The following is a 144,179-nucleotide window of genomic DNA, read 5'->3' as shown; positions in this document are numbered from 1 at the left end:
AATCCGCTGACTAGCAGACACTGCTACTAGGCACAAAGTATTTCCTGGGCTAGATGCAGTTAAAAATTTGTAATTAGATACTCTCGTTGGATGCTGAGAAAGCATTCCATAGAGTCTCCTGGCACGCCATATATGATTCTCTTAAAAAGCTTGGGGTAGGGGTCTAGGGGACCCTTTTATAGCCAAAATCACGGCCCTGTATCGCAATACGTCACCTAGGCTGAAGATAAATGGAACTGTAGCACCCTGAGGGCTCGGTTGCTACAGAGGTATTGCACCTCACCCAGAGGTGTGATATCTCACTCTCAGGTAAGAATGTAGTGTGGATCAGGACCCGACACCTGCATGCATTACACCACATTGCCGTGGGGCAGGGCGACCAATATGCCCCTGAGATGGGCACGACAGTCCCTGTCCCTGGCTGGAGTGGGGGGAGGGAACACTGAGGAAGGGGAACCCTGTAGTGCAGGAGCAGGGAGGAAGCAGTTCCTGGGTGCATTGAGAAGGGAGTATAAAAGGTGGGCACCATCTTAGTTCAGTGCAGAGAAGTCTGAGCAGAAGTGGCAGGGAGCAGGGGCTCTGCATGAGCTCTGCTCCGGAGGCGGGCCTAGTAACAGAGGCCCAGGCCTGGAAGAGGGAGAAGGAAGGAAGAGGAGCGGAGAAGGCTCCAGGAACGAAGAACGAAGGGATCCCAGGGGTGCGGACGGGCGAGTCGCCACCGCACGCCCGAATCCACCTGCGTGGAGGGGTCAGGCCAAAGGGGGAGACCGGTCCCCGAAACTAGTGGAGGCAGGAAACGACCCTCAGCTAGAAACAGGAGGCTGTGACATTTTATGTGGGCCAGCCCCTCGCTACACCCGCTAGGAAGGCACCACATAGGGTCAGGGAAACTGGCGCCAAGTTTACCAAGAGGAGGCCCGAGGCAGCCGGACAGAAGGGTTGGTAAGAAAGGCCAGACAAAGGACACACAAAGGGGGTCCTGTGAAGCGCTCCAAAGTTATCTGGGAGTTGTCTGAGCCCCTCACCTGGTGAGCACAGTACGACGTGGGCAGCCGTTACCTGCAGACGTGGTCTGGATAATAAGAACTGTGAGTAAAGGCCCTGGACTGCATCACTGACTCCGTGTCGTTACTGCTGCTGCCCTGCACCATCACCCCCATCCTCCGCATACACTGCCCTGAGGCTATACTCCTCCCGTGGGGAGTTATGCTACGCTCTGCTGCACCCACAACACCAGCCTCAGCGGTCTGCCCTGGAGCGGCGGTTCACTCTGACCGCAATCCACGGGTGGCGTAGTCGGACATTTAAACATCAAAACCACATAAATAGTTCCGCCACTGGTTTGACCGCCCTGAGCCACGGAACCGGGTCGCCGCCACGAAGACTACAACCACCAGCATCCACCAAAAAGGGTCCGGCTCCGGGTGTCCCAAGGCCCAGGGGGTGCGTCAGAACATTTTCATCACCTTTCACAATCATCAATGGGACAAGGCAGGGATGTTCTCTGTCCCCTCTCTTATACATCCTAGTGACGGAGCACCTGCTCTCATCAATTCGCCATAACCCCAATATTAGGTGGATTGAGGTGGGAGGCACCAAGTACAAGTGCTCTCTATTTGCTGATGATGTCCTAGTATATATCACTCAATCACATATATCCATCCATGCTGTTATGGCTGAAATAGATCACTTTGTTACATGGTCAAATTTTAAAATCAATGCAGCGAAGTCTGAGGCCCTCGATGTCTCCCTCCCCAAATCCATATAGGATTCCATCCAGTCCAACTTTCCCTTTGCCTGGCCCTCACAGGGTATCAAATACTTAGGAATTCCTATTCATAGAGACCTCTCCCATCTATGTTATCTTAATTTTGGGCCCTTTATTGAACAACTCCATACAGACCACGGTTGGCAAGTTAGAACTGTAAGATTCACTACGTGAACCACTGGTGTTTTGTGGAAAAGCACATGTACACTGTGTTCCAAATTATTATGCAAAAAGTGTTTAGGAGTGATAAGGGAAGAATTTGTTTGTTTGTCAGTTAAACTCATTGATGGTGATGTGTGTCAGGGCTCTTTATATCACTGTAAGCAATTGCAGACACCTGTGCTAATTAGTTTGGCAGGTGTGTCCAATGAAAGGCAAGACTACTTAAGAAGGCTCTCTCACATTATTAAGCAGCCTACATTTTCTGCCAAAATGGGAAAGAAAAAGGATGTGTCGGCTGCTGAGAAGCAACAAATTGTGGAGTGTTTAGGTCAAGGCATGACTACAATCAACATTGTGCGATGATCAGGATGAAGTGTCTTGGCAATCAAGAAGTATGTAGCTGATTCACAGTACACACGTGTGCGTGCTGATAAGGGCAAATTGAGGACTCTTTCCTACAGGCAATTACGTCAGGTTGAAAGAGCAGTGGCAAAAAAGCCTTGTCATAGCAGCAGACAAGTTTTTGAAGCTGCTGGTGCCTCCAACGTCCCCCGATCAACAAGATACAGGGTCCTTCAGAGGTTTGCAGCTGTGCATACGCCATCCTGTCGACCTCCTCTATCCACTTCACACAAGCAGAAACGGCTCCAGTGGGCCAAACATTACATGAAGACTGATTTCAAAACTGTTTTGTTCACGGATGAGTGCCGTGCAGCGCTCGATGGTCCAGATGAATGGAGTGGAGGATGGCTGGTTGATGGACACCCCACGCAAACACGGCTACAGCGCCAACAAGGAGGAGGTGGAGTAATGTTTTGGGCTGGAATCATGGGGAGAGAGATTGTCGGCCCCTTTAGGATCCCTGAAGGCGCTAAAGATGAACTCCATAATGTATGTGGATTTTCTCAAACAGCACTTCCTGCCATGGTTCAAGGAGAAGAACCGTGTATTTCACAGCAAGATCATTTTTTTGCATGATAATGCACCATCTCATGCTGCATATAAAACATCTGCATCTCTGGCTAATATGGGCATAAAAGGGGACAAACTTATGGTGTGACCCCCATGCTCCCCTGACCTCTACCCCATTCAGAACCTTTGGAGCATCATTAAAAGGAGTGTCTATGATGGCGGGAGGCAGTTCACATCTAAGCAACAGCTCTGGGAGGGTATTCTGTCCTCATGCAAAACAATTGAAGCAGAAACCATCCAAAACCTGACAAATTCAATGGACGAGAGAGTTCAGAAGCTCCTTTCGAACAAGGGGTCCTATGTGAAAATGTAACATCACCTAGAATAAAGTTTTGAGTTGAAAACTGTTTGATTTCAGTTTCTAACAACCTGCTAATGCTTATAATTTCAAAAATGACCATTTTTTTGGTCTTTATTAAAATGAAAAGGTTGATCGAAAAGTTTGGGGGATCTAAGAGTGTGGCAACCCAGTAGTCATGATTACTTCGAATTCTGACAATATGAGGGTCATGCTGCAGGTAGTGCAGCAAGAAGGCACTTATGTGTCTTGCGCATCTCGGAGCCCCAAAATTATTTTCCGGGCTAGATGCAGCTAAAAATTATTATTAATTTTAAATCTGGTGAAGCTTTAGTATAGATGGCCTAATAGGATCAGTGCTGCACACTGCTACAAAGCCCAAATTATTTTCCAGTCAAGATACAGATAAACATGATTAGTAATTTGAAAGCTTAAAACGGTTGGTAGGGTGATTTTAACCAATCATCAAGCTTTTACTCTCCCCAGGATGACACAGGGGTAGAAAAGTCGTTTCGGATCCATGATTTGTTCATCTTTATGAACGTGAGTCTGTCTACATTATCAGTGGAGAGCCGCGTGCGCTTATCTGTCAGCACACCACCAGCAGCGCTGAACACACGTTCAGACAGAACGCTGGCTGCGGGGCATGACAAGATCTCCAAGGCGTAAGTGGCTAGCTCCGGCCATTTATCCAGATTGGAAGCCCAAAAAGAGCAAGGGTCCAGTGACACAGTCGTGGCTTCAATGTTTACTTGGAGATACTCCTGTACCATCGTCTCTAGGCGTTGACTATGTGTCAGACTTCTTGTCTCCTGTGGACTTGCAAAGGATGGGCTAAAAAAATGGTGAAATGATTCCGCAAAATTGATGTTACCAGCAGATACTGTGGTTCTGTTACGGTTTGAGTGCTGAACACTTGACGGTCCCACGGTTGGCAAGTTGGAACTGTGAGATTCACTACGTGCACCACTGGTATTTTGTGGAAAAGCACATGTAAGATTCTGCAACAGTCTCTGCTGATACTCCTGCATGCGTGCATCCCTTTCTATGGCAGGAATAATTTCTGCAAATTTACTTTTGTACCGGGGATCTAACAGTGTGGCAACCCAGTAGTCAGGATTATTTCTAATTCTCACAATTCGAGGGTCATGTTGCAGGTAGTGCAGCAAGAAGGCACTCATGTGTGTTGCGCATCCAGGAGCACCAAGTCCCTGTTGTGTTGGTGGCGAGGTAACAATCATGCTTCCTTCCTCTGTCCTCTCCCCCCAACCTCGCACAACAGAAATGTGATCAAGGTCTCCCTCATCTGATGAGTCTTCCATCAGTTCGTCCTCCACTTCTTCCTGGGCTCCTGCACCTTCCTCACTAGTTTGTCTGCTACCATGCGCCCTGGTAAAACCATCTCCCCCACCCTCACATGCCTGCCGCCTTGGTGCTGCCGACCGTCTGGACCTTGCAGATGTTAGCCCTTCCGCATACAACTCCTCCTCCTCTACTTCCTCCACCTCCTCTTGTGCCACCACCTGACTCCGAATTCTGTTTAACATGTGCTCCAGCATGTAAATCACCGGAATAGTCATGCTGATAATGGCATCGTCAGCACTAAACATCTTCGTCGCCATTTCAAAACTGTGCAGAAGGGTGCATAGGTCCCTGATCTGAGACCACTCCTCCAGTGTGATTTGCCCCACCTCTGGATCTCGTTGGCCCAGGCTATACGTCAGAACGTATTGCACCAGGGCTTGTCGGTGCTGCCACAGTCGCTGCAACATGTGCAGAGTTGAATTCCACCGGGTAGGCACATCGCATTTTAGCCGGTGAAGTGGCAGGCCCAACGACTTCTGTAGAGATGTAAGTCGCTGAGCTGCGGGATGCGAACGGCGGAAGTGAGCACACAGCGACCGTGCCCTCTGCAGAAGGCCATCTAGTCTGGGATAGTGGGCTAAAAATTGCTGGACAACCAGGTTCAACACGTGAGCCATACAAGGCACGTGTGTGACATTGCCCCGGCGAAGGGCCGCACCCAGGTTTGCAGCATTGTCGCACACGGCCTTCCCTGGTTTCAGGTCCAGTGGAGACAACCATTCATGAAATTGGTTCTCCAGAGCTGACCACAACTCCTCAGCTGTGTGACTCACATTTCCCAGACATTTCAATGTAAAAACCGCCTGATGATGTTGAGCCCTACTGCCAGCATAGTAAGGAGGTGTGCAGGATATGGCAGATGGTGGTTGGCCCGGCCGGCTAGGCCGCATTGTAGCACACTGAGCTTCCCACTGCAACTTATGCTTCATGTCCATGTGCCGGTTCATGCATGAAGTACTCAAACTATGTATTTTTTGGCCTCTACTTAGCTTTTGCTGACAAATGTTACAGATAACACGAGTTGGGTCATCTTTATCGATCTGAAAAAATGCCCAGGCTATGCAAGGCTTAGCACCCATGCGACCTGAAGAGCCACCACGACTTGTGGTGAGAGGCAGAGTTGTGTTTGAGGATGCAGTTGTTGACGTGCTTCCAGTACTACGTCTCTGTCCAGGAAGGCGCAACCTGACCTCGTCGTCGCTAGCATCTTCCTCCACCTCCTCTGCTGACCTCATCTCTTGGCTGACTGTGGGTTGACAGTAAGTGGGATCTCCAACCTCATCATCATCACCCTGTGTATTATCACACCCGTCGTCCTCAGAGCCAACCTGTTCCTGCCCTGACAAAAAACTAAAGTTGTCGCTCCAATCAGGTATTTGAGTCTTATCATCGTCTTCCTCATTGTCTCCACCAACAGGAGTTACAGTTTGGGAATGAGGGTCTACATTATGGTCAGAACCTTCTGCGTCTGGTCCTGGATCCGACTCATAAAGATTCTGGGCATCAGTGCAGATCATTTCCTCGTCTGGATTCACAGAAGCGCTGGAGTCGACCTCTGATTCCCAGGCTATAGTATGAGTAAACAGCTCTGCAGACTCAACCATCTGTTCTACCTCATACTCAGATGGGCAGCTGGAGATTTGGGAGCTGTGAGGAAGCAAGTGCGATTGGGGTGACACCTTTGAGGACTGGAGTATTTGTGATGTTGAAGTTGATGTGGAGGAGAGCCCACTTAAAGGAGCACTTGATATCCGTTGAAGCACCTGCTGTTTTTGTGCCTCATCTGGAATTTGTAGCGATTGGCGTGGCCGTAAGAAAGGGATCTTATCACATTGTCCGCTAAAAGAAGTAGACATTTTAGTTTGGCTGGAAGATGGTCTTTCTTCTGCAGATGTTACTGTTGCTTTAACACCTACCCCACGGACACAACCTTTTTTCCCCTTCCCAACACGCCTATTCCCCTTTCCACCAGCAGCAGGCCTTTTTCCACTCATTTTGGTGGTTAACTAATTCACAACTCTGGAGTTGTTTGCACAAAAAAACAATGGATGGGAACCGAGCAGAGCTGAGTGGCCAAACTGTGGTATTAGGCCAAAACTATTGGCTGGGTTAGATGCAGAAAAAAATTATATTCAATTTGCAACCTGATGGAGGTCAGTATAGATGGACTAATAGAACAAGTCCCACACACAGCTAGAAGCCCAAATATTTTTTCAGAGGTAGATGCAGAAAAATTTTTTATTCAGTTTGCAACCTGATGGAGGTCTGTATAGATGGATTAATAGAACAAGTCCCACACACAGCTACAAGCCCAATATTTTTTCAGAGGTAGATGCAGAAAAAAAATATATTCAGTTTGCAACCTGATGGAGGTCAGTATAGATGGACTAATAGAGAAAGTCCCACACACTGCTAGAAGGCCAAATATTTTTTCAGAGCTAGATGCAGACAAAAAATTATTTTGAATTTGCAACCTGATGGAGGTCAGTATAGGTGGACTAATAGAACAAGTCCCACACACTGCTAGAAGGCCAAATATTTTTTCAGAGCTAGATGCAGAAAAAAAATATATTCAGTTTGCAACCTGATGGAGGTCTGTATAGATGGATTAATAGAACAAGTCCCACACACAGCTAGAAGCCCAAATATTTTTTCAGAGGTAGATGCAGATAAAAATTATTTTTAATTTGCAACCTGATGGAGGTCAGTATAGATGGACTAATAGAGAAAGTCCCACACACTGCTAGAAGGCCAAATATTTTTTCAGAGCTAGATGCAGATAAAAATTATTTTTAATTTGCAACCTGATGGAGGTCAGTATAGATGGACTAATAGAGAAAGTCCCACACACTGCTAGAAGGCCAAATATTTTTTCAGAGCTAGATGCAGATAAAAATTATATTCAATTTGCAACCTGATGGAGGTCAGTATAGATGGACTAATAGAACAAGTCCCACACACAGCTAGAAGCCCAAATATTTTTTCAGAGGTACTGTAGATGCAGATAAAAATTATTTTTAATTTGCAACCTGATGGAGGTCAGTATAGATGGACTAATACAACAAGTCCCACACACAGCTAGAAGCCCAATATTTTTTCAGAGGTAGATGCAGAAAAAAATATATTCAGTTTGCAACCTGATGGAGGTCAGTATAGATGGAGTAATAGAACAAGTCCCACACACAGCTAGAAGCCCAAATATTTTTTCAGAGGTAGATGCAGATTAAAATTATTTTTAATTTGCAACCTGATGGAGGTCAGTATAGATGGACTAATAGAGAAAGTCCCACACACAGCTAGAAGGCCAAATATTTTTTCAGAGCTAGATGCAGATAAAAATTATATTCAATTTGCAACCTGATGGAGGTCAGTATAGATGTACTAATAGAGAAAGTCCCACACACTGCTAGAAGGCCAAATATTTTTTCAGAGCTAGATGCAGATAAAAATTATATTCAATTTGCAACCTGATGGAGGTCAGTATAGATGGACTAATAGAACAAGTCCCACACACAGCTAGAAGCCCAAATATTTTTTCAGAGGTACTGTAGATGCAGATAAAAATTATTTTTAATTTGCAACCTGATGGAGGTCAGTATAGATGGACTAATAGAGAAAGTCCCACACACTGCTAGAAGGCCAAATATTTTTTCAGAGCTAGATGCAGAAAAAAATTATATTCAGTTTGCAACCTGATGGAGGTCAGTATAGATGGACTAATAGAGAAAGTCCCACACACTGCTAGAAGGCCACATATTTTTTCAGAGGTAGATGCAGAAAAAAATATATTCAGTTTGCAACCTGATGGAGGTCAGTATAGATGGACTAATACAACAAGTCCCACACACAGCTAGAAGCCCAATATTTTTTCAGAGGTAGATGCAGAAAAAAATATATTCAGTTTGCAACTTGATGGAGGTCTGTATAGATGGATTAATAGAACAAGTCCCACACACAGCTAGAAGCCCAATATTTTTTCAGAGGTAGATGCAGAAAAAAATATATTCAGTTTGCAACCTGATGGAGGTCAGTATAGATGGATTAATAGAACAAGACCCACACACAGCTAGAAGCCCAATATTTTTTCAGAGCTAGATGCAGAAAAAAATTATATTCAGTTTGCAACCTGATGGAGGTCAGTATAGATGGACTAATACAACAAGTCCCACACACAGCTAAAAGCCCAATATTTTTTCAGAGGTAGATGCAGAAAAAAATATATTCAGTTTGCAACCTGATGGAGGTCTGTATAGATGGATTAATAGAACAAGTCCCACACACAGCTAGAAGCCCAATATTTTTTCAGAGGTAGACGCAGAAAAAAATATATTCAGTTTGCAACCTGATGGAGGTCTGTATAGATGGATTAATAGAACAAGACCCACACACAGCTAGAAGCCCAATATTTTTTCAGAGCTAGATGCAGAAAAAAATTATATTCAATTTGCAACCTGATGGAGGTCAGTATAGATGGACTAATAGAATGATGCTATGCCCAAAAGATTTTACTTCACTAGGTGCAGTAAAAAAATTGGTATTCTATACACAGGTGGTATATCTTGCAACACAGATAGGCTACTCAACTGACTAACACACTCTGCAATAGGCCAAAAAGGATTAGCTTTGCTAGATTCAGCCAAATGCTGTGAAAAAAACTTGCACAGCACTGGCACAGACCTGCCTGGCAAAAACTGATAGGAACTGATGTAACCTAGTCCTGAAAAGGACTCCAATTACAATTAGTCTTTACTCCCACAATCTATCTATTTAAGAGCACAGACCTGCCTGATAAAAGTCGTAGGAAATGCTGTAACCTAGTCCTTAAAAGGACTGCAATCACAACTATTCCCTACTCCGAAGCTATCTGTAGATTTGTGCGAAAATTGGCTTGAAATTAACAAGGTATAGCGCACACAGCAACAGCGGTGCCGTCTAACACGCAGCTGCAGCAGTGAGAAAATGGTGGCGACGGGGAAAATGGCTGGGTCTTATAGGGCAAGGACATGTGACATACACTGCCAATGACACATGCCCTTGCTTGTGTGAAAAAAAGCACTTCGCTCCGTGTGTGCGCTGCTGATAGGCTGACAGATTGCACCTCCCCACTGTAAATGCGGGAAAGAGAAAAAAAAATGGAGATCTTCATTGTTCCTGCAGAGATCCATCCCCTGCCCCTCCCCCCGCCCCGCTGTACACTCAAACTGCGTATTAACATTAATTTTCATCATTACTGAGAAAAAATCCAGTTATGATTTTGGTGCACGAACAGTTATCGAACATAACCTCGAACAGCCGAATTTTTCTCAAATTGTTCGTGTTCGCCGAACGGCTCGAACACCGCCCAAAACAGCTCGAATTTGAGATTGGCGAACAGTTCGAGTAGAACAACGCTCATCTCTACTCAGGATATGCCGCAATTGTCCGGTAGATGCAGCTCCCACCCATCTCCAGAACAGGGCCACTTCTTGCAGTGAATAAAAAGGTGGCGGCACGAGACTATATCAACGTCTATACAAGTTCTGAAAATAAGCAAGCTTGGCTAATTTTGGAACCCCCAATATAAGTGAACAGAGAGGTGTGTATCTGCGACCACATCCAAATTCAAAGCTTTTCAAGACAAGACCCTTTTCTAAGGGGCGGACATATCATTGGTGCAACCTGTGCGGCCGCACAGGGGCCCAAGAGGAAAAGGGGCCCATTTCTACCTCCAAAGCAGGAGCAATTTTGCATTTTTAGGAGCTCTTGGGCCCATTTATTGTTCTTGCGCAGGGGCCCTTTTTTGTCTGGTTCCGCCAATGCCTGTTTCACCTCCTGAGACCTGCACCTTTCAGACATTTATGGCACATCTTGTGGAAATTCCATATATGATGGGAATATGTTTTTAAAATACTGCTTTCACCTTCACACTTTTTTTTCTTATTTATATTTTGCAAAAGTTACTAAAAAAACAAAAAGTTTCCTCCCATATTTACAACTAAAGGTGGCAAAAATGTTAGAACTTGAAAGTGCAGGGAAGAACTGCTGCTGATTACAAGGAGCTCTCCTTGCACTTGCACTGCTGGCAGAACAATATAGTATGTTTTCTAAGTGAGATTTACAATAACATTGCTCATTAGTTGCTAGATGTACAATTCTGTAATGAGTGGCAGCTATTTTACATATTAACTAGTATGCAAATGAAGAACAATAGTAGCAATTAATTGCTGAGGAATGAAAAAAATGCAGCTTGCATGTTATGCAAAGTCATCAGCATACAAATCGAGCCTCATACAGACAGCTGTATTACAACTTCTTGAAAGTTCAAAGTAGTGGTAATTGCTGGTCCTGTACTTCACCATTGTGGATTCAATGTTATACAAATGTGTGCAGAAATTGTATTCTTTTCTAAGGGAAAATTCTTTCATAATGCTGTGACACACAGACACCATAGCGTGGCACGGGGGGCACTCAGATCTCTATAATGTGGTTCTGTCGTTTTATATAAGGTTTAATAGGAGAATTTTTTTGTATTGATCACATTCAACTTTGTCATCTTTCCATCTTCCTTGAGAAAGGGGAAATCTGATGTTTATCTGATTGACTGACAGACTTTTTAGCACTTACAAAAAGATAACTAGCTATATCTTCAATTTATTGCAAACCTCCCCAAGAACCTCAATCTGACTTTAGAATGACATTGGCCAGACATCTTTTTTACTCTTAAGATGGCTATATACCTTAGACAGCTGGTGGCTGACAGGTAATCCTCCTAGCCTTCCTAAAAACACCTTAAAGGTGTGGTCCAGAATACAACTTAAATTTCATCCTAAATCTCTATCTATTTAATGCCGTAGTCTAATATATTTTCTAATATACTTTAATTAAAAATTCCATATCCCTCCCTAAGTACACTAACTACTTTTCTTTTTACAACTTCCTTTTTGAATCCTAGTGCATACTGGGATACTCAAACAAAGCATCATCAGGGGGCAGAGGCAGTGGTCACTCCCGCAGCCTCTGGCACCTCCCTGAAAGTAAGCCTCATTAGTGACCTTCATTTCAGGGCTGGTGTAGTCCCTGTTCTGTCACTGTGCGATATGCAAAATGGCAGTGCGCTCTCTCTCAGTTCAGAACAGTGGTAACGAGACTGCAACAGAGCGCACTGTCAGTGTGTGTTGTAAGCATACCCGCTGTGCAGAGACCAGCGTCGCCCCTCAAGTGACATCACTTGCAGGGACAGTGCTGGTCTCTGCAAGCCGGGTATTTGTCATACAACACACACTGACAGTGCTTTTTGTTGCTGGCTCGTTACCACTGATCTAAGCCAGCAAGAGAACGCACAGTGACAAAGCAGGCACTAGACCAGCCCCTGTAAAGTGTGTCACTGATGATGACTGTCTGATCAAAATCGGATATGTCTCTGCAATTTTCTGTGGACCACTCAGTTTGCGTAAAATCATGGATATGTGATTGGCCCCATAGATTATCACAGGTATCCATAAAAAACACCGGTACACAAAAATCGGATGCCTGAATGAGTCCTTAGGCTGACCATGTTTCGGGCTGCATGAATCGTACCTTATCTTACTACATTCCCCTTCATATTACCTCTCCTGTGCTTTTTTACTTGCTTGCTTTCGTACTGCAGTCTTGTAAAGTCCTGCTCTTTTATTATACTGTGATGATTGAAGTATATATAGAATACATCTATTTAATTTGTAGATCTTATCAGTGACAACATAGTGGCAGATCACGTTCTACACCGTGCTGTCAGTATTTGTGTCACACTGAAACCATAACCGTGTTCAATTTCAAAGACGCCTAAAATTGTGTAACCTCTTTCTGTATGACAGACAGAAACCAGACAGAACCTGAGATAACAATCCTGGTATAGCTGTAGAAAAAAATTATATTACAGCTTCACCTTTGATGAATATTATCAATGAAACTCATGGAACATCTATCAAATTGAAATTATATATTTGTCTTTCACTGATTTTTAACTTTGTGTACTTTTTTTTTAAAATAACAGTGCAGAGAAAAATGTCACATGGCCGCGATGCATTAAGACTAGTGTTTTGCACCCAGGTCTTAGTCAGTAAGCACAAAGAGAAGAGTATGCGTAAACCATGTTCATTAACCTGAGTTAAAGTCAACAATTTATTGAAAAACCAAAACACTCCACAGATAAAAACATTTTTTTAAAAAGTGAAATATTCCTTAATTCCGGTCCTATTCTATAATATGGACTGGTCCAATGACATGCACAATATACACTTAAGGGCTCGTGCAGATGAGCATATTATCAGTCCGAGGGCGATCTGACAAAACATCGGATCACACCCGGACCAATGTTAGTCTATGGGCCGTGCACATGTCTGTCCAAGGAAAAGGTCACTGAATGCCTACGTTTGATTCCGATATTTGGATCACACTCAGCCATGCAAGTCAATGAGTGCGTGGAAACCATCGAACTATACTAGGATTACATCTGAGTGCCGTCTGATTTTCACTCACTGACACAATGGAGAAGATGGATACATTTTATTCTCCATCTTCTTCTCAGTGTGCTTTGATTTTCTAATCCCAGAGAATCAGATCACACTATGATCTCACTCAGATCATAGTTCGATCAGAGTGTCATTTGGATAATCTGCCTGAATCTCTCGGATGAGAGAATCTATAGCCGTCTGCACCTGCCCCAAAGAATATATATGTACAAATGCTAGTAAAGTAAATCAAGAAACTTATTATTATACCAATATCTATTGATTAAAATGTAGTTTGTGGGATACCGTTTTAAGCATGCCATAGTATGGTGAGGAGTAATGGGAGGCTCAGTCATCTCTAGTGGTCAGGGCCTACAGCAGTGTTCCCCAACTTCGGTCCTCAAGAGCCACCAACAGGTCGTGTTTTCAAGATTTCCTTAGTATTGCCCAGGTGATGGAATTCTTGCCTGTGCAGGTACTTTAATTATCACCTGGTCAATAATAAGGAAATCCTGAAAACACTGGTCTACAACAATCATACATTTATCATCCATCTTGAAGAGAGGTGATGAATGTACTTTGTCGTTTGAAATGTGGCCAACAACTTTGGTCTTAAGCAAGTCCCAGTAAAATAAGGACAAAATAATGGCCCCGAGTCACTATCATTTTGGCCAGATTTATTGCTCAAAAATGTGCAACTTTCTGAGTTTTTATACCAGTCCTTCTATGTAATTTTTTGGAAAGTGGGTGGAACTTAACTGGAAGGGGCCATATTTCAGTATGGCTCAAAAATTCATCATAATTTTTGCCCCTAAAATCCCTGACTGTGGAGTATATTTGTTACGTTGGCACAAGGCAGCTGAAAGATGCACCAAATTCATCAAGAGGCGCACATGAATTTGGCATATCTTAGTCAAGTTCACTCTTCATCGAGATTGGTGTAGGTGTGGTTGAAATGTTCACTACAGACTTTGGCCTCATTCACACATCTGATTTTCACATACGTGTGCTATCCTTGTTTTTCACGTATAGCACGTACCTGTGATAGTCTATGGGGTCATTCACATGTTCGTGAAAATTATGGTGGCATGTCCAATTTTGATCCAGGTTTCGGATCACAATCGGCAATTCAAGTCAATGGTCAGTGAAAAAATGTGACCGCACTCTGATGGCATCCGAATCCAGTCCGATTTTCACGGACTGTCTGAATGGAGAAACTTTTTACATTTCTGATCAAAGTCTGATCAGAATAATCAGTTCTTTTTCCTCGTACGTGGAAAAATAGGACGTGTGAATGGTCACTTATCAAAATTTTCACTCAATACTAATATTACTATTCGGGTCTGTCAGCAGCTTTAGTAAAAGGGGTGTTCATAGTTATTTTTTTATTTCATTGATATGACAGTAGATGTTGCATAATCTTCATGCAATATTTCTCCACATAAAGGTTAAGCCTGCAATTTTGGAAACCTCCCTTTACTTATTCCAAAGTCTATTATGCAATAACCTGTAATGTCAGGCTAGACTTATATACAATTACGTTCCTTATTCACAAACAAAATAAGAAAATGACTGCTACATTTCGTTTCGGGGGGAAGTTTACCTGCAGCTGTAGAATACATTGCACCATATTACAAATGGTAAAAAAAAATCTTAAAGAAAAGTTCAGAACTTGAGATTGTTTCCTTCTCCTTCTCGGACACTCCCTATTTATTAATGACTCTGCCAAACTGGTTTGTTAACTACATTTGTAACGCAGTTGTAAAGCTTTATCCTCTTGTTTATATTCATTGTATTAAAAGGGTTACAGAACCTGAGCTAAAGTCTGCAGGTTATAAAAGTGACACAACGGAGTGGCTAATGTCTTCCACACCTACAGTACAGACCAAAAGTTTGGACACACCTTCTCATTTAAAGATTTTTCTGTATTTTCATGATTATGAAAATTGTATATTCACACTGAAGGCATCAAAACTATGAATTAACACATGTGGAATTATATATTTAACAAAAAAGTGTGAAACAACTGAAAATATGTTTTATATTCTAGGTTCTTCAAAGTAGCCACCTTTTGCTTTGATGACTGCTTTGCACACTCTTGGCATTCTCTTGATGAGCTTCAAGAGGTAGTCACCGGAAATGGTTTTCACTTCACAGGTGTGCCCTGTAAGGTTTAATAAGTGGGATTTCTTGCCTTATAAATGGGGTTGGGACCATCAGTTGTGTTGTGCAGAAGTCAGGTGGATACACAGCTGATAGTCCTACTGAATAGACTGTTAGAATTTGTATTATGGCAAGAAAAAAGCAGCTAAGTAAAGAAAAACGAGTGGCCATCATTACTTTAAGAAATGAAGGTCAGTCAGTGCGAAAAATTGGGAAAACTTTGAAAGTGTCCCCAAGTGCAGTTGCAAAAACCATCAAGCGCTACAAAGAAACTGGCTCAGATGAGGATCGCCCCAGGAAAGGAAGACCAAGAGTCACCTCTGCTTCTGAGGATAAGTTTATCTGAGTCACCAGCCTGAGAAATCGCAGGTTAATAGCAGCTCAGATTAGAGACCAGGTCAATGCCACACAGAGTTCTAGCAGCAGACACATCTCTTCAACAACTGTTAAGAGGAGACTTTGTGCAGCAGGCCTTCATGGTAAAATAGCTGCTAGGAAACCACTGCTAAGGACAGGCAACAAGCAGAAGAGACTTGTTTGGGCTAAAGAACACAAGGAATGGACATTAGACCAGTGGAAATCTGTGCTTTGGTCTGATGAGTCCAAATTTGAGATCTTTGGTTCCAACCACTGTGTCTTTGTGCGACGCAGAAAAGGTGAACGGATGGACTCTACATGCCTGGTTCCCACTGTGAAGCATGGAGGAGGAGGTGTGATGGTGTGGGAGAGCTTTGATGGTGACACTGTTGGGGATTTATTCAAAATTGAAGGCATACTGAACCAGCATGGCTACCACAGCATCTTGCAGCGGCATGCTATTCCATCCGGTTTGCGTTTAGCTGGACCATCATTTATTTTTCAACAGGACAATGACCCCAAACACACCCCCAGGCTGTGTAAGGGCTATTTGACCAAGAAGGAAAGTGATGGGGTGCTACGCCAGATGACCTGGCCTCCACAGTCACCAGACCTGAACCCAATCGACATGGTTTGGGGTGAGCTGGACCTCAGAGTGAAGGCAAAAGGGGCAACAAGTGCTAAGCATCTCTGGGAACTCCTTCAAGATTGTTGGAAGACCATTTCCGGTGACTACCTCTTGAAGCTCATCAAGAGCATGCCAAGAGTGTGCAAAGCAGTCATCAAAGCAAAAAGTGGCTACTTTGAAAAACCTACAGTATAAGACATATTTTCAGTTGTTTCACACTTTTTTGTTAAGTATATAATTCCACATGTGTTAATTCATAGTTTTGATGCCTTCAGTGTGAATGTACAATTTTCATAGTCATGAAAATACAGAAAAATTATTAAATGAGAAGGTGTGTCCAAACTTTTGGTCTGTACTGTATAAGGAAGTACAAGATTTTGGTGCCAGGGCTGCTGTGGGGTTTCCGCACACCCACCCTAATGGCCATTCTAGCCAAAAAGAAGTAGAGAGTTGGCAATACATAAGTTTTGGCTTCTTACTTTGAAAGTCCAAGGTAAGAGCTTGATTGGCTGTCTGCAAAAACTTAAAGGGGTTGTCCAGTGTCATAAAAAATTGATCCAAAGCTATATCTGCTTTAAAGGCAACCTGTCACTATATTCATGGTGCCCAAACAATGGGCAACATGAATCAGAGCCTGACGGGTATGTCTGAAATGCTGTGATGTTCAGAGAAAACATAGTTTGAAAAGCGGGTGGGGGACTATAATGAGAGACCGGACTAGTCCGACGCGGCCCCCGGCTGACTTTTCCCCGCCCCTCTCCAGTTGATTGACCGTGCAGCCACGCTCTGTTTCATGTTGCCCGGGGTTTGGGCAGAATGAGTCAAGTGACAGCTCCCTTTAAAATTTCCAAATAAACCCTTGCACCCCAACACTGCCTCTCTGTAGATCCATGCTGGCTTATATTGACAGGGCTGCAGCGGTACCATCATGCCTACAACATGTGACCGCTGCAGCCAATAACTGGTCACAGCGGCGGTGCCAAGGTAGATCACACAAGACCACCGAACACATTGATTGGCTGCAGCAGTCACTTCCTGTAGATTGCAGCCTTGTCAAAAAACAGTAGCATGCCGCAGCAAAGGCTTCCGTAGGTAGTATTACTTACTTTTAAAGCATAAGCAGATTTCTCCCCAGTTTTTTAATAAAACTAGACAATCCCTTTAAGTGAAGATGGGCTCACACGTGTGCAAATACCTCCCCTGTATGAGGCTACAATACGGAATAAGCTTGGGTCCGTGTCCTAGGAATAGGATCAGATCTTACGCCAATTTTTTGGTCCAGGAATGTCCTTCCCAAAGTGTTGGGTTGTTAGGAGTTTAAAGTTGGATTTTTTTTTATTGGGAGGCTGCATTAAAGTGGTACTTAAAATAAAGCTATAGAAAAAGCCTTTAACTGGAGTCCATCAGCACAAAATGACTGTTCAAACCACAGACATTCGGTGCAGCCTTACATAGCAAAACAGTTCAGTGCACCTTGTACCGACTTGTTGTGCTTGGTTTGAACAGTCATTTTTTACTGACAAACTCCCTTTAAATTAGTAGGTACTGGAATTGCCCATCAAGCATTGCCCCAAACTAGAATTAGTACCAGCTACATATGAATATACAAAGTAACGCTTGGGAAACCACATAAAAAAAATTTAACTGATATGTTTTTATTGTTTTTCTTCAATCGTATAGGTTCCACTCCCAGTGGAAAAATGTCCCCTCCACTTAAAATACCACTGCAGGGTGTGGAGACTGTAGCACAATGCAAAGGAACAATAAATGACATTATTTATTTTTTGTCAGAGATCATTCTCCACCCAGAGTGCCGCAACTGGCAGAACTTTACTGTGGGTGGGATAAGTCTATCGTTATATCAAGGTGATAACTAAAGTGATACATTGTATCTGTGTTTTTATATGGGAATTTTTATCAATTTAAAAAAGAAAATCTAGAGATCTGGTAGCTCAGAGTAGGAGAAACTTCTTGGGTTGGCTACCTGCCTTTAGGGCGCATTCAGACGTCCATATAAATTGGTCCAAGATCAGACCACAATGCACGGACTGGCTGGCGGCTCTCCCCACCCGAGCGTGACAGCTGCATAAAAATACATGTTGTCACGGTTGGGTCGGGAGAGCCAACGGCTAGTCCAAGCACTGCGTTGCAATCCTCGTCCGTCTGACTCTATCCTAACATCTAGCTTACCAATTAACCTATTTTTGTCTGGTTTTATACTTTGTACAGTTTCGAAAATCAATTGTTGCTACATGGAAACAATCAACAAGCAGGTCAGGTGTTCCTCCTGGATCTTATTGTGGCTTTATTTTAGTGTAATGTCTACTAAGACGTTAGCTTCACTCATGATGAACAATACAAAAATTGATGATAAAAGAAAAAGTTTTGACACTTACAACAAATGGAGCGCCCCTGGGTCCAAATCTGCGTAAAATAATGTTAAAAGTTATTATGTAAGTAAAGTTTAACAATTTGTCACAAGGTTTATGCATCCCAAACTGACAGCTGCATAAAATAAGGAAAGAGATCTTGATTCCAGTGATGTGTCACTTGCTGAGCTTTTTTGCTGGTGTTTTACTAAAATCTGCTGCAGCTCTGGTAGTCCTCTCAAGCGGATGAGCTCTGGATAACCTCACCTGCAACATTGACAGCTTTCTGCTTACACTGAGCCGTGTACCTGTGTGAATAGCACATGATCAGGACAGGACATTTATCGAAAAGGGCATCTATCATCCAATTTTTTTGTTTGTTTTACCCCCTTAAATGTGCTGTAGATCTGTGAGGGTTCTGGGTCCTGAGACCTCCAGCGGTTGCTCACAAAACTCTAAGGGCTCAATAAAAAGTCTATGCGACTGTGCACCGATGTGCAGGAACACGGCCCTTCTGCCTCCTGAGCTGAGCGCTTTCCCACCTTGTTTTGAGCGACCACTGAGAGTCTCAAGAACCGGAACCCTCACCAATCTACAGCACTGTCAGGGGGTAAAAGATTAAAGAAAATACTTAAAAATGATAAATACACTTTAACTTTTAACTGATTTATGAAAGAAAACTGTGGAGGGTCAGTGGATGCTCTCGTCCGCTGGCCTGGCTGTCTTTAGAAAGACCACATGGGCCGGGGCTCATCCCACTGAACGCCTCGTACTCCTTCCCCGAGGGCAGAACGCCATTTAGACAACACACGGTAAGGGTACCATCCTCTGGTAAAACTTTATTGGGTCCCTAACAGTTAACAGCATATAGTCCATTGCCAGCAAGGACACAAGATGGTGCAAGTGAAGGGTAAAGTGAAGTCTCACCCTTCTGCTGGCTTTGCAGGGATTAGAACCTCCGTGACTTCGGGGCCTCCAGGACCAACTACCCCAACCAGCAGCACTCCGCTTTTGGTGGGCACACACTAGAGGAAGTAACAGCAAGTTTAGGAAACTGACCGAGCAGGTATGTGGCCTGGTAACCGGATTGTCCCAACCTGGGTTATCCAAACAAATTTGTGTGCTCAGTGATGGGCAGTGGAGCAGTTCTATATTCCACCAGCTGGAACCATGGTCCCTAGATTGAAGTCCCATTGAATCACACCGGTGACATTAGCAGGCCCCTTTTTATATCCCTCAGCTTCCATTTCAAGACATTGTGCCCCACAGGGTTAGGAGGAGATAATCATGGCTGTTCCCTCATTGTTCACTAGTTCTATTAGACTGCATAATTGTCCTTCAAATGATGCAGACTAGTACATCGCAGGGGGCTGATGCAATGCTTAATCAGCAGGCATTCCACAAATTAGCATACAAAAAGGGGCACCGGACTGAACAAAGGAAAGGTACATCTGGCATAAATAGGAATAGTTTATCAAAACACAAGTGGCCAGATTTTCCTCATTGACGCTGAGTCGTCACAAAAACTTGTCAGCAGTTTCATCTTGCCGGAACCATGGTCAGAATGGAATCTAAACCTACTCCCTTTCTACACGGAGCCATGTCTTATTTTACACCTCTGATTAAAACATAGGTTTGTCCCAATAGAAAAAAGCTCCCCCGGCGCATAAGGCCGTGTTCACATCATGTTTAGATGTAGGATATACCCCAGGGTATATATGTAAAACAGCTCTGTTATCCTACTGCGACTTTTATCACCTTAGGAAACCAAAACTATCCATAATTATAACTAATATTTTTTATTCTCAAAAACTAATAAATGAAACATTTTAATATTTCAGAATTTTCTAAATATTTTGTTGAGAATTGATTCAATTTTTTTCTGTTTTCCAGTCAATCAGATGAGCCATAAATGTTTAATGAGCCATAAATGTTTAATTAGACAATGTCTGACCTCTGGGTTGCATTTACTAAATATATTTTTTTGGGAAACCCCAATTAATGCATAAAGTAATTTATTTATTTTACAAATGTCCAAATTCCCTTAAAGTGAATGTCCTCCATAAGTAGGTGCAACATACTGTGCTAATTAGTTTCCTAACACATCTATTTTTATGGCCTGCAGCCACAGCTAATGAAAGCCTACTTTATACTCCACATATCAACAGTAATATAAAATAGCATATTGTAGAGTAAGAGGCACTTTATCATAATATTTGAAAATTCTTCGAAATGTGGGAAGCACCACACAATCAGATTTATCCAAAACCACTTGGAAGCTTGACTACCACTCCTTCCTTCACTGATCCCTATATGAAGAACTAGGGAAGAAAAGAAGAAAAAACACCCTTCAATAGTGATGTTCTGTGGACTCTTCAATAGAATGATACAAAAAGCATGTAAAATCAGTATTCAAAGATCCAAAAAATAAAAAAAGACAGAAAAGTTCACCTCCTTTCCTTACTGGCTTGAGTTTCGCCTTCAGCTGCTTCTTCTGGGGCATGCTCCTTACCAGATCATATAGTACTTTAAATTATTGTTGATTTCTAGAATATTGCAATTCCTATTGCTTAAGCAGCATTTGATGCAGTACACTTATGACAACTGTTATTTTTTGGCTATATATACTCTTTTTCTACAAGTTATTGCATACTATTTACACAGTAAACTCAATAATAGATAAATGTATATGCAGTAAGCATTTAAGCTCTCCCTATAGGTAATATATTTTAGCAAGTAAAATGTATCTCCAATTATACAGAAACCGAGTGTGCACAATAATAATTTTTTTGCATTGCTTCTTTTATTTAAAGGGGTTGTCCGGTCAAAAGTGAAAAGTCTGCAGTCACTCTGTATGACTGCAGACTTCTGAATCCCCCCAGCACAGACACTGTGTGCTGCGGGGATTCGCCGGTATGAGATCTGGTAATGGAGGGTATGTATGTGTTATACATACCCCGGCCAGTGGGCGTGGCCTCGCTCTTCATACACTTGTATTGAGCAAGGCCGCGCCTTCTAGTCGGACGCGCCCACTGGCCATCCACGTCACTAGACGGGGCGTTGTATCGCTCTATACAAGTGTATGGAGAGAGGCGGCGATGAATGGCCAGGGGTATTTATAACATATACATAGCCTCCAGTCCCGGGTCTCATACTGGCGAATCCCCCCAGCGCAGAGTGTCTGCGCTGGGGGGATTCATAAGTTTTCAGTCACACAGAGTGACTGCAGACTTATCACTTTTGACCGGACAACCCCATTAATAGCAGCACAGACCACCAGAGCTCCAAGCTATCTAGCTATCTACTTGATTTAAAGGGTTATTCTCAAGTTGTCTCTTGAGCAGCTAACAACTCTACAGTCTCCTTAATTCCTGATTTCTGGTAAGGTGGGCACACTTCCTTGAGTGATAGTTCTGGTGAGTAGCAGAGCCATTATTATTAGCAGAACTATAAAGCTCAACACAAGTTCTGCTGTAACAGATTCAGCTATCAGTGGTTTGCTCTGCAGTGTTACTGTATTTGCATATAGAAATAAATTGTTACGGGTCCGGGTGGGCGAACCTCTGTGCTTCGGTGCAAGGAGGGACCAGAAGGGCGTAACTAAGTGCCTACACGGCCCGACCAAGGTCACACGGCGGCTTAGTCGACTCCGTATACCAGGGAGGAACCGGGCAGGTGGACCAGGTGCCACTCTGAGACCGACCTTTTGTGAGAGCAGGTGGCTCCCACGGGTCAGATGACAGGAACTGACCGGTACGGCGGATGAGCTCGGCAGGAAGGCAGACGGGTGGTCCGGGTTGATGAGCAGGCTGGTACGGCAGATAGCCAGATAGGTGCTCCGGGTTGGCAGGCCGGAGGGCACGACAGGTAACAGGCAGGTGCTCCGGATAGGCTGGCTGGCAGGCACGACAGGTAAGAGGCTGGTGCTCCGGGTAGGCTGGCTGGCGGGCATGACAGGTAACAGGCAGGTGCTCCAGGTAGGCTGGCTGGCAGGCACGACAGGTAACAGACAGGTGGTCTGGGTAAGTAGGCTGGCGGGCACGGCTGTAGACAGACTGGAGGACAGAACAGTTAGGCTGGCGGGCGGGACTGACAGACAGACTGACGGGCAGGACTGACAGGCAGCGGGACCTAAGGGCTGGAGCAAGTGTTAGCACATGGTACAACAACCTTGCACAGGCACCTCCATTTTGGAGGAGGTGCTTTAAATAGGGGAAGTCCTCTGGCCATTGGCCGGGGACTTTTTAGGACGGCGCGCGCGGCCTCTTTAAGAGGGAGGGATCGCGCGCGCGCCCTAAGCACAGTGCCCATGAAGCTGCGCGCAGAGTGCACCACAGTAGCAGCAGTCCGGGAGCAGGAAGACGCCAGACCAGGACTGCGGCGATGAGGGGAACGGCGTCTCTGCCCGGCAGAAGGCTGAGACGCCGATGCTACATAAATTTGCATTTGAAAATGCACTTGGCTAGGATCAGTGAGAGCTGTGATGCTGGTGTGTGGGGGATTATGATTACACAGAACTGATAAAAGCAGCTCATCAGGAGCTGGGACAGGGAGGGGAAGGGAGGTGAGCAGCTGATTGTTATACATCAATCTATAGGCTGAAGAGAGGTGCCTGAGATGTTAGGCATTAACGTCTCTCCTGCAACTGTTCGTCATGATATAAGCTGTATACTATGTAAGATAAAAGCTCTCATTGCAGCATAGTGACAGCAGATAGGAAAAGCAAGTCAATTGCAGACTTACGTATTTTAATGCTAACTAATAAAAGCAATTTAATAACTTGAGAACACTGCCGTAAGCCTCCAGTGTAGAATGTAATGTGATTCTTAGGTGCTACCTCCGTTACTGAAAGCAAAAACCGAAGAGACAGTGAGAACTGTGGACAGTCCATTCTGTAATTTAGAAATGAAATTGGCAATGCAAGTGGTTTAGAAAAAATAGATAATTGTACATATTCCAGCAGTATAATATATATATTTTTATCTGGATAGTTGGAAATACATTTTAATACTATGTAAATCTTTGACTTCATCACATCTTTGCCTGGGCTCAAAGCCACTTCTACTCCCACACAATGAATCCACCCTCACGTACGGTATAGATACATAATATAAACTCCAGTGTTCCTTCCTTGTGCCATCTCACAGGTTTGGAATGACATGGGGTGTCATCGCTGACACCAGGAAGATGGGACTAAATAAAACAATTATGATGGGAGGGATCACTGCATTGTGTGACTGTGTAAAATGACATTCAGCAAAGAGACATGAGGACAGTCGGAGACACTTACTGAGATTCCTGACGTGTATGGGACCTTAACTAGTTTAGGATGAATACAATATCTCCTTCAACTTTCTACAAGGTAAGCTACGTTTACTTTTGTTCGTATCATCTGTGACATTTTGAAACATATGAGTTGAATTCTATGGGAGTAATTAAAGGGAAATTCAGCTTTACTATATCTTCTAATATGTCATAGAAACATGTTGGGAGATATTATCTGTGTGAGGTCTCTTCTATGTGCCCATATTCTTAAGGAAAGGAACTTCTAGCAGATTTAACAAACAATTTCTTTCCCTTTGAATCCCAGAATTTGCATCTTTTCTTAAAATGTTTTCTATGTTTGCTGTTTCCTGGCCCCTAAACTACAAAGTTTAATATTTGAAAGAGGTATAAAATATTACCATTGCCCTGTACATCTAATATTTTGTAACAAAGTTTAAAAAAAAATAAATATATGAATCTTCACTCCAAGGGATTTGGATGTACGTAATGAAACATAAAGAGTAACCAGCCTTTTCGTTTTTTATTTTATTAATTAATAGTACACATGAAAATAAGAAACTTTGTAATGTATCTTATCCAATAATTTTTTTTTCTTTCTTTGCCATGACTGATCAATCATTCTCAAAATTCTCAATCCTGGGGTAAAATTTGTATTCAGTGAAGACAGAATGTTACATTACTGAGATAGGAGATGGTAGTTGGGTTCTACAAGATTCTATGTAAGAGGAAACCTCTCGCACCTGCCTGCTCCCACCTCCCCTCCCCATAGAACTTTATGAGCACCAACTGTCATCGCTTATCTCAGTAATAAGAAAATTTGTATTCGCCGGACACAGATTTTAACAATGAATTGAGAATTTGGAGAATGATTGACCAGTCTAGCTGAGAAAGAAGTAAAGTGACCAGATGATTGCCATGGTGGCTTTATTTTAAGACTATACATGATGATTAATGTGCTTTGTCAGTTTTAATGCTGGGATAAATGTTTAATTGGATACTAAGAGGAGTTGGTGGATCCTGCCAGCATTTTCTGGTAGTCACTTTTTTTGTGTTTTAATGTGTTACTATTATAGGAGCAAGCCACTATATTAATGCCAGCCTTACAAAAGCCCCAGAGTGGAGCTGTAAATGCAGTTATTGTGAACTTGATAGGACAGGGAGTGACAAGAGCTCAGCTATGACGCTGTGAACCACACATGGAAAGTACACACATGGACAAAATTGTTGGTACCCTTCTGGTAAAGTAAGAAAAACCCACAATGGTCACTGAGATAACTTGAATCTGACTAAAGTAATTTTCAATTTAAATTTATTGAATATCATCTGATGAGTATCATTCATTGCTTTGGAATTTTGGTTCACAAGAAAAAAAAACTATATGAAACTGACCTGGACAAAATTAATGGTACCCCTAGGAATGACTGAAAATAAGTTGACCATAGGGTCATGCTAAATTAAGGTGTATCCTATAATTAGCATTGCAGGTGTCTACAAAGTTGTGATCAGTCAGTCTGCCTATTTGAAGAGTGAAAAGTAGTCACTGTGCTGTTTGGTATCATGTATACCACAATGGACCTGTACCAAAATAAGACAAGGAGAATTGTCTCAGAAGAAGAGAAAGAATGTTATAGACAAACATATTATAGGTAAAGGCTATAAGACCATCTCCAAAAAGTTTGATGTTCCTGTTAATTCTGTTGTACATATTGTACAGAAGTTTAAGATCTATGGTAACCGATGTCCCTGGACGTGGCTGCAAGATGAAAATTGATGTCATATTGAAGAGTTGGATAATATGATTAGTAACCAAAGAGCCTGGAACATCTTCTAAAGAAATTAGAGGTGAACTTCAAGGTCAAGGTACATCAATGTCAGATTGCACCATCCGTCGCTTTCTTGACCAAAATAGACTTCATGGAAGTCTATGGAGGAGACCACTGTTGAAAGCAAATCATAAAAAAGGGAGAATGGAATTTGCCAAACTGCATATTGATGTCACACGCGTGGATCGTGGACCCACTGTGCCATGGACCGGGGTTGTCTAGGAGGAACATAACTAAGCAGCTACTTGGCTTTCGCTAGAGATCCAGATGGTGGGGTTAGACTTGAGCTGCTGATAGCCTCCAGGTACCACTCCTAGGCAGTCTCCGGTACTGCAGCTGCTGACCCCAGGGTTCAGGGTGGCAGACACGGAATGAGCTCGGAGTCTCTGGCAGGATAGGATTCAGACACTGTTCAGACAACACGGGATCTGAGTCACCGGGCAGAACGGCCACAGACTCAGAGTCACAGGCAGGACTGGATTCGGATACTGGAATAGGCTCACACCGTACGGATTCTGGAATGCTAACCAGGACAGACACTGGTGCTGGTTCTAGTACCGCCGGAACATTTACAGGTTCAGGTACAGCGGGAGTGGCTTCAGGTTCAGGTATCACTGATGCGGCTTCGGGGTTCAGGTACTGCAGGAGCGGTGTCAGGCTCAGGTGCCGCCGAAGCGGCGTCAGGGTTCAGGTAGTTCAGGAGTAGTGTCAGGCTCAGGAACCGCCTGAGCGGTGTCAGGCTCAGGTACCGCAGGTGCAGTGTCAGGGTTCAAGTTCCACCGGAGCAGTGTCAGGATTCAGGTACTACAGGTGGGGCTTCAGGGTTCAGGTAGTGCCGGTGCAGTGTCAGGATTCAGGTACCGCAGGTGCAGCTTCAGGGTTGAGGACTACATAACATGGCATAAAGGAAAAGGTTCAGACTCTTACAACACAGGACACAGGGACCAGGCAACTCACTAGTTGCACAACACTACTAAATGGAGAACGTTGCTCAGGCACTTCCCTACTGGGTAGCGTGCCTTATATACTTGATGCTTCCCAGCTATTGGCTGGGGGCATTTCAAAAGTGAGTGCGTTGCCCCTTTAACCTCTTTCTGATGTGAGCCACAATAATACGTCCCTGTGCCCTGGGCCTTAATAACCAGGAGCGTATTATTACATCTCATATTTCATGCGGCACCACGACCGCAGTCGCAGTGATCGCATTAAGATTCCGGCGCCATCTTCCCTCAGGGAAGATGGCGTCGTCTTCCCGCGGGGTGAAGACACCCCCCCTGCCAATCGCAGCATTTCTCAGTGCTTCAGGCAATCACATGTCCAGCCTAGGATCGGTGCATTAAGAGTACCGATCATAGGCTGGTGCCTGGCAATGCTAGGCCTCGCCTGAGGCCGATGACATCGATCGCACCAATCACAGCGCACAGTCGCGCTGTGATATGGCGGTGACCACCCTGCACTTCCTCATAGTAGCTGAGGATTTTTCCAGGGCGGTCACGCTGTCAGATTGTGTGCCGTGCTGGGCCTTGTAGTGCCACAGAAGCCTGTGACACCACAATCGCTGCTCTTGCTGCTAAAGATCCCTGCCTGATCTCTCCTCATCCACCTCAATCCCCCTCTCTCAGTACTTGATTGCTGATCAGTACTTGATCGCTCTATTTTTGCCAGGTTTTTTTTTCGTGCGTCCTGCAGCAGCCGAGCGCTGATCAGTGACGCAAATCACTAATTAACGTCCGTGTTCACTGTCTTCCAGGTCTTTTTTTTGTCACTATCCATTTTCTCCCCCACCCCTTTGCGCAACCTCCGTGTGCACATCCAGCAGCCGCCGAGCATTGATCAGTGATGCAAAACATTGAGCTGCACTCGTGCTCGCTGTTTTACACTTTTTTTTCCACTTACTATTTTTTCTCAACCCCTTTGCACCATCTCCGGGCACACATCCAGCAGCCGCCGAGCATTGATCAGTGACGCAGATCACTGATCCGCACTCTTGTTCGCTGTTTAACACTTCCTCCCCCCTTTGCACCACCTCCGTGCGCACATCCAGCAGCCGCCAAGCGATCATCAGTGACGCAGATCACTGATCCGCACTCGGGCTCGCTGTTTTACACTTTTTTTTTTCACTGACTTTCTTTTCTCCCCCCCTTTGCATCACCTCCGGTTGTTGCTTTTTTTCTTTTATCTTTTTCTTAAAAAAAAAAAAAAAAAGTTTACACCGAGCACTCTCATACACACACAACTGAATAAAGTACTGACACAAACACCACATACATAGAAAAAATGTCGTCCTGCTCGTCCCAAACCCGCTATTCAGTGGAGAAGGCATACGCTTTCTTTGCCTACGACATTGACAGTGAGGGAGAGGATCCCACATTTCTTTATTTTTCCCACTCTGACTCCTCGTCCTCTTCCTCCTCTTCCTCCTCCTCTTCCTCCTGAGGTGATGCTGAAACGCCACAAAGATGCCCCAGGACAGAAGGTGAACCAGCGCCCTCCATTACTGACCCCGTATGGACCTCACCTCCTGAAAATTATGAGCCACTGATTCCTGATTTTGTGGTACAATCAGGAATCAGGTTTGACACCACCAGCCTCACAGAAATATACTTTTTCAGTCTTTTTCTCTGAGGATTTTGTAAACCTATTGGTGGGCCAAATTAATTTGTACGCTCAGCAATTTTTGGCACAAAACCCCTCATCATTTTCTAGCTGGACTCCTGTAGATGCAGTAGAAATGATGACGTTTTGGGGCATGGTCCTTCACATGGGGATACTGAAGAAGCCTGAAGTTTGGCAATATTGGAGTGTTGACGTTTTTGTATAACACTCCAGTGTCCCGAATGGTAATGACCCAGACAAGTTTTGAGGCCATCCAGAAATTCTTGCATTATAGTGATAATGCACGGTGTCCTCCACAAGATGACCCCAACTTTGATAGTCTTTTCAAAGTTCGGCCGGTCATCGAGCACTTCAACAACAAGTTTGCTAAAGTGTACGTGCCCCAAAGGGACATCTGTGTGGATGAGTCCCTAATCAATTTTAAGGGGAGGCTTTTATTCCAGCAGTACCTGCCCAGTTAGAGGGTATGGAATTAAGCTACACAAACTATGTGAGAATACCTCAAGGTACACCCACAAGTTTAGGGTTTATGAAGGGAAGGACTCCCGGATTGAACCTCCTAAATGCCCCTGTCCTGGGAGTGAGTGGGAAAATTGTGTGGGATTTGGTGCACCCACTGCTGGATCAAGGTTATCACCTCTACGTGGATAACTTTTATACCAGCATCCCTCTGTGTGCAAGGGATGCTGGTATAAGTCCCTCTGTGCGCGAGGTACCGCAGCCTACAGTACTGTCTGCAAAAATCAGAGAGGCCTCCCAAAGATGCTAATTGGGCAGATGCTGAAAAGGGGTGACAGCAGAGCCCAATGTACCGACCACCTGCTGGTGGTCAAGTACAAGGACAAGACGGATGTCCTATTTTTAACCACCATACATGGTGATGGCAACACCCCCAGCACTGTACGAGGTTCCTCTACACAGGTCACCAAACCAGACTGTGTACTGGGGTACGATAAGTACATGGGGGAAGTTGATCTCTCTGATCAAGTCCTCCAGCCGTACAGTGCCTTGAGAAAGGCCAAGGTGTGGTACAAGAAGTTGGCCGTGCACATCGTACAGATTGCAATGCACAACGCTTTCCTGCTATCATGATGTGTAGGCCAGACCGCTATGTTGTACCTTCAGTCCCAGGAGGTAGTGATCAAGGCCCTGATATTTGGCAGTTGTGAAAGAGCGGGCCCCAGTACTTCCGGAACTGGAGGTGCTCGTATTGTACCAGGCCAACATTTCCCGGGGGAGGTCCCTCAAAGTGGAAAAAAAGGTAAGTCACAAAAGAGGTGCTGAGTGTGTTACAGAAGGGGAATACGCAAGGACACCATTTATCAATGTGACACCTGCCCCAACAAACCTGGCCTGTGTATGAAAGAATGCTTCAGACTGTACCACCGATCCATGGACTACTAAATTAATTTCTGACTAACACAACTGACGTATGCTAACCTGACGAACACGACACAAATGACGTATAACAACCTGACGAACACTACACAACTGACGTATGACAACCTGACGAATGCTACACAACTCACGTATGCCACTTTTGTGAAGCACCTGGGGGTTCAAGGTGCTCACCACACATCTAGATAAATTCATTGGGGGGGGTCTAGTTTCCAAAAAAGGGCATTTGTTGCGCATTTCCACTGTTTAGGCACATCAGGGGCTCTGCAAACGCGACATCACGCCCGCAGACCATTCCATCAAAGTTTGCATTCCAAAGCGTCACTCCTTCCCTTCCGAGCCCTGACGTGCGCCCAAACAGTAATTTTTTCCCCACATATGGGGTATCAGTGTACTCAGGAGAAATTGCACAACAACAATTGGAGTCCAATTTCTCCTGTTACCCTTGTGAAAATAAAAAAATTGTGGCTAAAAGATAATTTTTGTGGAAAAAAAGTGATTTTTTTATTTTCACAGCTCTACGTTATAAACTTTTGTGAAACACGTGGGGGTTCAAAGTGCTCGCCACACATCTATTTAAGTTCTTTAAGGGGTCTAGTTTCCAAAATGGGGTCACTTGTGGGGGTTTCCACTGTTTAGGCACATCAGGGACTCTCCAAACGCAACATGACGTCAGCTCTCAATTCCAGCGAATTTTGCGTTGAAAAAGTCAAACGGTGCTCCTTCTCTTCCGAGCCCTGCCGTGCGCTCAAATAATGGTTTTCCCCCACATATGGGGTATCAGCATACTCAGGAGAAATTGCACAACTTTTGGTGTCCAATTTCTTCTTTTACCTTCGTGAAAATAACAAAAATCGGGTCTAAAGTAAAATTTTAGTGAAAAAAGTTAAATGTTAACTTTTTCCTTTCACATTCCATTCATTACTGTGAAGCACGTGAAGGGTTAATAAACTTCTTGAATGTGGTTTTGAGTACCTTGAGGGATGCAGTTTTTAGAATGGTTTCACTTTTGGGTATTTTCTGTCATAAAGACCCCTCAAAGTGACTTCAAATGTGATGTGGTCCCTAAAAAAAAATGGTTTTGTAAATTTTGTTGGAAAAATGAGAAATCACTGGTCAACTTTTAACGTTTATAACTTCCTAACAAAAAACAAATTTTGGTTCCTAAATTGTGCTGATGTAAAGTAGACACGTGGGAAATGTTATTTTTTAACTATTTTGTGTGACATCTCTCTCTGATTTAAGGGCATGAAAATTCAAAGTTTGAAAATTGCGAAATTTTCAAAATGTTCACCAAATTTCCATTTTTTTCACAAATAAACGCAAGTGATATCGAATAAATTTTACCACAATCATGAAGTACAATATGTCATGAAAAAAACAATCTCAGAATCCGTGGGATCCGTTGAAGTGTTCCAGTGTTATTACCTCATAAAGTGACACTGGCCAGAATTGTAAAAATTAGCCTGGTCAGGAAGGTGAAAACAGCCTTCAGAGGTAAAGGGGTTAAGAGTCAGGGAGCGCGCGGCCCCTTTAAGAATCTGGAAGCGTGTGCACGCGCACTAGGCGTGCCGGGAGACCTGTGCGGTGTGTGTAGGCCCAGCGAAACCACGGCAGGGATCATGGACACTGTCGCGCGGCCAGAGCTGTGACTATGTCAGCGTCCCTGCTGGGAAGAGGAAGAGGGATCATACAGGGATGCCAGCATTAGCATCACAATTGAATTAAAATGTATGGAATTGTCTATGTTCATGTAGAAGAGCTTAACTTACCTGCACAGAACTGAACTCTGACCTCAAGCCCATCTAACACCTTGGAGAAGAATTGGAACATGACAGATAATCAGGTTTTAAAGGGTGGTCCAATATTAGAAAAACATGCTTGCATTCACTATGAGCCAGAAAGGAAAGTTGCTAAAAAGCATCATCTCTCACTCTCTGGTCATATACATTTGATATTTATCTGTAGACTATAGACAGAATATCCAGGTTATTTTAGTAAGTGCTGCTGTTAATGTTATGTGTATGTCCACCATAGATATCAGATTCTTAGCAGACCTAACTAAAGCCCCCCATACACAATAGATAGCTGTCCAATCACTCAGCTGATGGCCATCAATCAAGACTCCAACATACACAGGACCACTCAGCTCTGCCAAGTGCTACTGTGTTCTCTAAGAGAGACCCACTGTTAACTTCTCTGGTGGTGGCTTATCTCACCAAGTAAAAAAGCTATAGTATAATATCTCCACAGTGCCCCAACACAGTACAATGTCCCCACAGCATAGCATGGTGTCCCTACAGTCCCCTGTCAGTGATGTCCTCACAATTGCTCTACACACATTATAAGGTCCCCAAACTGACCCCCTATAAACACTATGATACTCCTACACAGATTGTGAGGCCCCACAATAATCCTTAACACAGTATGATCCCCTTGCAATGTCCCCCCCACACGCTATGATGCCACTAGTCACCCCTTCCCTCACAATATGATGTCCTCTCAGCTCTCCACACAGTCTGATGTTCCAAGTCACTCCTTCACACAGTATGATGGCTCCTACGTAGTATGATTCCTCCACAATAGTCCCCCAAACAGTATGATGACCCCACAAATAAAAAAAAAAAACAAAAAACAAAACTCACCTAGCTCCATGCCCCCAATGCGCTTCTCTGGTCAGTGCAACATGTGGACTGAGGATCCGCACAGAAGGTACGATCTAGTGATGTAATCGCGCCTTCTGTGTTGAGGCTCAGTTGCACAAGCTGAGTGGTGGTGCGGGGAGCCGAAGTCTCACTGTTTCACCATTGTATTCGACTGTATCTACATTCACATCTGGCCCTCCCAACTCACAGGCTCCATATCGGCCAAGAGGTCTGCAACGATTAGTGGTATGCCACTGGCTCAATGCTACAATGTGCAAAGCCAATAATTACCTCCATGTTGTCAATGATGCTAATAGCCTGGAATACAGTTTGCTGCAGGACCAGTGTATAAACCTTTAGCTGGTTCCCTTTCGTTAACATTTCTGTAAGTGTTATGCAGATGTGTATTTTTATTACGACTACCATCAACAGTTTGGACATATATTATGAACATGCCCATCAATTACCTCTTTATTCAGTATCATCTGCAGTGTAGACATGTGACATAATACGTACATTCTTCCCGTCTCATGTCATAGGCTAATAAAGGAACGTGAGGACCTGATATAATGCTGTTTTCTGACTATAATTATATTCCTTCATCACTAATCTTTTACAAGACCAGACCCACTGGGTGAGTCACAAACCTGTATCTCTGCTCACTGTCTCACTGTCTCGGATATATAGAGAGGGGAGCTGAAGGTCAAAATTGCAACGGTGGTCATGTTCTGGATTTGCTACTTTCACAATTGATGAGGCTGCAGAAAAAGTCCTAGGGATCGAGAACGCTGCAGTTTAATGAAAATGCAGAAGGATGTTTGATACTTGATGTTACAGTATTTATTGAAGGATAAGTCACTACTGTCAAACCCTTTTGCACAGTTACAGTGGAATTAGACGTCTTTAGGCCCTAGATCAAAATGTGTGTCAAGTCCCTTCGAATATATCAGGCCACATGGACATCAGGACCCAGGTGTAATTGCAACCTCTGTACTCCCTACTGTTACTCCCCACAAGTATGCACATTAGTGATTGCTAAGCATCAATGTATGCAACTAAGGGGCCATTATTATTGATTAATTTTAGTAGTAAAGTTACTGGTCTTCTTTAACTACTTATTCTGCTATTCAGCATCATTTTACTCCTTGAAGATATATATGTTTGGTCTGGAAGGGTGAAAAGCTATTTTGTTTTCTACAACGCTAAATGGAGTTATCAATAAATCAAAATAATTGTAATTTTGGATATCGTAATTACGTTAAAGGACACGTATTCTGTATATGTATTTTTTCCTCTAGTCTACAGGAGCTAAACATGCACAAAAATATACCATATATATATACAGTCTTGGCCGAAAGTGTTGGCACTCTTGAAACCTTGGAACAACACAAAAAAAAAACAAAGAAAAAAGGCAAATTGGACAATTTCACACAAAACCCCAAAAATGGACTGGACAAAATTGTTGCCACCCTCAACTTAATATTTGGTTGCACACCCTTTGGCATAAATAGCTGCAATGAATTGCTCCCTATAACCATCAGCTTCTTACACCTCTCAACTTGAATATTGGACCACTCTTCTTTTGCAAACTGCTCCAGGTCTCTCATATTTGAAGGTGTCTGCTCCCAACAGCAGTTTTAAGATCTCTCCACAGGTGTCCAATGGGATTTAGATTCAGACTTCATTGCTGCCACTTCACTCCACAGCACTTTGTTTCCATCCATTTCTGGGGGCTTCTTGAAGTATGTTTGGGGTCATTGTCCTGCTGGAAGACCCATGACCTAGGACGCAAACCCAGCTTTCTGACACTGGGCACTACATTGCGATCCAAAATTCTTTTGGTAATCTTCAGATTTCATGATGCCTTGCACACAGTCAAGTCACCCAGTGCCAGAGGCAGCAAAACAACCCCAAAACATCTTTCAACCTCCACTATACTTGACTGTAGGTACTGTGTACTTTTCTTTGTAGACCCCATTCTGTTTTCAGTAAAAAGTAGAATGATGTGCTTTACCAAAAAACTCTATCTTGGTCTCATCTGTCCATAAGTCACTTTCCCAGAAGAATTTTGGCTTATTCATGTACCATTTGGCAAACTGCAGTATAGCTTTTTTATGTTTCTGTGTCAGCAGTGGAGTCATTTTGGGTCTTGTGCCATAGCGTTTAATTTCATTCAAATGTGGACGGATAGTTTGCGCTGACACTAATGCACCCTGAGCCTGAAGCACAGCTTGAATTTCTTTGGAATTTGATTGGAGCTGCTTATCCACCATCTGGGCTATACTGCGTTGCTACCTTTCATCAATTTTTCTTTGCCGTCCATGTCCAGGCAGATTAGCTACAGTGCCATGGCTTGTAAACTTCTTGATTATGTTGAGCACCACGGACAAAGAAACTGTTAGAACCCTCCTGTTTGTTTTTTTCCATCTTGTGTTTTGCGGTCACGTGACCATCTGCCTTTATATTCCAGCTCCACCCTTTTGGCTGTGCTGGACTTCAGTGTTTGACTGTTTCTCTAGCCAGGTGCTTCGGTTCCTTTCTCTGTCAGTTTGCTTGGTCCTTCTGGGACCTCTAGTACCTTTTTGTCAGTTTGTCTTTTTGTGTTCTGCAACAACTTCTGTTTAGGAGGTGTCCCTTTTTTGTCCCAGTCCTTAGTTTTTTTAGGGACCCCTCCCCTTATGCTTTAGGTCTTCGTTCAGACTAGCCGAGGACAAAGGCGGGTCTGTTCGCTAGGAACAGGCAGCCCGCTACATCGTAGGGATTCAGCTTAGTCTTACTGTAGCGACAGCTTTCCCCTATCTTTCCTTAGTACTTGTTGCAGATCATAACAGAAACATCAAGATCTCTGGAGATGGTCTTGTAACCTTTAGATTGGTGATATTGTTCAATAATTTTGGTTCTCAAGTACTCAGACAGTTATCTTCTCCTCTTTCTGTTCTCCATGCTTAATGTGGCACACACAGACACTCAATGCAAAGATTGAGACAACTTCTCTTCTTTTTATCTGGTTTCAGGTGTGATTTTCATATTGCCTACACCTGTTATTTGCCACAGGTGAGTTTGAATGAGCATCACATTCTTGAAACAATGTTGTTTACCTACAATTTTAGAAAGGTGCCAACAATTTTGTCTAGCCCATTTTTGGGGTTTTCTGTGAAATCATCTCCAATTTGCCTTTTTTTTCTCTGTTTTTTTGTGTTGTCCAATACACACAAAGGAAATAAGTATGTGTAATTGCAATTGGGAGAAATACTTCATTTTCTGGAACAATTTCAGAGGGGCCAACATTCTTTTTGCCATGACTGTGTATGTGTATATATATATATATATATATATATATATATATATATATATATATATATATACAGTACAGACCAAAAGTTTGGACACACCTCATGTAAAGATTTTTCTGTATTTTCATGACTATGAAAATTGTACATTCACACTGAAGGCATCAAAACTATGAATTAACACATGTGGAATTATATACTTAACAAAAAAGTGTGAAACAACTGAAAATATGTCTTATATTCTAGGTTCTTCAAAGTAGCCACCCTTTGCTTTGATGACTGCTTTGCACACTCTTGGCATTCTCTTGATGAGCTTCAAGAGGTAGTCACCGGAAATGGTCTTCCAACAATCTTGAAGGAGTTCCCAGAGATGCTTAGCACTTGTTGGCTTTTTTGCCTTCACTCTGCGGTCCAACTCACCCCAAACCATCTCGATTGGGTTCAGCTCTGGTGACTGGTGAGGCCAGGTCATCTGGCGTAGCACCCCATCACTTTCCTTCTTGGTCAAATAGCCCTTACACAGCCTGTAGGTGTGTTTGGGGTCATTGTCCTGTTGAAAAATAAATGATGGTCCAACTAAATGCAAACCGGATGGATTAGCATGCCGCTGCAAGATGCTGTGGTAGCCATGCTGGTTCAGTATGCCTTCAATTTTGAATAAATCCCCAACAGTGTCACCAGCAAAGCACCCCCACACCATCACACCCCCTCCTCCATGCTTCACGGTGGCAACCAGGCATGTAGAGTCCATCCGTTCACCTTTTTGGCGTCGCACAAACACACGGTGGTTGGAACCAAAGATCTCAAATTTGGACTCATCAGACCAAAGCACAGATTTACACTGGTCTAATGTCCATTCCTTGTGTTCTTTAGCCCAAACAAGTCTCTTCTGCTTGTTGCCTGTCCTTAGCAGTGGTTTCCTAGCAGCTATTTTACCATGAAGGCCTGCTGCACAAAGTCTCCTCTTAACAGTTGTTGTAGAGATGTGTCTGCTGCTAGAACTCTGTGTGGCATTGACCTGGTCTCTAATCTGAGCTGCTGTTAACCTGCGATTTCTGAGGCTGGTGACTCGGATAAACTTATCCTAGGAAGCAGAGGTGACTCTTGGTCTTCCTTTCCTGGGGCAGTCCTCATGTGAACCAGTTTCTTGTAGCGCTTGATGATTTTTGCAACTGCACTTGGGGACACTTTCAAAGTTTTCCCAATTTTTCAGACTGACTGACCTTAATTTCATAAAGTAATGATGGCCACTCATTTTTCTTTACTTAGCTGCTTTTTTCTTGCCATTATACAAATTCTAACAGTCTATTCAGTAGGACTATCAGCTGTGTATCCACCAGACTTCTGCACAACACAACTGATGGTCCCAACCCCATTTATAAGGCAAGAAATCCCACTTATTAAACCTGACCGGGCACACCTGTGAAGTGAAAACCATTTCTGGTGACTACCTCTTGAAGCTCATCAAGAGAATGCCAAGAGTGTGCAAAGCAGTCATCAAAGCAAAAGGTGGCTACTTTGAAGAACCTGGAATATAAGACATATTTTCAGTTGTTTCACACTTTTTTGTTAAGTATATAATTCCACATGTGTTAATTCATAGTTTTGATGCCTTCAGTGTGAATGTACAATTTTCATAGTTATGAAAATACAGAAAAATCTTTAAATGTGAAGGTGTGTCCAAATTTTTGGTCTGTACTGTATATATATACTGTGTGTACATATATATATATATATATATATATATATATATATATACATACATAATTTTTATTTAACAGCCTTCAGCTCGACCTTGAGCCATGAGGACTTGTTGGATGAAAGCTCTGTAGGAAAATAGATCTTGTGTAAACCTAGATAGGTCTTCTAGGGTCTTCTCTGCCTTTATCTTGATAGTATCAAACCATCGGGTTGCTGGTCTTCCTCTTCGCCTTGTTCTTTCTATTCTTCCAACCATGATGTCCTTATCCTGTGATTGCTCTCTTCATATGATGTGTCATGTCTGGCTTGATTTGTTCCAAGACTCATTTGTTTGTTCTTCTTGCCATCTATGGTATTGATAACATCCAGCCTCATTCCAAAGGCAATGATTCTTCTTCTGTCTTGTTTCTTTACCGTCCAGGTTTTGCATCTGTATGCTACCACAGAAAAGACCAAACTATGTACAAGCCATGTCTTCGTCACCAGTGAAATGTTGAAATGTTCCTTGATTTGAAGACCTAGTACAAAATATATATAAATATAAATAAATATATATATATATATATATATATATATATATATATATATATATATATATATATATATATATATTATATACTCTTTCTAATAGAAAGAATCAAGGTTATAGTAGATATATATTGATGACCTGGACATTTTCATGGCAAGCAGAATGATTTAATTCATTGTACATATTGCGGGCTCCATTCAGTAAATTGGAAACCCCACGTATATGTAACATATTATACAATACAGCTATCTGATAAGAATATATTTAATAAGACGTTTGAGAAATAACTTTCATACTTGTCTTTTAGCTCAGACTAAGGTGGCTGATAGCTGTATCTATAGAGAAGAACTATAGCCTTCCAGGCATGAAAAACGCTGTAATCCTCTGGTTAATTGCTTGTCATAAGCTATAATGAAATATTTAACATTGAGTACAGATGTTACTAACAATGGAAACTGCAATGGTGTTAGGTATTTCAGATAACAATAGGTATTTTTCAATGTTCTCTCTTATTCATCATTACTCCACTGGCTGCGATTATTAATAGTGTCCAAGCACTATGCTCAGTAGTTGGAGGTACTGAATCTTTTAATTATTCTCATTAATATGATGTTCTTCACTGTTCCCAAGATTTATAGTAGCACCTTTAGAACCAATTGGTTTATTTTTAAGGGCTTGTTGAAATCTAACGTCTGACCATACTTTACTTGACTGTCGGCCTACCACAGATACATATTAGATTGTTGCCAATTTAGCAAAAATCTAGGGATTTAGCTAAAACTTGGTATTACTAAAATCCCTGTACCTAAATCTATTGATCCAGAAGAAGGCAATAACCCCAGGATACATTCAGCCAATTTGCATCACGGGGAAAAATTCCTTCTTGACCCCGAGAAAGGCGATCAGTACAAAAACCCTGCATCAAAAGTACTACTATAGGTGTAACATTTTGTCTAATTTAACTGTAGCCCACAATGTTATGTGTATCAAGGAAATCATCCAGCCCTTTTTTGAATGCTGTTATAGTATCTGCCATTACTACCTCTTGTGGGAGGGCAGTCCATAACCTGACTGCTCTGACTGTAAAGAACCCTTTCCTGTTTAGGTCCCGAAATCGCCTTTCTTCCACCTGTAATGAGTGCCCCCTGGTCCTTAGTATAGTCTTTGGAAGGAATAAGTCATGTGCTAGACCTTTGTACTGACCACAAACATATTTATACATGTAAATGAGATCCCCTCTGAGGCGTCGTTTTTCAAGCTCAACTTTTTCAACCTCTCATCATATGAGGCCTCCATCCCTTGTAATATGAGAGGCCTCCATCCCTTGTAATATTCTAGTTGCCCGCCTTTGAACTGACTCTAACTTCTGAATATCTTTTTTAAAATGTGGAGCCCAAAACTGGATTCCATATTCTAGAATTCTAGAATTTCAGAGAGAAGTAATAGTGTACATATTGATTTTCATCCAGGTTTCCCATAGATACATAACTGTGATGGTCTGAAGTAAGAAAGAAGGGCATAAAACTGTCCCTGGAACTGGGACCCTAACTATCCCTGTCCCAGGGGTACGCTTCATGGTACAGAGGCCTGGGTCTCCAACCTTACCATGCTCATGTTAAACCCTAATCTGTCCCCTCCCCCACTCCATGAGGGATGGGACAGAAATATAAGGGAAACAAGACACAAAGACAGACAGGGATAACTGAAGACCACTATCATAAAAAACAGTCACCAAAAATAGGGAGGAGAATAGCGAAAAGGAGGAATAAACAAACTAAATAGGAATAAGTACGAGGAGCTAACACTCATGAAACTACTGCACACAAAACCCTCCAGCCACTATTCCCAACTCCAACACTACACAGCTTAACTCTTCCAGGAAGAAGATTCTTTCACCAGCAAGGAATGCCCAGAGCTAACATATCAGCAACTGTATGTTCCCAGCCAGCATGGAAAGAGTCCTTAAATCTTTAAGCACTTATGGAAAGGAAATCCATTTAAAATAGGACACGAATCACACCGTCTCTAAAGAGGACCTGCGATTCATTACTCATAGTGACCTTCAACTCCAGATCTCCCAGGGGGACGTGACACCACCGTGACAGTAATGCTGTACATTTAACAATATGACATCGGAGAACCTATAGTTATTTTTTTTTTTGCATGGGGGGTGGGTAAGAGGTAATGCAGTTTAAAAAAACCCTTTGCTCATATTAGCCAATAGGGCATACAGACGTGACAACGGTGAGGGGGTCTAGGAGCCATAATGGAATATACGACCCCATATACATAAGATAAAAGCTTGCCAAAATTGCTGATTTCAACCATAACAAACAATTGTTGGCTGCTCTGGTGAAACAATTGATTGTTTTGACCGATGTCTGATAAATGATCTTTATTTTTCAAAACATTGTTCTGGCTTGTTAGATTTTATCAGCAGAATATACCGTAAGCACTGGCTACACCATCTGCCGAAAAAATGTAACACGACCGATGCGGTATGGGTAGTTCACCAATGGGACCTGCACACATCTCAAAGAAGGGCCCTGACGTCTGCAGCTGTCAGTGGAGAGGTATTCAGAATTCCCATTCATCTGTAGCGCAACCGGTCCCTGTTTCTGAGATAGATGGGGGTCCTATTGATGTAAATTGCATCTACTAGAAATTTATGGCATATCCTACATATATGCCATAAGTGTTCAATCATGGCAGTGACCCTTTAAGGACACTTTGTTGTATTTTACTTTAACTTTGTTATCATAAAATGGATTTGGTTCATGAGACCGGAATCACATAGATGTAGATGTTCTAAAATTTTTGCTAAATTTTGAATTAATTAAATTGACCAAATTATTTACAGGAGGAGGCATCAAGCTATGAATTAAGCGTGAGGATTTTAAATGCTCAAAACATCCACGGGACAGATGTCGGTAAGTTATTCCTTTTTACCAAGCAAGTCTACTAGCTGGTTATAAGCTCTGTCTGCATCATTCCATTGGCTGCTGAAAAAATGAGTTTTTAGTTATATAGTGTTTTACTGTTATGCAATCTGTTTGCAACCTTTCAATAAGAAGAGCGATGAGCACCGAAAAAAAAACAAAACAGAGTGGTGCTTAAGGTTATGTTCACACAATGTTTCTTTTTCAGAGGATTTGGAGAAAACACTCAAAAGAATGAACATATTCATTTCTATGTAAAAAAAAAAATGCTTCCTGTTGATCTGTTCAGGCTTTTAAGCATATTTTCACCCCCTCAGGTTTCCCAAAAAAAGTTAAGTGTTTCAAAGAAGTGACCTGACCATTGTTCACGTATTTTCCGTTTGGAAGCCACTCAATGCCTCTTCATTAAAAGTCTATGGGAAGGCTAAAAATATGAACAAACAAAAAAAAACGGAAACGTTTTTGAGTGTTTTCTCAGTGTTTTTGCTTAAAAAAAATTGCTAAGCATCTTCATCATTGTTTTAATGGAATAAAAAATAAATAAATGACGACCATAAAAAGGTTAGTTAAAAAAAGTCACAAAAACAGGAAACAACCAAAAAAAGCTAAAAAAAAAAAAGACACTTCAGGTTTATAAAACTCCAGAGAAAAGAAACGACTCCGGAACAGTCTTCTACTTTAAAAAAAATGGATATTTTTGGACTCCTTAAAGCTCTTAAAACTTTGTCAAATAGATGCAGGTTCCACCTCTTTGACCTGTTTATTTCACATCTATGTGGATGGAGGGCGGCGTGCACAGCTCTCTTCATTCACTTTTGTTTGGGAGTTCTATAAACTGCTGAGCTAAGTGGTGGAAGTCACATCCATTGTACTTTTATGGCATATCCTTCACTGCGCTGTACCTGACACCTAAATGTACTATTTAGTCATAAATTTAGGTTAGAAATGTTTCATTATGCCTGACCTAATTACATGTCATCCATTGTTTGCAAAAATTATTTCATTTTTTTAATGAAGTATATACAGGGTGGTCCAAAAGTAGGTGGACAGAAAGTGTAATAAGGTTATGAAGGGGGAGATTTATCAAACATGGTGTAAAGTGAAACTGGCTCAGTTGCCCTTAGCAGCCAATCAGATTCCACTTTTCATTCCTCACAGACTCTTTGGAAAATGAAAGGTGGAATCTGATTGGTTGCTAAGGGCAACTGAGCCAGTTTTACAGATCTAGTTTTCACAGATAGATCTCTCCCAAATCTGTTTTCTTTTCAGATAATTCAGATAACACATAATGGCAAATAATTTAAATACAGATAAAAGAAAATGGATTTTAACAGAGTATTGGAAATCTCAAAATGCTGAAACCGTTAGAGCAAATTGGGTTGAAACATTTTGTACTCAAGCCCCAAAGAGACAAACCATTTACCGCATTCGTGACAAATTCAATGCCACTGGCTCAATCCTTAATGCTCCAAAAACTGGTCGACCCAAAACAGTCTGTACAGAAGATAATAAACAACTTGTGCTGAAACATTTGTTCAGAGTCCAAAAGAGTCCACTAGATCCTCTTTGGAATTGGGAATTTCACGAGCTTCTATCATGCGAATCCTGATATCTATTGGGTGGAAAGCTGATCGTCCACGTCTAATTCATGTTTTTTTGGAGGATGATCCAGACAGGCGGCTGCAATTTAGTGAGATTATGCTTAAGAAATTGAAGAAAATCCAGTAATTTTAGATACAGTAATATTATGTGGAGTGATGAAGCTTCTTTCAAATTATCCGGCCATATTAACAGACATAATTGTATTTACTGGTATAATGAGAACCTGCATTTAACATTAGAGCAACAACTAAATGTGCCTGGTGTCAATGTTTGGGGTGGTATTTTAAGTTTTGGTGTTTTAGGACCAATATTTTTTTATGGAACAGTCACAGGAGATAAGTATCTCGAAATTCTAATAAATCAAGTTGTTCCCCAGTTACAGCAACAGCCTAATTCAAATGATCTTTATTTCCAGCAAGATGGGGCCCCTCCACATTACTCAAGAGTAGTCCGCGAGTATCTTGATGAAACATTTCCTAATAAATGGATTGGCCAAAGAGGCCCACTTGATTGGCCGGCACGTTCACCAGACTTGACCCCAATGGATTTTTTCTTTTGGGGAGTACTCAAGGACAAAGTTCATAGTCGAAAACCAAAAAGTGTCAGTGATTTGAAAAATTGCATAAGAGATGCATTTCAAGAAATTAATACCCAAAGAGACTTGTGCAAAAAGTTTGTCGAAGCGTAAGAGGCGACTTCAAAGCTGTGCAAATTGTAATGGAAAACAGTTTGAGCACCTGCGTTGATAACATTTAAGGGCTTTTGTATTATTGTTCAGAATAAAATGTAATTGTCAATGTTATGCTTGTGTTACTAAATAAAATGTTATATATAAATCAAAATAAATGTTATTATTTTCTGTCCACCTACTTTTGGACCATCCTGTATATTAAGCAAATAGATTTTAGGTGTGGTTGGTGAAATGTAGAGACACCTAATGTTTGTGCAACTTAGTTTAGACTTTTAACATTCTCCTTCCTATTATAATTACGTATATAACATATCTGATTTTGGTAGCAGAAATTTTCACCCAGAAGAATCAGATTACAATATACGTTTTTTCCCCTTTGCTACTGTAAATCCCAGTCTTTATTCTTTTAGAAATGTAAATTGTTGAAACTTCTCCCATGAATATCATTGTTTTGCTCCAAATGCAGAGCACAATAACGAAATTAAAGAGAATCTATCTCCAAAAAACCCTTATGAAGTAAAAGGAGACCAAAGTACAAGACCTTTTCAAATTTACATATAATTAGGAAAACTAAATAAGTCCTGTCTTTGGCATAATAACTCTGGTTCTTTAAGAAACAAAGACTCTTACTATCTCACTCTTTTGACAGCTGTGTGAGACTTTCTGTTTCCAAGCTTGGAAATACGATTTTATGGAAACACAGGAGATATCTGTGCTGTTATCTTACTTCATGTTAGATGTAGTTATGTAAGAAGAGATGAAAAATGAATTCTTGTGTATTATGGGACATTAGGAGGAGTAGGCTAGAAATAGAAACTCAGGTAAATCCTGCCCCAGCATGTAGTGAGAGTTGTGTTTGCAGACTAACCCTTTACTACTAATTCCTTATGCGAATTAACCCTTTTCAATCAGGTGATTTTGCCTTTTTCAGATTAACCATTTACAAGCAGCTATGTCCTCCTCTTACTGGTTAACCCTTTACAAGCTGCTATGTCCCCCTCCTTTATCTGGGCTGCATAATAGATAAGGACATCTTTTTACATGGCTCATAAATACCATTATTCTGTACAAAGTAATGTATAAGAACCTAGTTGAAAGTGTATAGGTGATAACTAAATATTCAGAACAAGTTTTCAATGGTGTCTTTGCAATGATTCTTGTCCACCTTGGCTACTCTAACTGGCTGAGAATATAACAACCATCTATATAGTCAGGATCTCAGCATTCAATACAATAACCTATCCAGCGAAGTAATAAGTCCTTTACCATTCAGCCTTACTTACTCACTGTGGGACTTATGTTTTGTTTGTACTGTGATATGTATGTTCAGCTTACTCAAAGGCATCTCTACCTGCACACAGTGAGCAAACCGGACTGCTACGTATGCTTGCAACTTCCAACATCTTTGTCAGATAGAAGGAGAACCAAGACAATATGGAATAATGCAAACCCTGTTTGGGATGAAACATTTCACTTCAGAATCCACAGCCAGGTTAAGGTAAGAAGTAAGAATCTCGTGCATGACAAAAATAAGGCTCTGTGCAAACTCATTTGTGTGCTTTGTCAGAGGTACGTATATGTCAAGAAAATTACCCAATTCATTATATTTGTGGTTCCTACATGTTTCTCTGCAAAAAAAATGGAACAGTTCTGTAATTTGTACATAATCCCAGATTATAATATAGTAAGATGGTGTCTGCTGCCGACAAGTTCGAGATGGAGCGATGTGTCACCAAGATACCTTTCCTTGGTGATATGACACCTGCAAAAGGCTCCTACACTGATAGAGTGCTGAGAGGTGTTACTTAGTGGAGCTGCAAAGGGTTAAGGTGTCAGCAGGGACTGGAGTAAGATTTGTGGCGAGGTGCACATGGAGGTGTGTGCGCATGTCACCCAGCCCCCTCATCAAGACCGGCGTGAAGATTGCTGGTCTTGATGAATTGAGGCCAATATATGTACATCCTAAAGGATATGTTTATTTGGTAGTGAAACACTCACAGCGTTGGGGGGAGTAAGAGAAGGGACAAGAAGAAATGTGCGGAGGGTGCTAAATGGTATGGAAGGTGTACTGCAATGTTGTCACAAACATTTTCATACATGACTTAAAATGTGGCCTCCTGACAAGTAGTAGCATGGTAGTGTTGCTGGCCTGGACTATGCATTCTGCCATGTTGCAAGCAGAGGCAGGTTTGCCTTTGCAGCATCTGAGTAGAGCAGGAGCACTAATGCTGGTCAGATCTAAAGTTTCAGCTCAGCGCTTGCAAGTTCTGTAGCAAATGGCATATACCGTAATCACTGCGCTCCTTGCCTAGGAAATCAGCCATTGAAGATTGCAGTGGTGGACAGTAACCTAGATAAATAGAAGTAAACAACAGAATAAAAAAAAACCTCCATTCTTGAGAATGGAGAGGATTTTTAAAACTAGGAAAATTGCACAGATGATTGTTTTGTTACCAGCACTTTGTAATTTCATGTATGTTGATGAGGAAACCCCTTTAAGGTTCCTGAGATGTAAACTACTCACTATACTATTAGTTTGTTTGACTGCATTCAGTCAACAGGCTTTGATTAGAAGTTTATGCAAAGAACAAAAGTTATAAAATATTTCCTGCTATCCACAGAACATCCTGGAATTGTCTGTGCATGATGAGGACATTGGGACCGCGGACGACCATTTGTTCACCGTGAGCTACGATCTTGGAAACGTTCCACTTAAGAAAAATGTGGTGGAAAACTTCACTCTAAACAAAGAGGTAAGTGAGTGGTGCTCGGTGAAAGCTTTTTTTGTTAAAGTTGTAATATCTGATGTATTGAGAATAGTGCGCATAGATATCACTTAATCATTAAATAGACTATTTTGGACAAATTTGTGTATTTGTAATGTAAATGATATGTGTTAGATGCAATATTCTAATGTCAATTATACGTTACAATTGATTTTGCTACTAGCAGATTTACGCTTCTTCTAAAATTAAAGGCACTATCCCATTATTTTATTAAAGAGATATAGGTCTATTTTGGCCTACAATTGTATTATCCAGAGCTAAGAATTGTTGAAGATGCCTGCTTTTGCTTACATAGTCACTCTTAAAGGGGTTGTCTGGTTAAAACAAGTTATCATCTAATGGTAGGATAGGTGATAACTCGTTGGGTGTCTGAGTACTGGGTCCCGCGCCGATCGGCAGAATACAGAACTTTTATTCCTGTTACAATAGAGAGCAGAAGGTCAGATACCTGGCCACCACTCCATTTATTCTTTAAAGGGTTTATGAGAGACTTTGGGCTTTTTGGCTATGGGGCTAAGAATTTATCTGCAGGTAGTTGGTAACTACCTGCCTGTTCAGCCTTGCGACAGTGTCTTCTGACTCAGAATGATCATGAACCGGAGTTTCTCCTGCTTTCTGTGATGTCACATCAACAGAGCGCCTCCTTCCCTACCGCTCTGCTCTGTCAACAGTGCGTCACTGTTGATATCATGCTGATTGACAGCTGGCTCACCATTACCTAAGTGCGGGGAGCCAACTCTCAATCAGAATGACGGATGTCGGCAGTGACGTCCCGTCAACAGAGCAGAGTGGAAGAGAAAGAGCTGCTCTGTTGACTCTAGGTCAAATGAAACCAGAGAATCGCTGTCTGAGCTGGGAGAGTTCATCCCTGGGCAGAACAGGCAGGTAGTTAGCAACTACCTGCCAGTAAGTTATTAGCCCCACAGCCAAAAAAACCCCAAAGTCCCGGATAAAGAGCTGCGTGAAAAAGCTGAGCCTAGCTCCATAGGGAATAAATGGAGTGGTGGGCAAACATGCACACTGCCAATCCATTCTATAAGGGATAAACGTTCCCCATCATGGCAATTGGTGCAGGTCAGAGCAGTCAGACCCCCACATGTTTCACCTAACTTATTTTTGCCGGACAACCCCTTTAATTCATTAGGAGTGTAATACATTTGTAGTTGTCTGCTGATTAACAGAACGGTGGATTATTTTATTACGAGGGTTTGCCTTGTTAAGATCAGCCATGTAGATTAGTAAATTGATGTTTAAAATATTAAATATTTCCAAAATTGTTAAATAAATTCTTATAGTTTCAGGAGGAGCTTCAAGTGGAATTTAATCTGGTATTAATGTAAGTATAAAAATATACAGTAGTTGGCTTTAAAAACCTTGTGATTTTAAAAATGTGTTTATTCAACCTGTTGTATAAAGTGACATTTTGGAAAAGTTTTGGCCTAAAATACATAGGCAATTTGGTCACCTTTCATAAAGTGTGCACCGTCTGCTGATAAATTGATTGGAAAACATGATCTTATAGATCATTAATGGGATAATGCTACGTATAGACTTGAGTCGGTGGCTGTTAGCCCTTAGTAGCCTCTATTACAGATGACGCTGTTGTTCCTTTCGCGATAGATCCCCATCAGTACGATGGTTTACTTTCTATGTCATAAAACTATGCAATAAAATTTATACTAAAGTATTCTATACTAAATCAATACTAAAACTACTAAATACTGAAACAATAAGGGCTTAGTAGAAATGTTTTACGAATAATCCAGTGGAGCATCAATCATGACAAAGACAAATACATAGGTCAAAGTGGAAGCTGACATATCAATTATCTTCTAAGGATACTTATTAAACTTGGTCATAAATCACCATGCTCTAGCTGAATTTTTAAACCGAGGTGCAGCTGTGAATTGGACTTTGACTTTTAAATATTCTCTTTTTTTTCAGCCCAGAATCACAGAAACAAGTCACTACTAATGGAGTCCTGGTGGTAAGTGATAAAAATATCATGTATAAAAAAAGTTGTAGTATTAACATAATGTGTGCATCTATACATTAGCAGGTGTCTTTTCTGGCATGTTAATCTCTGGATAATTTAGGTAGTTGTACAAAATTTAAGAAAAAGTGAGCTTAAAACCTTGTAGTAAGTAAATAGTAATAATACATGTAAATAACACAGGCTACTTAGTTAACACTATTTTGAGCAAAAAAGCGTAAAAGCCATCCCACCGCGAAAAGGTGAACCCAATCGAGACGGTCTTAGCCTGTCTCTAGTATTAAAACCTCACCTTCTGTCAGCCGACCTCAATATAGATAAGGACATAGCAGGATACAGGCCCGACTGTTCAGACACCTGCCCATGAAAAGCTGTATAGATTAAATGACTAGCTGAGAAAGGGGCCACCATGTCCCTGTTTGTACAAAGTACAAGAAACTACAGCGAAGCCAAACAAATCAGCCACAGCATAAGTTGATATATAGCGGGTGAAATAAGTATTGAACACGTCACCAATGTCCTAAGTAAACATATTTCTACAGGTGCTATTGACGTGAAATTCTCACCAGTTGTCGGTAGCAAGCCATCCAATCCACACTGGCAAAGAGATCAAACCAAAGAAGTCCATAAATTAAGTTATGTATAATATTGAGAAATTACACAGGGAAAAAGTATTGAACACATGAAGAAAGAGAGGTGCAAAAAGCCATGGAAAATCATGACCCCAGCTAAAATCAATCAGTTATCAGAAAGCAATCCTGCCACTTAGTGAAAAATAATATAAGCTGGTTCAACTGATGGCCTATAAGAAGGTGTCTCATTACCAAGGTGCCATGCAAGAGACATTTCATGATGGGTAAAATCAGTGAGCTGTCTCAAGACCTACGCAACCTTATTGTTATAAAACACACTGATGGCATTGGTTACAGAAGAATTTCTAAATTACTGAAGCTTCCAGTGAGCACTGTTAGGGCCATAATCCAGTAGTGGAAAGAACATCATTTTACCATAAACCGGCCACGACCAGGTGCTCCTCACAAAATTTCAAGCAATGGAGTGAAAGTAATTATCAGAAGGGTTGTCCAATAGCCAATGACAACATGTGGAGAACTACAGAAATACCTGGAATCAGCAGGTACAATTGTTTCAAAGTAATGCACTCAACCTCCATGGCCTGTATGCATGCTCACCATGCAAGACTCCATTGCTGAACAAAAAGCATGGTCAAGCGCATTTAAACTGAAAGGGAGGATGAATGAACAAATGTACCGAGACATTCTTGAAAAAAATCTGCTGCCATCTACCAGGATGATGAAGATGAAACGAGGGTGAACATTTCAGCAAGACCATGATTCCAAACACACAGCCAAGGAAACTCTCAATTCGTTTCAGAGAAGGAAAATAAAGCTGCTAGAATGGCTGAGCCAATCACCTGACCTGAATCCAATAGAAAAAGTATGGAAGGAACTAAAGCTCAGAGTTCATAGACATAGCCCACGGGAACATCAAGATGTGAAGAGTGTTTGTAATAATTTAGCCATCATCTGCCAGGAAAGATGTGGGCTTGCAAAGTCAGGGGCCCGGACATATGACTTAACTATATGTCTTATCTTGGGAAGGGGTTAAAGTTTTAAATAGGAACAGTTTTAGACAAAGTGTGGCCCTGGTCAAAATTAATAGTGAGACCCCACATGCCAAGAGACATTTAGGGTGTGTTTACAGGGGCCAATTTCACGTTGTTAAATGAGCATCAATTAACTATATACGGATTATTCGCCACCTGACGATTGAATATCATGTTTCCGTGTATTGACAAATACCCAGTTTGACCCCTACCGCCAAGACCAGTTCTGATTATAAGATGATAGTGATATATGGATATTTCTTTCAGTGTCCCGAGATGGTGTCTCTGGAAGTGGAAGTACGGAAACAAAGGAAAGATCCCTTTAAAAGTAAGTGCGATCAAATTGCATAAGTTTCGGTTAGCTTTTGTTTTTACAAATTTAAAAATAAGATGTTTTTCAAAATGTCAACGTGCAAACATACAGAATACAATCAATAACCTATTGTTAAAAAGAGGACGCTAAATATGGGTTTTATCTCCTCATCTCTTGTGCTGGGACTGGGGGGCTGTTTGCCTTCCTCCCATTCAATTACTTTCAGGAGGGTTTGGTGCCTTGCAGATATCAGGATGGCAGATTAGGGACATAAATAAATAAATTAAAAAAAATAAGAAAACTACATATTATTGGCTCATCACACTATACTTAGTTTCAACCAATAGCCAGACAAATTAAATTAAATTAAAATTTTAATCAATGATTTCCCATTTCCAGCAACTATCATCTATTACGATGGGCCAGAAATTGAAGATTGTTGACAGAGCCAATTAAAATGATCTTTATCTGCCAGCGCTTATCTCACATCTATGGTCAGCTTAGTTCCTCCTTATTTGCTAATATTGCAATAGCAATGTCTATAGCCCTCCCTCATACACTTTGGATAGCTGTCAGCCGATCATTCAGCAGGTAGCAATCCTGCCTGACTTTCCCATATACAGGATCACTCGCTCTGTTGAGCGCTGCTGTGTTCTCTATGAGAGAGAAGCTGGCTGATTCCTTTAGTGACAGCTTATCTCTTACTTAACAAAAGGATTGGCAGATCCTTATCTCTCCCAACATCATCTGTTCGGGGCTACCATACATATTAGACTTTTGGCCGAATCCATAGATATTGGTGGGTTCGGCCAAAGTTAGGCTAATGTGTACTCAAGGCTGTGTTCACATTTGCGTCAGAGGCTCGCTTGGCAAATTCTAGCAGTAAAACTAAAGCCATGATATGGGTGTGACAGATTACCGATGTATCTATGGTTTGCACACCTTCGGACTAGAATTATTTGAAAACTAGAAGCATGCTTTACTTATAAGATGCAAAGTCTAAAGGCCTCCATACACATTAGACCAATGTTCCCCAACCCCAGTCCTCAAGAGACCCCAACAGATTATGTTTTCAAGATTTGGTTAGAATTGCACAGATGATAGAATTATTATCTGGTCAATCCTAAGGAAATCCTGAAAACATGATCTGTTGGTGGCTCTTGAAGACTGGAGTTGGAGAACACTGCATTAGATTATTGTTGGCTGAACCCGCCAATATCAAATAGTTCGGCAGTGTATGGGGGCGCCATCCAACAGATTGTTGGGACAAATGTTAATCGGGCATGTCTGACTTTGGACTGCCGATCTTATTTTTCTTCCAGATATAAGTCTGACATGTCGGCCGTTGGCTTTCTCATAGAGAACACGGGAGCACTCGCTCACCCAAGAAACGGTTGATGTGGCTGTCAGCCCAGCGATCGATCGATGCATTGTTTGGCTGACAGCCATCTAATATGACTGACCGGCTTAGAGCTAGAATTTACTGCTGGGTAACTATGGACTACTTTTAGGCAAATGGATTATATTAAAGCTTGACAGGACAGGAGCCTAGTGCCCAGACTTGCTCTCTTTATCTGTAATGGTGCAAGTGTGTACATGTCAGGCCTTACAGAAGAAAAACAGATGACAAGACAAAGCAATAGTCATTTCATGGAGAGGTTCACATTAGTGAATAGGCTGAAGGTGCAATAAGGGATTGTCCTAGGTGGAGACAGGTTACAAAGAGACCAAACGTAAAGCCTATATAGATACAGAAAATACAATGATAATACTCTAATCCATTAATTTAGATCTTATTTTCTTATATCCACAGATAAAACAGAGCTGGCCCTCTCTGTACGAGGCTCCTTTGAGGATTCACACAGAATATTACTACAATCAGGCTCTAGTCATGAACTCAATTCACGTGAAACTGCAGTTTTTCATTTTCCAAGAGACTTAGGAACAGAAATGACAGCTTCCCTGAGACGAGTTTACTCCTCCTTCGATGTGACCTTTGTAAGTTGTCTAGCAAATCTCCATCCTCATTAGAGGATATTGGAGCTAAAATAGAATAAGGGACATTAGCTTTCATTAAGGGATGGTACATATGGTAGATATCTTGGTGGGCGGGGGAGTGGTGTCCATTTTATTGGGGGCTAATGATTTTATGTTTGCAATGCACCCCCCCTTTATGGGATTATGATGTCACATTCATCAATGTTAATCGGAAAACCCGGAGGTTGTCATAAAAGTAACATTAGTGTATTGGTGTGTGGGTGTATTATGCGATTTCTCTTAAAGAGTTATTCCCAACATGTAAAGTTATCACCTATCCACAGGACTGGTGATAATTTGTGGGATAGTGGTGGTCCCCAGAACATTTTAGAGCTGGTCTCTAAAATGCCCTGTTGGCAGTCCCTCATGCTACTGCTCTATTCCGACATTGGAAAGTTAAAGGGGTTGTCCAACGAACAAAGTACATTTTAATCAATAGATCTCATAATAATAAGTTCCACAATTGCATATGTTAAAAAAAATGTTCCTGTGATGAGATAATTTTATAAATGTGCCTCTGCTATGTAGTGTCTAATGGCAGGGACATGGTCTGTACATACCACAGCTCCTGGTCAGGGGAGGAAACAAATGACTATACAGACAGGACAGCATGGTATTGCAGCTGCTGCTTTCTGTGAGGTAAAACATTTACCTACCTGTTTTATCACAGGAGTGAATGTTTCTGCTGTGTCTCCAGCTTTGTGAGCTCATCATAAATCAAGTGAGCAACATATGAGCTCAGCGGCAGCCGGAGCTACAACTAGATTTATGGGGCCCTCAAGGGACTGGAGAAGAGTCAGAAACACTCGTCCCTGTGATAAAATAGGCAGGGAAATGTTTTACCACATAGAAAGCAGCCAGTGCTACATCTTCTGTATAATCACTTATTCCTCCACTGGCCATGAGCTGTGGTTTGTGCCAATTGTGCTCCTGCATGGTCAGACGCAACCATTACACAGTACACAGCAGGGACACATTTATAAGGTTATCTCAGCACAGGAACATTTTTTTAACGTATCCAATTATGAAACTTATTTATTATTCCAAGATCTATTAAAATGTACTTTATTCATGAAACAACTCCTCTAATACTAATCCAGTGACAGCACCGCATTAAATAATTACTGTATTAACTATTTCCAAATTTTCATCACTATCTGAAGCCGATTGTCATATATTTCCACATAGACTTGCAATGATGGGTGTCATGCGTCTGGGTTCGAACTCTTGAGCCTGTGCTTTGTGGTCAGCTTCTCTATCCGCTGAGCCACAGCAGTTTCCTTAGTCTTTTTAGGTTGACAGGTGTTTTCATTTATTCATTTGTTTGTCCAATCACCTTTCGGGTGCGGCTTTATATACTTTTACCCCGTTGGTGTTTCCTGCTGGTGATAGTCTCATTTGGATGTCCAGCCATACTGCCGTTATTTATGCCAGTCAGTGAAAGCCCAGCTAGGGTTTATCTCTCTGCTGATTAGCCTTTTCACCCTGCACCTATGTTTTGTTTCTTTTCTAGGAAGTAGGCGGCATACTATCTAGTAGTACATGCCCCATCTTTTCATTTTGTATTTAGTGGTTTGTTTTACTCACTCTGGGATCTTTCTATCTCAGCACTTCTTCCCTTCTGTAGGTAGTTTTCACTCTGCTCTGCCCTCTGGTTCCTTAGGAGGAACGGGAAGCGCTCGACAGCCTTTTAGGTATCACAGGTCTGAGCTGCCATCATTTAGTTTGTTGTTAGGGCTATTCCAGCCCATGTAGATACCGCTAGGGAGTGCGGGATCAGAGTCTCTAGTCTGTACAGGAAACGGCTCGGTTAGTTGAGATTTTTTAGAGTTTTACCTATTTTCCCTTGTGAGTTGTTACGCAATCATAGCAATGGGTTTGCCTAAGGCATGTGAAGTGTTACATATAGACAGTCCTATATTATAAGGTTAAAATAAGCTTCCATCCTTCAGGCATTTCCACATTCATTCCCTTAACATTACATCAAGCGTGTAATAATAGGAGTTGCAGACATTGCAGTCACACTCAAACCTGCAGCCTGAGGGGGTCAAAAGATCAATCTGTTCTGTATGAGAAGAACAATACTATGAATAATGCATCATAGTAGACAACTCTGTTACATGCTCTACATTGGGACCTATTAACTTTAAGTTACCATTCTGTACCACATCATTGTGAATGGACATAAGGTGCATCATATATTTGTTTTATATGCACTTTAGTGAGTATCAGAATAAGGCCGGGCTCAAAAGGGCGTTGAAAAATTGGGTGCAAGAACTGCCTGTGAAACCGGCACACTGCACAGTAACTAATTGATTGGTTTGTTGTACACGTGTGGCCCGTGCATGGACAGTTCACGGACTGAAAATATGGCTGTGTGAAGAAGGCTTTATATATAGGCGGCTGTGTAGCCTGGAGAACTAAAACACAAAAATGAAAGTTGTCTCAGTCTGTCTCCTCTGATAATAAGGCAGCTATGGTTATATTTTACATGTTATGCCATGAAACTGCATCAATCATGACTGCTTTAACTTTTCTTTCAGAGCAGTGAAACAGAAAATGATGGTTTTAATCAAACCACTGTACCCCTCAGTTTAATATCTCCTGTGGAGAATTATATTAATGTCCAAGTACCTGCAATGGAAGTAAGTAGCGTTTGATTGGAAACTGCAGATTTATATTTTGCACATTTGCCAAAGTAACTGATCGTAACAGCAGAATTACCGAATTAACAACAATTTTACTTTGAAATACACCCCCATCTCTATGCCTCTTTCACCAATTTATTAAAAAAAAAACATCCAGTCCAGGGATTTTGACATAGTTCACCGAATCCGAAGTAGTCCATAAATGGCAACCTGAAAGGCATAAAAAGACAGGTAAAGAAATAAAATAAGAAACACTACATCATTCCCCAATTTCTTAGTAAAAGCAAATTCCCGCAGCTCCAACGTAATCCATGGTGTTGCCAAAACGTCCACCAATTCTGTACTGTACTGCAACCTATGGAGTGTCGTTCTGAAAACGACGCTTCATAGGTCACTCACATGACCAAGAGTGACCTATGGTTGCGGTACAGAATCAAAGTCGCCGCCTCCCGCGAGACCCGGCGGCTCTGAACAGCGGTGACATCAGCAACTACACCGCTCACCAGAGTCGCTGAGTCACGCTGCCCTCTATGAGATTCGACGACTCTGATTTAAAAAAAACAACACATTTTTCAGAATAAAGTGTCTTTTAATCCAATAAAAAAAATAAATGCACCCAAAAAAGGCACCTATCTTGTATCACCGGGTCAATAATGACTAATACAATAAAAATATATCATTATGTATCTCACTCTGTGAACACCTCAAAATAACAAACTGAAAAACGCAATAATTTACATTTTTGTTCATTCCTCCTCACATTATTACTAAACAAATAACACCATAAAAACCACAGCACGTTACACAAAAGCTCCATACGCAGAAAATTTAAGTTATGGCTCTTAGCATGAGATGAAAAAAAATGTTTTTTTTCAACAATTTTCTTTTGCAAAAGTAATAAAACATAAAAAAACAGAACAAAAAGTTATCAAAACTCACCAAAAATGGTACCAGTGTAAAGTACATATTGCCATGCAAAAAGTAAGCCCTTACACAACTCCAATGACTGAAAAATGTTCACCTCATGACTCAGAATATGGCGACACAAAACAAATTATTTTTTTAACATTATTTATTGTACAAAAGTAATAAAACTAAATAAATTTGTCTTCACCATAATCGCGCTGACCCACAGAATAAAGTGAACACTACTAGTTCAGCTGTTCTGCAAATTTAGCACAAAAAATGTAAAATGTTGAAAAACATGTTTATTTTTCCTATTTATTCCTATAATGAGTTAATAAAAGATAAACATTAGGTTGTATGTGACCAATGGTGCCAATGACCAAATTAAAATACAGAAAAAAATAAGCAACATCAAAAAAATAAAAAGTTATGACTTTGGGAATGTGACAATAAAAAAATGCAAAACAAAATGTGTGGACGTTGAGGCAAAATTAGGTCTGATTTTTTTAATGGGTTAATAAAAGAAATCACAAAGTAACCAACTTATCCCCGTGGGCCTTATTATTTGGGGACATATACATTGGCGGCCAGCTTTATGAGCGTCCTGGCTTGCTGAAACGGTAACTTTCCAAATGCTTGAGAATCGGGAGTTTCTGACCATTGATCCATAAAACTATATGAAATATTATATATGCAAATTGTCTCTTCAAAGAGGAAGAGGACTAGAACACTAGCAAGACAATTTGCATATTTAAATTCCCAGAGGAGCATGCATGGCTTATAAGTCTCCACATTCTGACATGCCAAGCTTGGCTTGTCACTCTCCATAAGAAGAAATGTTACCCCTATGAAATATTATAAAGTTTTGCAAAAAGATTGTCATCCTTTTCCGTAAGCACGGTGTCGAAACTGACTAGTGAATTTTCTCTTCCTCTTTCAGGGAAAACCTTTGGACATGCAGATTCGACTAAATGAATGGTATAGTATTTTCTTTATAAAAGTGTTAGTTATCTGACAAAAAAATTATTGTTTTTTACAAAAAAATAATAATAGACACAGATTTAAAAATACAGATCAGCACAAGGTAGTAAATCCTGGGACCAGATGGGGAAACGGAGAAGTACTATAGATGGCGCTTGTTTGTGCACAATGCTGCTTCTTGATTACAGTTGCACAATGATAGTGATTTTGCAGTTGTGAGAATTTGGAGTTACACAACTGCCTCTCTGCCTTTGTATCCTGTGTGTATCCCGCAGAGAAATTTAGCACTTTTCATGTGATTGCTGTTTAGCAAACACAACATCTCCGTAGACTATAATGGGTAGATGCCCTATCCATAAAAAACACGGTCAGAACACGTACGTGAAAAACAGACATCTGAACGAGGCCTCACATGGCCATTGTCGTGAAGATAACACTCCTTTTTAATGAACTGTAAATTCATTTTCTTAAACCGTGACATCACTGCGCTGTTAGTTCTACGTTTCTAACTGCTAAATTCCCCGTTCATCAAGCTGTAGTGTGACGGGTAACCTTTTTGTTGGGAATACATATTAATAAAGCTAGATCTGTGATGCTGAGTCACTACTCACAGACAAACCATGAGACAGGTTATTCAGGAGGTCCGCAGTCAGAGACCAGGAGGGCTCGTAGTACTGAGGGGCAATACAAAGGCATGGCCAAGTAACAGTCTGGGGTCCAATTCCAGGAGGGAACGGCAATATAAAGGGATAAGAAAAACGGATAGTCAGAGGCCAAGTTCGGGGTCAGGTACGTGAGGTTAGAAAGTGTCAAGAGCAAAAGGGATAACACACGAATAGTCATAACAAATCTAAGGTCCGGTAACAAGATCAGGAAATCAAACACAGAGGAAAGCTACAGCTGACAATGGTCTGCTCATAACCAGCCAGCTAAATAGCTAGTAAATTATCAAGAATGGGAGGCACCTAGGGGAACGCCCGCAGGCTAGACCAGATTGAGCAGCTGGACTTCTCAATCAAAATGCTGACAGTCCAGCACACCCCAGCCTCAGATTGGACGACTGGACCGTCACTCACAGTACTAACAGTCTAGCACACTCCAGATCCTATAGGGCGGCTGAGCTGTCACTCACAGCGTCCCTAGGCCACAGTGAATGATAAAACCATGTCAGATCACTGTGATTATGAAAAGTTATTCCGCTGTCTAATATACATAATGTTTACACTCCTCCTCATTTTTAGCTACTTGTTGACGGTCAGTGAATGACATACAGAAGCATTAAATCCTTACATATTTTGTCATGTTCTGAGCTAACAGAAAAAAAGCTAAGATAGGATGCTCGGAGGGTTAATACTTCTGGTCAGAAGCAAGATTTAAACACCGAAAAAATGGAGGCTCGCTATAATAAGTTGGGCAATGTTTAGGCACAACTCAACTGCGATGCCTTTCCTTGTTGGTCACAAGGCTCAGCGGAGATTGCAAAGAACCGATTGGTAGCTTGGAAAAGGATTTCCACTAAACAAGACTTCAGCGCAAATGATCCAGATGAAAGAAGTGGAAGAGATCCATAAACATGTCAAACACAATGATAAAGTTTAATGAAAGTGGTCTCACGAAAAAAACAATACGTTTTGAACCACTGTGGGCTCCTTTGTCAAACTCAAAGAGACATTGTAGGTATATGCATCTTTGAGCTTGACAGTGGAGATCCCAGTACTCTGAAACGCGTTGTTTTTTTTAGAGCACTCTCCATAAACGTTACCATTGTGTGTGACGTTTTCATGGATATCTTTCACTTCTTTCATCTGGAACGTTTGCACGCTGCACAAATCTCTCTGGTAAGTTGCTACAATGCATCAGTCTACAGTCCAGATTATTTAGGGTATAAAAATGACTTAAATATAGGCTGAATAAAAACGTACTACACCTGATGGTTGAATTTTTTGCCATTTGGGATACTTTACGTCCCAATTCATTAAGATTGTCATTTTGTTGGCCAGTCTTAATGACAGGTGCCCTGGAATAACATGTCAAATTCATTAAGAGGCGCACACCTTTTAATGAATTTGGCGCATCTTACAACTAGCATCAGAAATGTTACTTCAGTCACTGGCTGGCGTACATTTCCTGCGTAATTTATGCCACATTTGTGGTGCAAATTATGATGAATTTCACCACACCCTGTCCCACCATAGCTTCGCCAACTTTTGCAGAGCTGGCCGGGACGGGGATAAAAATGACGAAAGTTGCAACATTTTTTTTCAAGTTGCACAAAACTTTAGTGACATTCCAAGCAATTTTATGTCAGAAATAATTTGGGCCTTGGTGTTTTTTTTTTGTGTCCGCCAGCAGAATAAGTCACACCCAAAATCATAAGGTGAGCTTGATCTTGCTACTAAAATCAATAGTGACCAACTGCCTGTTTTGGAACCCACTCTTGGCTATAGGGTTTACAATGTTAGGGTGCAGTCAGATGGCTTAATATATTTCTATGCAGATGTCACGCTTGGGTTGGAAGAGCTGCCGGCCAGTCCGAGCATTGCGTTCCGATCTCTGTACGAGTTATACAGCCGTCTGACTGCTCCCTTAGGCAAAAGCTCCTTCTTTGAAGATTATGTCAGGGACCATCATAGCAATTCTCATTTGTAAATCCTGATTGGAGAGCTGTCACGGGGATACTGTGACAGAGAGGGGCCTGAAGACCGCAGTTTCTGGTTTCATGAAATCCTGCACTGGTTAGAAGTACATCACCATCTTATTAAACAGTGCAGTTTTTTTCCTTGCTAGCGGTGCAAGGGTCAATCTGTTCAGTTGAGGCTCCTGGAGCATTCCTACCTGAATTGTCTCAGCTGTTCAGTGTTGGCCACTCCCCTCTGCTATATATACTCACCTCTGGCACTTAGGAATTGCCAGTGTTAGTTGCTGCTTGGTTCTGGAGTTGTAGGTGTAGTAGTGGTTGGAGTTGGCGTTTGGAGATTTGTTCAGAAGACTGTTGCTTGGCGTTTGTTTGTGTGCACATCCTCATCCTCTCCTATTTAGTTTCACCTTCCTTTAACTCCCCTGTGTTCCACTCTGTTGTTTGGTGAGTGTATTTTGTATAGTTGGTATTTACATTTATCTCTGACGATCTTCCCTTGTCTGTCTGGTTAGTGTATTCCTATACATTGCTGCTTCCCACTACCCTGGGTTGGAGAGGGGACAAATAAGGGTTGATATAGGAGCATAGCAAGGCACGTGAACCTGGCATCTGCACCCTCAGGAGTAATCCGGGGGTCAGGGATAGACTTGGGCTCCCCTAGTTTTATATATCATAGCATCAGAGTAAAGGTGCAATATACACCAGATGATGGAAGAATTTGCATTATTAGAAGAATCAGTTGTACGGTGATCTTTATAAATTTTGCACATGTAAAGTTTTTGCTTGCCAATTGTAAATTCACCTAAGTAATTCACAATTGACGCTCTTTCATTACACAGGGGTCACATAGAAGTAATTCTTCCCTAATACAAGAGATGTTAAACAGTATAATGTATCTCTAGAAGTATAATCACTTTCAACTGATATTTTCTTACATATATTTATGTATCTTCAGCCCAGAAAAGCTTGATGTGAGATTGGGGTTTGACTTATGTGATAAAGAGAAAATATTCCTTCAAAAACGCCAAAGAAGGGTAGCTGACACATTGAAAAAAGTTCTGCAGTTGGAAGAAGATTTGGCAGGTGAAGAGGTAAGGATCATGTAAAATTAAATCATTTCTCCAGTCTTACCCTTGCTTAGGAGAATGTGACCCAGTCTCTGTGTGATAGTTGTTTTATATTCTTCCTTTACTTACCTTATTACCACTCTTGGTGTAATCGAGAGCAGCGTTCCTTCTCCTGACTTCACATATATAAATAAAAATTGCATTTGAAAATGCACCTGTCTAGGGACAGTGAGAGCAATGATACTGGGGTCCTGAGGACTATGATTACACAGAACTGATAAAAGGAGTTTGTCAGGAGCTGATAGGGATGAGGAGGGAGGTGAATAACTAACTGCTGTATAGAAATCAATGGGTTGGAGAGATATGACTAGGATGTTAGGTGTTAACTTCTCTCTTGGAATCTAACTACTGCGCACTCTCGGCAAGGGTCTAGGCAGGCACTGGTGGTCAAACTCCATGGATATAAGTTGTATACTATGTAAGATAAACTCTCTTATTTCAGAATAACTTACATAGATAACAGGGCATTTGAAAAGGCACACAGTTCAGGACAGCAAGAGTCATGATTAGAAGAACTACACTGGAAGCTGCTTATGTAGGAGACTTGTGACTTTGCAAGTTTTATAACAGCAGCTTGTCAGGGGCAAAGGGGGAGGGAGGTGAGCAGATAACTGCTGTAATAAAATCAATGGGCTGGAGAAAGGTGGGTGGTATGGTAGGAGTTAACTCCTTTCCTGGAATGTAAGTACAGTACACATCTGGCCAGGGTCTTGTGGTAAATCTCTTCGGAAACCAGCTGTACACTATGTAAAATAAAAGCAGGAGAATGACAGCAGCTAGAAAAAGTAAGTCAATTGCAAACTTGCTTTTTTTCAAGCTGTCTACCTTAACAACTTGAGAAAAATACACACATTGTGCTGATAGCAAAAATAAAGTATATTGTAATGTCACACCGAAGGAGTAATACAGTAATGTGTGTGCACAGGGATAGTGAAAACAGTGAGGTTACAGCAGACAGATGACGTCAGAGCAGAAATGATAGTGCCTCCAATCACGTCACTGCAGAAGGCTAATGCACACAGTGATGTCAGATGTAACGTTATGTCACACAACAAACATAGTGGATATAGTTCTGACCTTGCACAGACATAATAATTGCAATAATGCAACAGCAACAAGATAATGCACATAGCGATGTAACAAGACAGATATAATAATAATCACTGTGATAGTCCTAACCAAGGTGCAGATGTAGTGTTAGGAAATCGCATTATATGCGTTCAGTGGCAGGGGGTGATCATCAGCGAAAGGAAAACTGTTAACTTTTCCCGGTTTTTGTTTTGCAGATTCCAGTTGTGGCGATCATGGCTACAGGTGGCGGAGCCCGAGCTATGGCCTGTCTGTACAGTCATTTGTGTGGACTACAGAACATGGATCTGTTAGACTGTGTTACATACATAGCGAGCGCTTCTGGTTCCACATGGTAAGAAATGTCCTTAGTAGAGTATTTTATGGTAAAACGTGCATAATTTTTATTTCCAATGTTTATTTGAACATATGCTAGAATTTGCAATCATGGGCACTAACATAAGAGCACCAGCTGGTACTGAAAATGGGAACTCCAGAATGCTGAAAACACAGAATTTCCAGAAATAAGGTGCTCTTTTTCTATTCTTGGAAAAAGATCAAGAACCATGCCTTGGAATTTAGCAAGTTCTGAGGAAATATATTTAAAAAAATGTACACATGGGAAACCCGGGTGCTCGAAACTTGTGTACAGTGAACGAAGGCCACACAGCTTCCCGGTAGTATGTCTCACACCTCCATGTGCTACTGTACACACTAACCTGGAAGCCTGCGCTAGCGCCAACGTCACATTAATAGGCACCGGCAAATTACAGGACTTTGCTCTTAGTAGGGCACAGCAAAGTGCGCTTGTGCTTCAATTGCACATATACAAGATTGGCAGGGATCTGTGGATGATGTAGAAGGCGTTATCCTCATTCATCATGGCAGGAAGACGGTAATTCCGCCAATAGAGGAGGTGCAAACCAATCACCACCGACTTTGGGCCAGCCCGCGCTGATTAGCGCATGGCGCTGAAGGCGAATAAAAGGTATATACCCTAAGGTATTGTGGGCTTATATTCAGGTTGATGGACTGCGGTAATAGAGCAATTAAAGGTGGTGGCTTTAGTTTATATTGGGAAAACTTGGTGACAGTTTCCTTTAAGTGTGAATTCAGACATCTCTGGGGTTTTCATAAATTTTGCTGCCAATTTGCAGTAAATCTGCCGCAAAATCCCCATGTGCTATACATGAATTTTTGCAACTCCTTGCATCGCAATGGGTGAAATATGCAGTCTGCAACATAATAGGCATTCTGCAGGTGTGAAAATTTCAGCAGGCTCTTATATCTGCACAAGAGAAATCGATTTAGTTTGGATTCAATTTTGAAAACGTTATACTGTAATTCTTGCAAAAAGAAAAATTAAAAAAATTGTAAAAGCCACTGTATAAACATCACTTTTGGATACAGCTTTAGGCTCTTTGCACATTTTGCCTTTTTGTGTGCAATTATCATTCGCAACCAATCCTGAAAAGTGTGAATTTGATGCGAGACTACACGGCAACTTGTGTTGTGCAACACTGATATCGACGTGTAATCACAAGTACTGATCTCCTATGGTGTCGCGTTGCGACCTGGGGCAAAAATGGAAGCAGGCTTTTTAGACGGGCTGCACTTTGGGAAGGAAGAGCCTTGGGATTCCAGAAGGGTTTTTTTTAAAATACCAACGCATTTCTGCGCCTCACCGGCGCCTTTTTCTGTTACAGGTCGAATTTGGAAACACATGCAAACTGTGACAGTTGCATGTGTTTCCAAATGTGTTGGATTTCTGTCACTGGTTGCCAGTCGCACGGAACTCACTTGCCGTAGAATTCTACAACTTCTCTGCAATGTTTTTTATGGCAAAATCACAGCTCTAAAACAGTTGGGCAACTGCAAGTTGTAGGCAACTTGCACCGACGCTTTTGGTTCTATCTAAGAATTGCTGTTGCAAGACATGTCACCATGTAGCCCGAGTTTAATTTTCTTTCTTTAGCTTCTTGGCCATTTTCTTAACAGTACATTACCTTTCTATTAGGACCACAAGTAAACTGTATGAGGATCCTAACTGGTCACACAACAAGCTGTCTGAAGCCATACACAATATAAAGAAGAACGTGACAAAACACAAGTTGAATACTTTTTCAGTGGATCGTATAAAGTACTATCACAAGGAGTTCCAGCAGGTTGCCGAGGATGGTCAGAAACCCTCATTTACCGACCTCTGGGGACTCATGCTTGAATCAATGTGGTACAATGGGGTAAGAAATGTGAATTTTATAAGTCACGTGGGCTATGTATTCTCATGCAAAATAACCAAAATCTGTTCTGATGTTACTTTTGCTTAAATCAATTTGGAATTCGTGGTTAGATTGTTCAGGAACTGAAAAATGGGACTAATGCAGACAATGAATATGTCACATAATGGAAACACACAGCGTTTAAAAGACCCCACCAATGATCACTGGGTGTGCAATAAGTTGTCTGCCATTTTAACAGAATTTTGCATGGTTAAAATATGGTGGAGCTGAAAATCTATTGCAGCATGCTTGTTCTGGAAAAGGAGATGAGCTTGGGAAAAGATCACAGGTTACAATTATTCACATGATTGGATTAGTTTTATGGAAATGAGCAACTTAAAAAAGTTTAGGTCACACTAACGAGAATCTTTAAGCATGCAAAAATTGATATATACCTTTTAAATCAAGAATGACTTCTTTAGAAAAGAAGAACAGTAACACGTAGAGGAGATCAGATATATTTGATATGTTTAGACTATAGAGCGATTGCAAAATTACATTGATATCAGTTTGCTTTTGTTATAAGTTGCGGTTTTATTGCTTTTTTCTTTTTTTTTTCCTTTTTTTTTCCTTTTTGTTTTGTATTTTCTTAATCTTTTTTTTTTTCCTTTTTTTTCCATTGTTTTGTATTTTTTCTTTTCTTTTATATTTTTTTTTCTTCATTGCTTTTTTATATTGCTTTGAGGTATCATGAAACCAACTGACCAAGACAGAATTTAGAAGTATAGAAAAAAGGTTTTGCACTAGCACTATGTTTGTTAACTTCCAAGCTGCAAACTCAAGGGCACCTTTGCAAAAGTGCAGACTAGTAAAACCAGTAAAAGTCCAATGTAAAAAGTTAGAGATGCGCTAAGAAGTAGATCCAAAACTTTTGGTATGCTGATCCTTTTGTTCGCTCCAAATTGGAGCGAACAAAAGGATCAGCATACCAAAAGTTTGAGAATTTAGCAGTAAATCGAGAATCTTTAAGTATGTAAATGTTTATATATATACTTTTTAAATCAAGAATGACTTTAGAAATGAAGAACAGCAACACATAGAGGAGATAACAAATATTTGATATGTTTAGGCTATACAACGATTGTACAATTACATTGATAATCTATCAGTTTGCTTTGTTACAAGTAGCGGTATTATTGCTTTTTTTTTGTTTATTTTTTTTTTCTTTCCTTTTTTGTTTTGTATTTTTTCTTTTTTATTGTATGTTTTTCTTTTCTTTTTTTTTCTTTATTGCTTTGAGGTGTCTTGGAGCCAATTGACCAAAACAGAATTTAGAAGATAACCCCATTTTATGGGTATGCTTACACTTGGCCGATTTGTTGCTGAAATTCTGGCATAATGGCTAATTCAGACACTCGTTTTTCGCGTATGAGTTCTATCCGTGTTTTTCCCAGATATAATTCGTACCTAGTGTAGTCTATGGGGCTGATCACAAGTCCAATTTTCTTTTACGGACTGGGTGTTCTGAGCAAAATTGTAGCGACAAGTCTGATATTGATCCGAGTATCGAATCAATAACCTATGGGTCCATGTAAAAAAAAAAACAGATGCCATCTGAGTGCTGCCCGTTTTTCATGAACTACTAGATAGAAGGTAGAGAAACTTTTTTTTTTTTCGCATCCGAGAAAAACTGATAAAACTTGGATAAAAATCTGATGTAACTCTGAGCAAAATTAGTAATGAAACTAGTGGATGCCTGAATGAATCCTAACTGCAAATTATCTTTTCAGAGAGGAAGAGAACTAGAACTCTAGTGCCACCTACAACAATCCTAAAAGTCAATATTGACCCTTTAACGAGCCTTGTCACATGACTTAGGATAAAAGCCAAGACCAGAAACTCAATTTGCAGACACTGAGTTTTGGGGTACTGCCCCTCGTCAGTGCAAAGTGTCAATCCTAACTGAAATTCTATGCACATTGATTTCTGCAAAGTCCGTTTTGTTGTATGAGAAATTCACTGAAGTTTCTGCATCGGATCTGGCATGAGTCAGCAAGCAAGGAGCTTCAGCATATTCTGCAATACGTAACTTGCTTACATATTTCTCATTTCCTTGTTTTGTATTTCCAGAGAAATGAGAGCAGGCTTTCTGATCAGCAAGCAGCCTTGGACAACGGTCAGAATCCATTACCCATTTACCTTGCTCTTAATGTGAAGCAGAACACTATTAGCACGCTGGATTTTAAAGGTATCTACATTGCTGGACATCTATTGTACATCAAATATAAGAAACAATCAAAAAGCTCTTCTGCATGCTAGTAGCCAATCTTATTTATGAAAAACACAGCAACTCAATAGGCCAAAATTCACCCGAAAATGTTTCCTTTCTGCCTTGTACCTATGTGTGACTTGTCTTATCCTGAGGAGTTTTAATAGTGTAAAGCTCTGCTTATGAACCCCTTAAAGGGAATCTGTCACCAGGTTTTTGCTACCCCATCTGATGTAGGGGCAGAGACCCTGATTCCAGCAATGTGTCAACTGGGTGCAGCAGTTGTGATAGAATCACAGTTTTCTCTGGTGTAGATCTAGCAGAGCTCTGAATACTGAGCCCACACCACTGATTGGCAGCTGTGTACACTGTATATTGACAAAAGGGGCCAATCAGTGATAGGGGTGGAGTTACGCAGAGCATCAGGACAGGACGCATGAGAAACTTAGTCCTGTAGTGATAATCTCTTGCTGATAAAACACTGATTTTATTGAAACAACAGCACAGCCTAATAAGTGACACATCGCTAGAATCAGGTTCTCAGACTCTACACCGTGCTGCTCTCAGATTACATAGCAATAACCTGGTGACAGATTTTCTTTAAGAGTCAAAGAGGCCAACAGGATCCGTTAGATCCATCACAGTAATAATGGATTCCATTAGAAGACAAAATAATTGGAACAAGGCCTGGGGCACACAGTACAATGCCACAATAGCAGAAATGTTAATTAATTGAATATTAATAGATGCTGAAAATCAGTTTGTTAAATGTTGTAATTTCAGAGTGGTGTGAATTTACCCCCTATGAAGTTGGACTCCTCAAATATGGTGCCTCCATCCGAACAGAGGATTTTGGAAGTGAATTCTACATGGGTCGGCTGATGAAGAAACACCCAGAACCTCGTATTTGTTTTCTGCAAGGTAAGGCTTCATGCATTTGGCCATATTTTGATTCCATACAACTTTTGTGGTATGGTGCATTTCAGGGGTATTCCCAGCTCCAAGATCCTATCCCAATATGTAGTAGGTGTAATAATATTAGCAACTACTCCCAATTAGAAAGGTAGTATAGTTCTACTGATAACCTATGTTGCTTACCCCATGTGCAGGGCATTCCAGTAACTTACATATCCATGGTTACGATCACTCATATAGGGAGAGTTAGTTGCTACTGGTCATAACCATGGAAACCTAAGTTACTGCAATGCACATGGGGTAAGTGACATACCTTTTTATCAGGAGAACTATACTACATTTCTAATTGAATGTATTTGCTAATTTTATTATTACACCTACTACATATTGGGATAGGATCTTGGAGTTGGGAATACCCCTTTAATTATAAACCTACAGACTTCTATAGGGCCCCACATTACTCCTGCACCTGCCTCTGAGTCTAACAGAGGTTTGTATTGTGACATGCTCCATTGAATTATGTAGGTACTCTCACGTATATGGAGTTAACCCTTTAGTATAACACCGCACAGCTACACGATGGCTCCTTAGTATAGAGCCCCAGTGTCTCCCTGTACCGCTATACGGTGTCCTGCACTTAGTTGTGCTTTCTGCATGGCCTAATGTTTAGAATGGGACTTTTGTACTGATAATTGTACACATAATATAGGTGGGTAAATTAGTCAAGATAACTAAGAGTCTTGCGGAACCAAATAAATTAGTAGTTTTTTTAATTGTAACATATACTGTTTTATAACCTGTGTGCGCAGTGATGACCGCAGAGCTCATGTTGGAATTAAATTCTGTTGACATTGACTTTCTCATGTTTTTTTTCAAGCTAGAAGATTTGTCCTCAGAATTATTTTTCCTAGTTGGCCCTTGGAACTCCACTTAAAGGGGTTGTCCAGTGAAAACCAGCTATCCACTGTATAGGTGATAACTTACCAATCGGTGGACATTAGTCCGCTGGGACTTGCACCGATTGGCAAAATGGTGAATTACTATTTACCCCTGTTACAACATGGAGCATCAGATAGGATGCCGAAAAGCAGTTCCATCCATTCTCTATGGGGCTACTGGAAAAAGCCGAGCGCAGACTAGGGAATAAATGGAGCGGTGATCGGGCATGTGCTATGTTCCATTCTAATGGGCATAAAAAATGCCCCATTCTGCCAATGAGTGCAGGACCCAGCAGTCGGACCCCACCGATCAATAAGTTATCTAATAGGTGATAACTTGTTTTGGCTGGACAACCCCTTTAACTCCTTAGTGACCAATAGACATCTTTTTACTGACCTGCGATATAAGAGACTAGCGTTCCCCGACAGGTGACAATCCTGTAGCTGTCACCTGTACACTATAGCTGACAACTTGCTGCATCAGCCACAATTAGTGGTGGCACCGACCATAGATGTTTAATAGTGACTACAGCATCTATATGGTTAACAGAGTGTGGGGGTTCCCTCTTTAACCTCATCAGCACCCTGAGATCTTGATTGTGTGGTCCTGATGTTTGCCATGGCAGGTAACGGCCAAATAACGGCCTTAGAGTCTGCCCGTTATAGCGGCCTGTACAGAAGTTATCAAAATTCAGATAGTAAAAATAAACTTTTTAATTCTTGGCATGCCACTTTCCATTACTCCCTGAAAAGAACCTGAAGGGTTAATGAACTACCTGAAAGCAATTTTAAATACGCTGAGGGGTGCGGTTTTTAAAATGGTATGACTTTTGGGTGGTTTCCAACATATAGGACCCCAAAGTCACTTCAAAACTGAACAGGTCCCTATAAAAAAAAGTTTTGTAAATTTCCTTGAAAAAATGAAAAATTACTGCCACATTTTTAAACCTTCTAAAATGCTAACAAAATAACACAACACTTTACAAATGGTGCTGATGTAAAGCAGACACGAGGGAAATGTTATTTATTAATGTTTTTGTATGGTATGACAATCGGGATTAAAGGGATAATCATTCAAAGTTTGAAAATTGCAATTTTTAAAACATTTTTGTCAAATTTCTGATATTTTTATAAATAAACGCAAAACATATCAACCTAAATTTACCATTATTATAAAGTATAATGTGTCACAAAAAAACAGTCTTAAAATCAATGGGATATGTTGAAGCATTCCAGAGTTATTATTACATGAAGTGACACTGGTCAGATTTAAAAGAATTGGGGTTAATGACCAAATATAAATTAGAAATTGTGAATACCACCAAAGTGTAATATTTGATCACAGAAATGTGAGCTGTCAAATTATTATATATATATTTATTTATTTTATTTTTATTTTTTTGGCAATAGGATCCAAAATTCACAAATGTATTTTGCTTTTCCTTTCTTAGGTTTGTGGGGAAACGTTTTTTCCTTGAATTTAGTGGACACCTGGTATTTAACAGCCCAGCTGGATACCTTCTGGGACACTTGGGTTCAGGACAGAATTAAGGATATTGGTATATTTCTTTTTTATTCATATCTACTTTCTACATGCAGTAAATATACAGTAAGGTAAAGGTGATGATGAGGAAGGTGAACTGCAATCGTTTAATTGTCACTTTCTTCTTCCTAAGACAAAGAAGATATTCAGGTGAGGAGAGAATCTGCACACACGAGGACCCACCTGTTCACACCGTCTGGTACTTTCAGTCGCCTTTGGAAGGGGTTATTGACCAACAGACCCATAGATGGGGAGCAACAGAATTTCTTACAGGGACTTTACTTGCATAAAGATTATCATGAGCAACCTCAGTTCACAACATGGAAAGGTAATTCAGCACTTTAGGCTACGTTCCCACAATGAGTTTTTGGTGAATTTTTTTTAAGCTGTGTATTTTTGAAAAAATGCAAGTAACCTATTTTACATAACGGGTGCAGAAAATCTGCAACATCAAAAACTCACTAAAAGCTCATCGTGGAAACCTAGCTTTACACTGTCGTAATCATTGTCAAGCCGTAACTTCAAATATTGAGATGCCTGAAAATAATAATTATATTATTATTATTGCTTTTGTCTTTCAGATACCAATTTAGACAGTTTTCCGAATAAGCTGACACCACTTGCTGAAAATCTGTGTCTTGTAGATGCTGGTTATTTCATTAATGCCAGTTTTCCGCCTTTACTTAAACCAGAGAGAAAAGTGGACGTCATTATTTCTTTTGATTATACTCTAGACACCCCCCTTCAGGTTGGTAATTTTCACTTAGGGTACGAGCACACAGCATGTTTTAGATGTCGGGGTACTGCTGACTTTTCCCAGGTGAAGACGCAGTAAAACGCCGGCGGTAGTTTTCTTAAAGCAGCTCCACCCGCGGTTTTTCCTCTGCCAGCGGCTTTTACGCTATACTTTCCAGTATATAGAGTAAGCGACTTCCTGGCAGAAGCTTTCCGAAGAATGGACCGGTCATTTTTTTAAAACAGTTTCAAGGTTTCCAAACCTTCAAGCAGTTAAAAGAAGTGACATAGACGGAACATGGGCACAGCAATATCATTTTGACATTGCTGTGAATTATGTTCATCCTTTGCAGCGTTTTTTCACGGGCTTTCCAAGCGGAATCTGCCTGAAAAAGATGCCGAGTGCACACGTTAGGTGGGTAATTTTCAGCATTTTAGCAATGTTTAAGGGTATGTGCAGACAGACGTTTATTGAGGCGGTCAAAAACTTCGAAAGAAAAACGCTCTAGGAAACTCTCCTTTTTTGGAGGAGTTTTAAGGTTCATAAAGAGTTTTCTGATTGGTTTTGAAGAGTTTTTGAAGCATTTTGGAAGAGATTTTGCAGTCTTTTGATTGGACAATGCCTAGTTTGGAGTGAGTTCCAAAGAAGCAGCGTGTACTTTTTTTTTCTACCACTAGGCAGTTTTTAAAACCTGAAGCAAAAAAAAAAAAGAAACAAAAACCATTCAAAAGACTAAACATGTGAACAGCAAAATGGTTTTACAATAGAAATTAATAGGAAGAGTCTTTCAAGCGGTTTTTGGAGTGGGCCGCTAAAAAAACTCTGTGTGCACATAGCTTCATTAGACCAGATCGCGTTGCATTGCGGGAACCCAAATGGCGTTTATAATAATGTTATGGCAAGTTAATTGTTCACTTGCTCTTATCTGTTTGCAGTCGGTGGAACAGACTTGTAATTACTGCACTACACAAGGTATCGGATTCCCTAAGGTTTCGCTGAGTGAGGAGGAGAGGAAGACACACAAGGAGTGCTACGTCTTCAATGATGATAATAACGTTTGCCCTATCGTGCTTCACTTCCCTCTTGTGAATGACACTTTCAAAAAATTTAAGGAACCAGGTACGATCGCAACGGGACATTAACTGTTCTGATTTTACTCTCAGCAGTTTCCGAAGATACTTTTTAAAATTACAAGTAAGAGCAATTTGTGTAATATGGACAATATGGAGCAAGCATGGCTATTGGAAGAAGATGCCTGCATTCTGCTAGCACTGGCGAGTCACAAGAAATCAGATTTCCATTGCTAGTAATGTTGTATAGGGGTCCATAGATAAATCTCTATTTACTAGGGATGTGCAGATTGATTCGGAGAAGATCGAGCTTGAGTCCAATTTCCAGAAATTCTCAATTTCATGTGGATTCGAACATTTTGCAATTCGATTAGCAAAAAACAGCAACAAAAAAAAAAACACTTCCCCGGCACAATTTCTCACACTACTGAAGCAACAAAGAGCACTAACGTAATTTTGTGTTACCACACTCTCACAAGTAGAGTGTAAGCTCTTATGGTCAGTGGAGTCCTCACTCTCTCTCTCACCTGTTGAGTGTAAGTTCTTATGGTCAGCAGGGTCCTCTCTCTCTCACCTGTAGAGTGTAAGCTCTTATGGTCAGCAGGGTCCTCACTCTCTCGCTCTCCTGTAGAGTGTAAGCTCTTATGGTCAGCAGGGTCCTCTCTCTCTCACCTGTAGAGTGTAAGCTCTTATGGTCAGCAGGGTCCTCTCTCTCTCTCACCTGTAGAGTGTAAGCTCTTATGATCAGCAGGGTCCTCTCTCTCTCTCACCTGTAGAGTGTAAGCTCTTATGGTCAGTGGAGTCCTCACTCTCTCTCTCACCTGCTGAGTGTAAGTTCTTATGGTCAGTGGAGTCCTCTCTCTCTCTCCTGTAGAGTGTAAGCTCTTATGATCAGCAGGGTCCTCTCTCTCTCTCACCTGTAGAGTGTAAGCTCTTATGGTCAGTGGAGTCCTCACTCTCTCTCTCACCTGTAGAGTGTAAGCTCTTATGGTCAGCAGGGTCTGCTCTCTCTCACCTGTAGAGTGTAAGCTCTTATGGTCAGCAGGGTCCTCTCTCTCTCACCTGTAGAGTGCAAGCTCTAATGGTCAGCAGGGTCCTCTCTCTCTCACCTGTAGAGTATAAGCTCTTATGGTCAGCAGGGTCCTCTCTCTCTCACCTGTAGAGTGCAAGCTCTTATGGTCAGCAGGGTCTGCTCTCTCTCACCTGTAGAGTGTAAGCTCTTATGGTCAGCAGGGTCCTCTCTCTCTCACCTGTAGAGTGCAAGCTCTAATGGTCAGCAGGGTCCTCTCTCTCTCACCTGTAGAGTATAAGCTCTTATGGTCAGCAGGGTCCTCTCTCTCTCACCTGTAGAGTGCAAGCTCTTATGGTCAGCAGGGTCCTCTCTCTCTCACCTGTAGAGTATAAGCTCTTATGGTCAGCAGGGTCCTCTCTCTCTCACCTGTAGAGTGTAAGCTCTTATGGTCAGCAGGGTCCTCTTTCTCTCACCTGTAGAGTGCAAGTTCTTATGGTCAACAGGGTCCTCTCTCTCTCACCTGTAGAATGTAAGCTCTTATGGTCAGTGGGGTCCTCTCTCTCTCACCTGTAGAGTGTAAGCTATTATGGTCAGCAGGGTCCTCACTCTCTCGCTCTCCTGTAGAGTGTAAGCTCTTATGATCAGCAGGGTCCTCTCTCTCTTACCTGTAGAGTGTAAGCTCTTATGGTCAGCGGGGTCCTCACTTTCTCTCTCTCCTGTAGAGTGTAAGCTCTTATGATCAGCGGGGTTCTCACTCTCTCGCTCTCCTGTAGAGTGTTATCTCTTATGGTCAGTAGGGTCTTCGCTCTCTCTCACCTGTAGAGTGTAAGCTCTTATGGTCAAAGGCGTCCTCTCTCTCTTGCTCTCCTGTATAGTGTAAGCTCTTAAGGTCAGCAGGGTCCTCTCTTTCCTCTAGAATGCAAGCTCTCATGGTCAGCGGAGTCCTCTCACTCTCCTGTAGAGTGTAAGCTCTCATGGTCAGTGTGGTTCTCTCACTCTCCTGTAGAGAGTAAGCTCTTATGGTTAGCGCAGTCCTCGTTCTCTCCTCTGTAGAGTGTAAGCTCTCATGGTCAGTGGGGTCTTCTCTTTCCTGTATAATGTAAGCTCTTATGGTCAGCAGGGTTCTTTCTCATTGTGTTTTCTCTCCCCCACATGTATTTTCTAAGGAATTACAAGGTTTCCAGTATTGAGATTAATGTAAATTAATTTGCAGCAAATCCATTTTTTTGAAAAAATTTGGTGAACTCGAATTTCAAAAGATCTGCGCATCTCTAGTATTTACTGATCCACAATGGTACACCTAGAGAATTCATCCCACTGATTTCTTAATACATACATGCATGCCTTCCCAAAGTAACCGCACAAAAGCGAGCAAGTTCAACCCTTTACTGACTGCATGTTCTGGACAATCCAACAATTCATTTTCTTTCTCAATTCCTCTTTCAGGTGTGTTAAGATCTCCAGAAGAAATGTCAGATGGGAATGTGGATGTTACTGGAGCTTTCTCCCCTTATTTTTTAACAAACTTTACTTATAGCGAGTCGGACTTTGACAGGCTGATGAAATTAACACAGTATAACCTTGCGAACAACAGAGAGCTGATCCTCGATGCTCTGCACACAGCCATCCAGAGGAGGAGAGCGAGGAATCCTTCGCGAGGAACGCACCAAGCTCAGAAGAAAACATAACACCTGAAAACTGGAAGCAGAATTTTCCTTGGAACTGGTCAAAGATACATATTCAAATCATGCGCAATAAATGCATCAAATATGAACATTGATATAAGCTATATATATGGATTTAGTCACAGATTTGTGATTCAAAGATGTAGAATGGTACGAAGCATGGCCACCAAATCACTGAGTACCTTACTAGAGTCCATCAAGACTAAATGCATAATCATTTTTACACCTAAGCACAGCTTGATAGGTGAAATAACAAGTGAAGGTTCAGTTTTACACTCTAAAATATTTATTTTTCTGAAATTTTAGAGCCCTTGGACTTTTACATGTTGCTCTGTTATCTACGATAATTTTTGAATGGTTGTAATTTATGAATTGTTATGGTAAACATTTGTACTTTGCTTTATTATTTGGACAATTCATATATCTTTGATCATTTTGTATTTTAATATTAGCTTTATAAGTGTTATTCGTAAAAGCAAATGACATAACTGTTAGAACCTTGCTCTTAGGTTTTTTCCTTTGCTGGTCACATGACCTTGTTGGCCTATTTAATCCTGCTCCGCCCTTCTGGCTTTGCTGGACTTCATTGTATAACTACTTTCTAGCTAGCCTGTGCTCTGTATCTAACTCTGTTAGTTTGCTTGGTCTACGGACCTCTGTGTTCTATGTGTTTTGCTTGTTCGTCTGTCTGCTACTATTTCTGTTAGGAGGTGTCCAATTTTCCTCCCAGTCCTTAGTGCTTGTAGGGATTCCTTCCCCACATCTATAGGTCTCCGTACAGACTAGCTTAGGACTTTAGCAGGTCTGATCGCAGGATCAGGTCCCCTGTTACATCGTAGGGATTAAGCTGAGTTCTATCGTAGGGACAGATCTCCTCTCTTTCCTTAGCTCTGGTAGCAGAACATAATAGTAAGTCCAGCCAGCAAATTCTCTAAGGAAAGATTTTTTCTGTTCCATCATGGTGTCGGTTCAGGATTTGGCTCATCGCCTGCAGGGACTCTCTCTGGAGGTGGCCGAGCTCCGTCAGCACGTGAGTAACTGTCCTGGAGCACATTTCTTGGAGCCTAAGGTATGTTTGCCAGATTTATTTTTTGGTGAACACCGAGAATTTTTTTCATTTAAAAATGCTTGCTTATTGTATTTTCGTTTGAGACCCAAGTCCTCTGGGGATGAATCCCAGCGCATAGGGTTCATAATGTCACTTTTGCGCAAAGAGCCTCAGGAGTGGGCCTTTTCTTTGCAACCTAGTGATACATGCTTCAGATCAGTGGATAGTTTTTTTTCTGCTTTGGGACTATTATATGATGATCCTGACCGTGTCGCATCAGCTGAATCTGAGTTGAGACGTTTGAAACAGGGATCAGGTAATGTGGAAAAATATTGTACTCATTTCCGTCGTTTGGGTCGTTCTCCAAGTTGGGATCTGCCGTGCCTGAGGAGGAGAATTTTTCCGGTGATTTGGAGAGAGTTTGGACGGATGTGCGTGGTAATCTTCAGGAGGCCAACAGAAAATCTAAAGACTACTTTGATAGGAAACGACAGGAGGTTTTGTTCGCTGTTGGTGACATGGTTTGGTTGTCCTCTAGGAATCTGCGGTTGAGGATTCCTTCAAAGAAATTGGGTCCCAAGTTTGTAGGGCCCTTTAAGGTGCTTTAGGTTGTCAACCAATCTGCTGTTAGGTTGGAGGTTCCTACCTCCTGGAGAATTAATCCGGTATTTCATGTCTCTCTGTTGAAAAAAGCTGTTGTATCGGATTGTGACGCCTCTGCCTCTGTTCCTCCGGTGGTGGAGGACGGGGAATATGAAATTTCTCGCATCCTTAACTCTAGACGGTACAGAGGTAGTTTGCAGTATCTTGTGGCCTGGAAAGGTTTCGGTCCCGAGGATAACTCTTGGGTGAGGTCGGATGATGTTTCCGCGTCCAGACTTATCAGAGCGTTTCACAGGAGATTTCCTGATAAGCCTGGTCCTAGGGGATCCGGAGGATCCTCTTAGAAGGGGGGGTACTGTTAGAACCTTGCTCTTAGGTTTTTTCCTTTGCTGGTCACATGACCTTGTTGGCCTATTTAATCCTGCTCCGCCCTTCTGGCTTTGCTGGACTTCATTGTATAACTACTTTCTAGCTAGCCTGTGCTCTGTATCTAACTCTGTTAGTTTGCTTGGTCTACGGACCTCTGTGTTCTATGTGTTTTGTTTGTTCGTCTGTCTGCTACTATTTCTGTTAGGAGGTGTCCAATTTTCCTCCCAGTCCTTAGTGCTTGTAGGGATTCCTTCCCCACATCTATAGGTCTCCGTACAGACTAGCTTAGGACTTTAGCAGGTCTGATCGCAGGATCAGGTCCCCTGTTACATCGTAGGGATTAAGCTGAGTTCTATCGTAGGGACAGATCTCCTCTCTTTCCTTAGCTCTGGTAGCAGAACATAATAATAACGCGGATCTAATATAGAGCCGTCTTGGTATTAAAGCCTTCCTTTGTTTCTGAAAGTATAGTAAACTAGATATAGCCAGTCTCCTAAGGAATTCAGCAGAATACATAATTTACGACTTCGTTCTTCCCAACTTGGATATCTTCCTTTACTGGTAATGTAATGTAAGCCATTCCCACTTTCCTTATCTTTGTGGTTTGTAATAAAAACTTGAGACCAGGCATCTAAGAGCAGACAAATCTGGGACACAGACAGAAATGGTTGTGTTCTCTTGTCTCTGATCGATCGATTTGATCAAAACTGGCAAACGTGTGAAACCTTTTGAGTTTCCTCTAAAACTGTCCATATAGGTTTCTCTATCAGCCTTTAACCCTTCTCTTCCCCTATAATAAAGCACCCCACTTCTTCCTACCTTGTCGTTACATACCCTCTTTCTTCCTTGCTGATAGATCCTGATTAGGCTAGGGTCACACCAGCATATTTTCTCTCATCTGAGAGATTTGGGCCAAGTATGCTAATCACACTCCGATCAGAGTGTCCACATAATGTGATCCGATTTTCTCAGATGAGGAGAAGATGGGAAAAAAAAATTCTCCATCTTATCCACTCTGTCAGTCTGTGAAAATCGGACTGCACTCAGGTGTCATCCGAGTGCTGTCTGATTTTTTTCTGTGGACTCATTGACATGCATGGCCAATCGGATGCAACTTGCGCATGCTGCAATTTTCCTAATAACTGGACATGTGCACGGCCCCATAGAACAACATTGGTCCGAGTGCAATCCGATAATTTGTCGGATTGCAAATGGACCGAAAATACGAGCCCTTGCAAAGGAGTCTGTAGTCAGGAGCCTCTAGTCAGTAGTATAACACAAAAATCTGTACACCACTAGCAAGCACACATTAAATGAAAAAAAAACAGGACTAAAAAGACAAAAAAAAGTTATCATTAAAATATAATACAAATGCATATTTTCATACCTTTTTATCTTTTGATCTCCAACTACTCTAATGCTATAGTCTCAAGCTGAAAGTTTCTGCAGATGTATACACTGTACATTTTTTTTTTTTTTTTCGCTAGCAGTATAGTGATCCCAAAAAAGGCGAATTAATTCTATTCTGACTCCCTCAAAGCCTTTTGCATGGTGGTCAGACATTAAGAGTAGTGACCACCAGGTACCACATACTCTGGTGTTGAACAAGTCCACATATCTCAGCCATTAGATAGTATCAGATTTGCTTGGTGGACAATCGTGCTGATTATTTTAAACATTTGCATAAAATTAATTATGCCCACCACTTCTACACCAGTCATACACAGATCTTTGAAATGGAGAATATTAGTAAGTCTCATGGGGCAATTCTAGTTATATAAAGGTTCAATCACACATCAGTGTTTTTTTTTTTACTAACTGCACATGGACACATTATACTAAAGGGGATATTTACATATCATTTTTTTTTTGGGGGGGGGGCTGACCGATGATCCGTATAAAAAAATTTAAGGTGACCTATTTTGATTGATTATGTCCTGAGGAAGAAGTATGGAAACGTTGAACCGCGTTGACTAATAAAAACCGCAGAGCTTTCCTTTTGTATCCTGGATCTACATTGTATCTAGCAGCAGTGCAGAAAATCCACTTTTTTCCCATATATACAGGGTATAGTGAGGGCTCAGTCTCTGAGCCAGCTTAATGCATCCTCTCCAGACGTGTGACTTACATGTTTTTCACTCATTGGGAAGAGGTTAATACTGACAAGCAAAAAATTAAAAAGCAATTGAAAAGTTGTATTTACAGCGAAATGTTAGCATTAAAAATGTCAACTCATGCATAAGAGATCCTGCTGATATCAAGTTACCAAGTTGTCAGGAACAGCACTGCATTGGGTTATGATAGTGTAGCAACTCACTCGAGAAAAAAGATAACACACTAAAGACAGCAACTGACCCTGTCGGTTCCTGTACAGACTAGAGATCCTGACCCCGCAATCCCTAGTGGTTCTTGCATGAGCTGAAATATCCCTAACTACAGACGATGGCAACTCGGACCTATGCTGCCTGAAAGGCCGTTGAGCGCTTCACATTTCTCCTAAAGAACCGGAGGGCAGAGCAGAGTGTGAATTACCTACAGAAGGGTAAGTGTGCTGAAATAGAAAGGGATCCCAGAGAGAGTTAAGGCTTAGTGCCCACAATGCATAAATGAAGCAGAAATTTTCCTGAGCATTTCTGCATGTCCTTGGAAGAAAAACTCATTTGGTTTTTACATGTGTTTTTGATGCGTTTTTGCATGTGGATTTGCCATGCGTTTTTCCAATGCATTGTAAAAAATACGCATGTGACGCGCCCCCTGGGCCGTGGGGCACCCGGTGCCGGGCCGGTAGATGCCGGGGGAATGTCACAGTGGCGGTGACCCGGTCCATGACCTAGGGCGGTCAATAAAAGGGGTTATGTATAGGGGATTTATAGAGTTTTTATAGAGTTCGTGACGCCACCTGTGGAATGCGGCTAAAGGGAGCCGCCGCTGCGGAGCAGGTCCTCTGAAGCTGATCTTACTGCAGCAGGGATGGTGTGGCTCTCCACAGGAAGAGCTAGCTCCAGGGCAGTGTAGATGATGTTGCAGGTTGTGCTGGGCGTTGTAGTGCAGGGAGTGATGGCGCAGCAAGAAACACAGAGACAAGGAAGTGCAGTCCTCTGGGTCTTTACTCACGGTTATTGCAGTCCAAGTTACAGACGTCAAAGTAACTTCCCGTGCCGTGCTGCGTTTACTCAGTGAGGGGCTCAGTCCACCCCCAGGTAACTCCGGAGTACATAGCAGGACCCCCTTCTGTGTCTTCTCTCTGGCTGTCTCCCTGAACCTCATACCTAGTGTCCCAGTCCAGTATCTGCGGGCCTTAGTGGGCGACGTCTGTTCCGTCCCCTGGGTCCTATGTAGCTACCTTCCTGGTGAGACTGGTATAGAATGTCGGCTGCAGGACTTGAAATACTGCAGCCTCCGGTTTCTAGTTAAGATGTACAATCTTTTGCTAGTTGAGGGATCCGGTTCTCTGTATGCAGCCTGACCCCTCCACCTCCCGGTAGATGCGGGCGTACGGGTGGCCTTCTGCACGGCCCGTACCCCTAGGGTCCCTTCTTCCGTTCCTGGAGCCTCTCTGCTCCCTCTCCTCCCTTCTCTCCTCTCAGATTTGGGCCTCACTGTCCAGGCCCACCTCTGGAGCAGAGCTCCAACAGAGCCTCTGCTCCTGTCACTTTCCTCCTCTGACTGAACTCTACTCTCTAAGATGGTTGCTCTTTTTATATCTTTCTTCTATGTGCTCCCCTTAACTACTTCCTCCACCCACACCTACTATGTGGTTCCCTTTCCAGCTAGGTTCCCCCCCCACTCCAGCCAGGGACCAGGAACTGTGCTCTCCCGTAGGAGCAATCTCGCCCTGCCCCCTGAAGTGTGGTGTAATGAATGCAGGTGTTAGGGTCCCGAGCAGTACTCCTTCCTTACCTGAGAGTGAGATACCACACCTCTGGGTGAGATGCAGTACCTCTGTGGCGACCGAACCCTCAGGGGCGCCACACATGCAAATACGCATGCAGGCAAATACGCATGCAGAAACGCACAAGAATTGGTCATGTCCGGATTTTTTCTGTGAGTAAAATCCGCACATAAAAAATCCTGACCATGTGCACAGAACTTGCAGAATGTCATAGGAAGTCATGGGATAAGGTATGCAATGCATTTCTGGAGCGTTTACGTGCTGAAAATACTCACCAAAAACGCATCGTGGGCACACAGCCCAAATCACAAAATACTAAATAAAGCATTCAATACATACTATAAGGCGGCATGCCCAATATGCGTTTTTGCCTCGGATTTTCCGCAGCGAAAACACTTGGTAATACATGCCCCATGGTCCCCAATGATAATCCGCATGTGCTCTGCACATGCATAGGAAATTTCCGCTGCGGATTATCATGGCGGAGCATGTCCAATAATTTTGCCGACAAGCAGCGTAATTACCGCCATTGACTTGCATTGAACCGCATAATATCCGTATGAACACATTTGCACAAGCAGATATCATACGGTTCAATTTGCGGATGGTACCCGGGTTTGGAGAAGAGGAGACTCTCCTCCAGACCCGGGTACCATGGTACCTGTTAAAAAAAGAATTTAAAATAAAAAATAAAGATTATACTCACCTTCTGATGGCCCCCGGTCTCCTCAGTGATGCGTCCGGTCTGTTGTATGGGTCGCGGTGGTGTGAAAGGACCTGCCATGACGTCACTTAGTCATGTGACAGGAATCTAGAGAGGTGTATACCTGCATTTTGTGTGACATTTGCTTGTTTTTAATGATGTTTTTAAAAAATATATGTATGTATTTCTGGCAATCGTTTCTCTCCTCAGACTTTCTGTGTTAAGATATTAAATAAATTGTTTTCATATTTTCAATACAATGGGCCATACGATCGTTGTTTTTTGCTTCGGCACCTCCTAGATATTAGTTGTTTGACGATAGGTCTCTTACATATCCAGTGAGTGGGTTGTAACATGGATGGTATATTTATATTTTATTCTACATTTGTAATCATACTATGCAAATCAATACTCTGTTCTAATCTTCCCCCTTGTGTTCTATTTACTGTGTTTAGCACAGGTTCGCTTATTAGAAGTATGGATTATAAAGCCAAGGAAAAAGCCTGGCTTAATCAAGTGGAATAGGTGTTTGGGGCGGATGGTGGCGCTCCCCAGCGGGACGGGGAACAGAAATGGGATGAGGATTTCTCTGGAATACAGGATATGATTATCAAACGCACACGTTTATGGTGGAATAGGGCGTTTTTGGAGACTTACCTCAATAGAAAAATCATACCAAGGGGCCTACGTGTGCGGATTGTCCCTACATTTCCTGTAGCGGATACCTCGTTCATCTTGAAATGGGAAACAATATGTGATGAATGTTCTACTAAATTAATGAAGCAGTTGATTGAGTTAAATACGGGCAAAATTGCATAATTGGACATGTCTATTGACATTGCCCAATCAGCTCTAAGGTCAGGTTGCCCTCCTGATAAGTTGCCAATATTTGATTCTAAGTTGGAGAAAACTTTGGACGGTATTGTCAAAAAAATACAAGAAATTCAAGTTACTAAAATGAATCGAGATATGCGGGATTATGAGTCTAAAAATGTGTATAGGTGGCGACAAGCACCTATCCATCAATCTCGTCTATCTCGTACATCATCACTCACATCAGGTTCATCTGTGGGTGAAGTCAGTGACGAAGTATCGACATCGATTGTAACTAGGTCTGGTTCATATACCAGAAAACAACGCGATTTCAATTACCATCCGTATAAGCGACAGGATTTTCAGTCCCCCGAAAAGAAAAAAAGAGATAACAAGGTAATCAATTTGAGCGAATATGTTCTTTCAGATGCTGACCTCTCCCTTCTCAGTAGGGGCCTATCCTTTTCACCTGCTTCAGGGTTTGATGAATTTACCCTAATTAAGGATTTGCATATCTTTGCTAGGGCTTTAATTTTCAAAAGTCATTTTCATGATGATAATTTATGGAAATTATTTCCCTCAGAGGAGGAACAACTGGCACTGAGGACTTTGGAGGAATTAGCAGTGTAACACAACATCCATTAGAAAGTGCTCCAAGCGACCCCCCCCCTCTCTAGTAACATCAATGTGGATATGTTTGTTAAAATGGTGTCTAATGAACTCTGTAAAATACCTAGGCATATCTCATGTGACAATTGAAGTAGAGAGGAGAGACAGAGACTAAAATTCCTTAAGAATTTACCGGATGTGGTAATTAAGCCGGCTGATGAGGATGGGAACCTCGTGGTGTGGCCACAGCAGATGTATGAATCCGAAGCTTTTCGCCAATTATGTGACAAAACATGTTATAAGAATCTCACATATAACCCCCTTCTTACGTTTAAAGAACAATTGAATAATATTTTGGTTAAAGCTACTAATAAGGGGGTTATTACAAGTGAATTGGCATCCGCATTAGCTGTGGCCGAGCCCACGGTTCCCACCCTTTATCTCCTCCCTAAATTGCATAAAAATTCAGTTAAACCTCCTGGACGACCGATAATATCGGGTAAAGGGAACTACTTGGAGCCCATCAATAGATGGATCGATTCCAAATTAAATCCATTAGTCGAAAGCCCCCCCTCGTTTCTTAGGGATACAAGTGACCTGCTGAGGAGGGTAGATGGTCTGTATCTTGAATCAGATTCTATATTGGTGACAGCTGACATTGAGTCGCTATACACCAGTATTAGACATGCTGATGGGTTAAGGGCCACTCAATACTTCCTGGAGGGATCCTCCCTATCCAATGATATGCAGGCATTGGTTATGGAATTACTGGAATTCACGTTAACTCATAATTTTTTTGTGTTCAAGGGGTCCTTCTACCTGCAGCTCCAGGGTACGGCCATGGGGGCGGCCTTTGCCCCCTCCTTTGCCAATCTCTTCCTGGCGCTGTGGGAGAGGGACCTCTCCCTGCCAGATCAGGGGTCGTCGATGTGCCGTGTCCTATCCTGGATGCGGTACATCGATGACATCCTGCTGATCTGGCAGGGATCACGTGATCACCTTGAGAAATTTATGCAAGGCTTAAATACAAATACATTGAACATACGGATTACATATGTATGTGATTCGGATAAAATTGAATTTCTAGATGTATGTCTGACAAGAGACAGTGACAATGCCGTTCAAACAAATATTTTTAGGAAACCGACATCAACAAATACTCTCCTCCATGCTTCTTCTTCCCACCCATTACATATGATTCAATCTGTTCCAGTGGGGCAGTTTCTGCGGCTCCGCAGAATCTGCTCCACTGAACAAGATTTTGAGGCGCAGTCAGTGGAATTAAGGGAACGTCTTTATGAACGTGGATACAGCCACAGAATGGTAAAAAGGGCTTATAATCGAGCCAAATATTCCCCTCGACAAGACCTGCTATATAAATCCCGTGATAAGCAAGAGAATGATATGGTGAGGTTTATCACCACATTTCACACTCAGATACCAGCAGTTAGAAATGCCCTTACTAAAGCATGGCCGGTCTTGAGAGCGGATCCAGTACTGGCCAAATATGTCTCTGTGAAACCCACGATTGTATTCCGGCGTGCCAAAAATCTCCGTGACCATTTGGTCCATAGCCATTATGAGGGCGGTGTGGTGCATACATTCCTGGATAAGGCAAGAATTCGTCCTGGATGCACACCGTGTGGTCGATGTGTGGCTTGTCCCAACGTGATTATAAGTACCACATTTGTGGATTCTACGGGCAAGTGCTCAATTGAGATCAAAAAACACATTACGTGTACGTCACGTAATGTGATATATTATGCCACATGTCCCTGTGGTCTTAGTTACGTTGGAATGACCACACGTTGTTTAAAAACACGTATTAGGGAACATGTATTGGGGATATTGGCAGCTGTGGAACAAAATGATGTGTCCATGTTAAAAACTATACCAAGGCACTTTAAATGATATCATGATTGCAATGCCAAGTTATTGGAGGTGAGGGGGATTGATATGGTGGTCGCAGGGATACGTGGTGGCCCTGTGTCTCAGAGACTCGCTCGGACCGAGACGAGGTGGATTTGGACTTTGAAAACATTACACCCAAATGGTCTTAATGAGAATAATAGTTTTGTCCCATTTTTGCAACGTAGTCCTGCTGGTACATCATTGCGCCTGTGCGATTAATACATGCAATGTTATTTTTAACAGGTTATTGTGTTTGTGATATTAATTTTATTTTTTTCAGCAGGTTCAATGTTTTTAACTGCTCTGGTTGAACGTATGGTCATTTAAGAATCAGTTTCATGACATCCCCCTTGGAATAAAATGTTATATTCCTTCTCGATAATGTATGCACCATGTGACTTCACCTGGATGATGTGAGTCATGAACACAAGAAAATACATGCATTATTGATTTCATCTGCTTTTACTGGATTATTTTGTCGTTGTATGTATTTTTGTTGTATCATGTATAGTATATATATTCTTGATGTGACCTCATCATTGGGGGATTGTATTCAGTGGTATTTTCCATGCATAGGTGTAGCTATGATTAATTGTCCCATATAATATGAGGGAGATTTGGATGTTTAAATCCAGCTCTGTTTAAAATATTGGTCCAATTGTAAGTTCTTACATGGGATGGGAACCATATTGGTGAAAATATCTAGTAGATGTTGATACAGCCTATGTGGGATAGTCGTAGATAATGATAAGTAGATATATATGGGACATCCCTAAATTTTAAATTCTATATTGGTGATGGGGAATGATACATGTCCCATATATATGTATCTGTGACAATATATCAGTATGGGTCTGTGTCAATGATCATATAATTATACCGTGAGATAGAGTCTAAACTTTCTATAAGGGCTGTGGGGCACATATTGTTAACGATTCCCTTTGGTATTGTTGGGTCTTTGGTATCGTTGCTAATTGCGTGCATAGGTGGTCCATGTGGGCTATCATACATACCGTGCGACTCAGTACCCAGGGGTATCGCCGTCCTTGCACGCCTGACTTCCTTCGGCATCCCTGGGTGGCTCCTGCTGCCGCGATGCCGACAAGGTCTGGTGTCCTAGTTACGGCGACGTGCCCTGCGTCACTTCCGGTGAGTCGCGGTGCATGACTGGGTAGCATTCTCCGTTGCCAAGGCAACGTGTACACATGATTTACAATTTCCGTTGGGGGCGTTACCGCTACCCCGTTGGTCAGCGGTTCACGCAATTTAATATTTAAGTGATCAGCTATATAACCAGAGCAGTCCCCTTGAGGAAGGCATAAGCGCCGAAACGCGCGTTGGGGAAACACGCATGGTGCAGGCTCTGTTTTTTCCACTAAGGTAATGATGGCAGATAGTAATTGTGTATGATGGGAGGGAAGGTGACATGAGTACCTGGATGTAGTCAGTTGTGCTATAGATACAGATTGTTCATTTTTTCTGTTTGTTAGCACACCCTTTCTATTATAATAATTATGGAGTAATAGGAATCTAGAGAGGTGTATACCTGCATTTTGTGTGACATTTGCTTGTTTTTAATGATGTTTTTAAAAAATATATGTATGTATTTCTGGCAATCGTTTCTCTCCTCAGACTTTCTGTGTTAAGATATTAAATAAGTTGTTTTCATATTTTCAATACAATGGGCCATACGATCATTGTTTTTTGCTTCGGCACCTCCTAGATATTAGTTGTTTGACGATAGGCCTCTTATATATCCAGTGAGTGGGTTGTAACATGGATGGTATATTTATATTTTATTCTACATTTGTAATCATACTATGCAAATCAATACTCTGTTCTAATCTTCCCCCTAAATGACGTCATGGCAGGTCCTTTCACACCACCGCGACCCATACAACAAACTGGACGTAGCGGAGAAAACACCGGGGGCCATCGGAAGGTAAGTATAATCTTTATTTTTTACCATTCTTATTCTTTTTTTTTTTAGCTATTACTTGGTCACACTATATAAATCCATGCCGGTTGCATGGATTTATATAGTGTGACCAAGTTGACAAGGACTTTTCCAAGTGATGCTAAAATCGCTTGGAAAAGTGCTTGATAACCCGCATGCAGAAATGCATGCAAAAACGCTTGACAAACGCTTCTACCTGGCAGGAAAAACGCATGAAAAATCCGCATGCGTTTTTCCTGCCAGGGAGAAGCGGAAAAAATATGCAGCATTTCTGCATCGTGGGCACTTAGCCTCAGAGAATATGCCGCCTACTTCCTAAAAAGAAACAGAAGATAGGTGCAGGGAAAAAAACATAATCAGCAGAGAGATAAACCCTAGCTGGTCTTTCACTCACTGGCTTAATTACAGCAGTATGGCTGGACATCCAAATGAGAATATCACCAGCAGGGGGAAAGTGTATAAAGCCACACCCAAAAGGTGATAGGGCAGACAAATGAGTGAATGAAAACACCTGTTACCCTTAAAAAACTGAAGCAAGGATAACAAAAACTAAACACCTGGAGATAAGATATCTGCTGTGGCTCGGTGGACAGAGAATCCGATCACAAAGCACAGTCTCAAGGGTTCGAACTCAGACGCATGGAACGTTGCCTACAATTGTCAGGACAATTACGCAATTGATGGACGAAGGCCACAGCTGCTTATGCTACTAGGATGGATATTGGGCAGATCACAGCGAATGTATAGTGTAGTGCCGGCGTCCCTGCCCTCTGCTAGGCAGGGACGCTGTTCCCCTCACCGCTCTGCTCCGTGCCCGGCGTCCCTCTCCCGCTCTGCTGGCAGCGCGCGCTCCTTCCCGGCCACTGTGCTTAGGGCGCGCGCGCGCCCTCCCTCCCTCTTAAAGGGGCCGCGCGCGCCGTCCTAAGGAGTCCCCGGCCAATGGCCGGAGGACTTTACCATATATAAGGCACCTCCTCCAAAATGGAGGTGCCCGAGCAATGTTGTTGCACCGTTCTACTCTGCTTCAGCCCTCAGGTCCCGTTGCCAGTTACCTGCCAGTTACCTGCCAGATTCCTGCCAGCTTGCTGTCCTAATCCTGCCTGATTTCCTGTTACCTGCCTGCCTGCCTGAGGTCCGACGGTCTGCCTTACAACTCCGGTCAGTCTGTCTAAGGACCAACTTGCCCGCTCACCTGGGAGCGCACATCAGCTACCTGCCTGCTTGCCTGAGGTCCGACGGTCTGCCTTACAACTCCGGTCAGTCTGTCTATGGACCAGCTTGCCCGCTCACCTGGGAGCGCTTCTCCGCTACCTGCCTGCTTGCCTGCCCGGAGGCTCCGCTGTCACGTGCTGTGACCACCAGCTATTCCAGACTCTTGCCCGCTCACCTGGGAGCGCTTCTCCGCTACCTGCCTGCTTGCCTACCTGGAGGCTCCGCCGTCACGTGCTGTGACCACCTGCTATTCCAGAGACTCTCGCTTGCTCACCTGGGAGCACACATCCTCCATCTGCCTTGCTAGCCTACCTGGAGGTTCAGCCATCACAGGTCGTACCTACCCCTTACCTAGAGACTGCCCCGGTCACTTGCCGTGACCTCCAGGCCGTTCTTCCAGAGACTGCCCCGGTCACTTGCCGTGACCTCCAGCCCGTTCTTCCAGAGACTGCCCTGATCACTTGCCGTGACCTCCTGCCCGTACACCCAGAGACTGTCCCGGTCACCTGCTGTGACTGCCTGCCTGGTCGCCACCCGCTCCCTTACAAGGACCGCTCCCTTGTATAGTAGCCCAGAGGTTCCGCCTCCCAGACCCGTTACAGTTTGCTCGGGCCATGGAACCCGGTGGCACCCAAGCTCCCTCGCTCTCGGACCTGTGTCATGAACTGTCCCGTCAAAGGTCCCAACAGGAGTCCATCCTGGCTCACCTGCGGAATGTCAATACTCGCCTGGACACTCTGACTGTTCCACCAACAACCTCCGCCAGTGCCATGTCTCGCAATCCGGCAGCTCCGCTGTCCACTAACACCATGATATCCTACCCCGGACCTCGGCTTTCTGCACCTCCTCGCTTCGGAGGCGACTCAGCCCAGGCTCGGGGCTTCATAAATCAGTGCACCCTGCACTTTGAACTATTGTCCCACCAGTTTAACTCCGACCGAGCCAAAATTGCATTCATCATGTCCCATCTCACCGGGGAGGCCCTGGCCTGGCTAAATCCTCTATGGGAGAGAGGAGACCCCCTGGTGTCCAACTTGCCTGCTTTTCTCACGGCTTTCTGGAAAGTCTTCGACGAACCCGGACGGAAGACCTCATCCGCATCATCGTTGCTACGCCTCCGTCAGGAAAGTCTCACCGTGGGCCAATATGCCATACGGTTCCGTACCCTTGCCTCGGAGCTGGCCTGGGATAACGACGCTCTGGTTTCCGTCTTCTGGGAGGGTCTGTCCGGCCGTATTAAAGATGAACTTGCCGGTCGGGACATTCCTACCACTCTCGATGACTTAATAACTCTTGCCACCCGGATTGACCTACGGTTCCAGGAGCGTGCCAGAGAGGTCACCCGTGAGAGGAGGTTACCACGTCTAGCTCCTACTTTTCAGAAACCCGTCACTCCTTCTGTCTCTAACCAGGTACACCCTCCTGAGCCTATGCAGGTCGACCAGACCAAGATGGTCAAGACCCGTCAGGACTTACGCCGTGCCGAGGGGACCTGCTTCTACTGTGGCAGTAAGGAGCACCGGATCCGTGCCTGCCCGGAGAGGTCGGGAAACGCCTGTGTCTAGGTTCGCTCAGAGAGGTCCACCTAGACAAGAATAAATCCTCTCCATCCCTGCTGTTGTCAGTTTCAATCGTCTACGGGGAGAACCGTTATTTCGAACTAGCCCAACTGGACTCTGGAGCAGCCGGGAATCTTATTTCACAGTCCCTGGTAGAGAAATACCACATCCCCACCAAACCTCTGGCTGTACCCTTGTCTGTTGCTGCCGTGGATGGGGGGCTCTTACCACGCCCCATCCAACTCATCACCGAATCCATTACTCTGCAGGTGGGAATGCTGCATTCTGAAAGTATCTCCTTCCATGTTCTGCCTGGACTCTCTCACGCCCTCTTGCTAGGCCTACCTTGGCTCCAGAAACATGCACCCGTTCTTGACTGGCAGACCGGAGAAGTCCTTCGCTGGGGACAGGGCTGCCATAAGACCTGTCTGGTTCCCGTTCATCCCGTCCGTCCTTCTCCTACCCCAGCTAATCTACCTGGACTTCCGATTCCTTATTGGTCTTATGCTGATGTCTTTAATAAAAAGGAGGCAGAGACACTACCCCCTCATAGACCATACGACTGCCCTATCGACCTGTTACCTGGTACTTCTCCTCCCCGTGGGCGTATTTATCCATTATCCGCTGCTGAGACCCGGTCGATGTCCGAATATATTGAGGAGAATCTGGCCAGGGGATTCATCCGGAAATCTACCTCCCCGGCGGGAGCAGGCTTCTTTTTCGTCAAAAAGAAGGACGGCTCTCTCCTTCCTTGTATAGACTATAGAGGCCTTAACCAGATCACGGTGAAGAATAAGTACCCCCTTCCGCTCATTCCAGAGTTATTTGATCGTCTGAGGGGGGCTAGAATCTTCACCAAACTGGACCTCCGTGGGGCGTACAACCTGGTTCGTATCCGTCAGGGGGATGAATGGAAGACGGCATTCAACACCCGGGACGGCCACTATGAATATCTGGTAATGCCCTTTGGCCTCTGTAACGCTCCTGCCGTCTTTCAAGAGTTGGTCAATGACATCTTCCGGGACCTTCTCTACTCCTGCGTAGTGGTGTACCTGGACGACATCTTGGTCTTCTCTCCGGATCTCCAGACTCACCGGAGGGATGTTCGTCAGGTCCTGCTCAGGCTCAGGCAGAACCATCTCTACGCTAAATATGAGAAGTGCCTCTTTGAGCAGACCTCGCTTCAGTTTCTGGGCTACATTATCTCTCAGACCGGCCTACAAATGGATCCTGAGAAACTGTCTGCCATCGAGAAATGGCCCCTACCAGAGGGGTTGAAGGCTATTCAACGGTTCCTGGGCTTCGCCAACTATTACCGCCTCTTCATCCCGCACTTCTCTTCCCGGACTGCCCCAATTTCCGCGCTCACCCGTAAGGGTACTAATCCCAAAGAGTGGCCGCCCGAAGCAGAGGAGGCCTTTCTTTCCCTAAAACAGGCCTTCTCTTCCGCCCCGGTGCTGCATCGCCCGGAGGGCAACAAGCAGTTCTTCCTGGAAGTTGACGCCTCCTCCTCTGGAGCCGGAGCGGTACTTACTCAAAAATCATCTTCCGGGAGAATGGTAACTTGTGGCTTCTTCTCCAAACTCTTCTCCTCTTCTGAGCGCAACTATTCCATAGGAGACCGAGAGTTATTGCCATCAAGCTGGCGTTGGAGGAGTGGCGTTACCTACTCGAGGGGGCTCTTCATCCGGTAATAATTTACACTGACCACAAGAACTTGGCTTACCTCCAGCATGCCCAGAGACTTAACCCGCGCCAAGCCCGGTGGTCCTTGTTTTTTGCTCGCTTTGATTTTGTTCTTCATTTTCGCCCGGCTGACAAAAACGTCAAAGCAGACGCCTTGTCCCGATCCTTTCTGGTGTCCGATCTCGAGGAAGAACCTAAACATATCATCGATCCCGCCAGAGTAATGCAGGTGGCTCCCGTGAGTCTAAATCGTCTCCCTCCCGGTAAGACGTTTGTTTCAGTACCTGATCGGGAGAAGATCCTACACTGGGGCCATTCGTCTAAACTAGCTGGCCACGCCGGTCAGAAAAAGACCCTCCAGCTTATTGCCCGGCACTATTGGTGGCCTACCCTGCACAAGGACATAATAGACTTTGTTTCTGCCTGTGTGTCCTGCACCCGCAACAAAGTCCCGAGACATCTGCCAGCCGGACGCCTCCTTCCGCTTCCTGTACCTGCTGACCCCTGGCAGCATATAGCAATGGACTTTATAACTGATCTCCCCGTCTCTGCCGGTTGTACGGTCATTTGGGTGGTCGCTGACCGCTTTTCCAAGATGGCTCACTTTATTCCCCTGCCAGGCCTTCCGTCTGCACCCGAGCTGGCTAAAGACTTTATCCGCCACATCTTCCGTCTTCATGGCCTGCCCCTCCACATCGTGTCGGATCGTGGGGTACAGTTCACCTCACGTTTCTGGAGAGCCACTTGTAAACTACTAGACGTCACCCTGGACTTCTCTTCCGCTTACCACCCACAGTCCAATGGTCAAGTGGAGCGGATCAATCAGAACCTGACCAGTTACCTCCGGCACTTCGTTAATGCCCACCATTCTGACTGGGTGGATCTCCTACCATGGGCCGAGTTCTCTTATAATAATCACGAGAGCGAATCCTCCTCCAAATCCCCGTTTTTTGTAGTCTTTGGTCAGCATCCTCGGATTCCTTTTCCTGTCTCCACCTCTGTGGACAACCCGGCTGCGGAATCTCTCGTTAGCAAATTTTCCTCCATATGGGAGAGTACCCGGTCCGCACTCCTTCTGTCATCCGAGCGTATGAAAAGACACGCTGACAAAAAACGCCTGGATCCTCCACAATTTCGTCCAGGAGATAAAGTCTGGCTCTCATCTAAATATGTTCGACTCAAGATACCTTCTTACAAGTTAGGGCCTCGGTTCATCGGTCCTCTGGAGGTCATCAGTCAGATCAACCCGGTGGCCTATAAATTGAAACTCCCGGCCAACTTACGGATCCCTAACTCCTTCCATGTATCTCTCCTCAAACCCGTGGTGCTTAACTCTTTTTCCAAGTCTACAGGTACGCCTCCTGCTCCGGTTTCTGCTGAGGACGAGTTTGAGGTAGAGAACATTCTTGCCACCAAAAGGGTAAGAGGAAAGACCTTTTTTCTGGTAGATTGGAAGGGGTTTGGTCCTGAGGAGAGAACGTGGGAGCCCTGGGAGAACATCCATGCCCCTCTCATCCTAGCTAAATTTCTATCTGGCCTAAAAAAGGGGGGGCCTAAAGGGGGGGGTACTGTAGTGCCGGCGTCCCTGCCCTCTGCTAGGCAGGGACGCTGTTCCCCTCACCGCTCTGCTCCGTGCCCGGCGTCCCTCTCCCGCTCTGCTGGCAGCGCGCGCTCCTTCCCGGCCACTGTGCTTAGGGCGCGCGCGCGCGCCCTCCCTCCCTCTTAAAGGGGCCGCGCGCGCCGTCCTAAGGAGTCCCCGGCCAATGGCCGGAGGACTTTACCATATATAAGGCACCTCCTCCAAAATGGAGGTGCCCGAGCAATGTTGTTGCACCGTTCTACTCTTCTTCAGCCCTCAGGTCCCGTTGCCAGTTACCTGCCAGATTCCTGCCAGCTTGCTGTCCTAATCCTGCCTGATTTCCTGTTACCTGCCTGCCTGCCTGAGGTCCGACGGTCTGCCTTACAACTCCGGTCAGTCTGTCTAAGGACCAACTTGCCCGCTCACCTGGGAGCGCACATCAGCTACCTGCCTGCTTGCCTGAGGTCCGACGGTCTGCCTTACAACTCCGGTCAGTCTGTCTATGGACCAGCTTGCCCGCTCACCTGGGAGCGCTTCTCCGCTACCTGCCTGCTTGCCTGCCCGGAGGCTCCGCTGTCACGTGCTGTGACCACCAGCTATTCCAGACTCTTGCCCGCTCACCTGGGAGCGCTTCTCCGCTACCTGCCTGCTTGCCTACCTGGAGGCTCCGCCGTCACGTGCTGTGACCACCTGCTATTCCAGAGACTCTCGCTTGCTCACCTGGGAGCACACATCCTCCATCTGCCTTGCTAGCCTACCTGGAGGTTCAGCCATCACAGGTCGTACCTACCCCTTACCTAGAGACTGCCCCGGTCACTTGCCGTGACCTCCAGCCCGTTCTTCCAGAGACTGCCCCGGTCACTTGCCGTGACCTCCAGCCCGTTCTTCCAGAGACTGCCCTGATCACTTGCCGTGACCTCCTGCCCGTACACCCAGAGACTGTCCCGGTCACCTGCTGTGACTGCCTGCCTGGTCGCCACCCGCTCCCTTACAAGGACCGCTCCCTTGTATAGTAGCCCAGAGGTTCCGCCTCCCAGACCCGTTACATATAGTATATACACATCTGATTCCAATGTGCATATATATATATATATATATATATATATATATATATATATATATATATATATATATATATATATTCAGTACAGACCAAAAGTTTGGACACACCTTCTGATTTAAAGATTTTTCTGTATTTTCATGACTATGAAAATTGTACATTTACACTGAAGGCATCAAAACTATGAATTAACACATGTGGAATTATATACTTAACAAAAAGTGTGAAACAACTGAAAATATGTCTTATATTCTAGGTTCTTCAAAGTAGCCACCTTTTGCTTTGATGACTGCTTTGCACACTCTTGGCATTCTCTTGATGAGCTTCAAGAAGTAGTAACCGGAAATGGTCTTCCAACAATCTTGAAGGAGTTCCCAGAGATGCTTAGCACTTGTTGGCCCTTTTGCCTTCACTCTGCGGTCCAGCTCACCCCAAACCATCTCGATTGGGATCAGGTCTGGTGACTGTGAAGGCCAGATCATCTGGCGTAGCACCCCATCACTCTCCTTCTTGGTCAAATAGCCCTTGCACAGTCTGGAGGTGTGTTTGGGGTCATTGTCCTGTTGAAAAATAAATGATGGTCCAACTAAATGCAAACCGGATGGAATAGCATGCCGCTCCAAGATTCTGTGGTAGCCATGCTGGTTCAGTATGCCTTCAATTTTGAATAAATCCCCAACAGCGTCACCAGCAAAGCACCCCCACCCCATCACACCTCCTCCTCCATGCTTCACGGTGGGAACCAGGCATGTAGAGTCCATCCATTCACCTTTTCTGCGTCGCACAAAGACACAGTGGTTGGAACCAAAGATCTCAAATTTGGACTCATCAGACCAAAGCACAGATTTCCACTGGTCTAATGTCCATTCATTGTGTTCTTTAGCCCAAACAAGCCAGTTTCTTTGTAGCGCTTGATGGTTTTTGCAACTGCACTTGGGGACACTTTCAAAGTTTTCCCAATTTTTCGCACTGACTGACCTTCATTTCTTAAAGTAATGATGGCCCCTCGTTTTTCTTTACTTAGCTGCTTTCTTCTTGCCATAATACAAATTCTAACAGTCTATTCAGTAGGACTATCAGCTGTGTATCCACCTGACTTCTGCACAACACAACTGATGGTCCCAACCCCATGTATAAGGCAAGAAATCCCACTTATTAAACCTGACAGGGCACACCTGTGAAGTTAAAACCATTTCCGGTGACTACTAGTGTTGAGCGAACATGCTCGACACTGCTCGGTACTCGCCCGAGCATCACGCTACTCGGGATGTTCGGCGAGCACCGAGCATTTCCAGGTTACTCCGGCGGGAGCTCGGGTCTCCGCCCTGCACGTTTGGCGCTCTTTACAGAGCCAATGAACATGCAGGGATTGCCAGCCAGTCACTGTAATGCCGCAGCCATGTTGGTTGTGGGTATTACATTGATTGGCTGGCCGCACAGTGTCACTTCGAGTATTTAAAACCGGGCGCCGCCATCTTGGACACAGACGGCTGGGATCAGACAGTGTAGGGACCGCGCTGCTGATTTAGGGAGAGATATATACTGCGAAATAGTTAGAGTAGGGTCTGTAAAGGCTGCCAGATCAAACAAACAGTCCTTCTCAGGACTAATATCCATCCAGATATCAGGCAGGCAGGCAGGCTGTATAGGAGACGCAGTGGTTATACCAGCAAACGCTGCATTACAGTCCTGTGTGCCCCTGTTGCTGAAATTGCTGGACTTAGCGCCAGGTCTCGGGGGCCAGGAAAAATCCTTTTTTTTTCATCTAAATCCTCTTTTTTTCCCTCCTTCACACTGTACAAATACCCGTCTTATTAACCTTTTGGTGTCCCCCCCCCCCCAAAAAAAAAGTGCGTCTGTGACAGTTCAGACACAAATATATCTGTTGAAAATAGTCTGGTGTAGGCCAGAAAAACAGAAGTGTGGTTTTGCAGTTCTACGGTTCAAACCTCTGTATTATCCACTTTTGGGCCATTTGTATCTAAAAAAAACAGTTTGAGTGTGTCGCTCACTGTTCAGCCGCAAATATATATATTTAAAAAAGTCTGGTATACACCAGTAAATTATAACTGTGGTTTTGCTGTCCCACGGTAAAAAATCTCTATTATCCTGCTTTTGGCATTTTTTGCCATAAAAAAAAACTATAATAGTGTCTCCCTGATTGTTCAGACACAAATATATCTGTTTAAAATAGTCTAGTGTAGGCCAGAGATACAGAAGTGTGGTTTTGCAGTTCTACGGTTCAAACCTCTGTATTATCCACTTTTGGGCCATTTGTATCTAAAAAAAAATAGTTTGAGTGTGTCGCTCACTGTTCAGCCGCAAATATATATATTTAAAAAAGTCTGGTATACACCAGTAAATTATAACTGTGGTTTTGCTGTTCCACAGTAAAAAATCTCTATTATCCTGCTTTTGGCATTTTTTGCCGTAAAAAAAAACCTGTAATAGTGTCTCCCTGATTGTTCAGACACAAATATATCTGTTGAAAATAGTCTGGTGTAGGCCAGAGAAATAGAAGTGTGGTTTTGCAGTTCTATGGGCCATTTGTATCTGAAAAAAACTGTTTGAGTGTGTCGCTCACTGTTCAGCCGCAAATATATATATATTTTAAAAAGCCTGGTATACACCAGTAAATTATTACTGTGGTTTTGATGTTCCACTGTAAAAAATCTCTATTATCCTGCTTTTTGCATTTTTTGCTGTAAAAAAAAAAAAAAATAGTGTCTCCCTGATTGTTCAGACACAAATATATCTGTTGAAAATAGTCTGGTGTAGGCCAGAGAAATAGAACTGTGGTTTTGCAGTTCCACGGTTCAAATCTCTGTATTATCCTGCTTTTGGCATTTTTTGTCGTAAAGAAAAACAATAATAGTGTCTCCTGATTGTTCAGACACCAATATATCTGTTTAAAAGAGTCTGGTATACACCAGTAAATTATAACTGTGGTTTTGCCGTCCCACAGTAAAAAATCTCTATTATCCAGCTTTTGGTATTTTTTCCGTAAAGAAAAACAGTAATAGTTTCTCCCTGATTGTTCAGATTGTTTAAGAGAGTCGGGTGTAGGCCAGAGAAATAGAACTGTGGTTTTCCTCTTCCACGGTTCTAATCTACTTTTTATAACCCTTTTTCCATTGATAGTGCGAGTGTAAGCTATTTTACTTCCTTTACAATGGGCAAGGCGCGTGGCAAGGGACGTGGAACTGGATGTTCTGGTGATGGTGCGTGCAGAGGACAGGGCCGTGGCCAAGGTGAAAATGTGCCACAACCAACAGCCACTTCTTCTCGCTCCCACTTCTTGACCGAATTACTAGGGAAGCACAGAACAACACCAGTATTGCGAACTGATTAGTGTGAACAGGTTATTAATTGGATAGCAGATAATACTTCCAGTTACCTGGGCACCACCACCTCCGGTCTGTCTTCCACACGGTCAAATCTTAGTAGCCGTGAGTCTCGAGCGCATACTCCTCCTCACCCTGATGCTCCTTCCTCCCACCACGCCGAGTGTCGTCAGACAGCAACTGATCCCACACTTGGACACTCTGAAGAGCTGTTCACTGGTCCATTTCCATATTTGTGCCCCTCGCCTGCTCCGCTTGAAGTGGTGGAAGAGGAGATCTCATGTACCGATGCCCAAATATTTGAACAGCCACGGCCACAGGAAGTCGACGCTGGCAATTTGTCACAAGTGGTGGATGATGACGAGAGACAATTGCCAGGAAGTGAGGAGGAGGATCGTGGTGCGCAAGTGGAAGAGGAGGAGGTGGTGGATGATCTAGTAACTGACTCAACGTGGCAGAAGGACATGCAGAGCGAGGCCAGCAGCACACAGGGTGAGGGAGGCAGAGTACCCCAACAGGCAGGAAGAAGCAGTGTGGTGGCCGCACACAGAAGGCAGGCAACAGTTCCCCGTAACACCAACACGAGGGACGTTGCCAGTACAACCTGTAGGTCTTCCAGAGTCTGAAATTTTTTTAAAGACTCTGCTGATAACCCCCAAAAGACCATTTGTACCACCTGCCATGCCTGCATCAGAAGGGCGTGACAAAACTACCAGCCTGACCACCACCAGCATGATAAGGCACATGGCAGCAAAGCACCCGACCCCGACTTTGTGGGGTGAACTCCAGGGTCCACGACCAGTGTCAGCGGGTGTCACCACTGCTTCTTCCACTGTTGTGCGTGCAATAGAACCCCCTGTTGTGTGTGCAAGGCAATTGTGGCGCCCCTGCTGCGCATGAGTGCCACAGATCCTAGAGGGGTGCATGAACGGATTCCTCCACAAGAGGCCCTCACAGCATACACACACCTCCACCTTCCACCTCAGACCACCAGAGGGAGCCGGTTAGGGATATAAAATGGATGGTGGAGCTAGGCTGTCAGTTCCTGCAGTAGAGAAGCCTGAGAGAGGTCAGCCTGCAGTGGAGCTCAGTCCAGAGAGAGCTCAGGTTAGTGAGCACAAGGCGTGCCGACGCCATAAGAGCGGTGAAGCGCGGCAAGCTGCCGCTAGTGTGTATAGCCTAGTGAGGGCCTCGAGCGAGGCCGAAGGCTAGAGGAGTGAGTAGCATTGGGGGCAGAGGAGCTGTACAAGCTCACCCCTGAAAACATATACCGGACACCGGGTCCGCGTCTACAGGGCCATATACCCCCCTGTAGAGACAACCGGAGACCCCTGGAAGACTTCAAGTCCCAGGATCACCCAAGAGCTGATACTTAACAGAGCCAATAGTCACGGAGGCCCCGCAAGCTGGGAGTGTGTACTCCAAGAGAAGACCCTACCACAAAGTCAGCCGGTGCAGGACAGAGACAAAGTTAGTCCTAGCTCCAGGCAGGTCAGAAACTTACTACACAAAGGCAAGAAACAGGAGGCCCTAGACCCGCTCACTGGGGAGGATCCTGATATGCACCCTTCACCCTACAGTGCTCTGGATTGTGCCTTGAATACCATCAGTAAAAGGTACTGAAGTGACTATCGTGTCTGTCCCTGTTCTTGCTCTGACCCGGCTGGGTCCCATCTGTCCTGCATCCTTACATCCCCGCTGCCCTAAGGCCTAGCTCCACCTGTGGGGAGCTATACCACGCAAGCTGCCTTAACACCGGCCTCAGTGGGCTGCTGCAGCGCTGGTGATACTCACAAGACACCACAGGTGGCGTCACAAACTCTTATATAATTATCCACCCTTTTAAAGAGAGGCCCAGGGTACGGGCCCAGGAGCCGGCCACCGTGATATCCCCAAGACCAGGCAACAAGGCCCGGGCGCCGAGTCATCCCCATCCCCTGGGCGCGTCACAATCCCCTGTCCATACTGCATGCAAAGATGCCCCCTCCTCTCAGTCTTCACTTGTTATGGCAGTTTCTCAAGAAACAGCATCAACGTCCACGTCCACGTCCCACCGCAGCTTTCAATTGTCCATATCCCAGACCTTTGAACGAAAGCGGAAATTCGCAGCCAACGCCCCACAGGCCACAGTCCTAAATTCGCACATTTCACGACTGCTTGCGTTGGAAATGCTGCCTTTTAGGCTGGTGGAGACGGAATCCTTCCGCAACCTTATGGCGGTGGCCGTCCCTCGGTACTCGGTCCCCAGCCGACACTATTTTGCCCGGTGTGCCATCCCCGCACTACACAAGCACGTGTCCCAAAACATCTGCCGTGCCCTCAACAACGCAGTTACTGGGAGAGTCCACCTGACAACGGACACGTGGACAAGTGCTTGTGGCCAGGGACGGTACATCTGTGGCGCCCCTGAGGGTTCAGTCGCCACAGGGGTACTGCACCTCAGTAGAGGTGTGGTATCTCCTCTTCCAGGTAAGGATGGAGCATTTCTCAGGACCCTACTTCACTATGTGGCACCCCAGGGGTCTGGTTTCCACAGTAACGGCAATGTTATGTCTGAGAGCAGGTGGGAGGTCTCTTGGTCAGGGATCCTGTGCATGCCACACCTCCTGCCCAGTCCTGGGAGGGGAAGAACTTCCCCTATATAAACCTAGGGCTGAGGCAGGGTTAGTGAGTAGAGAAGAAGTAGAGACAGAGAAGCAGATATAGGAAAAGAACATCAGGAGCTCTGTGGGAGCAGTGCTACAAGGAGTCAGGGGCTGGCAGCTGCAGAGCTCGCCCTGACTGAGAAGTTATCACCGGACCCGGAGTCCGAGGCTGTGGGGACTAACTCCTATCCAGCAGCAGAAACCGACCGGCAGGGGATTGCAGGTCCTCTGGCCCAGAAACCCGAAGGCACGGTCACATGCGTGGGACCAGCACCGCCGTCGTGGAGCGGAAGCTACTAGAAGGCCCCGAGTCACCGGCCATACGGGTGAGCACCACTCGGTACACTCAGGGATGTGGGCTACTTATACCCGCCTCTAGCAAGGTAGCCGGAAGAGTATCGTTAGTTTGGGAGGCCTACAACTCCGCCTGGCCAGGGGAGATCCCATCTGCTCAAGGACTGACCAGGCCCCAATCGCTAGCCAGTACTCCGGGAGGGTCTATCTTTGTCACCAGTAAAGACCCTGAACTACACCGTACCGTCTCCGAGTGGTTCCTGCTACCCCCATCATCCACGTCGGCTGCCCTGAGGCCATACCCCTCCCGTTGGGGGTTATACTATCACGCTGCATAATCCTACCACCGGCCTCAGCGGTCTGCCCTGCAGCAGCAGCTCCTTAGCTGTACTCAACGGGTGGCGTAGTCGTCCAACATCTACCGCTAATACAGCGCCACTTAGTCTGACTCCCTGGGCACGGACCGGATCACCGCCACGAGACTACAACCCTCAAGAGATCCGGCTCCGGGTAAGCTCCCGCGTGCGCAACGCAGCGCGACACAGGCCCAGGGGCGTGTCAACTTTTGGCGTAGTCGGCAGGATCTCGTGCCCGCAACCACCGGGTACTGCGTGCCTGAAAAAGACTGTTCAAACTTACCTGTGGTGAAGATTCCCGCCATCCGGCGCCATCTTCCGCTTCCTTCCCGCCATCGGTGGAGTTTTCCCGCCATCCGGCGCCATCTTCGGCCTTCTTCCCGCCATACGTGGAGTTTTCCCGCCATTGGACGCCATCTTGAGGACGCCGCGCGGGAAGAAGAGGGGCGTGGACTCCGAAAGCGCGCGAGAACTGAAGCCCCGCCTCACGTCCGGACGTTGCGTAAGGTCCTGGAAGGAGCCCAGCAGACGCCGACGTCACAGGAGCGCGACGGAAGGTCCTCAACCCTGACGATCCACTGCGGAGCCGCGGCCTACGGAAGAGGATCATCGCAAGGTAGGCCACGGTCCACTAGGGGGGAGAAGGATGTCGGATACGGAGGAGAGCTTCACCGCTTCAACCCCCGCCAGCGCCACCGCTGTTGCGGTCATGCCTTTCACCATGCCCTATATCCCGGGGGCAGCCTGGCTACCCCAGTACTCAGGGGAGTCACATACCCTGCATGACTTTAGAGAAAAGCTGGATAGCCTCTTCCAGGTGTACCCCCTCACAGAGGAGCAAAAAGTGAGCATCCTGGTGGCCCAATTAACCGGGGCAGCCCAAAGGGAGGTAAAGTCCTGGCCACCTGGGGGGAGGACTGTCGCAGGGATACTAACCCGGCTGAGGGACACCTTTGATACCCGCACCTCAGCCGAGATCAAGCTTAGATTCTACGGGTGCAAACAGCGGGCACATGAGAGTATAAGGGACTATGCCCTGAACCTACAAGAGGCCCTGAGAGCCATTAAGCAGACCGACCCTGACGGCGTGGGAGACGAGGACAGGCTGTTGACTGAACAATTTATAGAGGGTTTATATTGCAATGCCCACCGAACCCAGTTGCGGGCAATGGCCTTGCTGGACCCTCATCTGGGATTTGCACAGTTCAAGGACAGAGCCATCCGGGTGCTTCGAGAACCGGCACCAGGTGGCGTTGTGACCCCCAGACGCCCCACTACCACTTACCACCAGGAGGCGGCGCCCTTGTCGGCAGGGCCTGTGGGAGCTGGTGCGCAGGCTTTGAACAATGACCCGGCTCCAGACCTGCACCATCAGGTCCAAGAGCTAGCTAAAAGCGTTGCTGCGCTAACCCGAACTGTGCAGTCTTTACAGGTTTCCACTCCAGGGAAGATCCAGCTGGCATCCGGACCGGAGGACGTCCCGTGGCGTCGACCAAGGAGGACCCCACCGGCCAGAGGAAGACCCAGCGACCGATACAACGAGGACGGACGACCCATCTGCCGCCGCTGCAATCAACCCGGACATATGGCAAGGTACTGTCCTTTAAACTGGCACAACCTGGGGTAGAGGGCCAACCCCCAGGAAAAAGATCACCAGGCCCATCAAACTGGCGCGACAAATATGTGGGAGGACGTCCAGTCTTACCCGTGGTACTGGATGGCATTTCTATGAGTGCCCTACTGGACACCGGGTCACAGGTCACCACCATCCCGTACGTGCTCTTCAAGCAGTACTGGAATGACTCGGATATCACCCGCTACCCTGACGACGACTTGAGTATCATCGCCAGCAATGGTCAGCCCGTGCCACAGATTGGATTTAAAGAGGTGACCATTAAAATCGGTAGAGTCGAACTGGCAGCACAGGGACTGATCATTGTAGACATTGACAAACACGAGAGTCACCCAAAGATAACTCTAGGAACTAATGTAATTGAAAATTGTCTTGCAGAGGTGATTTTCCTTTTACAGCAGGTTGCCAAGAACGCCAGCTCCGGCCAGCAGCGAGTGCTCCAGAAAGAGATCCGGGCACTGATGCGACGGCAACAGCTAGAACTCTCCGGTGGTGAGATTGGTAGCGTGCGAATGTGTGACCCTTTCCCTATTGCCATGCCCCCGAAAAGTGAAATGATGATTTGGTGCCGGGCAGCTATTGGTCTGAGAGGTAGAGATTACCAGGCAATGGTAGAACCAGTTTACTCAGACAGTAGGCCCACCATTTTGACAGCACGGGGGGTGGTCAATGTACGCCATGGGAGGGTGCCCGTTCGCATAATAAATATCGGGAAGAGGGAAGTGTACCTGCCCCGGTATGCCACGCTAGCCAAATTGTATACCATCAATCAAGATTCCATACAGTCCGTAGAACCCTTGCCTCCATCTTCCCCGGAGGAAGGTAACGGCTCTCAGAAAACAATGGAGGACTGGTGTCAGCAACTACATTTGGGTACTGACTCCACTCCCTCACACCAGAAACAGGGAGTCTATCGGGTGGTTCAAGAGTACGAGAGAGTGTTTAGTAAACACCCGTTAGACTTCGGGCGAGTCAAGGGGGTAGAACACCACATCCCCACGGGAGACCATCCTCCCATAAAAGAGAGGTATCGACCCGTACCCCCTGCACACTACCAACACGCCAAGGGGATGCTTAGAGACATGAAGGAGGCTGGGGTGATCAGGGATAGCTGTAGCCCCTGGGCAGCTCCACTAGTCTTAGTCAAAAAGAAAGACAACACCATGAGGATGTGTGTAGATTACCGGAAAATCAACCGTATCACACACAAGGATGCGTACCCCTTACCAAGGATAGAGGAGTCTTTGGCTGCTTTAAGATCCGCTAACTTCTTCTCTACCTTGGATCTCACTAGTGGGTACTGGCAGGTTCCTGTAGCAGAGGCGGACCGGGAGAAGACCGCATTTACCACCCCGATGGGACTTAGCGAGTTTACCTGCATGCCGTTCGGACTCTGCAACGCACCAGGAACCTTCCAACGATTAATGGAGTGCTGTCTGGGCCACAGAAACTTCGAGACGGTCCTGTTGTACCTGGACGATGTCATCGTATATTCCAAGACTTATGAGGACCACCTGAAACACCTGGCGGAAGTGTTCGAAGCTCTGGCAAGCTACGGCTTAAAGGTAAAACCCTCCAAGTGTCACCTCTTGAAACCAAAGGTGCAGTACCTGGGACACGTGGTGAGCGCTGACGGAGTGGCTCCCAACCCTGATAAGATCACCGCAATTAAGGAATGGCCAAGTCCCTCCAGTGTAAAGGAAGTGCGGCAGTTCCTCGGGTTGGTAGGCTATTACCGCAGATTCATCCCCGGTTTCACCAAAAAGGCAGCTCCTATGCAGGACCTCCTGATAGGCCAGTCCCGGAAGGCCAAGAACCAGAAGCCGCCCTTCAAATGGGAGAAGTTAGAAGAAGAGTCCTTCTGCCAGCTGAAGATGGCCCTCACGGGGGATGAAATCCTGGCGTACCCTGATTACAGCCAGCCCTTTATCCTCTACACCGACGCAAGTAACATCGGGCTAGGAGCCGTACTGTCCCAGATCCAGCAGGGGAAAGAACGAGTAATCGCTTACGCTAGCCGAAAACTGCGATCCACCGAAAGAAACCCTGAGAATTACAGCTCATTTAAGCTAGAGTTCCTGGCAGTGGTGTGGGCAGTCACCGAACGCTTTAAGCACTACCTCGCTTCTTCCCGGTTCACCGTGTACACGGATAACAACCCGTTGACACACCTGGACACGGCAAGACTCGGTGCCTTAGAGCAGAGATGGATGGCCCGTCTGTCCAACTACGAGTTCACAATCAAATACCGGGCAGGACGCTCCAATACCAACGCGGACGCCCTGTCCAGGATGCCAAACCTACCGGACGTAGGAGAAGATCCAGAGGGACTGGAAGAAGTCGAACTCCCCGCGTTCCACCGTCATGGGACTATCCAGTATTCCCATCGGGTAAGGAGTAATCAAGTCGCTATGTTTAACCCCTTGCCTCACTACAACTGGGAGGAAACGCAAGACAGTGACCCTGCCGTCCGGCTGGTGAAGGAGATGCTGACTCGGCCAGAGGCTCGCCTTGACCCAGACGCTCCGGAGGAAGCCAAGCAACTGTGGGCTGAGAAGAGTCGACTGTTCCTTTACAAGGGGAAGTTGTGCCGCAGAATGGTTAACTCCCGGACGCATGAACTAATCTGGCAAGTAGTGGTGCCACGGAGAGACGCAGCCATGGTGATGGAAGCATACCACGACGGGGCTGGACACTTCGGATGGAAGAAGCTGGAGTTCCTGCTGCGTGGGCGGTTCCACTGGGTAGGCATGAGGGGAACCATCGAGAGGTGGTCCAGAGACTGTGGCCCGTGCAACCTAAGAAGGAAGGACCGTGCCAGCCAGAAGACTCCCCTGCAGTCCATCGTCACCCGGCAGCCGTTGGAACTGGTAGCCTTGGATCATGTAAAAGTGACCCCAAGCAGAAGTGGCTACGTCTACGCGTTAACCATTGTGGATCATTACTCCCGGTTCTTGGTTGTCGTCCCCGTTAAGGACTTAACGACTCAAACAGCAGCTAGAGCCTTCCAGCAGCACTTCTGCCGCCCACACGGGTACCCGGACCAAGTGCTGACGGACCAGGGACCTGCCTTTGAAGCGGAGGTCTTCCAGGAATTCTGCAATCTGTATGGCTGCCGGAAGATAAGGACGACACCCTATCATCCGCAAACTAATGGACTTTGTGAGAAAATGAACCAGGTGGTAATGGATCTCCTGAAAACGTTGCCCCTGGAAGAACGCAGTCTGTGGCCTGAGAAGCTGCCCGATCTGGTGGACCTATACAACCACATCCCGGTAGGTTCCACCAACTGTACCCCGGCTTACCTAATGAGGGCGAGACCTGGTAGGTTACCTGTTGACCTGGAAATGGGAGTCCTGACACCCGAGGACACTTCACCAGAGGCAGACTGGGACACAGAGAGGCAGCAGCAGTACCGGAAAGTACAGGAGAGCGTGGAGCGAAGTCTCTGTCAGGCTAGGGAAAGACAAGAGAAAACTTACAACCAGTATGCTCCCGCTGTTCCCCTGGTACCCGGAGAGCAGGTCTTGAAGAGGAAAAGACGGCTCCACAAGTTGGACGACCAGTGGGAGAAGGACCCGTACACCGTACTGCCCTCAAGCCACGAGAACCCGAAAGTCTGTACCATCAGTAAAGACGGAGGGGAGACCATAGCCATTGTATCCCGGGATCACCTGAAGAAGTGTCCTGAACAGCTACGGAACCCTGAAGAGGAACAAGAAGACCATCGACCCGTAGAGGAAAGGGAAGATATGGTTAGTACTGTGCTCGGAGACTTCCCTCGGTCCTGGACTCAAGTCAATGGTGCAGTTGTGGTACCCGTCCTCACGTTCCTCCAACCAGCATCCCAAGTGCCTACGGAGCAACAGGTAGAGCTGGAAGAGCAGCCGGTCCAGGAGGCAGAAGACTCCACACAAGCAGAACAGGAGGATCAACCCTCTGCTTATAGTGAGCCTGCCGTACCCCTAGTGAGCCAAAGAGCCGGTAGACAGCTGCCCAGTTTACCCTTGACAGCTCCTACACCCTGTAGTTCAGGGCTAGACATTCAGCTCCGTAGGTCCACTAGGGCCACTAGAGGCCAGTTACCCGCACGTTGGAGGATTTGAAGTGTATAAATTGTTTTATTTGTGGTTACCTGTTTTTCTTGTTGCTTGTGTATAATTATGTGTTTCTAGTTATTTATAGGAGTCCTTGGTGGATTTACCGGGAATCCTTGTACATGGTTGGAGCGTAACCTAGGAATGGACTAAAGACTGTTAAGGACTCGGGGCAGGACAGACCCCTACCTGGTTACGTCTCCCTGTTTTGGTGAAATGGACACCTTGCTTTTCTTCAAAGACTGCACCCGGTTGCGGACACGCCGTAACCATCTTTATGTGTTTTTCTTATTGTATTATTATTGTTTATACCTTGTTATGTTTTTCTAAAAATATGTTTAGTCCCGGAGTACTAAATTTCACTAGGGGGGAATGTGGTACCCCAGGGGTCTGGTTTCCACAGTAACGGCAATGTTATGTCTGAGAGCAGGTGGGAGGTCTCTTGGTCAGGGATCCTGTGCATGCCACACCTCCTGCCCAGTCCTGGGAGGGGAAGAACTTCCCCTATATAAACCTAGGGCTGAGGCAGGGTTAGTGAGTAGAGAAGAAGTAGAGACAGAGAAGCAGATATAGGAAAAGAACATCAGGAGCTCTGTGGGAGCAGTGCTACAAGGAGTCAGGGGCTGGCAGCTGCAGAGCTCGCCCTGACTGAGAAGTTATCACCGGACCCGGAGTCCGAGGCTGTGGGGACTAACTCCTATCCAGCAGCAGAAACCGACCGGCAGGGGATTGCAGGTCCTCTGGCCCAGAAACCCGAAGGCACGGTCACATGCGTGGGACCAGCACCGCCGTTGTGGAGCGGAAGCTACTAGAAGGCCCCGAGTCACCGGCCATACGGGTGAGCACCACACGGTACACTCAGGGACGTGGGCTACTTATACCCGCCTCTAGCAAGGTAGCCGGAAGAGTATCGTTAGTTTGGGAGGCCTACAACTCCGCCTGGCCAGGGGAGATCCCATCTGCTCAAGGACTGACCAGGCCCCAATCGCTAGCCAGTACTCCGGGAGGGTCTATCTTTGTCACCAGTAAAGACCCTGAACTACACCGTACCGTCTCCGAGTGGTTCCTGCTACCCCCATCATCCACGTCGGCTGCCCTGAGGCCATACCCCTCCCGTTGGGGGTTATACTATCACGCTGCATAATCCTACCACCGGCCTCAGCGGTCTGCCCTGCAGCAGCAGCTCCTTAGCTGTACTCAACGGGTGGCGTAGTCGTCCAACATCTACCGCTAATACAGCGCCACTTAGTCTGACTCCCTGGGCACGGACCGTATCACCGCCACGAGACTACAACCCTCAAGAGATCCGGCTCCGGGTAAGCTCCCGCGTGCGCAACGCAGCGCGACACAGGCCCAGGGGCGCGTCAACTACTCAACACTACACCACTCCTGTCCTGAAGGGGGCCTAAATGCACCAGGGTGCTGCCCCGGCCCGGGATAGAGGGGATGGGGGGAACCAAAATTAGGGGGATCCATGTAGTGGGTGAGGGTGGAGAACACACTTTTAGGAAACACTTACTAATTCATATTTAACCTACGGCCATCTTAAGTTCAAGGTCTTTTGATTGTGATCTTCGTCTTTGATTGTGGTCCTTTGCTAGAGTCTGCAGCTGACTGAAGATACACGGTCCTCGTTCTCTGGCCTTGAGACGAGGAGCGGGTCAGAGTTAACCACTGTCTCTACCCGGTCAAGGTCCTGACCTAAGAAGGCCTGGAGGGGAGCAGAGGAGATAGGCTCCACAGGCAAAAGGATCCCAGGGGGATACGGACGGAGCGGCCTACGCCAACTGTATTCTTTATTCTGGCCTAGTCAGAGGGATTCCTGCTGCAAGAGGGGTGACCGGCCCCCAATATCTGACTTTGTAACTTCACGTCTCAGTCAGAAAAGCCCAGAGGCTTAGTGGATCCCAGAAGGGATACGGACGGAGCGGCTTACGCCACCTGTATCTCTCTACCTGCGTTTATCCAGTGGGACCCGGCCTTACACCTTGTTCTAACCACACAAACAGTCAGGTGAGGACTTAGTGGGAGAACTTTCCAAGGAGAGGAACACACACCGGAGGGGTCTCGACAAGTGCTCCTGATCTACCTGGAAAGTGCTGAACCCCCTTCCTGGTGGCCGCAGTACGCCGTGAGGAGCAGAGGGAAGCTTTGCGGCTAAAGTTCATCTGAATGTGAGTAAAAAACCCTGGATGACTTCACACCCCGCTTCAGCCTGTTATTTCCTGCGCGGCACTGCACCCACCCTTTCTTTTCACACAGCCCTGAGGCCTGCTCCGCCTGCGGGGAGCCGTTCCATCTTAGCTGCCCGTAACACCGGCCTCAGTGGACTGAAGCAGCGCTGGTGTCCATCACCGGAAACCGTAGGTGGCGTAGTTGAAATGCCACTCTTACTTCAAAGCCCATTAAAAATCTTTTATGTGACCGCCCTGGGTACGGACCGGGTCCAGGCCACGACTGCCTCCCCCGCTACCCCTAAACAGACCCGGCTCCGAGTAAACCCCATTTCTCAGGGAGGGCCTCACACATCTCCCTGACGACACACTGGGTAAACATAGTGGAAGCCGGGACACAGTCGGACCTTGGGACGGAACACATCCTCCCCACACCGAGGATTGCGGGCCCTATGTCAGTCAGAGTTGCCCCCACAGTGTACAGCTCCTGCACATCATCCTCCTCCTCCTCCTCCTCATGTTCAGCCTCCATCTCAGATATCACCACATCAGTTACAAGCTGGAAGCACTGCAGTACTGCCTCCGCCAAGCGGCAACAGGCTGTGCTGAAACTCATAAGCTTAGGTGAGAAACCTCACACTGCTTGTGAGTTGTGGACAGCTGTGAAAGAGCAGGCAGATCTGTGGCTGAGACCGCTGAACCTACATCCCGGCATGGTCGTGTGTGACAATGGCCGTAACCTGGTGGCGGCTCTAAGGCGAGGCGAGATCACACACGTACCATGCCTGGCTCATGTGCTTAACCTCGTGGTTCACCGTTTTCTTAAATCGTACCCCGAGCTGCCAGATCAGCTCGTTAAAGTACGCCGCCTGTCAGCTCATTTTCACAAGTCGGCTACAGCTTCGACCGCCCTTGCTGTGTTGCAGCAGCGTTTGCAGCTTCCGTCACACCGACTGTTGTGTGATGTCCCCACACATTGGAACTCTACCCTCCACATGTTGCAAAGGATTTGTGAGCAGAAAAGAGCAGTTGTGGAGTACCAGCTGCAACAAGGCCGTCAATATTCAGGTCAGACTCCACACATAAGACCTCAGGAGTGGACCTGGATGTCTGACATATGTACCATCTTGACAAACTTTGAGGAGTCCACCAAGATGGTGAGTGGCGATGACGCCATCATTAGCGTCAGCATTCCACTTGTCTGTCTTTTGCAACGCTCTCTGCAGAGAATTAAAGAGGAGGCATTGCAGCCAGAGTATGCTGAGATGGATCAAGAAGCCGTAGCGGTCGATTACACACAGCCCAGCCTCATCTCATCCCAACGTGCATTGGGGGACAATGAGGGAGAGGAGGAGGAGGAGGAAGAACAGGAGCTTATATCATGCGCTGTAGACTGTAGTACCTGTACAACTGTCATACCTTCGGTTCAGCGTGGGTAGCCTGAGGACAGGGGGGAGGAGGAGAAGGAGAAGTAGAGCATGGTCAGTCGTCATCTTGGTGAGGACACGGAAGTCTTGCCCGTTACCAGTCTGGTACGCATGGCTGACTTTATGTTACGCTGCCTTAACCGTGACCCTTGCGTTGTCAAAATGTTGGGTGACAGTCATTACTGGTTGGTGACACTTTTAGACCCCCACTACAAGGAGAACTTTCACTCTCTTATTCCTGAGGTGGAGAGGTCTACAAAAATGGGGCAGTATCAGAAGGCCCTTGCTGCAGAAATGTTAAAACAATTTCCATCTGAACACGCTAGCGGCAGAGGTCACAGTTCATTGCCCAACCAAGGTGTACATGCGAGAGAGACGCAACTCCAATCCAGCAGAGGCAGGGGAACACTGTCAACGTTCTGGGACAGTTTTCTCAGACCCTCCCTTCGGACAGACCCTGAGGCGTGGGGTACTCTCACAAGGAGTGGAAAGTTTCAAAAGATGGTGAGGCAATTCCCTACCGACCGTACCAGCGTCCTCCATGATTCCTCTATGCCTTTTAATTATTGGGTATCCAAGCTGGACACTTGGAATGAACTCGCTCTGTATGCCTTGGAGGTCCTGGCCTGCCCTTCCGCTAGCGTGTTATCGGAGCATGTTTTTAGTGCCGCTGGGGGAATTATAACAGATAAGCGCACTCGCCTGTCAACTGACAATGCTGACAAGCTGACCCTTATCAAAATGAACAAGGGCTGGATTGGGCCAGAGTTCTCATCACCACCAAATGACAGCAGAGTAACATAAAGTCAAATCCACTGTGTTATTTCGGGAGGTGTATTCACATGCACCGCTTCACACCCACACATGGGTATATGCTTCCTCATTTCGGCTGTTTTATGTTCTTCTCCTTATCCTCAACCTCCACCACCACTATACCACCAGGGTGACTGTGGTCCGTGTTGCCATTATTGAAAGTTCCTCCGTCCTTATTTTTGTCAGCTTTTGCTTGGAAGGCATAAGCAAAGACTGTGGGAGACCCACTCCCCACTAATGGGAATAATATTTTTAAGATGCTGTACTGTATGGCTCTTCTAAGGGGCATTAAAACCGTCTTGTTAAGCTACTGCAACCTCCACCACTTTTCCAACGGGCATTAAAACCGTCTTGTTAAGCTACTGTGACCTCCACCACTTTACCAAGGGGCATTAAAACCGTCTTGTTAAGCTACTGTGACCTCCACCACTTTTCCAAGGGGCATTAAAACCGTCTTGTTAAGCTACTGTGACTTCCACCACTTTTCCAAGGGGCATTAAAACCGTCTTGTTAAGCTACTGCGACCTCCACCTCTCTTCCGAGGGGCATTAAAACCGTCTTGTTAAGCTACTGGGACCTCCACGTCTCTTCCGAGGGGCATTAAAAGCGTCTTGTTAAACCACTCTGAACTCCACAGCTCTTCCAAGGGGCATTGAAATGTTGTTTTTAATTAACTCTAACCTCCACGACTCTTCGAACGTGCATTGCATTTCCTCCTAATTTTTGGCAGCTTTTGCTTGGAAGGCATAGGCAAAGACTATGGGAGACCCACTCCCCAATAATGGGAATAATGTTTTAATATGCTGTACTGCATGGCTCTTGTAAGGGGCATTGCAAGTTCCTCCATCCTAATTTTTGACAGCTTTTGCTTGGAAGGCATAAGCAAAGACTATGGGAGACCCACTCCCCAATAATGGGAATAATGTTTTTAATATGCTGTACTGCATGGCTCTTGTAAGGGGCATTGTAAGTTCCTCCGTCCTAATTTTTGGCAGCTTTTGCTTGGAAGGTGTGGCGCCCCTGAGGGTTCAGTCGCCACAGGGGTACTGCACTTCAGAACGAGGTGTGCATCTCCTCTCCCAGGTAAGGATGGAGTACCTCACAGGACCCCAACCACACACTCAACACTACACCACTCCAGTTCGGTAGGGGGCCTAAAAGCACCATAGTGCTGCCCCGGGCCTGAATGGAGGAGTTGGGGGGAACCAAAATTAGGGGGAACCATGTAGTGAGTGAGGGTGGAGGAAGCACTTTACTTTAGCACTTAATAGAATCATATATAACTAGAGGCCATCTTTATAAACGGGACTTTGGTCGTGGGTCTTTGGGACGGCAAGTCAGTACAAAGCTGCTGCCGGCTGAGAGGTCCATGATTCCCGGTCTTAGGCCTCGAGACGGGGGATTGGGGCAGAGTTAAAACCGGCTCTGTCCCCGGTCAGAGTCCAACCAAGAAGGCCCAGGAGGGGAGCAGAGGAGATAGGCTCCACAGGCGAAAGGATCTCAGGGGGTGCGGACGGAGTGGAGTCGCCACCTGCATACCTTATTCTGGCCCTGCCAGAGAGACCCTGCCGCAAGAGGGGGTACCGATCCCCGATTATCTGACTTTGCACTTCACGTCTCTGTCGGAAAAGTCCCGAGGCTTATGTGGATCCCAGGGGGATACGGACGGAGAGGAGTCGCCACCTGTATGCCCTAATCGGAGTTCATCCAGCGGGACCCGGCCTTACGCCACGTTCTTACCACAAGTCACCAAAAAGGGCACCCAGTCGGTCCGGGAGCTACACGCTACCCATAAGGGACATTGCAGTACCCGTGCGGGACTCAGTGGGGGACATAAGGCGGGAGAAGTACAACAGGAGAGGAACACTTTAGAGCGGGGGTCCTGTCAAGCGCTCTTGAACTACCTGGAGTGTACTGAACCCCACCCTGGCGGCTGCAGCTCGCCGTGTGACAGCAGAGAGAAGCTCTGAGCTGAGAAAGCTCCACCGTGAGTAAAGACTCAGATGACTTCAATTACTGCCTCTGTCTGTTCTTTCCTCCGCGGCTCTGCACCCACCAGCGCTCTATTGCACACCTTTTCTACGCTGCCCTGAGGCCCCGCTCCACCTGTGGGGAGCCGAACCATCGATAGCTGCCTGAACACCGGCCTCAGAGGACTGTAGCAGCGCTCGTGATCCTCACTAGACACCACGGGTGGCGTCACAAACTTTCCCCTTTCCCATACACCTTTTCCCCCTTCCTTTGCTTTTAAGAGTGACGCCAGGGTACGGGCCACCGCGACATCCCCCAAAACCAACAGCAAGGCCCGGGCGCCGAGTCGTTTCCCCATCCCCTGGGCGCATCAAAGGCATAAGCAAAGACTATGGGAGACCCACTCCCCAATAATGGGAATAATGTTTTTAAGATGCTGTACTGTATGGCTCTTGTAAGGGGCATTAAAACCATGTTGTTAAGCTACTGTGACCTCCACGTCTCTTTCAAGGGGCATTGATATTGTCTTTTTATTCCACTGCGACCTCCACCACTCTTCCAAGGGGCATTGATATTGTCTTTTTATTCCACTGCGACCTCCACTACTCTTCCAAGGGGCTTTAAAACTGTCTTGTTAAACCACTCTGAACTCCACAGCTCTTCCAAGGGGCATTAAAACCGTCTTGTCAAGCTACTGCGACCTCCACTTCTCTTCCAAGGGGTATTAAAACCATCTTGTTAAGCTACTGTGACCTCCACGTCTCTTTCAAGGGGCATTGATATTGCCTTTTTATTCCACTGTGACCTCCACCACTCTTCCAAGGGGCATTGATATTGTCTTTTTATTCCACTGGGACCTCATACCACTCTTCCAAGGGGCATTTATATTGTCTTTTTATTCCACTGCGACCTCCACCACTCTTCCAAGAGGCATTAAAACCGTCTTGTTAAGCTACTGCGACCTCCACGTCTCTTCCAAGGGGCATTAAAACCGTCTTGTTAAGCTACTGCGACCTCCACGTCTCTTCCAAGGGGCATTAAAACCGTCTTGTTAAACCACTCTGAACTCCACAGCTCTTCCAAGGGGCATTAAAACCGTCTTGTTTAGCTACTGTGACCTCCACGTCTCTTCCAAGGGGCTTTAAAACCGTCTTGTTAAACCACTCTGAACTCCACAGATCTTCCAAGGGGCATTAAAACCATCTTGTTAAGCTACTGTGACCTCCACGTCTCTTCCAAGGGGCATTAAAACCGTCTTGTTAAGCTACTGTGACCTCCACGTCTCTTACAAGGGGCATTGATATTGTCTTTTTATTCCACTGCGACCTCCACCACTCTTCCAAGGGGCATTGATATTGTCTTTTTATTCCACTGGGACCTCCACCACTCTTCCAAGGGGCATTTATATTGTCTTTTTATTCCACTGCGACCTCCACCACTCTTCCAAGGGGCATTAAAACCGTCTTGCTAAACTACTGTGACCTCCACGTCTCTTCCAAGGGGCATTAAAACCGTCTTGTCAAGCTACTGCGACCTCCACTTCTCTTCCAAGGGGTATTAAAACCATCTTGTTAAGCTACTGTGACCTCCACGTCTCTTTCAAGGGGCATTGATATTGCCTTTTTATTCCACTGCGACCTCCACCACTCTTCCAAGGGGCATTGATATTGTCTTTTTATTCCACTGGGACCTCATACCACTCTTCCAAGGGGCATTTATATTGTCTTTTTATTCCACTGCGACCTCCACCACTCTTCCAAGAGGCATTAAAACCGTCTTGTTAAGCTACTGCGACCTCCACGTCTCTTCCAAGGGGCATTAAAACCGTCTTGTTAAGCTACTGCGACCTCCACGTCTCTTCCAAGGGGCATTAAAACCGTCTTGTTAAACCACTCTGAACTCCACAGCTCTTCCAAGGGGCATTAAAACCGTCTTGTTTAGCTACTGTGACCTCCACGTCTCTTCCAAGGGGCTTTAAAACCGTCTTGTTAAACCACTCTGAACTCCACAGATCTTCCAAGGGGCATTAAAACCATCTTGTTAAGCTACTGTGACCTCCACGTTTCTTCCAAGGGGCATTAAAACCGTCTTGTTAAGCTACTGTGACCTCCACGTCTCTTACAAGGGGCATTGATATTGTCTTTTTATTCCACTGCGACCTCCACCACTCTTCCAAGGGGCATTGATATTGTCTTTTTATTCCACTGGGACCTCCACCACTCTTCCAAGGGGCATTTATATTGTCTTTTTATTCCACTGCGACCTCCACCACTCTTCCAAGGGGCATTAAAACCGTCTTGCTAAACTACTGCGACCTCCACGTCTCTTCCAAGGGGCATTAAAACCGTCTTGTTAAGCTACTGCGACCTCCACGTCTCTTCCAAGGGGCAATAAAACCGTCTTGTTAAGCTACTGTGACCTCCACGTCTCTTTCAAGGGGCATTGAAATTGTCTTTTTATTCCACTGCGACCTCCACCACTCTTCCAAGGAGCATTTATATTGTCTTTTTATTCCACTGGGACCTCCACCACTCTTCCAAGGAGCATTTATATTGTCTTTTTATTCCACTGCGACCTCTCCCCAATAATGGGAATACTGTTTTTAAGATGCTGTACTGTATGGCTCTTGTAAGGGGCATTAAAACCATGTTGTTAAGCTACTGTGACCTCCACGTCTCTTTCAAGGGGCATTGATATTGTCTTTTTATTGCACTGCGACCTCCACCACTCTTCCAAGGGGCATTGATATTGTCTTTTTATTCCACTGCGACCTCCACTACTCTTCCAAGGGGCTTTAAAACTGTCTTGTTAAACCACTCTGAACTCCACAGCTCTTCCAAGGGGCATTAAAACCGTCTTGTTAAGCTACTGCGACCTCCACGTCTCTTTCAAGGGGCATTGATATTGCCTTTTTATTCCACTGCGACCTCATACCACTCTTCCAAGGGGCATTAAAACCGTCTTGTTAAGCTACTGCGACCTCCACGTCTCTTCCAAGGGGCACTAAAACCGTCTTGTTAAACCACTCTGAACTCCACAGCTCTTCCAAGGGGCATTAAAACCGTCTTGTTTAGCTACTGTGACCTCCACGTCTCTTCCAAGGGGCTTTAAAACCGTCTTGTTAAACCATTCTGAACTCCACAGATCTTCCAAGGGGCATTAAAACCGTCTTGTTAAGCTACTGTGATCTCCACGTCTCTTCCAAGGGACATTAAAACCGTCTTGTTAAGCTACTGTGATCTCCACGTCTCTTTCAAGGGGCATTGATATTGTCTTTTTATTTCACTGCGACCTCCACCACTCTTCCAAGGGGCATTGATATTGTCTTTTTATTCCACTGGGACCTCCACCACTCTTCCAAGGGGCATTTATATTGTCTTTTTATTCCACTGCGACCTCCACCACTCTTCCAAGGGGCATTAAAACCGTCTTGCTAAACTACTGCGACCTCCACATCTCTTCCAAGGGGCATTAAAACCGTCTTGTTAAGCTACTGCGACCTCCACGTCTCTTCCAAGGGGCAATAAAACCGTCTTGTTAAGCTACTGTGACCTCCACGTCTCTTTCAAGGGGCATTGAAATTGTCTTTTTATTCCACTGCGACCTCCTCCACTCTTCCAAGGGGTATTGATATTGTCTTTTTATTCCACTGGGACCTCCACCACTCTTCCAAGGAGCATTTATATTGTCTTTTTATTCCACTGCGACCTCCACCACTCTTCCAAGGGGCATTAAAACCATCTTGTTAAGCTTCTGCGACCTCTCCACGTCTCTTCCAAGGGGCATTAAAACCGTCTTGTTAAGCTACTGCGACCTCCACGTCTCTACCAAGGGGTATTAAAAGGCGTGAGATGGACCATCCCTGGCCACATTCACTTGTCCACATGTTTGTGGTTAGGCTGTCCTTCAAATAGGGGCGGCTGGGGACCGTTTATGGACACCCGGCCGCCCCCAGGCGGCTGGGGACCGTGTGTGGACACCCAGCCGCCCCCTGGCGGCTGGGGACAGAGCGTAGACACCCGGCCGCCGGGTGGCTGGGGACTGAGTATGGATACCAGGCCGCCGACGCAGCCATGACGTGGTGGCCAGATTCCGCCTCCACATGCCTAAAAGGCCCAATTTGAAGTGCAAGCAAGCTAGCAGTATGGTATTGCAGCCTTGGGGTGGGTGGGTGGCAGGCTGCACACTTACGCTTGCATTCCAAGAAAACAAAGCAGATGCTAACTTCTATCATCATCATGCTCCTCACCTTGGCACTCTCAACTCCCCTGATGGAGAAGCCAGGGCCCACCGGAGGAGTCTGGTTCTCTGGTGGGCTTGTCCAATGCTGCCCTAAAGCAGGCCAGGCTAAGAAAAGTGTGGGGGAAGTTCAGTGGAGAAATAGGGGCGGCTGGGGACTGTGTGTAGACACCCGGCCGCCGGGCGGCTGGGGACTGAGTATGGATACCAGGCCGCCGACGCAGCCATGACATGGTGGCTGGCGTCTGCCTCCACATGCCTAAGCAAGCTAGCAGTATGCTATTGCAGCCTGGGGGTGGGTGGGTGGCAGGCTGCATACTTGCGCTTGCATTGCAAGGAATGGGGGAGGTACAATTGAACACTGCCCTGGGACAAGGACTTGCACGGGGATAGTTGCAAGTCTGCATCTTCTGATGCGGCAAGGATCACTTCTGATGGGCACACTTTTAGGCAGTGACCTGGGTGTCAGAGATGCTTCCAGGGGTCTTCCCCATGCTGTTCCCATGTCTTTTCAGCACTGCATGCATGTGTCACACAGCACATGGCCAGATAAGGTTGTAAAATGTTAAAATGACATTTCCCGGTGAATGCATTTGTCACGGTTGAAAGCAATACAGAAGTGCAAAAACGAATAAAAAATGCTACTTGTGAACATAGCCCAAGGTGTGGAGGAGTATTTTTGTTTTTAGTTATTTATTTTACCTTATATACAAGTCTTTACTGTTATGATCTGCTACAAGCACTAAGGAAAGAAAGGAGATCTGTGCCTACAATAGAACTAAGCTAGATCCCTACGATGTAACGCGGAACCTGATCCTGCGATCAGACCCGCTAAAGTCCTCGGCTAGTCTGTACGAAGACCTACAGATGCAAGGGAGGGATCCCTACAAGAACTAGGGACTGGGATAAAGTTGAGCACCTCCTAGCAGAAATTGTAGCAGTAAAAGACAAACACACAACATAGAACATAAAGGTCCAAAGACCAAGCTAAACTGACTGAGAAAGGTAACTAAGCACCAGGCTAACTTAAGAGTAGAAATTACAATGAAGTCCAGCAAGGCCAGGAGGGCGGAGCAGGATTAAATAGGCAAACAAGGTCATGTGACCAGCAAGATAGAAAAAAACTAACAAGAGGGTTCTAACATTTACCTTGGAAAGGAAATTCCTTAACATATTTCACAGGAAAGCACTTTCAGTTTCGTTTTTGAACGTTTTCTTGTGACCCCGTAAAAGTGGCTTAATACCTCTGACCACGTTGTTGACAGCAGTGACCTGGGGGTCAGAAATGCTTCCTGGGGCGATGCCCATGCTGACCCCATGTCTTTTGAGCACTGTCACTATCGTTTTGGGCACTTTTTAGGCTTTCTACAGACTGCCGGGGGTGCCGCCGCAAAAATGCTCGGGTCTCCCATAGACTAACATTGGGCTCGATGCTAGAAGTCACAGATACAGGTAACAGGCCTGGGTATACAGCCCCCAGGGTGGCGGAAACAGACAAGATACAGGACAGGACCTGGCAACTCAGTTGTACAGAACACACTGAAAGAAAGTGTTGCTCAGGAACCTCCTACTGGGTGGAGGGGGTTTAAGTATCCAGTGACTCACAGCAATAGGCTGGGGACGCATTAGGACTGTGCACACAGTAACTATAAGAAACAGGCAGTAACTGCGCCGCCGCCCTAAGCAATCTGACAAGAGACATGCACACAGCAGGTACTGGAGCAAAGTGTGCAGCCTGGACTGATAGGTAAGATGGCGGTCTTGCATGGTGGGAGGTGGTAAGCCATGCCAGCACACCGCCAGTGATGTTAAACTATGGGCTATGCATTATACTTTATGGATGACTATGGGCTGTGCATTATACTTTATGGAAGACTATGGGCTGTACATTATACTTCATGGATGAATAATACCTAAGGATTTATAATGAGATGTTATACAATTCTGCATCCCTATAATTATGTCCATATGGTGTATATGTATAATAACAATATAAGAAAAACATTGGATTATAAGACGCTTCTGTGTATATGTGGTCATGGGTGTGTGGGGGGTCTTATAATTTATAACAATTTGCTGTATCAGATCATTTACATACATTTATAAACCCTCCATAGACTTTATTATACATGATTATATTGGATCTCATTGGCTGCAGGGCTTGTTCTAAGCACATTCTAGAATGTTGTGACATCACAGGATCGGCGCCATGGTGACCTCTGCCTGGACATTATGACATCATGAAGGATATATAAGCAGCCTCTCACCCGGAACTCCTCTGAGGGTTGTAGTAGCAGTTCAGAGTGAGTATACGCGTCTTATACTCCTGATCTGTCCTTATTATTTTCCATTTCCTATGTATATAACTTTCTGATTTCTTATGACAAGCTTCCTCTACTTCCCAATTCTCATATCCCATACGTTTTTAATACACTTTTAATGAGAAAACCTTATATTTGTTAATTAGCTCGTTATGGCAATATTTACTATTGATACAATTGCTATTTAAGATCTGGCTATTTATAAGGAAACTTCTCTATTTGTCCATTCAGGATTTTGCAGTTATTTATATTTAAAGAATATCGAGCAAAAATCGAAGAGCAATTTATGTAAGTCCAAAATCAGAGAAGTCATGTAGTTCAGGATAGTGATTGTAATTCTGCCTCTATACGTATATATAATATAATAATGAATTTCTGCTGTCTGATGTCTGTTCTTTATGCATGGGCAAATGCCCGGACCAATCAGGTCAGTACGAGTACAACGATACTAAACTTATATATTTTTTTTTATTTAAGTGGTGAAAATAAATTACTAAAAAATAAAAAATTAGCTTGAGTCGCCATTTTTGAATACCTGTAACATTTTTATTTTTTGGTGGATGGAGCTATGTGAGGGCTTGTTTTTTGCATGGTGACCTGATGTTTTTATTGATACTATTTTGGGGTAGTTACGACGCTTCGATTGCTTCTTAATGCATTTCTGTGGAGTTGTAGCAATCAAAAACACGCAATTTTGCCATTTTGATTTCTTCTTTGCTTTACAGTCTTTACATATTAGGTCAATTTATGTTATATTTTCATAGATCGGACTTTTCTGAACACGTTGATACCAAATATGTGTATTTTTTTTCTTCAATGTTAACTGGAGAAGAGGGGGCTTGATTAGAAGAGGGGGGTGATTAGAAGAGGGGGTGATTAGAAGAGGGGGTGATTAGAATTTTTTTTTTTTTTACTTTTTTTAAAAACTTTTTTTCTTTACTTTTTTCTCTATTTGTTAGTCCCCTTAGGGGACTTGAATCTGCGATCATCTGATCTCTAATGCCATATACAGCAGTATTGCGATATATAGTAGAAATCACTGTCTTCTATGATGCTCAATCACAGGCAGAACGTCATAGGAGGGATAACCGTTTTTATCGCTGGCCCTTATATTCTATGGAGCTGGTAACATGTCAGCTTTGGGGTGAATTGTGGATCACACTCACCCATTGACTGACTACTAGGAAAAACTTGGGATATTTCCATCAGCTGTTTTTTTTCATACAAGAGAATGGATGACATACAAATGGTAAAAATGGACACATGAACCAAGAAAAAAAAGATGAAAATCGGATGCATCGTACTATTGAAAATTATTTGGTTTGGTTTTGTGAAGATGAGAAATAAAATGACATGTGAATACGACCTAAAAATAAGTCGTCTGCTGCAACCGAGCGGCTTTTATTAAATACTTCAGTAAATCTAATTGTAAACTGTTGTTTGTGTTTCAGCTACAAGTGTAAATCACAGGTAAAAGTCTTTCCTCTCATTGTATAGTGGTGTGGTGCGCACAGTACCGGTTTTAGACAAATTGGGGCCCTGGGCAAAAGTTTAAAGTGGGGCCCCAAATGCTGACATATTGCACCATCCACAGAAACATTTACATTGCATTTACATGCGATTAGTTCAGGCCGTTAAACAAGCGTGATCGACAATATTGAAGTTGTTCGGTGCTTGTTTCCCGGCCTCTTTACACCACCGAGGAAGAATGATGGGCACAGAACAATCACTTAGAGATCAATCTGTCCCCATACACATCATGTTATCTGCAGCATATCTGCAGTTTTCATGATGTGCTGCTGAGAACAATGATTTTTGTGCCGGCATAAACAATCCAATCACTCGATAATTAGGCAGCATTTTGATCGTTTAGTATAATGCACCCCATAGTCCTCCACATAGTATAATGCACCCCATAGTCCTCCACATAGTATAATGCACCCCATTGTCCTCCACATAGTATAATGCACACCCCATAGTCCTCCACATAGTATAATGCACCCCAAGGTCCTCCATATAGTATAATGTACACCCCATATTCCTCCATATTGTATAATGTGCCCCATAGTCCTCCCCATTGTATAATGCACCCCATAGACCTTCATATAGTATAATGCATTCCCCATAGTCCCCCATACAGTATAATGCACCCTCCATATAATATAATGCACCCCATAGTCCTTCATATTGTATAATGCACAACCCATAGTCCTCCATATAGTATACTGTAGCCCCCATAGTCCTCCATACAGTATAATACAGCCCCCATATAATACATACTGTATAATACACAGCCTATAGTCTTTGATAGCGTACACTGTGGCCCCATAGAGTATAATGCGGCCCCATAGAGTACAATGCTGCCTCATAGAGTACAATGCCGCCCTATAGAGTACAATGCGGAACCATAGAGTATAATGCCTCCCCATGGAGTATAATGCTGCCCTATAGAGTGTAATGCTGCCCCATAGAGTATAATGCCGCCTCATAAAGTATAATGCAGCCCCATGTAGTACAAAGCAGCCCCATAGAGTATAATGCAGCCCCATGAAGTACAATGCCGCCCTATAGAGTATAATGCAGCCCCATAGAGTACAATGCTGCCCCATAGAGTATAATGCAGCCCCATAGAGTACAAAGCAACACCATAGAGTACAATGCTGCCCTATAAAGTACAATGCCGCCCTATAGAGTATAATGCAGCCCCATAGAGTACATAGCAGCCCTATAGAGTACAATGCTGCCCCATAGAGTACAATGCAGCCCCTATAGAGTAAAATCTTTGACAGTGAGGGAGATCAATGAGTGGAACAGGCGGCCATGAGAGGTGATGAGTTCTCCTTCAATGGAAGTCTTCACACAGAGGCTGGGCAGACATCTGCCTGAGATGGTTTAGTGAATCCTGTATTGAGCAGGAGGTTGGACCAGATGACCGTGGAGGCCCCCTCCAACTCTACCTTTCTATGTTTCTATAATGCAGCCCCCTAGAGTATAATGCAGACATCCCATAGAGTATAATGCAGACACCCCATAGAGTATAATGCAGCTCCCCTCATAGAGTATAATGCAACCACCCCATAGCGTATAACGCTGCCCCATAGAATATAATGCAGCCCCATATAGTATAATGCAGCCTCATAGTGTATAATGCAGCCCCATATAGTATAATGCAGCCCCATAGTGTATAATGCAGCCCCATAGTGTATAATGCAGCCACCCCATAGAGCATAATGCAGCCACCCCATAGAGTACAATGCAGCTCCATAGAGTACAATGCAGCCCCCATAGAGTATAATGGAGCCTATAGTCCTCTAGTATTATGGCCACTACAATGTACTCACTGATTTAAAAAAACTCTGGTGTCTGCAGTGCATCTCCTCAGCAGCGTGGTGTGCAATGAAGTGACATCATCGTGCCCGCTGCGTCAGACGCAGAGGGGGAATGATGGGAGAGAGAGCGTCACCTGACAATCTATCCTCCATCATTGCTTTCAACTGTATCGGTATTAATGGTGCCGATACAGTTGCATGTACGATTGGGGGGGGGTGGCAGCATAGGCACCAGGCCCCGCTGGCTCACGGGCTCCATAGCGGCCGTGTGGTATGCTGCTATTAGCGGCACGCCACAGACTGGGGGCCCCTGGGAGAGTGGGGGCCCTAGTCTAATGCCTAGTTTGCCTGTCCCTAACTCCGGTAGTGGGTGCGCATGCACCACCTCGGCTTTATCCTACAGGGGCATTTCAGAGCTGGAGGGTCAGGCGGACGGATACCCCGCAATCAGTACCTTATTCCCTATACTGTGGATATGGGAGAACTACGTGGGGACATCTTTTTTAATAGTTCAAATCAATTACTAGTGTTACAAGTCCTAGTTTAACCCTTACCTAATATTCACATTGATGTGTTTTCCTTGTACTATAGGGCAGACACTGGATTTTTAATTCAGAAGCACAAAATGATTGAAGAGATCACAAATATGTAAGTGAAAAAATGTAATGATGTAATATATGGGAACCTTCCAGATGACATAATAATCTAGAAGTTTCCTTATCTCTAACGACTGATTAATCTTATTCCGGTAGAGATAATACACTGTAAACTGTCTGCTCACAATATCTGTCTATACACATAGCTGCCAGTCATGTATCATATCTTACAGTACAAAGATGCCATAGTAGATTTTATGGGATACAAACGGTACAGGAATTATTATTTATCTTGCTAAATGGCTACCAGGAGAAAACACACGAGCCACTATTGTAGTACGACTTCTTTAGAAAGAATTGATGTGTGCTTTCTGTAGGGATCTGGATCTGACAGTTTTACCAGTGAACAGCACTGAGCAGCCTGCAGTGTATTAGAATGTATGGAGGCTGCAGAAGACGAAATTCCAAATAACTGCAATATTGCCTTTTTTTGCTATCAATGTTTACAATATTCACTTTCTGGTACATAGTTAGAAAATCATCAGTAAATTAATTATGTCTGGAATAAACAATCATTTATTGTAAATTTAAAAAAGGGAAATAATATAGACAAGATGGACCACGTGGTCTTTTTCTGTTTATAATCTTCTAGATCTTTAGGTATCCCCATACCGAAACACCTCTATTGGCAGCTGCTGACAGACAGACCTTTAGCATTTAGGGCTCGCTTGCACCGCCGTATACATCCATTTTCTGCTCACAGTGTGCTCCTATTCTCTCATGCAAGAGCGTAGGATCACACTATGCTGACATTCAAATCAGAGTTTAATCAGAGTGTCATAATCAGCCCAATTCTCTTGGATGAGAGAATCTACTGTCGTGTAACTCTGGCAATAAAAAGAATCTATCACCAGGTTTTTGCTCCCCCATCTAAATGCAATGATTCCAGCAATGTGTCACTTACTGGGCTGCTTACTGCAGTTTTTGTAAAATCACTGTTTTATCTGCAGCAGATCTAGCAGTGCTCTAAATGCTGAGCTCTGTATAAACCCACCCACACCACTGATTGGCAGCTTTCTATGTGCACTGTGCATAGGCAGAAAGCTACCAAACAGGGGCGGGTGCAGAGTTACACAGAGCTCATGAGTATGGAGCACTACATGGCAGTAGGTTTACTACTCCTCTAGTGATAATCTCCAGCTCATAAAACAGTGATTTTATTGAACCTACAGGAAGCAAGCTGGTAAGTGACATTGCTGGAATCAGGGTCTCTGACCCTACATCAGGCTGCTCCCATATTAAATAGCAAACAACCTGCTGACAGATTCCTTTTAGCAATGGAATATAGTAAATGTAAAACTGTTGGCACAGAAGAGACCTAGAATGGAGGGAGAAGGGGAGGAATTTACCACATTTGTCACGATCACTAATACTGCTGAACATCTTAATCATTACTGCCATTTGTAGATTTCAATATCAGATATATTTTCCATGTACAATAGGGAGAAGTACATGAACTTCATGAAAAAAGAAATTCAAGAGAAGAAAAACATCCTTGAGAAAATAGAACTGACTTTGTAAGTGCTGCTGGAAAAAGATCTACCTTTGTACCGTGTTAGCCAGTAGATAGAAAAATAGTAAGATTTGAGAGTCCTCAGTGGTTGATACCTTTTAATGGCTAACTGAAAAAATGGTAACAAATTGCAAGCTTTCCAAACTACTCAGGTCTCTTCATCAGGCATAGTATAACACAAAATCTGAAGAGTCACATATTTATACACACCAGGGCACAAGAATAATGCAATAGATGTGACAAGTGACGTGAAGCAGAACTATCATTATGGGAGAGAGATAAACAGTTGTGGCTGTACATATTTGAGAAGTTCATAGATAAGGAGTGTGAACATTTTATTGTCCTGTGATTGAGGTCTGGTCCATGGTTGTGATGCCCCCACAAGGCCTGAGGAGCACATTCCTTAGTTGATGTAGAATTACATAAATCCATGCGACACATTCATTCCTGTGTGTCAAAGGTTGTCATAAGTTTGTATTCCCAAATCTTTCTGTCTTTCTGAGATTTGAAGTTACCTATTAATACCAGTAATTTCATGTCCATGATGCTGTGATCAGGGATACAAAAATGTTTAGCCACAGGTAAATCTATTCTTTTTTCTTTTATTGTGTGGCGATGAGAATTAATCCTTGTTCTAAGTTTTTGCCCTGTCTCCCCAACATACAGACCCCAGCTGGACATTTAGTACATAAAATTAAGTAAACGCCATATTAATTTTGCGTCTGTCTCTTCCTGCTTCTCACTCTGCCCTTCACTACTCCTCCTCTACACAGACTAAAATAGGCAGTGTGATCAGACACCACAGTGAGCTGACTGTCCGTCTTGCTTTGATCAAGATAGATTTAATCTGTGTTTTACTTCTTCAGAGTGGACAGCAAGTTTAGGAGGTTGGGGGAGAGGGTAGAAGTGGCTCCTAAGTGGAGAAGGAAGCAGATTTCTATGATAAAATAGATGACAACGCTTCTTATATTTGCTTGTACTATTGAAATTCTGACCATTTATCACACGTTGATGAACCTTTCTTGTACAATAGTGATGACACCACTGAGAACACAGAATTTGTGTCGCATACGGAGCTGATGAAAGAACTGATACAGAACAACATTGTGACCATGTAAGTGCAGAGAATTACTGATCTAATATATAGATGACATCATGATATAGATGTTTCCTTCTCTCCAATGTGTGATTCACTGTATTCAGGACAGATAATATAAAACCTGAGTAAAAAATTCAGGCTCAAATTTGGAAAATTTCCCAGTCATTATATCATTAATTAATTAATATAATTAATTAATCATTAATTCGGGCAGATGGACCATGAGGTCTCTTTATGCCACCAGCCTTATAGGTTTCGTCTGTCCATATACAGTGAGCGCCCTCTAGTGGTAGCTCCACGAAGACAAAATTGTATCATTTGTGTGATGTAGATGGAAAATGTTGGCAAAGTATTTTGGATGGAGGCGAATGGGCGGAATTTGTTCACTAATGCTCTTCAAATTGCTGATATTTCTACATTTACGTATGAGATAATGATATATGTTCCTTGTACAACAGATGGGAAATCAAACAACTGATAGAGGACAAAATACAAAAGGAAGAGAAACAACTAAACCTGATGGCGGAAACTTCGTAAGTGGCTTTTTTTCAGGTAGAGATGATATTAAACCTGTCTGCACATACTTTTCATCTGTCTACACTGATAATTGTCATTCAGGGTGTGAAAGTCATTTCTCAGTCTAGAAGGTTTAGAAGACACATGATTCGGATTCATTTTATTTCTTTGAATTTATACCCCAAGTAATCATAGTGAGCGCATTACTCAGGGGCCTTAAGTGCATTTAACCCCTTAATGACGTGACTCATTTTAACTTTCAGAAACAGTTACTTTTGTTAATAGAGCAAAAAACTATATCAGTTATATTAAGAAAGAAAAACTAAGGCCCTGAAACATTAAGCTGGTCTTGATGAGGGGACGTGGTGGCGTCAGACTCTCCTGATCCATGAAGGGCTGTCGGCCTCTTCATGAATCAGGAGCATCTGACAAGTGGCGTGTACCTCTGTGCCAAAATCCAGAAATTTTACTGCAGCCTCAGACTGGAGTAAGATTCCTGGAGTAGGGAATTCAACAGCTTGTCATGTATTAGACGAGCTGTGGAGCGACGCCCCTGCTGCACCCCTGTCCTGTCACAGCTACGCCCATTTTGGCGGTGCTGGGAGAAACTGATGTAAAAACACCAAAAGTTGCAAAATTTTTGCGCAACTCCAATTTGTGCCAAAATTTTGCAACTTTTCAAAGCAATTCATGGCAGAATTCCAGTTAAATTACTTTGATGAATTTGGGCCTTAGACTGTATCAAAAACTAAAGGGTCCAGTAAAAAAAAACACATTACTTAATCCTCCATCATCCTGGGCTGAGAAAGAAGCTGCAGGGAGAGGAAACTGCTATTAGAGGGTGGCGCCCCCTGAAGTCCCAATACACCCTGAGTGGTGCGATCCCTCCGCTATGTCACCTTTGTCGGATCATTGCGGGTCTGTGGTCGCTGTGATACATTCGCTGTTGTGTAATCTTTATCACTACTTTTCTTTTCTTCACTTCTCCAAAAAATGGATTCTTGAAATCATGGCTACATCACCGGCATTCAGACCAAACGTATGGGAAAAAAATACCGGGCGTCCATCCCTGGAAACCATCCAGTACGTATGTTATTTCTGGAAATATAACACTATTTGACCAACGTGATATATTATACAAGGCTGTGTTTTCTCTGGGTCACTGGTGGAGGACAGTATTTGTAGTGACACAACTATTTATTGCTCACACCCGCTGCTCCAGTGCTTTCTATTACTCCCTAGTTATCCAGTAGTGTCACCATCACAGGCGATCCACCTGGTTACTTCTGTGGCTCAGCTTAATAATAGCATGCCTGCTTTCACAGGAATTTATATTAAAGGGCCTGTTCTGTAAAAAACACTTCCAACTGTGAGTAGAAATGGCTGGGATATATCATTCATATGGAATATATACTCTCCTATATCAATTGTTTTGATTTCTTTATCCCAGAGGTGGACAATTACATTTTCCAAGGGGCCACATGATGAACCTAGACTGTTGTGGAGGGTTTAACCAATATGCTAAAATTGATTCTGCTTATCATTATTATTATTATTATTATGGGTCAGCGTTAAGGGTGTCAAAATCTGCATCTGCTCCATAAAGTGAACAGAGGATGCACAGCAATACTTCCAGTTTATGCTGCGCATCCTCCACTGTCTTGTCACTTCATTCTCATCTTCCTGCCAACATCGGATCAGAAGCTAAAAGTGTGCGGAGGGGAAGGGTTCACAAGACAGCAGTGCGCAGACAGGACAGGGCACAGCCTTCAGTCCTATCCGTACTGCGTCCCCCTCCTCTTCATGATGTCACCCCCTCCACCACTGTCCTGGGGTGAGGGGGTATACAGAAGGATCTTGGAAGTGAAGAGCGGCAGATATAACAAAGTTGAATGAATGAATGAATGAATGTATGTGCGTCTATATACACAATATATAGTGTGTGAATATGTGTGGCCTATATATGTGTGTATGTAGTATATACCGTAGTGTGCGTATTTATATATGTAGTATATAGCATGTGTGTATATGTATATAGTGTGTGTACGTATACAGTATATAGTGTACTTATGTATACACTATATAGTGAGTGAGTGCCTGTATATATATAGTATATAGTGTGTATATGTATATAGTGTGTATATGTGTATGTATAAAGTATATAGTGTGCATGTATACAGTACACTAGTGTTCCTATGCATACAGTATATAGAGTACTTATGTATACAGTATATAGTGTGTATATATACATTGGTGTGAAAAAGTGTTTGCCCCTTCCTGATTTCTTATTATTTTGCATCTTTGTCACACTTAAATGTTTCCGATCACAAAACAAATTTAAATATTAGACAAAGATCACACAAGTAAAGACAAAATGCAGTTTTTAAATGAAGCTCTTTATTATTAAGTGAAAAAGAAATCCAAACCTACAGGGCCCTGTGTGGAAAAGTGATTGCTCCCTAAACCTAATAACTGGTTGGGTCACCCTTAGCAGCAACAACTGCAATCAAGCAATTGTGATAGCTGGCAATGAGTCTTTTACAACATTCTGGAGGAATGTTGGCCCACTCATCTTTGCAAAATTGTTGCAATTCAGCCACATTGGAGGGTTTAGGAACATGAACCGCCTTTTTAAGGTCATGCCACGGCATCTCAATCGGATTAAGGTCAAGACTTTGCCTAGGCCACTCCAAAGTCTTAATTTTATTTTTCTTAAGCCATTCAGAGGTGGACTTGCTCGTGTGTTTTGGATCATTGTTCTGCTGCATAACCCAAGTGCGCTTCAGCTTGAGGTCACGAACAGATGGCCGGACATTCTCTTTCAGGATTTTTTGGTAGACGGCAGAATTCATGGTTCCATTTACCACAGCAAGTCTTCCAGGTCCTGAAGCAGCAAAACAGCCCAAGACCAGTACACTGCCACCACCACATTTTACTGTTGGCATGATGTTCCTTTTCTGCAAGGCTGTGTTACATTTACTCTAGATGTAATGGGACATACACCTTCCAAAAAGTTCAACTTTTGTCTCGTCAGTCCACAGAGTATTCTCTCAAAAGCCTTGGCGATCATCAAGATGTTTTCTTGTAAAACTGAGAGGAGCCTTTATGTTCTTTTTGCTCAGCAGTGGTTTTCATCTTGGAACTCTTCCATACATGCCATTTTTGCCCAGTTTCTTTCTTATGGTGGAGTCATGAACACTGACCTTAAGTGAGGCTTGCAGTTCTTTGAATGTTGTTGTGGGGTCTTTTGTGACCCCTTGGAGGTGTCGTTGCTGCGCTCTTGGGGTAATTTTGGTTGGCTGGCTACTCCTGGGAAAGTTCACCACTGTTCCATGTTTTCGCCATTTGTGGATAATGGCTCTCACTGTGGTTCGCTGTGTGTATATGTATATAGTGTGTATATATGTGTGTATACAGTATTAAGTGTGTGTATGTATATGGTATGCTAGTGTGCCTATGTATACAGTATATAGAGTACTTAGGTATACAGTATATAGAATGCGTATGTATATATAGTGTATATGTATATAGTGTGCATATGTGTATGTATACAGTATATAGTATGTATAGAACAGTATATAGTTGAAATCAATTAGTTTTATGAATGAAGTTCTCGCCTAACATATCGAATAATATCTGTTTAATTTACTATAGAGAGGAGACTCCCGAGCAGATAATGGACGAGGACACAGAGACCGATAACATTGCAGTTCTGTAAGTGCAGATATTTACTGTAATATAAGAAGATATAGATGTGTTCCTATAAGAGAAACAGAATGTAGTTGCCAACATCATTTATTCTCATCCCCTCCATAACCCAGATCAGTCGCATTCTGTGGTTTTCCATTATAATGAAATTAGGCCAAAAATGGGAAATGTCACAAGGACAGTGATTAGCTGCAGCGGTCACGTGGGTAGTCACTCACTTCAGTTCTGCAGTACATGATTTATCATGTGAACAATGGCTCTTTTATTATTTCACCCTAGTCTTCTGTTTGCTTATGGGGCGGTCAGGTTTGGGCCGGTCAGTGATCGGGGTCTGTACTTGGACAGCGCTCCACGGACATCTGACTGAGGAATTAATGTATTGTAATAAATTGTAGCCCCTGCAGCCCCCGATCTGCACAGCCGCTACTAGGTAACAGTCAGGGTCAGCCAATCAGTGGGTTCTCCATCTGGATTCGGACGTCTGCTTCCCTGGTATTGGGGGCAGATCCTAATGATTGGTCATCAGTGTTCTAATCCTGGAAGACCCCTTTATCTGTGATGGAGGAAATGGACACATTTTGCTTAGAAAGTATTTGGGCTGGAGAGAGAAACTGGGGATTTTCCTTTGTCTGTCGCGCTCCTGAGAACGAACCTCTTACAGATCCTAATCCCCCCTGTTACTGCACATTTACATGAGATGATATATGTTTCATGTTCTGTAGAGAGAAGACCACCAACAAGAAGAAGAAGACCATCAGGAGCAGGTAAGAGCAGAGATTACTGAGCGAACCTTCTAGATGACACAATGATAGAGATGATTCCTCATGTACGTTTTTTAGGGAATAAAATGAAATAAGCAATAATTTCCCCATTACTTATTGGGATTTACAGTCGCAGCAATCACCATTCAGTATATACAGTGGGTACGGAAACTATTCAGACCCCTTTAAATTTTTCACTCTTTGTTTCATTGCAGCCATTTGGTAATTTCTAAAAAGTTCATTTTTTTTCTCATTAAAGTACACTCTGCACCCCATTTTGACTGAAAAAAAACAGAAATGTGGAAATTTTTGCAAATTTATTAAAAAAGAAAAACTGAAATATCACATGGTCATAAGTATTCAGACCCTTTGCTCAGTATTGAGTAGAATCACCCTTTTGAGCTAGTACAGCCATGAGTCTTCTTGGGAATGATGCAACAAGTTTTTCACACCTGGATTTGGGGATCCTCTGCCATTCTTCCTTGCAAATCCTCTCCAGTTCCGTCAGGTTGGATGGTGAACGTTGGTGGACTGCCATTTTCAGGTCTCTCCAGAGATGCTCAATTGGGCGAGTCAAGAATGGTCACAGAGTTGTTCTGAAGCCACTCCTTTGTTATTTTAGCTGTGTGCTTAGGGTCATTGTCTTGTTGGAAGGTGAACCTTCGACCAACTCTGAGGTCCAGAGCACTCCGAAAGAGGTTATCATCCAGGATATCTCTGTACTTGGCTGCATTCATGTTTCTTTCAATTGCAACCAATCGTCCTATCCCTGCCGCTGAAAAACACCCTCATGGCATGATGCAGCCACCAACATGTTTCACTATTGGGATTGTATTGGGCAGGTGATGAGCAGTGCCTGGTTTTCTCCACACATACCGCTTAGAATTTTCACCAAAAAGTTCTATCTTCATCTCATCAGACCAGAGAATATTATTTCTCATAGTCTGGGAGTCCTTAATGTGTTTTTGAGCAAACTCTATGCGGGCTTTCATATGTCTTGCACTGAGGAGAGGCTTCCATCGGGCCACTCTGCCATAAAGGCCGACTGGTGGAGGGCTGCAGTGATAGTTGGCTTTGTGGAACTTTCTCCTATCTCCCTACTGCATCTCTGGAGCTCAGCCACAGTGATCTTGGGGTTCTTCTTTACCTCTCTCACCAAGGCTCTTCTCCCATGATTGCTCAGTTTGGCTGGGCGGCCAGGTCTAGGAAGACTTCTGGTGGTCCCAAACTTCTTCCATTTAAGGATTATGGAGGCCACTATGCTCTTAGGAACCTTAAGTAATGCAGAAATTCTTTTGTAACCTTGGTCAGATCTGTGCCTTGCCACAAATCTGTCTCTGAGCTACTTGGGCAGTTCCTTTGAGCTCATGATTCTCATTTGGTCAGACATGCACTGTGAGCTGTGAGGTCTTATATAGACAGGTGTGTGCCTTTCCAAATCAAGTCCTATCAGTTTAATTAAACACAGCTGGACTCCAATGAAGGAGTAGAACCATCTCAAGGAAGATCACAAGGAAATGGACAGCTTGTGACTTAAATATGAGTGTCTGAGCAAAGGGTCTGAATACTTATGACCATGTGATATTTCAGTTTTTCTTTTTTAATAAATTTGCAAAAATTTCTACATTTCTGTTTTTTTTCAGTCAAGATGGGGTGCAGAGTGTACTTTAATGAGAAAAAAAAACTTTTTAGAATTTATCAAATGGCTGCAATGAATCAAAGAGTGAAAAATTTAAAGGGGTCTGAATACTTTCCGTACCCACTGTATTACATGATAACGTTATTCTATAAGCCAAGCACAATTACAGTGACAAGACAACTTTTTTTTTTTTACAAACTAATATATTTTTCTAAAGCCACATGATATATCATTGTTTCTAATTCCTATAAGACGTATACTGTATTTTCTGGACCATAAGATGCATTGTTTTAGCAAGATAAAAAGCATGCTTAAAAAAGTCGATGCGTCTTATAGCTCAGAAGCCGGAGAGCGCAGACACAGCATCATTCCCGGGTACTGAGGAAACTATGCAGCAGCACAGCTCTCTCTCCTCCTGCCCAACACTGAGCAGTGTGATCTGTGCAGGGCAGAATAGGAAGGTACTGGGACCTGCACATCACTAGCGCTGCACAGATGCTGCAGGGCCTGACCATATGAACGATCTTTCAGGTTACATATGTACATAGAAGGAACTTCTTATTGTGCTAGCATATACACAGTGTGCAGCAGAGGTGTGCTTGGTGATGTAGCAGAACTGCGTGTGGCTTCTCCAGGACTATAACGTTCTTGTCCTATCCCTATTATAGAAAAGCATTGTTTAACCACTTCTGGACATGGCCAGTTTCCACTTTTTGCTTTTTTGTATTTTCCTCCCCTTCTCCCAAGAGCCATAACTTTTTTTCTGTCCACATAGACGTATGAGGGTGTGAGTTTATATGGGACAAGTTGTACTTTTGAATGACACCATTTATTTTACCCCAACGGACTGGCTGGGTTTCAAAGGAGCTCCATGATGATGGGCATGGAGGTCTTCATCGGCGTCCTGCGATCACTTTATATGGGGGCATATAATGATGCGCACCCAATGCCGACGCAATATTAATGACACTGTCAGAGTTTGACCACAGCATTTAATAGGTTAACAGTCTCAGCTGTTAGAGGTAGGTTCTGACTGTGTGTCACAGCCATTATTTGCCGGGGTAAGGGTGTGCTCACCTAATGAGCCCGCTCCATACACCCGCTACCGACTTGCACCGTATATGTATAGTGGATGTCGGTAAAGAGTTAATTGATGGCGGTTTTATTCCCTTGAATGGTGCGAGCTGCAGTATCGGGCACTTCCATTCGTTTGGACTGTGACCAGAACAGACTATAAACTGTGCTACTTGCCTACTGTCCCAGAAGATCAGGAGATCTGCTCACATTTCATATTTGTAGAGTTAGCGAGTGCACTCAATTTCATAGGATCTCTGGGCATGGAGGATATAGAGTAAGCGAGTGCACTCAATATCATGGGATCTCTGGGAATGGAGGATATAGAGTAAGCGAGTGCACTCAATATCATGGGATCTCTGGGAATGGAGGATGTAGAGTAAGCGAGTGCACTCAATTTCATGGGATCTCTGGGAATGGAGGATGTAGAGTAAGCTAGTGCACTCAATATCATGGGATCTCTGGGAATGGAGGATGTAGATTAAGCGAGTGCACTCAATATCATGGGATCTCTGGGAATGGAGGATGTAGAGTAAGCGAGTGCACTCAATATCATGGGATCTCTGGGAATGGAGGATGTAGAGTAAGCGAGTGCACTCAATATCATGGGATCTCTGGGAATGGAGGATGTAGAGTAAGCGAGTGCACTCAATATCATGGGATCTCTGGGAATGGAGGATATAGAGTAAGCGAGTGCACTCAATATCATGGGATCTCTGGGAATGAAGGATGTAGAGTAAGCGAGTGCACTCAATATCATGGGATCTCTGGGAATGGAGGATGTAGAGTAAGCGAGTGCACTCAATATCATGGGATCTCTGGGAATGGAGGATGTAGAGTAAGCGAGTGCACTCAATATCATGGGATCTCTGGGAATGGAGGATGTAGAGTAAGCGAGTGCACTCAATATCATGGGATCTCTGGGAATGGAGGATATAGAGTAAGCGAGTGCACTCAATATCATGGGATCTCTGGGAATGGAGGATGTAGAGTAAGCGAGTGCACTCAATATCATGGGATCTCTGGGAATGGAGGATGTAGAGTAAGCGAGTGCACTCAAATCATGGGATCTCTGGGAATGGAGGATGTAGAGTAAGCGAGTGCACTCAATATCATGGGATCTCTGGGAATGGAGGATGTAGAGTAAGTGAGTCCACTCAATATCACGAGATCTCTGGGAATGGAGGATGTAGAGTAAGTGAGTGCACTCAATATCATGGGATCTCTGGGAATGGAGGATGTAGAGTAAGCGAGTGCACTCAATATCATGGGATCTCTGGGAATGGAGGATGCTTTTCTTAACACTCATGTTAGCTTGTTTCTATCTTTCTTTTAGGCTTCAGTCCTTCTTCTTCTATTTCTGCTGCAGAATGTAAAGCAGTGAGTATACAAGATTCTTTCTTACATGTCACCCCCAGGTCTCACCGTCATTCTGTAATATGTTGCCTCCAGCTTTAAGATTGACATTTCTAGTACCCTAAAATTTTACTAACTTATAACTAGCTGGTTTAATTCATGGTTGTCAATGTGGATCTGAAACAGTTTTCTATGTCTGCTGTTCTTTGTCTGCATTTGGGCATTTAACACATCATTCCCCCAATGACAATGTTTTACACAAAGCTCCAGATCTGTATAGTTATTGTTAATATACAGAAAGGCCCAACAGGAGATTTCTTTTTTGCATCTTTTGTGAGTTTTTTTATTCTCCCTCAGTCCCTCCGTGTATCCAGTTTAACAGGGCTGAGCGGACCGTCCTATTCTTCCCACATTTATTTCCCAGCAGCACATGGCTTCTCCTTGGTGCTTCAGGCCAGCTCACCATTTATACTCGGCCAAACAGTCTATGGAGAATTTTAGAGACAGCAGGGGGATTTGCTATAAGGGGGAGATTTATATATGAGTTGAATTGGCATACACAAATAAATATGGTCTTAATTTTTTTCATACATAATTATGATTTTGGGCCCTTTTAAGTGAACAGTTAATATAACAAACATTTTTACAGTGTATGCAGTTTCCAATGACCACATAATTTTACAGGCATTTACTTAATTTTTTTTCTGCAAAATCGTGACGTCTTTGTAGTTCTAGCAAACTATGTAGTTAATAATTTATTCATTATTAATCAGGATGGTTAAATATTAAGAAACGTAAAAATATTGCTCGTCTGTTACTTAAAGGGGTTGTCCTGTCACATCACAAGATATTGATTACCTATGCTTAATATATGTCATCAATATCAGATTAGTGGGGGTCCAACACCCGGCACCCCCATCGATCAGCTATTATAAGCTCCAGCCTAATCTAAACACATTGAATAGAGTTACAATACGGGGTCCCAGTCAATGTAAAGCGATCATCACCAGACAATGCAGATCAGGTCCTAGAACAGCTTAGAACAGCTGATCTTTGGGGATACAGTATATCACAAAAGTAAGTACACCCCTCACATTTTTGTAAATATTTTATTATATCTTTTCATGGGACAACACTGAAGATGTGACACTTTGATATAATGTAAAGTAGTCAGTGTAGAGCTTGTATAACAGTGTAAATTTGGTGTGCCCTCTAAATATCTCACACAGCCACTAATGTATAGACCGCTGGCAACAAAGGGGAGTACACCCCTGAGTGAGAGTGGCCAAATTGTGCCCAAAGTGTCAATATTTTGTGTGGCCACCATTATTTTCAAACACTTAGCTCTCTTGGGCATGGTGGTCACCAGAGCTTCACAGGTGGCCACTGGAATCCTCTTCCACTCCACCATGACGACATCACGGAGCTGGTGGATGATAGAGACCTTGCGCTCCTCCACCTTCTGTTTCAGCATGCCTCACAGGGTTTAGGTCTGGAGACATGCTTTTGCAGTCCAACACCTTTACCCTCAGTTTCTTTAGCAAGGCAGCGGTCGTCTTGGAGGTGTGTTTGAGGTCATTATGTTGGAATCCTGCCCTGCGGTTCGGCTTCCGAAGGGAGGGGATCATGCTCTGCTTCATTATGTCACAGTACATATTGGCATTCATGGTTCCGTCAATGAACTGTAGCTCCCCACAGCCAGCAGCACTCATGCAGCACCAAACTATGACACTCCCACCACCATTCTTGACTGTAGGCAGGACACACTTGTCTTTGTACTTATCACCTGTTAGCCACCACACACGCTTGACAACATCTGAGCCAAATAAGTTTATCTTGGTCTCAACAGAACACAGGACTTGGTTTCAGCAAACCATGCTCTTAGTCTGCTTGTTTTCAGAAAAGTGTTTGCGGGCTTTTTTGTGCATCTTTAGAAGAGGCTTCCTTCTGGGACGACAGCCATGCAGAAAAATTTGATGCAGTGTATGATCTGAGCACTGACAGGCTTGACATCTTGTGACTGAAATGCGCTACAACATTATTGTGTTTTATCTCCACTATATAGGCAGAACACCGCCGCCATTCTCCACCTGGCGGCAGAATACCCTTGCCACTCTCCACCTGGCAGCCGACCACCACCGCCACTCTCCACCTGGTAGCCGACCACCACCGCCACTCTCCACCTGGCAGCCGACCACCACCGCCACTATCCACCTGGCAGCCGACCGCCACTCTCCACCTGGCGGCAGAACACTCCTGCCACTCTTCACCTGGCAGCCAACCACCACCGCCGCTCTCCACCTGGCAGCCGACCACCACCGCCACTCTCCACCTGGCAGCCGACCACCACCGCCACTCTCCACCTGGCAGCCGACCACCACCGCCACTCTCAACCTGGCAGCCGACCACCACCGCCACTCTCCACCTGGCAGCCGACCACCACCACCACTCTTCACCTGGCAGCCGACCACCACCGCCACTATCCACCTGGCAGCCGACCGCCACTCTCAACCTGGCAGCTGACCACCACCGCCACTCTCCACCTGGCAGCCGACCACCACCGCCACTCTCCACCTGGCAGCCGACCACCACCGCCACTCTCCACCTGGCAGCCGACCACCACCGCCACTCTCAACCTGGCAGCCGACCACCACCGCCACTCTCCACCTGGCAGCCGACCACCACCACCACTCTTCACCTGGCAGCCAACCACCACCGCCGCTCTCCACCTGGCAGCCGACCACCTCCGCCACTCTCCACCTGACAGCCGACCACCACCGCCATTCTCCACCTGGCAGCCGACCACCACCGCCACTCTCCACCTGGCAGCCGACCACCACCGCCACTCTCCACCTGGCAGCCGACCACCACCGCCACTCTCCACCTGGCAGCCGACCACCACCGCCACTCTCCACCTGGCAGCCGACCACCACCACCACTCTTCACCTGGCAGCCGACCACCACCGCCACTATCCACCTGGCAGCCGACCGCCACTATCCACCTGGCAGCCAACCGCCACTCTCCACCTGGTGGCAGAACACTCCTCCAACTCTCCACCTGGCAGCCGACCACCACCGCCACTCTCCACCTGGCAGCAGACTACCACCTCCACTCTCCACCTGGCATCCGACCACCACCTCCATTCTCCACCTGGCAGCCGACCACCACTGCTGCTCTCCACCTGGCAGCCGACCACCACCGCCGCTCTCCACTTGGCAGCCAACCGCCACTCTCCACCTGGCAGCCGACCACCACTGCCACTCTCCACCTGACAGCCGAAAACCACTGCTACTCACCACCTGGCAAATAAAAAACGCTTTGGTCTCTACCTTTCGTTCCTACCTATTTAATTTCATTTCATTTTCTTTACCTTTTTTATTTACATGCTGCTCTCCAGACTGGGCAACTGACTCGCCCCCTGGGCTTGGTGAACCCGGGGATGAACCTTCGGTAGTAGCCTACCAACCCGAGGAACTGCCTCACTTCTTTTATGTTAGAGGGGCTTGGCCAGTTCTTTATTGCCGTGATTTTGTCAGGGTCAGGGGCTACTCCTTCTGCACTCACCACGTGTCCCAGGTACTGTACCTTCGGCTTTAACAGATGGCACTTGGAGGGTTTCACTTTCATGCCAAAGCCTGCCAGGGCCTCGAACACCTCGGCCAGGTGCTTTAGATGGTCCTCATAAGTCTTCGAATAGACAATCACGTCGTCCAGGTAAAGTAGGACCGTCTCAAAGTTTCGGTGCCCTAGACAGCATTCCATCAGCCTCTGGAAGGTCCCGGGTGCATTGCAGAGCCCGAATGGCATACAGTTGAATTCACTTAATCCCATTGGGGTGGTGAAGGCGGTCTTCTCCTTGTCAGCCTCTGCCACAGGAACCTGCCAGTACCCGCTAGTAAGATCCAAAGTAGAGAAGAAGTTAGCTGATTTTAGTGCGGCTAAAGACTCCTCTATCCTAGGTAACGGGTACGCATCTTTATGGGTGATACAATTGACCTTTCTATAGTCCACGCACATTCTCATGGTACCGTCTTTCTTTTTTACCAAAACTAAGGGAGCTGCCCAGGGGCTACAGCTATCTCTAATGACCCCAGCTTCTTTCATTTCTCTCAGCATGCCCTTTGCATTCTGATAATGTGCAGGGGGTACAGGTCTGTGTCTCTCTTTTATTGGTGGGTGGCTCCCCGTGGGGATGTGGTGTTCCACTCCCTTTACTCGGCCGAAGTCTAGCGGGTGCTTACTAAAGATTCTCTCATAGTCCTGAACCACCCGGTAGACTCCTTGTTTTTGGTGCAGGGGAGTGGAGTCAGCACCCACATGGAGTTTCTGGCACCAGTCCTCCTTGTGTTTCTGGGAGCCATTATCCTCCACCGGTGGAGATGGAGGCAAGGGTTCCACGACCCTGATTGCACTGTGTTCAACAGCAAACAATTTGGCTAATGTAGCATACCGGGGCAAGTGTACTTCCCTTTCCCCAATGTTTAGAATGTGGACGGGCACCCTCCCATGGCGGACATCAACCACCCCCCGGGCTGTCAAAATGGTGGGCCTGCTGTCTGAGTACACGGGTTCTACCATGGCTTGGTAGTCTCTCCCTCTTAACCCGATTGCAGTCCGACACCAGATCATCATTTCACTTTTGGGAGGCATGGCAATGGGGAACTGGTCGCTCATCCTGACGCTACCGATCTCACCACCAGACAGTTCTACCTGTTGCCGTCTCATCAGGGCTCTTATCTCTTTCTGGAGGACACTCTGTTCGCTGGAGCTAGCATTCATCGCCACCTGCTGCAAAATTACAATTACTTCTGAAAGACAATTTTCAATCACATTAGTACCCAAGGTTATTTTAGGGTGACTTTCTCGACGATCAATGTCCACAATGATCACTCCCTGTGCCGGCAGTTCAACTTTACCAATCTTAATGGTCATCTCTCTGAACCCCACCTGCGGCACGGGCTGGCCATTGCTGGCGATGATGCTCAAGTCATTGTCTGGATAGAGGGTTATGTCAGTGTCACTCCAATACTGCTTAAAAAGTACATAGGGGATGGTAGTTACTTGTGACCCGGTATCCAGCAGTGCACTCATGGGAATACCATCCAGCACTACGGGTAAAACCGGGCGTCCCCCCACGTACTTATCACACCAATTAGACGGGCCTGATGACCTTATGCCTGGGGGTTGGCCCTCTGCCCCAGGTCGGACCCATTTAAAGTACAGTACCTGGCTACATGTCCCGGCTGGCTGCAACGGCGGCAAATCGGCTGTCCATCCTCAGTGTAACAGTCGGCAGGCCTCCCTCTGAACGACGGATTCATCCTCCGTCGACGCCACGGGACATCCTCCAGACTGGAAGCCAGCTTGATTGGTCCTGACGGGTCCATCTGTAATGACTGTATGGTCCTGGTCAATGCAGCAACACTCTTTGTTAGTTCTTGGACCTGATGGTGCAGGTTTGCAGGCGGGGATGGATTTAGGGCCTGCGCATCAGCCCCCACAAGGTCTGCGGGGTAGGGCGCCGCCCCCTGGTGGTAAGTGATGGCAGGGCGCCGGGAAGCTACAGCGCCACCCGGTGCAGGTTCTCGGAGCACCCGGATGGCCCTATCTTTGAACTGTGCAAAAGTCAAATCGGGGTTCTGTAGGGCCATCAGGCGCAGCTGAGTTCTGTGGGCGCTGGACAGCAGACCTTCTATGAACTGGTCAGTCAATAGTTTATTTGGATCCTGCACGCTGCCAGGGTCAGCTTGTTTGATTGCTCTCAGGGCTTCTTGCAAGTTTAAGGCATAGTCTCTGATACTATCTTGGGCTCGCTGCTTACATCCATAGAACCGCATTTTGATTTCTGCTGAGGTTTGGGTATCAAAGGTGTCCCGTAGACTGGTCAGAACCCCCCTTACAGTCCTTTTCTCCTCCGCTGTCCAAGACTTTACCTCCCACTGGGCCGCAACAGTTAACTGCCCTATCAGTATGCTTACTTTCTGTTCTTCTGTCAGGGGATAAACTTTGAACAGGCTATACAGCCTTTTTTTAAAGTCGCCCAAGGTGTGCGACTCGCCAGGATACTGTGGCAGTCAGGCCGCTCTGGGGATATAGGGCATGGAAAACGGCATCACAGCTGCAGCGGCTACGCTGGTGGTAGAGGGTCCCTCCGCGTCTGACATCTTCCTCCCCCCTAGTTAACCGTGGCCTACCTTCCGGCGATCCTCTTCTGTAGGCCGCGGCTCCGCTCGCGATGCTCTGGGCGAGTACCTTGCGTCGCTCGGTGATGACGTCGGCGTCCGTTGGATCTCCTTCCAGGACCTTGCGCAGCGTCTCAGCGTAGGGCGGGGCTTCAGGTCTCGCACGTTTTTGACGTCCACGCCCCTCTTCTTCCAGCGCGGCGTCCCGAAGATGGCGCCCGATGGCGGGAAACGGCTCCGTTGGGCGGGAAATGGCCCCGAATGGCGGGAAACTTCACTCAGGTAAGCATAAAGTCTTTTCAGGCACGCAATACCTGTTTGTGGCGGGTTGGTCACAATCTTGCCGACTACCCCAAAGCTGACTCGCCCCCTGGGCCGTGGGGTACCCGGAACCGGGCCTTCTGGTGTACGGTGCTGATGGGGGTAGTAGTGGCAACCTGATCCCGTGGCTCAGGGTGGTCAGACCAAATTGTGGCAGTCTATTTATCAGTGTTTTGAATGTCAGACTACGCCACCCGTGGATTGCGGTCAGGGATAACCGCCGCTGCAGGGCAGGCCACTGGGACTGGTGTTGGTGTGCAGCACAGAGGTAGAATAACTCCCCACGAGAGGAGTGTAGCCCCAGGGAAGTGTAGGTGGATGTTGGGGGTGATAGTTCCGTCCGCCATGGTCAGAATGCAGAGTCCGCTTAAACAGTTCAGGGTCTTTATTATAACAGATGGTAATGACCCAACAACAGTACCGGCTAGAAGGGGGCCTGGATGTCTGAGAACACTCGGGAAGCCCCTCTGGTCAGGGTGAGGGTGTAGGCCTACCGTGCTCTCTATGCTCTTTCTGACTAGTTCCCCCTTTAGTGGTAAAATAGCCCACGTAACTGAGCGTGCCGTGAATTCTCACCCATATGGCTTGCAACTTGGGCTCCTTTTACCTCTGGCCTCTCTTGGCTTTGCTGGTCCCTTCTGTTGTGGCGGAGCCTCCGGGCTTTTTAGGCCAAAGGACATGAAATCCCTCACGGATTGGTTCTTTGCTGCTGGACTTAGAGTCTTTACAGCCTCGGACCCCAATGTTCGGTAGATTATTCTCCCTTTCTGCCAGGACAGGCTCTCGGCGCCGTACGTCCCTGGCTAGCAGTTCCTCCACTGCCTCACGACCTCCTCAGCTACAGCTGAACTGTCCCTCCTTCTCTGGGACTAGTCTCACTCCTGAGCTAGGTCGTCCAGTTCTCTCTAACCTTGCCCTCAGTTCCAGCTTTTATAGGGGCAGCCAGCTCCCCCTACTGGCCTGGGACAGGAGGTGATGTATTCTAATTGTCCCTAACCAGAGAACCTCCCTCCTGCTCTCAGACACAGCCTTTATTATTTGTGGCATCCAGGCCTGGGGTGACACAGCAACTCCCTGTGCTTTCTTTTCTAAACTCACAACCAGAGCTGGCACTGCTTGGCTCAATGGTGCAGCACTGCCTTCTGCCCGCCCAATACACAGCATTGGCTGTTAGTAACCTGCCCCAGCACTGACCTCATTCACTCCAACGTTGGCATTGACTGAGCAGTGATCCAGAAAGGGGCTGGCGATTGTACAAGTTAAGGGAAAGCCCCTCATGACTGGAATTGGCTGGGAGGGATAATTTGGAACAATGCAGGGAAACTGGTGGGAGGAAGGGAGTAAGGTAGGAGAGTATTTAAGAAAAAAAGTGTGGGAAAAGTGGCCATATTAGACTGCTGGGTGTGTAAAGTTAACACGTGTCCCCCTCCCTCACCATTAACCTCCCTCATGTAGAACGTGGAGGCCATGCTACAACTGCTGCGGACAGAGGCAGGACTGAGGAGTGATGCATGGCTGCGGGAGCAGCATTGCACCATTTGAGTCGGAGCTCCAGCCCGTGATGAGGAGGCCAAGAGGCGGGCCAGGAGAGCGAGGCCCCTGGAGAGGCTAATCCCTGAATTCATGCCATTTAGCAGGCGATGGCTGAGGAGTCCCACCGGGGACCCTGAGGGCGGTGAATAGAAGAGCTCAGCTTCCGCTCGTCGCTCATGGCCCTGCAGGAATCCTGACAGCAGGCCCGCTGAGGCGGGAGTGGGAAGGCCGCAGCCTGTACCGGAGCCGTGGCTTTCCGCTTCTAGGCCCTCAGGACCCGGATCATCAGCAGTGGGCGCACCTGGCGATGCTCCTGATGCCAGAAGGAGCAGCAGACAGCGACGGCAACCAGGTGAAAGTGTGGCACCCCAGGGGTCTGGTTGCCACAGTAATAGAAATATTACATCTGAGAGCAAGTGGGAGGTTTCTCTGGTCAGGAGCCCTTAAGCACGCAACACTTCCTGCCCAGACCTGGGAGGGGAGGAATCTGCCCTTATAAACTGGGTCTGGGGCGGGATTAGTCAGTCAGAGTCTGGGAGTCAGAGCCTGGAGACAGTTCCAGACACAGGGAGAGTTACAGCAGGAGCTCTGTAGGAGCAGTAGCTGAAGACCAGGGGCTGGAGCTGAGCAGAGCTCGCCCTGGCAGAAGAATCTAGGAACCGGACACAGGAGTCCGAGGCTGTGGGGACTGATATTCACCCAGCAGCAGAAACCAGCCGGCAGGGGATTCCAGGTCCTCTGGCCATAGAAGCCCGGAGGCTCAGTCACAAGGAAGGGACCAGCACCGCCATCCAGAAGCGGAGGCTAACAGAAGGCCCCAAGTCACCAGCCATACGGGTGAGCACCACACGATATACTCAGGGACGTGGGCTACTTCTACCCGCTTACAGCAAGGTAGCCAGAAAGAGTGCAGATAGACGGGGAGGCCTACAACTCCACCTGGCCAGGGGAACTCCTGTTTGCTCGCAGACTGACCAGGCCCCTTATGTTAGCCAGTACTCCCGGGAGGGTCTGCCTTAATATCACCAGTAAAGACCCTGAACTGCACTGCAAAGACTCTGAGTCGTTCCTGCTTCATTGCCGCACCAGCACTACTAGTGCTGGGACTCCCGTGCACTATCACCCTCACCATCAACTACACTGCCCTGGGGCTCCACTCTTCCCGTGGGGAGTCACACTACCTCAGCTGCACACACCATCAGCCCCAGCGGTCTGCCTTGCAGCGGCGGTTCGCGCTGACCGCAATCCACGGGTGGCGTAGTCGGACAATTAACCTAAAACCCCCACAAAATACCGCCATCGGCCTGACCACCCTGAGCCACGGGACCGGGTCACCGCCACGGATTCTACAACCCCCAGAGACCCGGCTCCGGGTATCCCACACACGTCCACACTAGGCCCAGGGGGCGAGTCAAAAGTACTTGAGCGGGCGGGCGGCTTGGCTCTACCCAACGCCAAGGACCTACAGAAGCGGCAGGCACCAGCGTGGATGGGCCTTGCAGGGGGCCTGCAGCTGGCAGGTGGCGGCAGAGGCCACCTTCAGGTCCACGTGTGCCAGTGGGGGTTGCCAATCCTGGTGGCATGGAATCCAACCAGGGGGGGGCTGATGGAAGAGGAGACGGATCGTCAGGATGCTGGAAGTACGGCTGGTGGGATCATAGCACCCGGGCAGCCTTGTGAGTATGATTCTCTGTCTTGTCTGTTTCAACATGCTGTTAGGTTTGGTCAGGGGGTGTGAGGGAGGGAGTTAAGTACAGGTGTAGAAAGGAAGAGAGGTCTGGGTACAGCAGAGGGTCCGGTGGTCAGGGACCTGCTGAACAGAATGCCGCAGATTTTGGAAGGTGGTTCTGGTGGGGGTTGGGCGTATCTCCGGAGGGGGCGTGGCTATCGTCACCGACAGGGTCAGGTATCACTGGTGGTGAGATAGGTGGGGCAGTGGCAAGTAGTGGTGGCACGTATGCGAGTGGGTCATTGCCCAATCAAACTGAAAAGCAAAAAGCAAATGCTATTAAGGTCGATGATAGAGCAAAGGGGGAGGTATATGTATCCTTCGAGGGGCCGTTGGGGTGACACTTAAAGAAGGAGGTAAAAGAGAAAATTTGTAAAGATGAATATGTTAAAAATAATTTCGGTTTTGCCTCTTGAAAAATTCAACCTCAACAATGCCAGAAAGGACGACAGTAAGAAGAAGGAGGAGGAAAAGCGGAGGTGGCGGTTTATACCACAAACTTTTGCTAATTGGTTACAGGCGTTTGCAACCTTAGCTAGTGTCATTGGGGAGAAGGCGCCTGATAACTGCTCGGGTTTGTTTTGTTATATGGACGTGATTGGGGAGGCACATCGAATTTATGGGGCTTGGCTGAGATATGATGAGCAGTTCAGACAAAGAAAAGCAGTGCGGCCGAGCATTAGGTGGGATCAGAAGGACATAGGACTATGGTTAAAAGTAATGGCTCCTTCTAGATACGGACAATCCTTAGTCCTTTCCAGGGAATAACGGCAGTGGGAGCCACGCAGGTTCATCAGGGGTGTCATGATACGGAGAGCAAGGAGCAAAAGACAAAATGGGAGCGTGCTGGCAGTTTAACCACGGGCAGT

The 144,179-nt window shown here is 44.7% G+C and overlaps 1 protein-coding gene and 1 long non-coding RNA gene across 4 annotated transcripts; both read left to right on the top strand.

Moving 5' to 3' along the window:
• The first annotated feature begins 23,630 nt into the window (after positions 1 to 23,630).
• Positions 23,631 to 121,857, top strand: LOC141153742 (cytosolic phospholipase A2 delta-like). Of its 3 annotated transcripts, XR_012247346.1 has the most exons (24): positions 23,631 to 23,912; positions 40,699 to 40,768; positions 44,432 to 44,568; positions 45,692 to 45,823; positions 47,152 to 47,192; positions 47,801 to 47,843; positions 49,741 to 49,801; positions 51,600 to 51,784; positions 54,367 to 54,468; positions 56,318 to 56,355; positions 59,952 to 60,087; positions 61,410 to 61,546; positions 63,209 to 63,431; positions 65,541 to 65,658; positions 66,463 to 66,600; positions 68,984 to 69,091; positions 69,209 to 69,403; positions 69,657 to 69,823; positions 70,747 to 70,930; positions 73,340 to 78,140; positions 117,731 to 117,875; positions 118,125 to 118,181; positions 119,345 to 119,363; positions 121,814 to 121,857. XR_012247346.1 is itself a non-coding variant. In XM_073638838.1 (20 exons), the coding sequence occupies exons 1-20, from the start codon at positions 23,880 to 23,882 to the stop codon at positions 73,579 to 73,581; spliced, it is 2,490 nt and encodes an 829-aa protein (XP_073494939.1). In that variant the 5' UTR covers positions 23,631 to 23,879; the 3' UTR covers positions 73,582 to 81,384. The 3 variants fall into 3 exon arrangements, 1 of the variants encoding a protein (XP_073494939.1); XR_012247347.1 differs by lacking the exon at positions 118,125 to 118,181; XM_073638838.1 differs by lacking the exons at positions 117,731 to 117,875; positions 118,125 to 118,181; positions 119,345 to 119,363; positions 121,814 to 121,857 and having other exon boundaries at positions 73,340 to 81,384.
• Positions 121,858 to 125,999: 4,142 nt separating this feature from the next.
• LOC141152885 (uncharacterized) lies at positions 126,000 to 136,190 on the top strand. The gene is made up of 5 exons (XR_012247181.1): positions 126,000 to 126,089; positions 128,661 to 128,720; positions 129,437 to 129,478; positions 133,525 to 133,568; positions 135,610 to 136,190. It is a non-coding gene; the product is annotated as an uncharacterized lncRNA (long non-coding RNA).
• The last annotated feature ends 7,989 nt before the right edge of the window (positions 136,191 to 144,179 follow it).

The sequence above is a fragment of the Phyllobates terribilis genome, unplaced genomic scaffold, assembly GCF_046119375.1.
Source record: "Phyllobates terribilis strain yellow unplaced genomic scaffold, ASM4611937v1 Scaffold_7__3_contigs__length_470593459, whole genome shotgun sequence".
NCBI classification, from domain to species: domain Eukaryota; kingdom Metazoa; phylum Chordata; class Amphibia; order Anura; family Dendrobatidae; genus Phyllobates; species Phyllobates terribilis.
This window is presented reverse-complemented; position numbering and strand designations above follow the sequence as displayed.

Excerpts from the sequence above, each read along its gene's own strand:
- LOC141153742 (XM_073638838.1), top strand. The coding sequence starts at position 23,880 with ATGAATACAATATCTCCTTCAACTTTCTACAAG. Across the intron at positions 45,824-47,151 it reads ACTTCACTCTAAACAAAGAG|TTTCAGGAGGAGCTTCAAGT; the intron begins GTAAGTGAGTGG and ends AAATTCTTATAG. Across the intron at positions 69,092-69,208 it reads GGACAGAATTAAGGATATTG|ACAAAGAAGATATTCAGGTG; the intron begins GTATATTTCTTT and ends CTTCTTCCTAAG.